At 44.6% G+C, this 109449-nt stretch overlaps 4 protein-coding genes across 15 annotated transcripts; 2 read left to right on the top strand and 2 right to left on the bottom strand.

Annotated features, from left to right (window-relative positions):
• Positions 1-2742: 2742 nt before the first annotated feature.
• On the top strand, positions 2743-25457 carry PODNL1 (podocan like 1). Of its 8 annotated transcripts, XM_081845149.1 has the most exons (12): positions 2743-3356; positions 4688-4738; positions 12192-12443; positions 13059-13152; positions 13541-13605; positions 15532-15641; positions 16827-16983; positions 17624-17739; positions 17905-18562; positions 20067-20215; positions 22964-23132; positions 24186-25457. In XM_081845149.1, the coding sequence occupies exons 3-11, from the start codon at positions 12300-12302 to the stop codon at positions 23112-23114; spliced, it is 1644 nt and encodes a 547-aa protein (XP_081701275.1). In that variant the 5' UTR covers positions 2743-3356; positions 4688-4738; positions 12192-12299; the 3' UTR covers positions 23115-23132; positions 24186-25457. The 8 variants fall into 8 exon arrangements, 7 of the variants coding, with proteins under 7 accessions (XP_081701275.1, XP_081701270.1, XP_081701269.1 ...); XM_081845144.1 differs by lacking the exons at positions 2743-3356; positions 4688-4738 and adding an exon at positions 9618-9877 and having other exon boundaries at positions 12195-12443; XM_081845143.1 differs by lacking the exons at positions 2743-3356; positions 4688-4738 and adding an exon at positions 9618-9877.
• On the bottom strand, positions 25319-81426 carry CC2D1A (coiled-coil and C2 domain containing 1A). Its single transcript, XM_081845746.1, has 30 exons — positions 81295-81426; positions 79607-79715; positions 74994-75126; positions 74047-74156; positions 72908-72982; positions 70880-71017; positions 69664-70036; positions 67558-67682; positions 67168-67240; positions 65439-65555; positions 63785-63915; positions 61921-61993; positions 59403-59518; positions 58132-58276; positions 50464-50636; positions 48995-49117; positions 47958-48016; positions 46662-46778; positions 45742-45815; positions 43291-43349; positions 42678-42729; positions 40014-40113; positions 38600-38690; positions 36849-36980; positions 34875-34930; positions 31903-31969; positions 30292-30418; positions 29344-29420; positions 29106-29153; positions 25319-27474 (listed from the first exon to the last, which is right to left on the bottom strand). The coding sequence occupies exons 2-30, from the start codon at positions 79661-79663 to the stop codon at positions 27454-27456; spliced, it is 3042 nt and encodes a 1013-aa protein (XP_081701872.1). The 5' UTR covers positions 79664-79715; positions 81295-81426; the 3' UTR covers positions 25319-27453.
• On the top strand, positions 81323-98843 carry BRME1 (break repair meiotic recombinase recruitment factor 1; the record flags this gene model as incomplete). Of its 5 annotated transcripts, none has more annotated exons than XM_081844921.1 (9): positions 81323-81631; positions 84747-84795; positions 85502-85709; positions 87617-87677; positions 92158-92256; positions 93480-95108; positions 96399-96523; positions 96948-97040; positions 98250-98843. In XM_081844921.1, 9 exons carry the CDS (start codon positions 81323-81325, stop codon positions 98395-98397), a joined length of 2721 nt encoding a protein of 906 aa, XP_081701047.1. In that variant the 3' UTR covers positions 98398-98843. The 5 variants fall into 5 exon arrangements, with proteins under 5 accessions (XP_081701047.1, XP_081701046.1, XP_081701048.1 ...); XM_081844920.1 differs by having other exon boundaries at positions 93408-95108; XM_081844922.1 differs by lacking the exon at positions 81323-81631 and adding an exon at positions 81663-81708 and having other exon boundaries at positions 92158-92289; positions 93408-95108.
• Positions 98844-101283: 2440 nt separating this feature from the next.
• NANOS3 (nanos C2HC-type zinc finger 3) lies at positions 101284-101709 on the bottom strand (the record flags this gene model as incomplete). Its single annotated transcript, XM_081845944.1, has 1 exon — positions 101284-101709. The coding sequence occupies one exon, from the start codon at positions 101707-101709 to the stop codon at positions 101284-101286; it is 426 nt and encodes a 141-aa protein (XP_081702070.1).
• Positions 101710-109449: the final 7740 nt, after the last annotated feature.

The raw sequence follows: 109449 nt of genomic DNA, 5'->3' as shown, positions 1-109449 counted from the left end.
CACCTGAAGTGTATGTAACCTGAAGCGTATGTAACCTGAGGTACCACTGTACTGTACTTGCTCTTGTTAGATTGAATGTACAAGACAGGCAGGCAATACTTACGTTACTGAAGAATATTTACATGAATTTGTACCTGAGACTGATCAGTATTTACCAACTGGCTCTGAGGCAGACAGCAGCATAGCACTCAACATGCTTGCTGCTCTCACAGTTAAAACTCACACTACAGTTGATAACTAACTGGGGGGGGGACTGCCTAAGGCAGGGGTCAGCAAACTTTTTCAGCAGGGGCGCCGGTCCACTGTCCCTCAGACCTTGGGGGGGGAGTCTGGACTATATTGGGGAGAGGATTTGAACGAATTCCTATGCCCCACAAATAACCCAGAGATGCATTTCAAATAAAAGGGCACATACTACTCATGTAAAAACACGCTGATTCCCGGACCATCCACGGGCTGGATTGAGAAAGTGATTGGGCCAGATCTGGCCCCCAGGCCTTAGTTTGCCTACGCCTGGCCTAAGGCATATGGCATTACAATATTCTATGCTACAGCATTAACCCTTTGGGTAAATGCACCATTCCCCAAATCATTTCAGTGCTATCATCAAGTAGTATGTTGATCTAGGATTCCACAAGGCTGCACACTTTCTGCCAGAGGAGTAGCCAGTGGGGGGCAGGGGGCAGCTGTCCCCCGAACTCAATACAAATCAATACGAATATGAGGTTCTGCCCCTGCAACAAAAATCCTGGCTATGCCCGTGCTTTCTGTTTCATTTTTGTTGCTGTTTAGATTTGTACTCATTCTGAACCTAAGCGAGCAAGGTGGCTCACAGTACTTATGCTATATAAGACTTATTTCTCCCTCCTAAATGTCCACAATCTAAATTGCATTCATTCTGTTTTCCTCAAAAGCTCTCTTGGCCACAATATTAGAAGTTCAGCCAGAATGGACCTGGGAGAAGAGAGGATTGAGGAAGACTGGAAGAAATTTAAGATGTATTTACAAAAACATAATTTGGTTGAATGTTAAGAAGGATGCTAGATTATAAAAAATTGGCCACCACTAAATTAGATTTTGAATTTGATGATAAGTGAGATTAAAGAAAACATAAATTTTATGGAGAATTGTTAGATTATACTTGATTGAGTGGATGAAAGAAGTGATGAAACTACGTTGTGATAGAAGTAAGATTGTTTATTATTGGTGCATTTGTATTTAAAAACTCTAATAAATATTTATATAGAGGGGGAAAAAAAAAAAGAAGAAGTTCAGCCAGAATGTGTACTTCAGATGAAAAAAAGTACTTCCAGGGCCAAGAAGACTGCTTGAGACATACCAGTTTTGGCAGCACAAGTTTGATGAGGTAGAGGAGTAGATAGATACACTTGTACGGTAAGTTGGGTTTTGCTGTAGATGAGAATGAGAATGACTACCGTAACTTCTATGGAAAAACTGCCACAGGTGTAAGCAAAGCATACTGTGTGTTCATTTGACACTGTGTGTATGTGTGCATATGTAGTGGCGTAGCGTGGGGGGTGCAGGAGGGGCCGGCTGCACCGGGCGCAACATCTGGGGGTTAGGGTTAGGGGGCGCACATCCACGGGTTAGGGGGCGCAAATTACTTGCCTTGCCCCGGGTGCTGGCAACCCACGCTACGCCACTGTGCATATGTGACATGATGTCTGACAGAGAATTTGTGCAGCTGGAAAATCTGCTTTTAAAACACCCTGAAGGGATGCTAAAAAAAGAATTCGAGGAGTACATTGCTAAACAAAAACATGAAGAACACCACCAACAAAAATTCATTTAAATACATTAGTAGCAGGAGATTGGCTAGGGCAGGGTGTTGGACCTTTAGATGACAACAGAGTAAAAGGTGTGCTAAAGGATTTTTTTGCATCTGTCTTCACAGCAGAAGATATAGGGCAGATTCCTGGGCCTGAACTTTCACAAGAAGGGAGTCTGAGGAATTGAGGCAAATAGTAGTGACAAGAAATGAAGTTCTAGGGCTTCTTGATAAAATAAAAATTGACAAATCACTGAGTCCGGATGACTCTTCTAGCAAAAATACATAACAACAACAACGATAATGATAATGATAATTTATTTATACCCCGCCCATCTGGCTGGTTTCCCCAGCCACTCCAACAGAATATTAAAATACAATAACATTAAACATTAAAAGCTTCCCTAAACAGGGCTGCCTTCAGATGTCTTGTCAGAAGTCTGGCAGAAGTCTTGGCAGAAGTCTGGCAGAAGTCTTGGCAGAAGTCTGGCAGTTGTTTTCCTCTTTGACATCTGGTGGGAGGGCGTTCCACAGGGTGGGTGCCACTACCAAGAAGGCCCTCTGCCTGGTTCCCTGTAACTTGGCTTCTCGCAGCGAGGGAACCGCCAGAAGGCCCTCGGTGCTGGACCTCAGTGTCCAGGTTGAACGATGGGGGTGGAGACACTCCTTCAGGTACAGTGGTACCTCAGGTTACAGATGCTTCAGGTTACAGACTCCGCTAACCCAGAAATAGTACCTTGGGTTAAGAACTTTGCTTCAGGATGAGAACAGAAATCATGCTCCGGCAGCGCGCCAGCAGCGGGAGGCCCCATTAGCTAAAGTGGTGCTTCAGGTTAAGAACAGTTTCAGGTTAAGAACGGACCTCCGGAACGAATTAAGTACTTAACCCGAGGTACCACTGTATACTGGACCGAGGCTGTTTAGGGCTTTAAAGGTCAGCACCAACACTTTGAATTGTGCTCAGAAACATACTGTGAGTCAGTGTAGGTCTTTCAAGACTGGTGTTATATGGTCTTGGCAGCCGTTCCCAGTCACCAGTCTAGCTGCCGCATTCTGGATTAGTTGTAGTCCCTAAGAAAACTATACAGTGAACCCACAACCTGAGCTCAATTTACTTAACACCATTGCAACCTTATGTGAGGTGGAGGGGAATGAATAAATAAATGGAGAGCAGAGAAACCATTTATATGTCCTCCCCCACATGTGCACCCAGCAAGTTTTCCTTGCTTACTGGGCTCTGGGAAGCTTTTATATTGTGGTATACTTCCTTGCAATCGTCTGATGACAGGTGGTCTAGAAACAAAACCATTGATGACAAGAGAGCACGCAAACCCAGTAATTCTGCCCTATGTGCTTTTCACTGAAGTGCATGGCACTGTTTATATCTCAGATTTTGCAAGGGCAGAGTTAAAATGTCCTGTTTTTCTTCCCTTTTTTATTTATCTCAGCACTTCTTGGGCTCTGACTGTGCCTTGGTGTCATCCTAACTGGAGATGGAGCCCTGGCTGTGCTGTGTGCCCCAGCCTGGCACAGAATTGAATACGCTGGCAAACATAACAAGGAAGAGGTGAGGGAACCAATAACAAAACAATAAACAAAAAAAGTGTTTATATATCCCTCACTTAAGCCAAGCCAGGAAAGGAAGCTATAAATAGTGCTTTCAAGCCAGCTAGTCAGATGTTACTGTTTGGCAGTCTTCAAACAAAGAACTGTGTCCTTTTGCTGCCAAGTTAAGTTCAGCCCTGTAACACTTCTGTTTTTCTCCAACCTAGATAATTTTGCATATCAGATTCTTATATGGCTGAAAATCTGGTAGGCTGGAAGTATGCAGTCAAGACATTGAGGCAGGCTGTCTGCAGCAACAGAGAAATTGAGTTCCAGGAAAAATGATAAACCCAGAACTAGATTTTGAAACAAATTCTACTGTCTGAAATAAAGCACTGAAACTATGCACGTGTCTTGGGCTCAGCCCTCGTTCAAATTAAGCCCTACACGTGAGCCAAATCTGGAAGCTTTTTTTTTTTTGTCCAAATGAAGTGAGCCCCTGCCCGTGGCTTCACAGAATTCCTCTATCTCATCCCAATGACATATGGGAAACTAGAAGTGATCCATTCCAGAGTCACTGAAATATTCCTGGCACCTGCTTTTGGAGCTGTATAAATTTGCATGACAATCAGAAAAACCAGAACCACCTGCTCTTGTTTACCAACTCTTGCATTGCATAATTCAGGGCTCCCCAAAGTGGGGACATGAGAAGCCTGTAGGGATGAGTGATGGGCAAACAAGTATGTTTTTATTAAAACTGCACCATCACAAATCTGAGTAGAATGCCATATTCCTTTTGGGGGCAAAGCAAGTTACTTTATAGTTGGCTTTTTCTGTGATGGTGCTGCTACTGCCACACAATCCAAAATTCACTATATCTGCACATTTGTTAAAGGCACAGATGTTGTCTTTCTAAGGGGATGTTGACTAGAGTGCATACAGCCCTGCTGGATTAGACCACAGTTCCTTCTGCTTTAACATCCTGCTTCCAGCAGTGGCCAGCTTCCAGGAAGTCCCCAGTCAGGGCAAGAAGGCAACAGCCCTACCCTTCGCTAATCCCCTAGCATCTAGTGTTCAAATATATGCTGCTGCTAAGCACCTATCATGACTAATACCTGCTGATAAAGCCACACAAGTTGTCTGCATAAACTTGTCTAGCCTTTTTGTATCTAAGCCTAACCCAACTCCACATCTCATGGCAGCAAATTGCATAAGTGAAAAATAAATTGTGTGGAAAAGTACTTTCTTGTTCCCTTCCTGAATCTACTGCTCATCCATTTCACTGGATGGCCTCATGCCTTAGTGTTATGACAGACAGATAAATGCCTACTCAACTTCCTGTTTTCGTTGCAGCTGTCCCGATTCCTGAGTTCTCCACTAGAGCCAATTTTCCTTGAAGATTCAGTGAGTTCAAGTCCCTCTCAATATGTTTTTGGAGACTTGTAGAGAATGGGGAGACAAATGAAGATTACCAGTTGATAGGAATCACAGGTGGGCAGGTTACTGTTGTGTTCATGCCCAGTGTGCAGGCTTCCCACTGGTATCTAATCAACTACTGGAAGAACAGAATGCTGGACTAGATGGGCCATAGGCCTGATCCAGCAGTCTTTGTCTTACGTTCCTATGAAGACCAGCTCAGAACCTGCTCCAGTTGGACTTTTTCCCACACCACAGGGCCATCTACAGTCAGGGCTTTACAGCACATGTGAAACGTAGTCTCCCCCTCCAATACTTCTCCATGCTGTAGTTACAATTCCTAGCAACCCCTAACAATACAGGCAGCAACCATTTTGCATGTGTCCAATTAATGCGCAACCACTGACACCTGGGTCCTTTTGGATCTGGAAGAGGGCAGAATGAGAGAATAACAGGGTGAAGTGGACTTGTTGGTGTGTTCCACCAATGCACAGGGGAGCCAAGAACAACCCCCCCCCGTGCAAAATGGTTGCCACACGTGCTTCAAAGACCACCTTTCCGGTACTGGAAAAAAATCTAACGATGGGGGAAAAAGATAGTTTTCAAAGGGAAACTGGTTTGGAGATAACAAAAAAGGTGAAATATCTGGGGGTGAATCTAACATCCAAAAATATGAATCTGTTTAAAGACAATTATGAGAAACGCTGGTTAGAAGTGAAGAAAGATCTTGACACATGGTCTAGATTGAGATTATCCTTGTTAGGCCGAATTGCTGTTATTAAGATGAATGTATTGCCGAGATTGCTGTTTCTGTTTCAGACATTGCAAATTATAGACAAGATGGATTGTTTCAAGAAGTGGCAGAAAGATATATCTAAATTTGTCTGGCAGGGCAAAAAACCCAGAATAAAATTTAAGATTTTAACTGATGCAAAAGATAGGGGGGGTTTTGCGCTGCCGGACTTAAGACTCTATTATGAAGCAGCAGCATTTTGCTGGCTGAAGCAATGGCTACTTCTTGAAGACACAGATATTCTAGACTTGGAAGGGTATGATAACAATTTTGGCTGGCATGCATATTTATGGTATGACAAGGTAAAGATCTATAAAGGCTTTAAAAATCATATTGTCAGGAAAGCTTTATACAATGTTTGGAACCGATATAAGGATTTGTTGGAAAACAAAACACCCAGATGGTTGTCACCAATGGAAGCTAGAGCGGTAAAAAAACTTAATATGGATTCTAATTGGCCAAAATATAGTGAAATTATAGAATATGATGGTGAAAAAGTTAAATTACAGAGCTTTGAGAAATTAAAATCCAAAGTTCGAGACTGGTTACATTACTATCAGATAAATGAGACTTTTAAACAGGACAAGAAACTAGGATTTCAGAAAGAGAGGTCAAAATTGGAAACAGAATTGCTAGAGACCAATACTAAGAATTTGTCTAAAATGTATAACTTGTTGCTGAAATGGAATACACAGGATGAAACAGTTAAATCAGCTATGATTAAATGGGCACAAGACTTAGGTCATGATATTATGTTTGCTGACTGGGAACAGTTATGGACCACAGGCCTTAAATTTACGGCATGTAGTGCCTTGAAAGAAAACATAATGAAAATGATCTATAGATGGTACATGACTCCAGTCAAGCTTGCAAAGATATATCATTTGCCCAGTAACAAATGCTGGAAATGTAACGAATGTGAAGGAACTTTCTATCATCTTTGGTGGACCTGCCCAAGGGTTAAAGCCTACTGGGAAATGATCTATAATGAAATTAAGAAAGTCCTTAAGTGGACATTTGTAAAAAAACCGGAGGCTTTTCTCTTGGGCATGGTCGGCCAATTGGTACCAAAGAAAGATAAGATCTTTTTTATGTATGCAACTACAGCAGCAAGAATACTTCTAGCAAAGTATTGGAAGATGCAAGAATTACCTACTCTGGAAGAATGGCAGACGAAGGTGACTGAATTTATGGGACTGGCAGAGATGACTGGCAGAATCCGTGATCAGAGGAAGGAGACAATGGAAGAGGACTGGAAAAAATTTAAATTATATCTTAAGAACTGTTGCAAAATTTTGGACTGATAAAATGTCAAGGGTTAAGAAATAGAGAATTATAGTTGTAAATATTTAAGTTAAGAAAATTTTGAAGGAAATCAAATCTTGAAAAGGAATGAAGGATTGCTAAAAATTTTGGATACAGGGGTGCAGTGAAGGGGAGGCATGGGGAAGTCATGTATTGTTTGTTTGTTTGTTTATTTCTGTGCTTTTTGTTTTATGAAAATCAATAAAAATTATTTTAAAAAAAAAACAAAGACCACCTTTCCCCACATCTGGACCCTGTGATCATAATCCGAGGCCCTTCTTTGTGTGTCCCCTCCATGAGATGTCCGAAAGGCAGCAACACAAGAGCGGGTCTTTTCTGCAGTGGCTCCCTATTTGTAGGATACTCTCCCCAGGAAAGCTTGCCTGGCACCTTCATTACATACCTTTAGCGGCAAGCAAATAATTTCTCTATAACCAGACCTTGGACTGATAACATTCTGTGGCCTTTTAAAAGTGTTTATTATGTATTTTGTGTTTTAATTTTGTGTTTTTATGTTGTGAACCACCTTGTGATCTTTGGATGAAGGGTTGTATACAAATTTTATTAATAATAATAATAATAACAACAGTAAGAATAAACAAACTACAGTACCCGGAATTCTTTGAGAAGGGAAATGTGCTTTGAATGTGTAAGAAGCCCAGTAGAGAGAGGGAGGCAGGTGAAGACCACCTTGGCAACTATTCCATCTGGACTGTCTCCTTTCAAGACAGACACATTCTACCATTAAGTGCCCTGTGGCAAGGATGACTTTTTATATGTTGCTGTTGTTTATTGTAGTTTTAAAATGTAGTTTAATATAAACTGCCTTTGAAGGAATTGTATCCTGAAAGGCAGGATATAAACAATGGGCTAGTGCAAGGATAATAACAGAAACGAATTTGTTTATATCATGGTCATCATTGTCAGGTGTGTGTGCAGGAGCCAGGCCCTGTGACCAGGACTGGGGCCTTCCTAAGTTTGTTCTGGAGAGGCAAGGCACAGCCTCACAGGTGAGGCCGATTGGTAACTCACAGCACCTGGTGGCAAGAGCTGGGAAGGGATATAAGGTCAGCATTTCTCTTCAGATCTTTGCCACAGCAACATGCTCCCTGCCTTGTTGCGTTTGGTTCCTTGACTCCTTGCTCCTCAGACCCCTGCCTTCATGACTGCTTGCTTCCTGACCCTTGGACCCTTGACTCCCAGCTCTCTGACCCTCGGACTCTTTGCTTCCCAACTCCTGGCTTCTGGACTCCCGTTCCTGCTCCCACCCTGCCATCTTGCCCCCGGTCCCGACATCCCCAGCTGGGACTTCGATCGCCTGTGAACCGGACCGTGACAATCGTCCTGTCCTGTTGATTCCTCCAGTTTGTTCTGGGAATAAAATCAGGGCATTTTGCAGCTGGACAGAGAATGGAACCCAACTTGCCCTAACTTTGTGACCCTGGAACCAGGTAGTCTTTAAGTGTTTGGCAGATTCTCTTCCAAAGGTGAAGAGCTGCAGAGGAAGGCTGGTGGCAGCCACTGGATAACAGATTGCAGTCCCAAAAACTGATTGGTGGTGTGTGGGTCTGAAGTACAAACATGCAGATATTCCAGAGAAGTGCTGTAAGTGTCCTGGGAGGTGGGCATGTGTGTGAGAGGGGGGAAAAGTCATTTTGAAGGTCAAATGCCTGTCATTCAGATTGCAGCTGATGACTTTGATGTGATATTCTTAACCTTAAAGGTAAAGGGACTCCTGAACATTAGGTCCAGTCATGGCCAACTTTGGGGTTGCGGCTCTCATCTTGCTTTATTGGCCGAGGAAGCCGGCGTACAGCTTCCAGGTCATGTGGCCAGCATGACTAAGCCGCTTCTGGCGAACCAGAGCAGTGCACGGAAACGCTGTTTACCTTCCCGCCGGAGTGGTACCTATTTATCTACTTGCAATTTGACGTGCTTTCAAACTGCTAGGTTGGCAGGAGCAGGGACCGAGCAACGGGAGCTCACCCCGTCATGGGGATTCGAACCGCTGACCTTCTGATTGGCAAGTCCTAGGCTCTGTGGTTTTAACCCACAGCGCCACCCGCGTCCCTATCCTTAACCTTATCCTGTTGTAATTTTTATAGTGCAAGTTTGATATTTGACTCTGTGCACTTTGCTCAGCCACTTTGTAAGGGCAGATACCTGTCCCCCAGCGGCTTTTGCTTGAAACCACAGCAAGGGTCCTTTGAGCATGGTCAGGGGGCACTCTGTTCCTTGTGCCAAGTCTCATGTTTTTCTTAGGTTACAGATAGGTAGCCGTGTTGGTCTGCCATAGTCAAAACAAAACAAATTCCTTCCAGTAGCACCTTAAAGACCAACTAAGTCAGTTCTTGGTATGACAAAGCCATTTTTCACCTTTTCACCCCTTGCTTTTTCCTGTAAGACCTATTGCAGTCGTTAAGAGTCGTCAACAGGCTCATCACAGCTATCTGCCAATCACCCATTCCCACCACCCTTCTGAGTAATACCCCTCCCCACCTTCTCACTATATAGAAGGGTCTGGAAACTTCTGTTTCAGTGTATCTGAAGAAGTGTGCATGCACACGATAGCTCATACCAAGAACTGACTTAGTTGGTCTTTAAGGTGCTACTGGAAGGAATTTGTTTTGTTTTTCTTAGGTGTTAAGTAAGGCAAGCCTTGAAAGTCCTGGGAGAGCGCGGGGTGCCGCCGCTGACAGGTTAACTGGAGGAGGTACGAGGACTAAGGTGGGCGCGCTGGAGAAAGCAGTCAGTCCGCGGGCGCGGCGCAGCTGATCGGCCCCTGGAGCGTTGCGCCTCGCTGGCATTTCACCCACCTCTCTCCGCGGAGGCAGCGTTATGCAATAGCCCGTCTTAACTTTGATCGGATGGAAAACAAGAAGGAGACGCAACAATTCTTTCTCCCCCCCCCCCTTCCGCCCCACTCCCACGCAGAAACAGCGGCGACAGGTCCGTCCCGGTTGCCTTTGGGGAAGAAAGGGGAGGGCTTTCCCCCGGCTCCTTCCCCTTGGGCTCCTCCGCAGCAAGAGGTTGGTTTCAGAAGGGAAAGGAAGGCGAGCGAGCGAGCGGGCGGGGAGGGCAAGGGGTGCCGCCCCGCGCGGCTCTGGATCCCACTCGCGACCCGCGGCATCCTCCCGCGGAGAGGCGGCTCCAGCCGAGCAGGGCGATGGTGAGCGAGCGGGGACCCGGGCGCCGCTTCCCCCCCCACGCGTGGCGCCCCGGAGCGCGCCGGCAGGGGGCGACGCGGAGGGGCCGAGGGGCGGGGAGCTCCCCAGGCGGGCGCGGGGGAGGCGCCGGGGATGCCGGGGAGTTAAGACCCGTGTCGCGCGGGGTCGGAAAGGTCGTGTGCATGCTGCGCCTGGGTGCAAAGGGGCCACCGCGCGGGCTAACGGTTGTCTAGCCCGAAACCTAGGGTTATTCAGCATTAATGGATGCAGCAGGTATGCTCTCTGTTTGGGTCTGACTAGGAAGGAAAATCGTTGTCTCCTGCGTCTTTAACAACCGCACAGCTGGCAGGTTGTGGTGGTGGTTGTTGATTATGATAATGATGCTTAAATGTGCAGCCCTTTCTGTCGTGGAGAAGAGAGTTTCTATTATTATTATTATTATTATTATTATTATTATTATTCCTGCGTGATGTTAAGACACAGAAAGTGTGTGGCGCGGGAAGAAGGGTAAGGAGGAGAAACGTACTTCCAAATATTGTTTCTTCTTTTTTTCTCAATATAAAAGCGAAAGCTAACAAGCAGACAAGACTCCTTGGCTCAGAATCAAGGGCTTCTAGCTTCTGTCTCTTCTGTTTGACAGACCGGTGTCCGGTGGTAAGGAGACAAGGACTGGTTGTTTCCTGCTTTGAGCAGACTTCTATGGTTCCCAAGATCGATTTACAGACATGCTGGAAAGAATTCCCAAAGGAGCTGAACGCAAATCCAGGCGCACCTTGCCAATGGCATAACCCCTCGTCCTTGGGCCAGACTAGCCTCCTGCCTTTCCAGCTGGCCAGAGATACCAGATCGCCCCTGGAATGGCACTGGGTCCCTCCAGTATTGGCCACAGGGATACAGACAGTGCCATTTCAAGGTCCATTTGGAAAAGCATTTCCCCTCCCCTCCCTCTGGGCTGTTTGATCCCTAAAATCCATTCTCCTTAGTTTAGTGTATTCTTATAGCACATTGGAAAGTCCCTGTATTCCTGTGGCAATACGTTCCTCTCCAGAGGAAGAGTGTCTTCTGGGCCACAACTCTCAGATTAAGGGGCTGCTGAAAATATTACCAGCCCATGTGACTGGTTGTGCTATCAAGCGCTCATCAGCTCCCACCCGGAAACCAATGTCCCACTCTGTAGGGACGTGTGGATCCAGAATTGGCCTCCACAGTCACTTTCAGACTCATTGTTAACATGTTTATGGAAGACAATCTTACTCGGCTACAAGTGATCGCCAAAGAAGAAGAAGAATGCCACAGATTAGGGGTGGGGATGGATTGCCGGGCAGCTCTGCTTTCTGATGGGCAATCCTGGACCCATTTCAGGACCACAAAGCTCAGCTCCCATTCATTTTAATGGGGGTGTGCATTGACTTAACTGATAGGAAACGATGACGTATGGATTCTTCCACTTCTTGGGCCTGTCCTGAATGGGGCATGCTGGGATGAGAGTGGGGAAGTGATTTAAAGGATCCAGGCAACCTCAGGCCAGAGGAACACTTTGAATGCTCCCAGTCATCCATCTTTCCTCCGCCCCACCCCCTCGCCGCTTCCCCCTCCATGCACAATTCCACATCCCGTTCCTCAGCTGCAGCTCTTCGGCTTTTTAACTTCTGCCTGAGACTCAGACTTGTTAGGCTCAAACTGTTCACAGTTTTCTCCCCCCCCCCCAAAATGCTGGCCCAATAAAGCCACTGGTTTGCACGGCAGTTTGTGAGTAGGCACCCCCACCTTCACTAGTAAGCAACCGTTTATGAGCCCACACACATCTTTGACACCCTTCCCCATGCACAGGAACTCTACCCAAACATTTACAACACAGGCTGCTCTCTGTTTTATTTCATTTTGCCACCATCCGGTGCTTCTCCCGTCTCCCATGCAGCACATTCATTCGCCCAGCTCCCCTCTGGAAGAGACAAGCACCCCCTTGTGCCTTCCATCTCCCCCCTCCAAATCAATGAGGCATTTCCATACTTTTAAGGGGCTCTGTCTGCATTTCCAGTGGGGATCATGGGGGTGGGGAGAGAAGGGGGGCTTCCTGGCCTACCTGGTGAAGCAGACAGGGGAAGCATTGAAAGAAAAGCATGCACAGGGTGGTTGTATAGAGCCCCTATTGACTAGCCCTGACCTCTGCCCCCAGCAGCTGGGCAGTGGCCGTCTTCTACTATTCCTGCTGGCAAGCATCCCTTACAGCTTCCTGCTCGACAGCCTTGATGATGACGAACTGCTGCTGGCGACATCCCGGCCCATGGGAGGCACCCCAGCGCAGAACGTGCCTGGCTGCCCAGCCAACTGCACCTGCCCAGCAGAAGAGACAGTGGACTGCGGTGGCCTTGACCTGCACATCTTCCCCAGCAATATCTCTGCAGGCATCCAGCATCTTTCGCTGCAGGTGGCGGAGGGGATCCTGGGCAGATGCGGAGGGTGGCCCTGTTGGGTGGGAGTATGTCAGGGGCTGGCAGGATGCTGAGGACTGTGCACTGGGGGGAAGCGGGGCTGGAGGAGGGCAGTGGGTTGTGGGGGCTTGTACAAGCCAGGAGGCAAGAATCCGAGGTAGGGGGAAGCTTGAGAGCTGGAGGAAGAGGAGGCAGGCAAGGGAAGAGCTGGGTGCTTCCCTACCCTCTCCTGCACCACTGTCTCCCAGAACCAGGAGAGAACTGAAGCGGGAAGAGCAGAGGCAGCTTCCACACAGACAGTCTCCAATTGCATGTGCACAGCCTGTCAGTGGAAGGTAAATAAATGGGTGGAGGGGGAGCAGTCCCTAGTTGCTGCAACTGCTCCATAGAGTATGAGCCTGGGAATAGCTGCCTAGACACTAGATTGGTGTATCCAGAGCTGTAGAAGCGAAGGCAAGTGTTATCTTTGACAATAAAGAGTTGACTTTCTGCAATGGGCATTCTTTTGGCTAGGAAGTATGGAACTGCAGGAGATCAGGAGCCACCCAGATCAGAGTCCATGTGAATGCCTTGCCACTCATTCTGACCACCTGCTGGTTTTCTTTCTGCAGAACAACCAGTTGCAGGAGCTGCCCTACAATGAGGTGTCCCGACTGGCTGGCCTGAGAACCCTCAATCTACACAACAACCACATCACCTCTGAAGGTGAGCAGACCCAAGAGAGCAGAATGTTCCCTGGCATTCTGAAGGATTGTTAGCTTTTGAGGGGACCCTCAGCCCCTCCCTCCAGTACATGAATAATTGTCTCCTAATTGACCAATGACGTTTGTTCCCATGAGAAGTAGATGGGTTGATTGCTGTAAGGAAACGGTTCATGCTCAATTTTTTGCCCTTCCGTCCCTTGGAGTTGTGATGCTCCAAATGAAGGAACTGTTAATTAGCAACCCCCTTCAGATCCAGAGCTGGTTGCACATGACCCAGCAAGAGATCACAAGACCATCACTGCTGCTGCTTGGACATAAATCTAGTGGGTAGAGTCGTTAGAGGGCATGAATCCCAAATCTGCCTTTTTCTGATGTGTCCCATTTTAAAGGTCTCCCAGATGAAGCCTTTGAGTCCCTGCAATCGCTTCAGTACATCTACCTGGCCAACAATAAGGTGAGTTGTGTTTTAGGAAGGGTTTGATCTTCATAGCCACTGAATTCTGTTGATGGTAGGATTCACTAGGGGACGGGTAGGCAATGTGTTGCACTCCATACGTTGCTGAACTACAGTTCCTATCATTCCTGGCTGGGGCTGATGGGAGCTGGAGTCCCATAACATCTACGTGGAGAGATCGGGTGGAGATGTTTCCCATTGGAAGGTTTCCCATCTGTGATACAGTCCAGCATTATTTGCAAGAATCTCAGCCACCAGCAGGCACTTGCCTTCTGCACATCTTTTTCAGAATGCTTCCATCTTTGTTGGATATGTATCTGAGATGCTTCAAGATATTGTGAGAGGGAGCAAAAACACATTAGTAAATTCCAGAGGGGCAGCCAAAAAATACATGCCTAGATATAGAGAAAAAGGGTCACAGAATGTAAGACGACATCTTTGACATTTCTGTGCAAAGCTCCAATATATTCAAAGTAAGAATAGTGATCATTCAAAGCAGGTGTAATTGGGGATAATTTATTACATTTTTATCTTGCCCTACGTGAACTCGGAGTAGCATCCAAGATTCACCCTCCAGGAGTGCACAAGTCCTTGTGAAAGGATGTTTTGAGATACGTGCAATCGACTCTGTAAGAGAAGTGCTGTGCATGAACAATTCAATATTGTAGCTTCACTGAAACAGTTAGGAGACCATGTGAGGATAATCATGTTAAGAGTCTTCATGATTCAGTGTGTATATTATATTATAATTAATTAATTAAATTTCTATACCGCCCTTCATCAGAGGATCACAGGACAGTTTACAATATAAAAAACAATGTGCATATATGTTTGTTTGCACATCCCATTCTACCACCTTACAAGATAAGGTAGGCTGAATGCCCTCACGTGGCTGGGGAGGGGATTGAATCTGTCCACTCAAAAGTGAGTTCCATTGAGAGGGAATAATGGGAACCATTCACTTCCATGGGAAGGAAGCAAAGGGGTGCACTCAAGGATAGCACTGAGTTGCTTATCATGCTTGGTATCCCAGCACCTTTCAGAATCAAGCCTGCTCCTGTTTGCATAGCCCCATCCTGTTTCTTGTTCACTCCAGAGCAAGGTTTCCCAAACTTGAATCTCCAGATGTTTTGGGACAACAATTCCCATCATCCCTGTTTGCATAGCCCCATCCTGTTTCTTGTTCACTCCAGAGCAAGAAACTCTGGAGTGTTTCTACTAGCAAGGGATGAGGGGAGCTGTGGTCCAAAAACATCTGGAGACCCACATTTAGTAAACCCTGCTCTAGAGGGTATTGGAATGTTGAGAAACAGCTTCTGTATGTGGGAAGCTTGTTCTTGCTATGGCACACAATTCTAAAACGTGGTTTTGCATTTTTTCCTTGAGTCTACCACCACTGAGGTCCAGTGCTGAGGGCCTTCTGGCAGTTCCCTCGCTGCGAGAAGCCAAGTTACAGGGAACCAGGCAGGAGGGCCTTCTCGGTAGTGGCACCCACCCTGTGGAACGCCCTCCCACCAGATGTCAAGGAGAAAAACAACGGCCAGACTTTTAGAAGACATCTGAAGGCAGCCCTGTTAAGGGAAGCTTTTAATGTTTAATAGATTATTGTATTTTAATATTCTGTTGGAAGCCGCCCAGAGTGGCTTATTATTATTACCACGGAGCAGGCAAGCAGGCTCCATTTTCTACCACCATTTTGAAATCTGAAGGGACCTTTCTGCTGATGTGTGGCTGGGCCTGGCCGGCCAGTTCTTAGGCTACGATGTTTCTGGCTGCTTCCCCTCTGAACAGGGCGTAGGTGGGTGTGGATGTAGGAAGCTGGAGTCAGTTCAAAATCTTTCTGCATCTCAGGGGGTTGGCCTGGATGACCCTTGGGGTCCCTTGGGCCTTTACCATTTTGTGAGTCGGTTTTTTTTTTATTTCCAGCTTTCGGTGGCGCCACAGCTCCTACCCAGCACTCTGCGGATCGTGGACCTTGCTGCAAACCACCTGACTCGTGTCTACCCATTTACCTTTGGGCATAAACCTGGCCTCAGGTAAAAGCGGGACGGAGGACTGGCACACATTCCGACATAAGCAAGACCACAGAGTGTTGGCAGACACCCTTTGGCATGATATTGCTTACTACAGGGATCCCAGTACGAGAGAAAGTTATACAGTCATACCTCAGGTTACAGCCGCTTCAGGTTGTGTTTCTTTCAGGTTGCGGACTGCTGAAACCCAGAAGTACCGGAACAGGTTACTTCCGGGTTTCAGTGGTCGCGCAGAAGTGCTAAATCGCGCTTTGCGCATGCACAGAAGACCAAATTGCAACCTGTGTGTGTGCAGGTTGCGAATGCTGCGGGTTGCGAACGTGCATCCCACATGGATCACGTTCGCAACCCAAGCGTTCACTGTACTTTCTGAAAATCAGAGCCAGCTAGAAGCCACACCCTCTGCTCAAGAAGATTGCTGGGGTTATGAAACGAGGAAGAAAGGCACTCTGCATCTGCTCAGAGGCACCCTCTACTGCTCCCCTTACATCAGGCTACTTATTTCTCACTTGAGGGTGGGGTGGCAGCAGGACGATCTATGGGGTTCCCCCAGGGAGGAAAAGAGCTTGGAGAGAGCACACAAATGCTTGGCAGGGTGAAGCAGCTATCCTCTCCCCTGCTCCCCCAGTCCCTTATCCAGCCTGAAAGCCACAAACAGCTGCCTTATATCAAAATAAAATTGGAGGTGGGAGGGTTCTTAAGGAATTATTAGATGCAGGTATACATATGAAGAATGTGCTGTGTGAATCAGGCTTGACCCATTATAGAGGCCAAGGATTGCAGCAATCTTTTAGGAAAAGAAGATGCTCTTACTTCAGGATCACCAGCCCAGTGTCAAGCTCAGGGTATAGTGTTAAGTTGTGGGTGAACATATCAGACGACACAGCGATTCTTCAGACAGCTCTTGTTTATTCACAGGCCAGAACAGAACTGAACTGAAGGGTTCAGTCAGCCTGCTTATATAGAGCTCCAGTACAACGTAACTGCAACAATTTTCTAAAACTATCCAATCACTGAACTTCACTTTTGATCCCTTTTTTGCATAACTATCTACAGTATCCCCCTGCTGGCCCAGGGTGTACATAACAGATAGCATTTAGATCCAGGATGGGGTGCTGCCCCTAGGACTCAATGAGGCCAGCCCACAAGGTGGCACTCCTAACCTGTCCCTTACCTTTCCCCCCACAGGTCTGTTTATATGCACAACAACCAGCTAAACAACACAGGCCTGCCCTTTGATGCCTTCAACGGCTCCGATGCCGTGAGCACCCTCATCCTCTCCAGCAACCTGCTCACTTACGTGCCCCAGAACTTGCCCCGTGCCATCGTCCGCCTTCACTTACAGGTTGGCAGCTGAGATTTCCCACCTGGATGGTATTGGAGCAGAGGCTTGCTTCAAGTAGTCAAGAGAACAGAGCCCAGCCATGAACAGGGGAGCTGAGGGAGAGAAGGGGAGTCGGGAGCCCCAGATTTTAGCTCAAGGAGAATGGGGCCCAGCAGTTAGGACAGGAAAGTTGGGGTACTAAGCCAGAGCCTTTGTTCTCCTGACTCTTCAGTGCCAAGCCCCACCAGTTGTGGAATTGGATTGTTTTATGCTCATTTAGAACATTTTCAAAGACACTTGCCCTTAATCTCACAGATGTTTAGTGAAAAACAAATCCCACTTAGTTCAATGGCATTTACTCACATTTACTCTACCGCTGGCCTGCTCCCAAATAGTTGGTTTTTAGTTTTACTCAATAGGGTGTGTGTGTTTGTGTGTGTGTTTTACTTCCCTACGAAACAAAAACAAAACTCTAACAATAAACCTCTCACACAACTCCCTACAAATAGAAAAGGGCAAATCTTTGCTCCCTGACATAATGGAAAGATAATATCTAAAAAAATATATCCTCTCTTAGCATCTATTCACATCCCAACGCCTAGGCTGGTGGGGTGGGAGCAGTGGAGGGGATCCTCCTTAACCACTAGGCTCCGCTTTGCAGAACAACCGCATCTCCCGCATCCCAAAAGGGGCCTTGAGCAGCCAGTGGCGCCTCCGGGAGCTCTACCTGCAGAACAACAACCTGTCCAATGATGGCCTTGACCCCTCCACCTTCAGGTGACTCTTTTGTTTTTAATGGGGGCCCCCTGGTGGGTATGAGTGGCGAAGCCAAGAGCCAGGGCTGCTGGGTTTCCCGTGGCCAGCTCTGGGGAACTGGAAGACCACAGGAGAGCGGATGCTGATTGGCGGGTCTCCTAATCTTCAACTCTTGCTTCTCTACAGCCGGCTGAAGAGCCTGGAGTACTTGGACCTTTCCAACAACAACCTAACGCAGGTGCCTGCCGGCCTCCCCCCCAACATTGCAATCCTGCACCTGGGCCGGAACCACCTGAGCCACCTGCCCCCCGAGCGCCTGAGCCGTGTGCGGGGTCTCCAGTACCTCCTGCTGCAGAGCAACGCCCTGACCGCCTCGGGAGTCCACCCAGAGGCCTTTGCCCGCCTTCGTTCCCTCCACACGCTGCACATGTACAACAACCGGCTGGAGCATGTCCCGTCCGGACTTCCGCGCAGGGTCCGTTCCCTCATGCTGCTGCACAACCAGATTGCGCACATTGGGCTGCAGGACTTTGCGGCCACCTACGCCTTGGTGGAGCTCAATCTCAGCTACAACCACCTCTACAGCGCCCACATCCATCGCCTGGCCTTTCGCAAACTGAGGCGCCTGGAGACCCTGGACATTTCGGGCAACCAGCTCACGCTCCTGCCGGCGGGGCTCCCCTCCAGCCTTCAGGTCCTCAATCTTCAGAAAAACCAGCTCAACTCCCTTTCTCCAGAGCGGCTGGTCAACCTCACGATGCTCAAGGAGCTACACCTGGCCCACAACCGCCTGCGGATCAGCGGCATCTACCCAGGCACTTGGCAAGAGCTGCATGGACTCAAGGTGAGGCTGCCGGCAGGCAGGTGCCCTTCTGTGTGCTCCAGTGGCTCAGAAGCTGGTTTTAGGACAACAATAACACAACTAAGGGTCCACAGTAACAGTCTCTGGGCTGGATCTTTTCCTAATCTGGGCATGGGGAGATCTGCATGGAAACCAGGAGCCATCCCGGGAAAAGCGGGAACAAGTGTAAGGCAGAGCTTTTGTCCTTAGCTACTAAGAAAAGCATATTTTTCTCCTCCTAGAATTTGGGGTCACCTAAAGAAGTTGAATTGCCATCAGTTCAGGGCAGACTAGAGAAAGTGCTTCTTCACACAATGCAAGACAAATTTGCAGGATGCACTGGCACAAGCCATGGCAACGACTTCACACTTTGCAAAGGGATTAGACGAATTCATGTAGGGTGACAACTATTAACCATGACCATGAAGAGGACTCTCTATACACAGATGATGCAAGTTCTCCCTCTGAATATTGTATGCTGGCGATGGAGAGGGGGTGTTGGTCTCCCGTGATGGCTTTTCCCTGGAGAAACATGGGTTTTATCTCCCTCAGAATATGCCTAAAACCTGGATTTGCTGCAATATAATAATTGCATGTGCTTGTTACTCCTCAAGCCCCTGCTTAAAAGTACTCAAAATTCAGCATGTTTCTATAGTGACTGTTTTCCCGCTAATGTGGGCTTCTGCTCCCAGCTACTGGACTTTGAGCTTATCCACAGTTACCTTTCACCCGGCTCTTTCAAGGCACAGGTCCACGCTTAAAAGCTGTGTGTCTGAGCAGTTTTATTTTAACACACACATACCCCCGTGCTTTCTCTGCAAAAACATGCTCTTTAGCACTCAATCAGAGCAAATGTCAGTTCAGGGTTTCCACGGATTGCCATTTGTTCTGACTGAGCTTTAAAGAGCAGGTTTTCGCAGTGAAAGCTCTGGAGCAAAAAAGAAGGGTGCTGAGACAGAGATTTAAGGAGCGGACAATGCCTGGAAAGAGCCAAGGAAAGGTAAGTGTGGATAAGCCCATTCTCTTTCAGTTTTTGTTTGAGTAACTCTCAGAACACAGGCAAGAGTATGGCTCCTACAAATCCTGCTTAAAGCATTTGGATGCCAGAAGCATGGAACTATGTTTGAGCCCTAAGGCAGGCATGGCCAAACTTGGCCCTTCAGATGTTTTGGGACTACAACTCCCATCATTCCTGACCATTAGTCCTGTTAGCTAGGGATGATGGGAGTTGTAGTCCCAAAACATCTGGAGGGCCGAGTTTGCCTATGCCTGCCCAAAGGGGAACTACCAGTTGTTCTCCTGCACTGGCCAACTTAGGGCTACAGTTCTCTTATGCCACTCCAGCTGATTTCAGTGGTGCGTATGGAAGAAAACCAAATGATTGTGTTGTTGTCACTCACAACCCAAGGCAGATCTGCCTATGTCCAACACCTGCTGTCCTTAATGATGCTCCAGATCTGGCAGGAATCTCTGGGACTCCAACGTTTTATTGGTTTTGCTTTCCCAGCTCCTGGATCTGAGCTATAATGAGCTGTCCTATGTTCCACCAGACCTACCAGAATCACTAGAATATCTATACCTGCAGCATAACAGGATTGCTGTCATTATGGCTGAGGCCTTCCTCACAGCACCCAACATCCGTGTCATCACTCTCAGGTAAGGGAAATGACAATTGACTACAAGAGTTTGGATAGACACTCGGGTATGGAGATTATTACATTCCCATTGCTCATAAAGGAGGAAGTGTGTGTGTGGTGCTTTAAAATACAATGTAATCCAGGAGTCTGAATTGCTGTTGTCTATATTTTAAAAGTGGAATGCATCAAACAAAATGTCATGCCTGTGTTCTTAGCACATTTAGTCTACACTTAAAATCTGCAGAAATGCAAGCCAAATTCTACAAGAAAAGTTTGAGTACATGCTTGAATTAAACAAATTACTTCACACAATTTATTCTGCAATTTTGCACACTAATTTTGATTTGTTATTCAGGGCGAGGGCCACTGATACTCCATCCTCTAACCCCTGAAAAATTTACTTCCTTCCCAAGACTTGCATCTTGAGTTTTTGCAGAAGGCTGAGTCATATATTCACCTTCACTATAACATCTTCAAAAGAAGATGATAAAACATTTGGGACAAACTTCTATTTAGGACGTGGGTGGCACTGTGGGTTAAACCACAGAGCCTAGGACTTGCCGATCAGAAGGTCGGCGGTTCGAATCCCCGCGACGGGGTGAGCTCCCGTTGCTTGGTCCCTGCTCCTGTCAACCTAGCAGTTCGAAGGCACGTCAAAGTGCAAGTAGATAAGTAGGTACTGCTCCGGCGGGAAGGTAAACGGCATTTCTGTGCGCTGCTCTAATTCGCCAGAAGCGGCTTAGTCATGCTGGCCACATGACCCGGAAGATGTACACTGGCTCCCTCGGCCAATAAAGCGAGATGAGCGCCACAACCCCAGAGTCTGCCACGACTGGACCTAATGGTCAGGAGTCCCTTTACCTTTACTCTATGTGGCTGAGAGCATCATACATAGTTTAGCCCAAAATATCCCCATAGCAAGTGGGTGGCAGGACATCTCACCTCTCTTTCTCCCACCCCTCTCACTAACTGATACCTGTCAGTATGTCCGTTTATCTGTGCATTTGTAGATTTCACCAGATGTTGGACATTCACTGTAACATTCAATCATTTACTAACAAACGAAAACAGAAATAGTGAACATAAAAATTGTGACTGGAACTAGATGGAAAAGTAGTTGTAAAACCCCCCAATAAAATGCTGTTGGACTCTGCAGTTAATTATGATACTCAAACATACTGTGATTATGAGCCATGTAATACCAGATAATTCATAGGACGTTGATAAGAGATTTTATATTCTTATTCTTTATTAGATTTGCATATCATCCTTCATCCAAAGATCGTAGGGCGGATCACAAAATAAAAATACAAAATGGGAATACAAAATGCATAAATCAAAAACAATCCATTCTGCATTAGAAAATAAATGTTTGTTCATCATGAAGCAGTAAACCTTTCATTGTGTCTACCATAATAGGTGTTGCTTTCTCTGTTGAGTGAGGGCAGTTTTCTGTCCCCTCCCCACTTCCACAAATACTGTGCTGCTTGCTGACATGAATCAAAACTCTGAACAGAAGATAATGAGTGTGATGTTAACATATGAGAGTGCTGGTGGTGAAATAGTTAAACAGGTTACCCAATCAGAACCCAGGGGGGTTGGAGTCAGAGGGACTATAAAACCAGCTCTGGAAGGGACCAAAGAGAGAGTTCGTTGGATGGGTGGTTGGTTGGAGTGGGAGTGAATTGGGATAGAGTCTGTGGGGAGGTTGAGTTAGTGTAGCGAAATAAGCTGAGTCAGGAACAGTTAGGAGCTAGGAAGACAAGTAAATATCTGAGAGGTGGTTTAGTGAGTGAGAGCAGGTAGCGGAAGTTATAGGTCTGGATAGGCACCCCATGAATGTAATTGACCGATACAGTTTATGAAACCTCACGCTTGTTAAACTGCAATAAACAGAAGTTTATGTTCCAATTTAACCCTGACTGGACTCAGTATTGTACCAGGTAGGGCCTGGGTGGTGGCAGCGAGAAATAAAGTGGTGGCACAGGGATTAATAGACGGTGAAATGTCCAGGGACCCTGTGTGATCGCCACAATGAGTTTATCTGGATCTTGGTCACAGATTTCATCAAGTAAATTTAGATACAGGGGTACCTAATTTGAGTGGTGATGCTGCTTGGGCAGTCTCCTGAACTCTGCTCAGGGAAAACCAGTTCCTTGTTTGGAGAAGAAGCTGGCCAGTCACAGCTCCAATTGGTTGATTGGTGACACAACAAGACCTATCTATAAAGCACCCAGAGAACTTTACAATCTGGGGCAGCATGGAAATGTCATACGGAAAGAAAAGCGTGCTTTAAAACAGCATGAATGAATACGTATTTAATTTACTGGATATGCACGCAGCACTTTCAAAATATATTTGGACCAGAATTCCTCAAACTCCAAGCCCCGTTTGGATTTCAGAACCTTTGTAAACCAGCAAATTCATTAAAAAGAGTAAAAGTTACAAGCTATATTTTAATTTTAATTTAAGAAGTCCACCAGCTGGAAAGGCCATTTAACAGAAAATGGATGGCAATTGAGAAAAGCAGATAACTGCTGCTACAGACAATGTTAAGGCTGTTCACATTTGCAGTCAAGTTGGTGCATTGCTTCCTAATAAACATGCATGTGACAGAATCACATTTCTGACTCCTTTGAATTAAATCCATCCTCTGGAGCTGTTTCAAAGTTCCAGGAACTGTGTTGTTGTATTTTTTTTAAAAAACAAACGCTTCACATATCAGTGCTTTCCCCATTTCACACACAAATCCTCCTTTGTTTTCTAGATCCAACCGTTTGTTGGCAGCCAACGTGTCGGAAGCTGCATTTGCAGACCTGAAACTGCTGGAGGTAGTAGACACTACCGGGAATCCAGAACCTATCACCATCTCTCTGCTGCAAGCTGGGCACTGGGTCCGCACCCAGATGGGTACCTAAGGAGGTTGCCTAGAACAGGTTAGCCTTTGAGCTGTGGCAAAGTGTTCATTCATGAACTAAGTCACTCTAGTTTCCAGCTTTTGCTGGGATTGTTGACCACTAAGAACGTAGTGATCCGAAGCTCTCCAAACATAAACTTGTATTACACATCTGCTGTATTTGTGACTAACACAAGCTCTGTGATGAATTGTACAAGGGCTGGAGCATTAGTTTGGCTTCTGCAGGAGCAAGTGCTTAGAAACAGGTATAGCCCACTATTTTCCATCAAGACCAGTAGGTGCAGTATAGCTGCTGCAGGTGAAGCCATCTGTTGCTTAGCACACATTCATTATAGTGCTTGGGTTGGGCACCATTTTGTGACTCCATTTTTATATTTAAAAATTGAGCTTTTGCTAAAACACTTTTCTGGGACTTTTTAAAAGTGCTAGGACATCACACACTAAAATGCTAATTCACTGTGGTGTTATAGCAATATTACACAATATTACACAACTCAGGACAAAAGGGAGAAGTCCCGCCCAGAAACCTATCTCCCCACAGTAGAAGGATGTGTGGATCTAGAATTGGCCTCCACAGTAACTTACAGACTCACTGTTAAGACTGTGTTCATGGAAGACAATCTTACTCAGCTACGAGTGATCACCAAAGAAGACACAATATGACAACACCACCATAATGTTATAGTGTTATACTGTACTTCTTTCATAAAAAGCTCATAGTATAAAGTCTCAATTTTATTTATCATAAAATGGTGACCACCACAAAAGCAGTAAGAAAAATGTGCCCACAGCTGTAATCATTGCCCAGAAGAGTAACTCTAAAGGCATCATCAACACCTGTGGAGAATGTGCTCCTTTTCCATTCTGAAAAAGTCTGTGTTCTGAGAAAAGACAGAAGAACCAAAGGAAAATATGAAATAGGAATGACTGGATGACAGTGTTGTGTGCGCTCACTTTAAAAAGAGGGCTTGCTTTTAGTGTCTTGGCTACATGATGTCCCCACTGTCATTATGAACATGGTCATCCTCTGGGGGGTGTCAGATCCAGCTGACAGAACCTCTTTCTTTTGCAGAGCACCATCCTACACTTCCTTTCTACCGCTGCCTGTCCTCGGGCATCTCTACCAGGATGGCTCAGCCCACCTGTAGCCTTCTGGAGAGGTTTGCACTGCCCAGTGTTTGTCCTTCCACCTTCAGCCAGTTGCACAGAGCAGAGCCTCTACAGTATGCCCTGTCTGCTTCTCTAAGGTGCAGGACTCAGCTACAGCTTTTCAGGTCGAGAGAGACAAGATGAAGATACAAGATTTCTCCAATTCTAGCTACTTCTGGAGCCTGATCTTCAATGGATCTGTGTTTAGCCTAGGGCTAAGCAACGGCACTGGCAAAGCTGAAGTCTCCGTGGACTAGGACCAAAGAGGCAGCCAAGGCTAGCTAAAGGTATTTGCGTGCCCCTGCTTGGCTCCCATTATTTGGAAACAGAGTTGCTTAGGACAACGCAAGCATCCGCCAGGGCACCTATGTTCTACTCCTTCTTCTGCCTTGCTCCTCAAACAGGTGCACCCAAACCGTCCCTGTTGGGTGACAGAGGTGTTACCTAATCTAGACAACCAAGTTTATCCCTTAGAGTAAATGCAAACTTGTTTCCTGCGTGTCACAAGCCCCAGTGCCGGTCCAGCTCTTCTTCGCAAGGGAGGAGATGAATAGAATCCATCACACAGAACCAGCGGGCAGCTTCTGGATGCGCCTCATGGGCAAATTTTTGAGTAAATCTCAAAACATGGGGAGGGGAGGCTCCATAGTTAAAAAACTGGGTTTTGAGCCCAGATTCATCACAAGCCTTTGGTTTCCCCTGTAGAAAGGCCAGGCAACATCACCCTAGCCAGGATCACATGAGTCATAGCTGGAACAAGAGGGAATCCATGTAGGGAACCAGGAAAGACTTTATTCATCCTGAAAGCCAGCGTCTACCTGCTTTTCAAGACCACCCTCCTCTCTCTGTCCTCCACACCACCTCATTTCACTTGAAACTAATGTTAGCTTAGTGGATTGTGCTAGGGCTTTTGTGGCGGTCGCAGTTTGCACCTTACTTGCAGATTGCTGGGAAGCAAGAGATGTTTCAGTTTGAAGTGAGAAGAGGGATGACTTGCAAGATTCCACATGAATGACCGTCTCATTGCCCAGATGACCCAATCAACACAGAAGAAAATGAGGTTTCAACAAGGTTTATTATTGGTGCAAGATTCCAGTATGTCTTTTTTTATAGAGGTTTTTAGAACTCCCCCCACCCTAAAAACTTTATATATTTATGTCACTCCAAGCATAAAATAAAAGCCGTAACACAGTCAGATTCACGGCCTCTGATTTTTAGCATTGGCTTTCAACACCTCTGGCTGAGCAACAACCATGGAGGTAGGCACTTGTATAAAAATCCAATTTCCCTAATACCAAAGAGGGGGTGGTAAGAATGGGGGTCAGGAAAGAAAGGCTGCCTAGAGCATTTGTTTCCCTTTATCCTTTCTCTGTCCAGGGACATGGGAAGTTAAATTTTGGTTTAAAAAGGAATTGGGCAGGGGCAGGAGTGCAAGATCTAACCCGCAGCTCGTCACCTCATCCATCCTGAGCAGCAGCAACCCTGAGTTAATTTCTTACCCTTTAAAACGTCTTTAACCTAATATAGGAAACAGAACACTTTCATAAAAGGTCACATTTCCAGCTGCCCAAGGGGAGCCCATACCCCCCACAAGGCCACACCAATGTGCCCCAGTGCAGAAAGAGGACACCCCCCAGACTACAGCAGCATGCCTCCCCCAACTGCAGGGACTACAGAGGGGATGCGGGATACTCCATCCAACATGCCAAGAAACTGGCAATTACTTAACACCACCCCACACCAGAAATGACACATGGTCTGGGCCAGGGGCCAGCACAAGCCCTGCTCCAAGCTGCAGCCAATGGACTGTGCCCCACAAGTCTTTGCACACCAGAACAGAGCTGGTGCTTGAGCAACCTAGTTGTCAACAGGCCGCTGCTGGGGGACAGAAGCCTCTTCTATGTTCTTTGGAGGTCAAAGGGAAGGGGAAGTCTCTCTCAGCAGTCTCTTATGCTGTTCTCTAGCAGGGGCAGGTAGTCTCAGCCCCGTGTTTCTTCCTTTGGCAGCCCAAAGGCAGTAACATTAATTGCAACAATAATTTAAAAAAGCAGGCAGCCCTCTCAGAGATTAAGACCCAGCAACAGTCGTTGAGCTCAGTCATTTTTCTTACTTGGAAATGGGCTGCACAGATAGCAGGGGCAGAAGCTGGTCAAGAATGATGCCCCCTTTGCAGGGTCTTCCACCATAGGCATCAGAAGAAACCCAAAGTAGGTTCAGAGGCTGGGTTCTTACGGGAGCCGGCAAGCAAGGCGTCACGCCAGTATCCTGCTAGGTCCTTTTGGCCATTCAGGAGGATCAGGTCAGTTAAAAGCAGCAAGCTATTAGCTCTCTACAGCCCCCAAAGAAATAAACCAATAGAAGGGCAAACAAGCAGAGCTCAGAGAGGTGTAGGTGCAAAGTGCCTGGTGCAAAGGAGGACTGGTGTGGAAGGAGTGGAGGGGCAGCGAGCTGAGTGCAGACCACATAGGCTAGGGGATATACTAAAAGGTGCCAAATTCCTAAATGAGTCAGTTTGGTGCATGTTGAATAATGTGGGGCCTTCTCTCTGGGGCTGAGGAGGCAAGACACTCTGAGCATATCTGCAGTGCAAGTTTAAGAGAGCTGCAAGCTTCTCTCTTGCTGACACAATAACTCTGGACCAAGGAACTCTGGGCACTGAAGTTCCATCAAGGGGCTTTTCTACTCAGCACTCTCTCAAAACTATCACTCCCAGGTTACTATGTGATAGGGAGCCATTGGAACTAAACCTGTTTCAAGCTGTAAATGAGGATGCACCCAGCAGCTGCCGCTAGAGCAGCTGGGAGAACAAAGAGCGAGGGAGGGGGATTCTTTCCCTTCTCCCTGCTGAGAAAGTGGCTCATTATGGACCTTGGGGAGTCTGGGCTAAGCCAGAGGACAGAGTGCCAAGGCAACCGTCTCATGGATTGTCTCCAGCTAGCAGTGTCACATGACCTGCCCCACTGATGGGGAAACTAAGGGAGTCTCCCTTCATTCTTATTTACCCAGCAAAGGCTAGAAAGAGCCCACTGCCAGAGGTGCTTTGCAGCATTGCTGGTCCATCAGCATACATGGAGCCCTCCCCACCCTGCTCTCCAAACCCCCGTTCTCCTGCAGCGGGGAAAAGGCCACGTAGGAAGAGAGCAGTTGCTTGACCCGGCGATTCCAAGACTTCCACATTTCCGCCGCTTTCTTCATTTGCGAAACTTCTGCAGCTGGAAGGCAAATGGGTTTGCCAGTCAGTGTTTCTGCCACCATAGCCTCTTTCAGGAAAAGGAAGGGCACAAGCCAGGGAAGGGGAACCTGCGGCAGCCCTCAAGGTGCTGTTGGGCTCCCAGCACCTGGCCAGCAGGGTCAACGGTCAGGGATGGCGGGAGCTGTAGGCCAGCAACACCTGGAAGACCACAGGACCCCCAGCCTTGGCACCAAGAGCACCATTGATTGACTCTGGACATTTATAGATTGCCCTCTCATCAAATTTCCAGGGTGGGCCACAGAAAAAGAAAGCAAAGCTGCATACTGTTGAGTAACAAGCAGCTAATAAGTCTAATTAATCATCATCAGCAGCCACCCAGAGCTTTTTGGAGAAAAGGGGGTGAATATATGAAGTAAATCAATAAAAACAGTGAATGTTGCAATGCAGATCTCAAAGGAACTTAACAAAACAACAACAACAACAGATTCCAATTAAAACTAAGAAGCTTAGAACAATAAGACGCCAAAGAGACAACAGCATCCTAGGTGCCAGGAGCTCCCTCTGGGAAGAGCACACTAACACTGGGGGCCACTACGGAAAAGGCCTTTATCCCTTTACATCTCATGGCAGTGGCACCCATAGAAGATCTTAATATACAGGTACACATGGAGATAGTCAAAACAAAACAAATTCCTTCCAGTAGCACCTTAAAGACCAACTAAGTCAGTTCTTGGTATGAGCTTGGTATGAGCTCATACCAAGAACTGACTTAGTTGGTCTTTAAGGTGCTACTGGAAGGAATTTGTTTTGTTTTGACTATGGCAGACCAACACGGCTACCTATCTGTAACATGGAGATAGGTGGTGGATCCCGTAAGTCACCTGGTCCTAAGCTGTCAAGGGCTTTAAAATGAGCACATTCAAGTCATGCAGTCCTTAACATTGGGAGAGGCAGAGGAAGCATTCTGAATCATGAGGATCTATGTCTACGGAGAGAGACAACAGAAGGGGGAACAGGGCGCATCAGTCCACAGAGCACTCTGCCCAGAAGCGATTTGGGAAACAAACCACCTAGAGAGGCGGTAGCGCCAAACAAGCTGTGTGCTGCTGCAGGTGCTCAATTTGACGGCACTGCTTAAAATCATTCCAGAAAGCTCTCCCAGGGCTCGTCCAGACTTTCTGTTGCACCGTGCTTTCCAGGCACAGGTTTGCTCTTTAAAACTCCATGTTCAAGCGATTTTCTTTCTTTTTTTGTCCAGGCATTTCCTCTGGGGAAATCCACATTTTACGGCTGAATTGGAGCAAGTGGCAATGGAGTTTTCTGCAGATTGCCACTTGCTCCAGTTCAGCAGTAAAATGAGGGTTTTCCTGGGGAAAGCGCCGGGACAAAAATAAAAAACTAACCAAAAATGCTCGGACACGGAGCTTTAAATCCCAGACCTGTGCCTAGAAACATGGCAGAAAAGGCAGTCTGAATAAGCCCTCAGTCACCCTACAAACGACCAGGGGATCAATGAAGGCAGGACCAGTCTGGGAAAAGCTCCTCTGGTCCCCATGACTGACTCATTCAGCCTGCTTTGTCTATTCTAGTGGGAGGTGACTGGGTGAGAACAGCAGAAACAACAGCTTGCATGACAATAAGCACACTCACCTCGCCCTCAACCAGATTGCGCTTGTAAAGGGCATCCTTGGCTGCATCCTGCCAAATAAACACACACAGCAGGCAGTTAAGTAGATACAGAGGCTCTCGTTGCACCAGGCAGGGGTGCTTCTTTAAGCAGGCAGGCACTGGTGCAACCAAGAGGCTTTCAAAAGGGGACCTGAGGTCTTTCCTCCCCCACCCCATCTAGAAGTAAAATGGAGTGCATGGGGGGACTGAAGAACCATACCCGCTTTCCTTCACTGCCAAGGCGCCGTGCTGCCTCTGTATACCACTGCTGGTACCTCTCCAATTGGGTCAGGTATTCTGTGAAGTAAAGATGAGACATGACTAAGGAACAGTTCCGGTGTCCAACTGCATCCCCTTCACCTCCAACCCCAGAGGTTGGGACTCTGCCTCTTTTCTTGGGATGCAGTGTTTTGAGAGAGCTAAAGAAAGGGCTGAGAGACACCGAGATGCAACCACAAACTGCTGAGATCAAGATCAAATTGTATGCTTTTTTTTAATTATTCCATTGTATCCATCCCTGCCAAGATATCTGGTATATTTGCCAAATGTTAAAATGAGGGTAGTCTTTGCACAGGCAAGACTAAATGTCCTTCTGTTAGCAGATTGGATGGGCCGACATAAAGGAATTCCTAAGAAGGATAGAATTTGCAGCTGCAACTCTGTGTCAATAGAAAACATAACTCATGTACTCTTTCAATGCCCTTTTTATAATGATCTTAGAAACAATTATATCCACCCGTTGCTGAGATCGCAGAAGGGAAGGACATCTCTTGCAAAGACCTGTTTTTTGTTGTCTGATGTAGAGAGGGATATATCCTTTAGAACACCCAAATTTCTTTCCAAGGCTTTACAAATTTGTGTAATAAAACTTAACGGGGGGAGGGGGGGAGGGATGAGAAATGATTTATCCCATAAAGGTCGGGGAGCAGAAATGTAAACCACTATTATTAGCAGTATTCTTATTCTTGTTATTTTCATGTGTGCAACGGCTGCTCGCTAAACACAATAAATCGAACTGAACTGAAGCCCCTCAATGAGCATTTCCTGCTAAGGCAATTTAACACACCAATTCAATATGAACCGTCAGAGAAAGGGGGAAAATATTCACTTGTTCAAGCCTTGGGAATGGGAATGGGGCCTTTGTGGCTGGGCTTTCATCGCAAAGTACCTTTCATGACTGCAGGGCCTCCGTGCTGAAGCTGGGACTTCTGCCACTGGATCATCCGTATAACGTTCTGGTGCTGCTCCACTAGGTCGTTAGGAGGTCGTTGGCCAACTTGTTTGTATCCTGCCATCTGCCAGCAAAGGAAGGAGGGTTTGTGTACATTCTCAGGGAAAGCACAGAGCACTCAACTTCGGCAATAAGAAGTGGACCTTCTGGGACTAGGTTCTGTCTGGCTGACAAGTGCATGACAGTCTGACAGGCTGACAGGCTGGGAAAGGGCTTTTCCAGAGCCACAGCAACTGTGAGCAGCACACCTGAACAGGTGACTAAGAGAGAGTTGGTCACCTGAGAGATCCGGCCACATAAACACAGAAGGAAGGCAAGACTTCATCACATGTGTTTGCCACACAACACTTCTCTTTTAAATTGGCACGGAGTCTGCAGACCTCAGGGGGGACTCCTTCTGCAGAATGAAATTAAAGGCCAGATTTTTTTTCTAAAAGAAAAAGGTAGTTTATGAAGCCGAAGCAGGCATAAATAGCCCAGAGAGAGCAAAATACAAGATTCTTCCATTCGACTGCCCTTTTATTTGTTTGTTACCCAGCCGAGACAGGAATGCCAAGCAGGGCCCAAGGGTTATGAGGGCTGGGAAGACATCATTTCAGGTCACTTTGAAAGGGCATCACCCACACATTCCCTAGAGATTTGTCTTGTCCAACCTTGGGTGTTTTTGCTATACTGTAACACTTCAGCTGACTACTGCACTACTAAGGTAAGCAGATTTTAAAATCATAAGCATTATACGATGCCCTAAGGAAGCACAGCAACTTTGAGACAGGGCTGAGATTTCTGATTGAGCTTCCTGCCCCTCCTCCAACCATTAGCTTTGTAAGTTAGACATTCCTAGTGCCTTCAGCCCAAGTACAAAATGTCTCAGTCAGTTTGCAGGAGTCAAGATTCAATGTTTGCTTGCAGTTTTGCTCCCAGCAACCTCGTGCCTTGTTCTTTTGAGGGACAATGAACACAACTGTTCAAAATGTAAGACATACCAGTGTCTCACTTGTCAAGCTTGTGTCTCCTGTTTCCTCCCATCCTTTCGTTGTCCACTGCACAGTCTCAAGATTTGTCTGCAAGTACCTTGAGGTGGAAGGGACATGGGTGGTGCTGTGGGTTAAACCACAGAGCCTAGGACTTGCCAATCAGAAGGTCGGTGGTTCGAATCCCTGTGACGGGGTGAGCTCCCATTGCTCGGTCCCAGCTCCTGCCAACCTAGCAGTTCGAAAGCACGTCAAAGTGCAAGTAGATAAATAGGTACCACTCCGGTGGGAAGGTAAATGGTGTTTCCGTGTGCTGCTCTGGTTCGCCAGAAGTGGCTTAGTCATGCTGGCCACATGACCCAGAAAAACTGTCTGCGGACAAATGCCGGCTCCCTCGGCCAGTAAAGCAAGATGAGCGCTGCAACCCTAGAGTCGGCCATCACTGGACCTAATGGTCAGAGGTCCCTTTACCTTTACTTTGAGTTGGGGCCCTGCCTTTTGGCCAATGTTACGCTAAAGCATCATATACACGGAGATGCTGGAATTAGTAACTACTGCCCTGATAAACATTACTGACCTTTTTCTCCAGCCTCTCCTTGTCAAAAGCGAGGACATTGAAGCTGTGCAGAGTGCAGACAGGCTTGCTGCAAGGAAAGAAAGTGCAGCATGGTTAACCTCAGAAGAGGCCAGCAGCAGAAACACAGCACAGAGAATGAGGCAAAGGCAAGCAGGCAACCGCCATCTGGAGAAGCAGATATGGATTGGGTGTGTGCCTGCCAACTTCATGCCCAAGCAACAAGCACGGCTGACTCCTGCCAAGGCAGGGGGGCAAGAACCAGGCACATCAGCTGCAGCAGAGCCCCCTAGCTTGGGGACCAGAGTTTGGTGGGCAAGAAGTCTGAATTGCTGCCCAGGATCCCTCAGGTTCTAGATTCAGGACCTGCTGTGGGTTTCTTCCTGTCAGCCCTGAGAGCAAAGGCAGCCCAGCACGCACACAGGGACACTCCTGATCAGACCTGTCGGCAGGCAGCGTGCTAATTTCTCATTTGCTAGAATGCCACAGGACAGGTTTTAAAGGACCACAAGAGCAAGATGAATGGGGGTGGGTTAGGTTTGAAGATTGACTGGCCAAAGGAGCGAGGAAAGCTCTGAGGTTTCATGCCCGGTGCTGTTTCTCGTGTTGTTCTCAACCCAAGACAGACAAATCTAGTCTGGTAAACAGCTACATGGCAGATTTGAGGCAAGAGAGACACTCTTTGTCATTTGCATTCAGAACAAGAGAACCTTCCAGGCAAGCGTTCTGCCTTACACCTTGGCCTCAGCACCCCCTTTTCCTTTCAGAATGCCTCCAATCGCATTCAGGAATCTTCCTTGTTATTCGGTTGGTCCTGACTTCTCTCCCATCTTAGGCCCTACCCCTGGGAACAAGAAACTCTGCCCTTGTTGCAATGCCTGCACAATGCCCTAGTGCTGCTCTGCCTGTTCCTCATGCTCTTTGTTTCTCAACCCTACAGGAAATGCCAGGCTGTTATCAGACCAAAAATCTATCCTGCTAGATTTCCTGTTTGTTTTGAGTGGTGCCATCCAGATTGCACAGTTTCACAAGAAAGGCACGGTCTGTCCAGGCCGCTCTTGAATGCCAGTTTGAGACATCTTTCTCTCTCCCTGCTCCTCCAGTTACAGGAGAGGCTTTTGGCTATGGCTAACTGGGAGGAGGCCCTACCATGAGAAAAGTTAGCAAACTGTCTCAACCCATTGATTCAGGGCATCATTATCAGAGCGGGAGACAAACCAACCTGTAGAATGTGGCACAATCCACCTTCATGCCCTCCTACGCGAGCCCCACAGAATGGGACCTGAAAGAGGCACAGCAGTCTCCCATGTTACTCAATGGAAAGGGAGGTGTCCTTTGGACCTCCTGCCTCAGCCACCAAAATATCTTGGGTTGGTTCTGGGCTCGTTATTCACCATGCAAAACTGTACCTGTTCTTTCGAAGCTTTAACTACTTTGCCTTCCTGCCAATTGCCACAAAACCTTTTGCGCCCATACAACCTCCCAGAGCTCTTTGCCCTCTCTAGTTGTCCTACATTTCTTTTCTTGTCCAGAGCCGGCAGAAGCAAACCATTCTCTGTGCAAGGGAGCCTTTGAGGCCTGAGAGAAGGAAGGTCCAATCAGAGCTGGCTTGGCTACAGCAGGGAGCAGATGGATGTTCTGGAAGGGAAATTAGAAGAGACTATCAACAGCCACTGGCAGAGCAAAAGGTGCTGGGCTGGACACCTGCCTCTGTGCACACCATCCAACCGTCCATCATGCTCCCTTAACACGGAATTCAGGTATCAAAAACCCTACATGGTTGTAACTGGTGTGGTTTGGTGGGCAAAGCACTGGACAAATCTGCGAGACTTGCTTATGGGCTTCTCAAAGGCATCTATCTATCTGGCTGGCCCCTGTGGCAAAGAGAATGCTGAATTTGTTAGGGCTTTGTCTGATTCAGCAGCAAGGCTCTTCTCATGCTTTGTCTCAGCCACTGACTCATTGTGTGGCCTTGAACAAACTTCTTCACTTACTGCCTCTGCTCTCTCTACTGTACAGACGCTAGCTGAGGCTTGGAGCTTCTCCTGCCCTGTGTGCCAACTTTAGAACAGGTATGGTTCTTATACACTCTCCTAAGGCACTAAGGGCCTACGCAAAGAGGCTCTTGTGGCATCAGAAGCTCCATTACAAAACCCTCACAAGAAGCTACATTGCCACTTTTGACAACCTGGGCTATTCAATTCCTGTTCCTTCACAAGTCTCAGTAGCCAAGAACGACGCAGCAGATCTGTATGGTCACGGCAAGCTGTCTCCTCAGCAGAACTGCTATTTGACGGAGGCCTTTCTATCAGAAAGTCGGACCAATATCATGCAGCGTTACGCAGTCAAGAGAGCAGAATTGATCCATGAGGTGCAATCCACCAGGAAGGTCTTCTGCACAAGTTAAACGAAAATGAACTACAGTGGTACCTTGGGTAAAGAACTTAATTTGTTCTGGAGGTCTGTTCTTAAGCTGAAACTGTTCTTAACCTGAAGTACCACTTTAGCTAATGAGGCCTCCCGCTGCTGCTGCATGATTTCCATTCTCATCCTGAGGTAAAGTTCTCAACCCCAGGTACTATTTCTGGGTTAGCGGAGTCTGTAACCTGAAGCACCTGTAACCTGAAGTGCCTTTGGTAAAATAATACTCAAGAGCAGCTTCCAAATAAAACTCATGCCAACAGGGCTTACGCAGGAGAACTTCCTGGTTAACTTTGACCTCCAGGTCAGATTGTCCTGTCTTTCCCCACCCTGCTGCCCCCAAAACACTCAAAAGCAGCCCCCTGAAGCAGGCACACCTGCCCTACTGCTTTTTTGTGAGATGCCTTGGGCCTTGCATTTGCCTTCTTGAGCCGAGAGCGAAGTAAGAAAAGAATGAAAAGGAGAGCAGAAGGACAGGAGTTAAGATTTCCCCACAGATTATGCATGGAGCTAACTCTCAGGAGACCCCAGCAAAAGCACAAGAACATACATACCTACTGCCCACATCCTTCCCAGGAGCTATTGCTGGCTTGGGTTTGGGAAGAGCAACCTGGGTGAAGAAAACAAATACTGTTTTGCTCCTGTATGTCTGGCATAGCCACATTTATTTCAACAATGCAAGACTGGTCAAGGTTTTCAGCCCACTTTCCAGAGGTGGGGTGGGGAGCTGACAGCCAAGACCAGGACATGATCAGGGTTATGAATGTGCTAAACAAATCTATGAAAGTGTAGAAAAGTCATAGCAAATAAATAATAATAATAATAATAATAATAATAATAATAATAATAATATATTATTTATACCCCGCCCATCTGGCAGAGTTTCCCCAGCCACTCTGGGCGGCTTCCAATCAAGTGTTAAAAACAATACAGCATTAAATATTAAAAACATGGTATTGCCTACAGAGTTTGGCTCCCTAAGAATCTCATCTCAGCTTTCATTTGGGTGGGAGAGCAAGCCCTTAGGAATTGTAAAGACATAGCTGAAACTGTGTGGGACATACTGGGCTAGTGATTTTGGGTATAATATCCAACTTTCATCTTGGGAAAAGTTGTGGAGAGAAGAAATAAAATTTACAGCATGCTGTGCGTTGAAAGAAAATCACATGAAAATGATGTACCGCTGGTATCTAACACCAAGTAAGATTGCAAAAATGTATAAAACTAAATCAAATATGTGTTGGAAATGTAAAGAGAAAGAAGGTACTTTTTTACATATGTGGTGATCATGTTGTAAGGTAAAAAGCTTCTGGGAAATGATTTATAATGAATTAAAGAAAATGTTTAAAAATACATTTGTTAAAAAACCAGAAGCCTTTCTTTTAGGTTTAATAGGGGAAGAAGTAGCAAGAGAAGATAAAAGACTTTTTATGTCTGCAATGACGGCAGCGAGAATGCTACAGGGAAGAAGAAGCATTACCAACAAAGGAAGAATGGCAAACGAAATTGATGGATTATGCAGAAATGGCGAAACTGATGGGGAAGTTCAGAAACCAAGAAGATTAAGTATTTACTAGAGACTGGAGTACATTTGTAGTTTACTTGAGAAAACCCCTGTAAGCTGTTAAAAACATTGGTAGCGTTGTAATGACATTTGTAATGTGAAATTGACTATGATAAAACAGGGATACATAATAGTTGGAAAAATTATAATGAGAAAAAAAATTTTTTTTTAATTAAGAACCCATGGAAGGGAAGTCGGAAGGTTCAGGGAACCTTGTAATTGGATATATGTGAAAGATAATATGTATAAAAATGTGAAAACTAATAAAACTTTACTATTTTTTTTAAAAAAGAAACTGTGTGGGACAATGGCTGGTGAAATCTGAGTGGTCAGAGGTTGGGATGTCAGTGCTCTGCAGAATTCCTTGCCTCACCTCACCAGCAAACTCAGAATAAAACATGCAAAATAGTTTACAAACGCAAAATAAATTACTTAAAACAAAACATTTGCCAGATTTGTCCAGGCTGCAAATTGTCTCCCCCTGCCCCCCGTTTAATATATTTTTTTAAGCAGACAGTATGCACAGGGCTGGACAATCATCCGCCTCTTCCGATCACAATATGCTGCTCCTGTGGGCAGGAAACCAGCCTCTGAAAAGCAACAATTGCTGGAGACATTTCAAGCCACGCTTAGTCATTAGCCACGCTTTTGGCCCACATCCATTTCTGAAGAAACCAAAGTTTGGACTCTGGTAACACAGCTGAAATTCATTTCTCGAAAAGAAAACGGAGCCACAGAAACGAGGTGACGGAAGGGGCACAGTCGGCTGGATACCCTCTAGGATGAGCACCAACCAGAGATTCCATATGGTTCATATTCTTGCCAGCCTCAGCTGAGCAAGGGCTTGGGAACAGGGCCAGAACCTTTGCAAAACCACATTCTGAACAACTTTTCGAGTGCCACCCAGACCAGCTTTGCTCTCGATGGAAAGCTTCTGGGACACAGAGAACAGCTTGGCTCTTACTGGTGGCATCGTGAGGGGGTCAATGACCAGCCACTTCTCCGTCGTCGTCTCCAGTTGCTGGGAGGTCAGCGGCTCTCTCAGACGCACAATGACTTCCAACTTGCCCCCTGTGGGCCGCCGACCATCCAAGAGCTAGGCAGAGAAAAGATAAAGAGAGAGATGTCCCAATTAGTGTGAAGCCACAACGCTCGGAACTTCTCCCCGCCAGCACCAAATGCGTCCCGCTCATGGTTCACACTTGTCAATCTGTGCGGCAGAACGGTGCAGCCTGTTCCTTTTGGCCCTCAGGGTGCTGAGGGAGGAGCTGGCATCTCTGTCTTTTCGACTACGTGGCAGATGGCAAACCAAAGCCTGGAGAAACTGCTCTCTCAAGTTCCACAGGGAGACTGGCTGAGCAGGCAGCGAAGGCTAGCTCAGAGGTCTAATCCAGGCCACTCATTTAGTCACAATCATATAGAGGTGAACATGGAGTTACAGTGAGGGAAAAAAGTATCCCCTGCTAAATTTGCCTGTTTGTTCTCTGACGAAGAAATGACCAGTCCATAATTTTAATGGTAGGTTTACTGTAGCTGTGAGAGACAGAATAACAACAGGAAAACCCCCAGAAACCCAGAAGACAAAAAGTCAGAGATTGATGTGGGGTTTTCCTATTGTTATTCTGTCTCTCACAGCTACAATAAACCTACCATTAAAATTATGGACTGGTCATTTCTTCGTCAGAGAACAAACAGGCAAATTTAGCAGGGGATCAAATACTTTCCCCCCTAACTTTAAACAACAACAACAACATTTAGATAGTTCAACATTCCTGAAGTCCTCCACTTCTGAAAACTGCAATTGGGCCTTGAAATGTTTTTGAGGTGATGGGTTTTTGGTGGATGTGTGGATACCTCCATTAGCAGCTAATTGCATTGGTAGTGTGAATGTCAATTCCTCAGGTGGAATGTTTTTAGCAGTTATCATCTCAGGAAAATCTTCAAAATGGGACCTTATCCAAAAGCCTGCTTGCTGTCAGCTGCTTAGAGCATTCTTCAAATGCAATATTTTTGTTTGTGCTATATGGGTTTTTGGGGTTTTTTTTGTAATCCTCGTTGAAATGTTCAGTTGGCAATCCTCATGATAGCATGTTTACTTTGTTCCAATCTTATTCTCATTAATAAACTGTTGTCACAGTCCTTTTAGCACTTTTAATGGCCGTTATATAGAACTGTGGTCTTGCATGTGATTTCACATTTAACTTCAGTACAGAAGGCGGCAAAGTGGAGCCACTCCTGATGCCCTGCTGCAACAGGGATGCTGAAATGGGTGCTCCCCAAGACATGCTGAGCCCAAGGCCTTGAAAGGCAGTGACATTTCTTCCAGCAAGCATCACAAAGGCATGGTCTGTGGTGAAAGCAAAAGTCTGATTTCACTCTAGCCACTCTCAGTTCTGCTAGAGCAGGGGTCAGCAACCTTTTTCAGCAGGGGGCCAGTCCACTGTCCCTCAGATCTTGGGGGGGGGACTATATATTTTTTTGGGGGGAATGAACAGATTCCTGTGCCCCACAAATTACCCAGAGATGCATTTTAAGTAAAAGGACACATTCTACTCATGTAAAAACATGCTGATTCCTGGACCATCCGAGGGCCGAATTTAGAAGGCGATTGGGCTGGATCTGGCCCCTGGGCCTTAGTTTGCCTACCCATGTGCTAGAGGGCTTGGTTTTACATGCCCATCATGCCTGAGAAGAAAGGGAAGGATTCAGGCTTACCTCCAGAATCTCCCGAAGCTCGCAAGCTGTCTCCAGTGCATCCAACTTCAATTGTGCAGTTCCAACTACACGGTCAGTTTTGAACAGCCCTCTGGAGAGAAAATGGAAGTATTAGACTGAAGACCTTATTCAGAGAGTCACAAATTTCATTCTGGTCTTACTTGCTCCCTTTCAATAAAACTAACACTTGGCCTTTTCAAAATAACCATACCACAAGAACTGCTGCAAGGTTACAGTAAAACTACTCATAGCTTGGATGCCTCTTTTCAGCTTAGTAACAACAACAACAACAATTTATTATTTATACCCCACCCATCTGACTGGGCTTCCCCAGCCACTCTGGGCGGCTTCCAAAAAAATATTAAAATACTGTGATACATCAAACATTAAAAGCTTCCCTAAACAGGGCTGCCTTCAGATGTCTTCTAAAAGTTTGGTAATTATTTTTCTCTTTGACATCTGGTGGGAGGGCGTTCCACAAGGCGGGTGCCACTACCGAGAAGGCCCTCTGCCTGGTTCCCTGTAACTTGACTTCTCGCAGTGAGGGAACAACCAGAAGGCCCTCAATGCTGGATCTCAGTGTCTGGGCAGAACGATGGGGGTGGCTTTCAGTACATGTGGATCTGAGCTGTACGTTGCCCACCTGTCTTGCCTGTGTGTGTCAATGAGCCAACCTGAGTTTCTTCCTCCCATAACAAACATTTCCCAATCTCACATCCTGGGTTTTCTACTAATGTACTGCCACCACCACATTATAGAAGTGAGACGTGGAAGATGTACCTTGTGTGGAATGAAAGCCACCTTGTCTCAATTGTTTTATCACTCTTTTGATAGCACTCTGAAGCCTGTTTCAGTTAGTGCCTCCTTGACCGCTAAATATCCTTCCAGTCTCCTCCATATTTTTTGTGCTTCTGCCAATAGCCCTGAAAGAATGTGCAATCTCAGCACATTCACGGACACTAAGAACCAAACGACACATTACAAGAAACACCCTGAAATACACAACTGGGACTTGCCATTTTACTTTCTTAAGAAAAAAATCATGACCACCATGTTAGGGAGGGAGGTGTATTCCTTTCCCCCTCATGCTTCCCCACCAAAAATCCCCACCTCAAGCTACTTGCTTCCGAAGGTGTTATTTGACAGGACAATTCCAGAAGGAAGCACAGTGGTTATCCCAACAATATACTATTCTTCTGTGCTTCCTGCATTGCATATTAAAAATACGTATGTCAGGTTTAAATAAAAGCTCAGCGATTTCATGGCAGAGTTGTAAACGCTCATATTAAAGCTCTCAGGCCACTCAGACATGCAGCTTCCATGTTGAAGGTGGCCCACTTCCAGTCAGTTTGACCACAGCAGGAAGGTCCCTACGGGTTTCTGCCAGTAACAGTCAAACCTCCATTTTGCTCACCCTTTATGGACGACTTCAAACTTGATGCCTTTTGTCTGGATGGCCCTCTTCAGCCCACGGTGCCCCCGATTAATAAACAGCTTGAACTTCTCTTGGAATTCTGCCAGAGGGAGATACCAAATGGGAAGGTTACTGGGCGTCAGGTGAGAGCCAAGAGCAATCATCACTGAAAGGAACAGCCTTACATTGCTGGAGGGACTGGGGTCCCTGCAGTTTGCTTCAAGTCCCCCCCCAAAAAAAGCTTGGGAGGGCTCAAATCCAACTCCTGAGCATTTACACAGTTGTTGTGCCCCATTGATATGCCACTGTTCACCCCATCACAAACACCCTAGGTAAAAAAGATAAAAGGTAAAGGAACCATGACGGTTAAGTCCAGTCAAAGGTGACTATGGGGTGCAGTGCTCATCTTGTTTTCAGGCCGAGGGGGCCGGCGTTTGTCCACAGACAGTTTTCTGGGTCATTTGACCAGCACCACTAAACCACTTCTGGTGTAATGAAACACCGTGACGGAAACCAGAGTGCACGGAAACACCGTTTACCTTCCCGCTGCAGCGGTACAGTGGTGCCTCGCAAGACGAAAAGAATCCGTTCCGCGAGTCTCTTCGTCTTGCGAAGCAACCCTATTAGCGGCTTAGCGCTATTAGCGGCTTAGTGGCTATTAGCGGCTTAGAAAAGGGGGGGGGAGCGAAAATAAATTGCAAGACTCGCAAGACGTTTTCATCTTGCGAAGCAAGCCCATAGGAAAATTCGTCTTGCGAAGCACCTCGAAAAACGGAAAACCCTTTTGTCTAGCGGGTTTTTCGTCTTGCGAGGCATTCGTCTTGCGGGGCACCACTGTACCTATTTATCTACTTGCACTGGCGTGCTTTTGAACTGTTAGGTTGGCAGGAGCTGGGACAGAGCAACAGGAGCTCACCCCAGATTTGAGGCAACAGCCTTCTGATTGACAAGCGCAAGAGGCTCAGTGGTTTAGACCACAGTGCCATCCGCGTCCCTATGCAAGCACTCTATGCACTGGTAAAAGCAAATCGTGGCAGGATCAGGTTGTACAACATTGGCCATAGTGATGTTTCAGCACAACAGCAAACCTCTCCATTTGCTTCTTGGTTCGCCAGAAGCACTTACACTGAGACAGCCAAAGACTGTGCAGTTCTGATGCTGCCACTATTCCTTGCCATCAGATACCCTAAGATGTCAGTCAGCAGATTCTGTAGGAGGGAGGGAGGCGGGGAAAACCTGGCAGCTATCCTCATGCTTTTTCCAGCTTCCCTCAAATCATGCTCGCTGTTGCCAAGAAGGAAGTCTGTGCCACAATATACTCCACCAGACACCTTTCCCTTCAAACAGCAAGTTGCTGTCATATTCACAGAAGCAACTTGCATATAAGGACTGAGAATATTCTCCACTAGAATCCAGGAGCCAATACTTCTGGAAACCAGCAGTAGCCCAATGGAGCAAAAGGACCAACAATTTTCCAAAGCCGCCTCTGATGATGCAGGCCTGCTACTAACAAGTCTTGCGGTATCTCTGGCTGCTGAGCCGTTAAAAGCCCTGTTCTTCAGCTGGTAGCCTGTAGCAGAGTTTCAGACTGCCAAGCTTCTGTGGCGACAAGAGAAGTCTGTCCTCACCTGCTCTCCTCCCTGTAATTGTTTCCTTTGCTGTCCCCAGTAAAAGCCTGGCAAGGACATTTACTTCCAATACCGCACAGCTAGATCAGTGCTTGGGACAAGGGAGGGCCTCAGAAATCAGGCCGGTGATGAGGGTCTGCCATACCCAGACACAGAACTAAGGGACCAGCCCAGTATACCAGTGCTTCGTAGCTCTGTCCAATATCTGACCTGCAGCATCTCCCTCTAGCCCAGGTGTGGGGCTGTCCCTGTGACTAAGGGCTAGACCATATGCAGCACTGTATAGGTCACCTGGAAGCCAACCCATTAAAAAAATATAATAGTATGCAAGTGTAGGGCAGGTTTAACTCTTCCCTCCCCAGCCACGATCCTGATATTCAAACCCCCCCCCCCCCGTCCTCCATTTGCCTTTCTGAAGCTAATGGCGGAGAGAATTTTATTAGGATAGGGCTGCCATACATGTGGCGTTTTGTCCTGGATCTTAGTCAAGTCAATTGTAAAAGTGGGGCGGGGGTTGTTGTTAAAAAAGAAAAGAAGAAAAGAAGAAAAGCAGAAAAGCTCAACAATTTTTGGGGGTCTTCCTCAAAAAAAAGAAAAGGATTGCAGTAGGGGAGAGAATGGCTGAACCTCCCCTCCCTTTCATGTTGCAGTCCCCCCACAACACACACAGCTTCTAATACATTGGTTACCTGGGTAGCCGAACGGTTTGGCTCCCAAACAAATCGGCTCCTAAATGCCACAAATCCAGAAGTAAGTGTTCTGGTTTGCGAATGTTTTTTGGAAGCCAAATGTCTGATGCGACTTCTGACTGAGTGCAGGAAGCTCCTGCAGCCAATCGGAAGCCACGCCTTGGTTTTCGAACAGATTAAGTTTGACAACCAAGGTACTACTGTATTAATTTTACTTACAAGAAACACAATACTAATGGGCTTCCTGGTGATGTGCTCAGTACTGTATATGCTTTGGCCCTGAAGCTGTGAGGTGCTCCCCCCCCCTTCTTTCTAGCATGGCCTAAAGCTCACAAACATAAATTTACCAGGAGAGTTGGAATTCTTGATCACGTTGGTCTTGTCTTTCTGCGCTTCCTCCTGCAAATACAGAAATGTGAAAAGAAGCAGTAAGAACTAGGCGCCTGCCAGAGAAGTGATTCGGAGCATTTCAAAGCAGACCCCACCACCGTCCTCAAAGCAGCTTCACGCATCAGGCTTTTTCTACACCTGCATTACATGCAGCAGGCTATTGAAAAGGCAGTTTTAAATTGTTAGTCATACCTCGGGATAAATATGCTTGAGGATAAGTATTTTTGGGTTGCACTCCGCGGCGACCCGGAAGTAATGGAGCGCGTTACTTCCGGATTTCGCCACTCGCGCATACGCAGATGGTCAAAATGAAGTCATACGCATGCGCAGAAGCGGTGAAATGCGACCCGCGCAGTTGCGTCTTACATTCTGTTCAGTATGCAAACAGGGCTCCGGAACGGATCCCGTTCACATCCCGAGGTACCACTGTATTGTTATTTTTCTTTTTATTAAAATACCACCCCATACCCATAGATATCAGAGCGGTTCACAACATAAATATACAAATCCAGGGGGGAATGATCATTGGCTGCTTCCCACAAGGTAATGAAAAGTGAACATATGACTCACCGCATTGGGATAGGGGAATTCAAAGCGGACAAAGGCATCCAGGTCATTAGGAGACATGCCTGAAGAAGGGAAAAACGAGAGTCAGGAAACCTTTTAGGTAAAAATCTCAAAGCTAAAGGACAACGAGGAGCGGCTGCTCTCAGAAGGCTCCACATGGAAATTGGCTCAAATCCAGCCTTTTAGTCTTTCTCCCCTGACAGGTGGGAAGGTGGGGATTTCATGGAATGGGTCAAGAGAAAAGGGAGATGAAAGGAGAGAAAAAGTGCCCTCCCCAATGCACACACACACCTGTTTTGGGGGTTGGAAGTACAGTGGTACCTTGGTTCTCAAACAACTTGGAACCCGAACACTGGAAGCAAGTGTCCTGGTTTGTGAACTTTTTTCAGAAGTCGAACATGCTCTGATTTGAGTGCCACACTTCCGTTTTGAGTGTTACGCCGAGGTTTTTGCTACTTATTTTGTGTTTTTGTGGCTCTTTTTATGTATGTGTGACTGTGTGGAACCCAGTTCAGCTCCTGACTGATGGATTGTGTGACTGCAATACATTGTTTATTGCTTTCATTTTATGGATTAATGTTCCTGTTAAACTGCTGTTTTAAGGGTTGTTTTTAAAAGTCTGGAACGGATTAATCCATTTTACATTACTTTCTATGGGAAAGTGCGCCTTAGTTTTGGAACGGACTTCTGGAGCAGATTAAGTTTGAGAACCAAGGTACCACTGTACTCAAGAAGCACACAAGATCCCTTCCCTGGCACCCTAGCTGAACACACGACTTAGGAAGGTGGTTGCAGAAGTGGTGGGGGCTGTGTGTTCTACACAGCCAGCTTCCCAGCTGACACAGAAATGACCAGGAAGCGGGGGGGGGGGGGAGAGAGAGAATGCAAGCTATTCAAACAGGTTATTCTGATGCCCTGTCTCAGCCAACCACACATCCTGTCTGCTTCACACAGCAGCAGCAAATCCTTGATCTCTCTATAAATTTTTCTCTCCCCTTCCTCTCCTACACAGGCTCTTTGCTACTCCACTAACCAGATTTCTTCCAGTCTTCTCTTCCCAGATAGGCTCTTTTCCAAGCAGCAAATACCTAAATCACTTTTAAAAACCTTTTAACATCACACAATAATTTGCTCTGGGGCATGCCTGCGGGGGCTTGGCTTGTAAATCAATAATAACAACAGGATACTCTTTCTGGCAGTGTTTCTGATGGCTACTGAAATTACAAGCAGGCAGGAGAGCCAAGCTAGCAGGATCCAATCACTTTTTATGGGTTTTACTGTCATGTTATTATTGCTTTGATTCTGTTAGCTGCCCTTGAGTTTCCATTAGGAAAGAAAGGCAGGGGATAGACTGAATGAAGAAATGAATAAAATGAGGAGGAGGAGCAGGACAATGATAGAGATACAGTCCTTTGTTCAAGATGCCACTCTGCAATGCTATTTTCAAAAGCCACGTTTCTTCCTCCACGGATAGGACAGTGTAATAGTGATTGGGATTAGCTCTGCTCACTTAGACAGTGGCTTCTGCCTTCCTCAATAACACACATGGGACCCAAACATATAAAATCATAGAAAAAACAAAGAGGAATAAAAATTCTTTAGCATTCTACAGAACAAACAGATACAGCTGGGGAGCCTGTGGGCCTCTAAATATTGTTGGACTCCAACTTCCATTAACCCCAGTCAACAGGGAATGATGGGCATTGTAGTCCAGCCATAACACCCATGAGATAGGTGCAGCAATGTTAAGAGGACTCGGTTTTGCACTAGGACAGGGCACAAAGAAATGAACTGGAGAGGGCAGGTCAGCCCTTTTGCACATTTCAGGGGAGGGGAGAATTCTTAATTTTGAGAATAAATGTTAGAATCGTCTTGCTGCATCAGGCTCAGCTATCCCTCTAGCCCAGTGTTTTCGCTCCAGTAAGGCCCAGTCAGATCCTGCTAGGAAATTCATAAGCAGGGCATTAAAGACAGCCCCCCCCCCATTGTTTGTTGTCCCCTTCATCTGGTAAACAGAAACCATTTGCTGCTCTGAACAAAAAAAGTCCCACTGGCATAATACTTTGCATAACTAGTTGGGGGACATAAAAAAAGAGAAAGGGAAACATCGCATCCCTTCTGCCAACACAAACAATTGTCAATGACTTTGGGAACTCTTCATCATACTTGTTCTAGCAGGCACCTAACTTTCCTCTGCCCGCCCCGCCTCCTCCCAGTTTGGCTTTAGACCAGAGAAAGGGGACCTTCGAACCTCCCAATGTTGCTGAACTTCAGCTCCCAGCCAGCTTGACCAATGGTCAGGGGTGAAGGGAGCAGCAGCTCAGCAATATCTGGGGAGTCATAGGCTCCCCCATCCCAACTGCTTTGTTCAACTTCAAGTAATGGTGGCAACAGGCATAGCAACTCCTACCCCCAAATTACGTTGTCAGAAACGGAAGCAGTTTCCTGCATTACCTGGAGGAGCTGGCAGGTTGATTCCTTTCACGACAGAAAGAACCATGTCGTTGCTGTTCAATTCTGGGAAAATCCTGCGAGGGGGGGAAGGAGAGGGCCAGCTTCAACTGAGGTGCTTTCAGGGAACAGGCCAGGATCTCACCATCACCAAACAAAGCGTCCGACTTCACCCACCTATTCCTACCACTCCAAAAAGAACACTCTGAAAGGCTTCACGTCTCTCTCTCTCTCTCTCTCTCTCTCTCTCTCACACACACACACACACACACACACACACATATAAACATACATGCTCTGGGCAAGAGCTGAGGTTTGAAACAGGTCAAGGCCCTTTAATAAATCTTGGTTTGGTCTATGTGGGATTTTTTTAAAAATCCTCCTTTATTGTTGTGGCTCTGAGAGAACCTACTCCTGCAAACGAAAAGCCTGATCAATGGCTAGGGACTCAGCTACATGCATAAGAGAGCCAGTGTGGTATAGTGGTTAAGAGCGATAGACTTGTAATCTGGGGAACCGGGTTCCCTTCCCCGCTCCTCCACATGCAGCTGCTGGGTGACCTTGGGCCAGTCACACTTCTTTGAAGTCTCTCAGCCTCACTCACCTCACAGAGTGTTTGTTGTGGGGGAGGAAGGGAAAGGAGAATGATAGCCACTTTGAGACTCCTTTGAGTAGTGATAAAGCGGGATATCAAACCCAAACTCTTCCTAAACATAAATCGCTTTATATGCGTTATAACATTGTAACACCAGATGGCGCTGTGGAGTCCCGCCTTTCACCAATGGGATTTCCCTGTATGAAATTTACAACACATGTAACTGAATTGCATATTTGATGTGTCTAGATCTGGCCTAGGAAGGAGAGCCCCGAAAGCATTTGGCATCTAGCATTTGGGGCAAACTGCAAAGCAATGGCCCACATACTTGACCACACTGAAAGTCCGCTGCTCATAGTGATATTTGGGCAGTGGAAACCCCTTGGCATGGGCTTGCTTTAAGATCTCCATGTTCTTTTTGCAGTCTTCAGCCATCTTCTCAAATCTGGAGAGGGGCAGATCAAAACCGTCAACTTAGTTTACAGGGTGATTCATGGAGTTCAAATAAGTTTTCTTAGCACTTTGTAGATAACTTTGAGCCATAAAAGAAGAGCTATGAGAACTTTGTTAAGCATGAAGAAATAGTTGGAGTAGAAGATGTGTTGGAAAGCTTCAGCCAATGAGAATTCAGATAAAGCTGGGATCTTGGTTAAGCAACAGCCCAAAGAATTCAGCACAAGAGAGTTAACTTGGATGCTAGCAAACAGAAGCAGTATTTTCAGAAAACAGCCAAAACTGGAAGCCCTCCAACCGTAACTGACTGGCAGCACACACAGATGTCTGGGAACAAGCGATGTTTTGAGAACAGGGTCAGAAAAATAGAACATTCCATGCAGAACAGCTAGCTTTGCACTAGAGTGCTGGTTATGGATTTCATTAGGCAGTAGCAAAAACAAATTGCGCCATGAACTGAGCAACGTAGCAATGAGCAAAAATGTCACACTATAAAAGTGATGTGTGGAAATGGACTTTAAGAGGAGCAGTATGTGGCAGACATTCTATATTCCCTGAAGGAAGAAACACATGTAACCTTAAATATAAATCATGAAAGCTTGTTCTACTTGTGACCTTTATTCCCCCCCCCCTCAATGCACTCCCATCACTTGCTTTGGGAATCCTTTTGCTTGTTTTAAAATGCAAATGAACCTATTCAGTGACTTGCCTCAGCCCAGCTGCAGAACAGACGATGCAGAAGATACAGGGAACCAGGCAGAGGGCCTTCTCGGTAGTGGCACCCATCCTGTGGAACGCCCTCCCACCAGATGTCAAAGAGAAAAACAACTACCAGACTTTTAGAAGACACCTGAAGGCAGCCCTGTTTAGGGAAGCTTTTAATATTTGACCGACTATTGCATTTTAATATTTTGTTAGAAGCCATCCAGAGTGGCTGGGGAAACCCAGCCAGCTGGGCAGGGTATAAATAAATTATTACTATTACTAATACTATTATTATTATTATTACTATTATCATCATCATCATCATCACGATCATCATCATCATCATCATCATCATCATCTAAGGAGCATCTGCTGTGAAGAGGGCGTTCCTGGCCAACACAGGCCACAGATTTAGCAGAGAGAGCAGAAGAAGGGAAGGGTATTGCTCAGTTGACATCACACTTACTTGGTAGTTTCTGCAATGTTTCCTAAATGGGTGAACTGCTTGGAGAAACTCATGCACATCTGGAACAAAAAAGAAAGGAAAAGGAGGGAGTCACATCAGGAGCAGGCAGGCACGATCCTGGCTCCCTCCCATGGGTCATGCACCTTTGCAGTCAAATGCCTTAAATTCCACTCCTTAATAAGCAAGTTCCAGCCCTTATATGGCCAGAATATGCAGACTATCTTCTCAAGGAACCCAGAAGCCACTTGCATCTTTCTTAATGTAGCCCATCCATTGCTCATCATTTACTTAATACTCGGGTAGCTACAGGAAGTCCATACGGGGCCACACCAACAGTCCCTTCTGATGTATATATTCAAACACACACATACACATACACACACACCACTTATATGTAAATAGGAGAGAGATGCAAGCAAGAATTACAGCTGCTGCCATTATGTCAGGTTTGCCCCCTCCCTCCCTTGCTGGATCAGACCTACAGTGGTACCTTGGGTTAAGAACTTAATTCGTTCCGGAGGTCCGTTCTTAACCTGAAACTGTTCTTAACCTGAAGCACCACTTTAGCTAATGGGGCCTCCCACTGCTGCCATGCCACTGGAGCACGATTTCTGTTCTCATCATGAAGCAAAGTTCTTAAACCAAGGTACTATTTCTGGGTTAGCACAGTCTGTAACCTGAAGCGTCTGTAACCTGAGGTACCACTGTATTAGCGTCCGTCTAATCCAATATCCTGTTTCCAACTATGCTCCACCAACCAAATGTTTCCAGGAAGCCCACCAGAATGGCATGAAGGCCACAGCCCTCCCACCTTATTTCGCTCCCAGGAAACGGCAGGTGTAACAAGTGTGATGATTTCAATAAGAATGATCGACTGCCATCCTAGTATGCCTTGTCTCACATCTGGTGGGGCTTCCAGGAAAAGGAGGAAGAAACCTTTCTAGTTTAAAAAGATAGCCCTGCTCTCCCCGATTCCTTACTAATCTCCTCCAAAAGAGGCTGCAACATCCCTTAAAGCTTGCCTGTGCCCCACTTACCTCATGCTGCTGCCTCATAATTTTCACAAGCTCCATGTACTGGGCAGCCGTTTCTGGGGAGATGTTGGCTCCACGACGCTGCCCAAGTGTGAAGTCCTCCTTGTTCACAGGGGCTTGAGGCACCTGAAGGGGGAAAGTGGGTATTTGGGGGTGGGGGAAGTTAGTACCAGAATGAACCACTCCGAAAAGGGCTGTGTCACCTCCATGCACAAAACACAAATCAGCACAGAGTGATCCTCTGCCTGTCAAACAGACCGGGGTTTCCCACAAAGGGAGCTCCCAATCCAAAACTGTGTGGATCTATAAACTGGCCTGAAATGGGAGGCTTGCCTGCTGCCATCATTATACAGTGGTACCTCGGGTTAAGAACTTAATTCGTTCTGGAGGTCCGTTCTTAACCTGAAACTATTCTTAACCTGAGGTACCACTTTAGCTAATGGGGCCTCCCGCTGCCACCGCGCGATTTCTGTTCTCATCCTGAAGCAAAGTTCTTAACCCGAGGTACTATTTCTGGGTTAGCAGAGTCTGTAACCTGAAGTGTCTGTAACCTGAAGTGTCTGTAACCTAAGGTACCACTGTGTATATTTCAGCAAAAGGCAAAAAAACTTTCCTCTATAACCAAGCCTTAGGCTTTTAACTAACTGGCCTTCTAGACGTGGGTGGGGTGTTTTTAATGTATCTCTTTTCCCTCTTGGTTTTAATATAACTATGTGGGGTTTATTGTGTTTGGTTGATTGCAAGTTGCTTCAGGTTCCCTTGGGTAAGATAAAGGAACTATCAAATTTAATTAATTAATTAATTAACAATGAAGTGTCCCATGCCAAGCTTAACTGGCCCTCATTCAGCAACTAAGTCAAATGGGAAGACCGAAAAATTATTTTCCCCCACACCAGTGGGTTCAAGAAGGGGCATTAGAGCAGGTTTTCCCTGGACACAGACCAAACTGTCAGTCATAATGTAGCATAAAACAGAACAAAAGACCAGGCCTGCTGGATCAGACCAAGGGTCCATCTAGTAAATTTTCTGACTGGTATGATGCCTCTGGGAAAATCCTAAGCAGTGCATGAAGGCAACAGTCCGCCCACCCCCTTGCTATTTCCCCAGGATGATGTACTCAAGAGGTATACTCCCTCTGAACACAAATATTAGATATGATAGCTAAACAGAACCACCTATTTTCCACATATTTGTCAAATCCCATTACGCTCAGAATACAGACACTGAGGAATGCAAAAGATTGAAAGCATCAGGGCAAGATTTTTGTTCCAGCGCTCCACAGATGAGACCAGATTTATTTTTATTTTTAAAAATATGTCTCTCTGGCTCAGAACTCAGGTTCCAGAACTGGGACATAGTGACTGAAAAACAACATTCATGTACTTCATGAGCTTTGATCTGTTTTCTAACACAACTCTTTGAAAGCACTTCAAGACATTTCCCAACCAGAGAGAAAGAGAGAATATGATTGCCTTTGTTATGTCAACCGGGAGCCCACTCTGCGATGCTTCAATCATGGGGTCCAGACCCTTGGCTTGACGCAAGAACATCTTGGCTCCCTCAATGTCATTCTGCTGCTTTGCTCTGAGAGCTGCCTGCATCAGCTGCTTCTTCCGGGTTTCCAGAAAAGTCAGCTGCTGTTGAGCTGCAGGGAGAAGGGAGACCCATCAGGCATGCTTCAAAGTCTCTTCTAAACAGACAATAAGGAGGTCTCAAATGGGCAAGGGTGCAAATCTTATTTCAGTACACTAACATATGTCTGTGCATAAGCAAAACAGTCACTTTTTACAAGTGCCATGCTGGTAACATGAAAAGCATGTTTGCTCAGGAGACAGCAATAAATGCAGAGCCTATAATGAGTCTAGGCAGCCTTAGAAATAATAATTTTAAAAAACCCAGCCATTATCTTATCTCCAAGAGCAGCCAATAATGAATGCTACATTGCACCAGTTAAGAAATGGTTGTTCTCCTGTTGGGTTGGATTCCAAAATAGCAAAAAAAGAGGAGCTGTTTGCTTCCATTAGAGAAAGTTTGGGGCTGCTGCAGAGAAAACAGTCCAAGGACAGAGCCCAAGCTTCTCAATCTGATGTTAGGTGGTCACTGCAAAGTCCTACCCACATGGTAGTGACTTTTGGGCTGTAGAATTCAGGGGAAAGTGGAGATTGGGAAAAACAAAGTACCTCAATCAAAGAGGCACCAATCAGCCCAGGGATTGTTGCATAAATCAGGAACGTGGAACGTGCCACCAACATAGATTCTGTTGTTGTCTGACCTGCAATCTGGACCAAGAGGAATCAATGTCGCCCAAGAAGCTTGAATGCCTCATACTGGAAAAAAACCCTCACACTGCTAATTTGAAAACACTCTGTCTGAAGAGTGACCAAATCACTTGTAAACTGTGGCTTAGTTTAGATGTCAAGAGCTCCTGTACAGACCAAATTGCCAAGGCAGAGAAGCTCCCAATGCTTAAAGTGTTTGTGTATCTAGGATGAGTGTATCTACAACATGAGTAATTTTATTCATAAAACACTACCCTGTCATTCAGTACTTGTGGTAAAAGGTAAAGGGACCCCTGACCATTAGGTCCAGTCGTGGCCGACTCTGGGGTTGCGGCGCTCATCTCGCTTTATTGGCTGAGGGAGACGGCGTACAGCTTCCGGGTCATGTGGCCAGCATGACTAAGCCGCTTCTGGTGAACCAGAGCAGCACAGGGAAACGCCGTTTACCTTCCCACTGGAGTGGTACCTATTTATCTACTTGCACTTTATCTACTTGCACTACTTGCACTTCCGGTCGGCGCCAGCGTTTGATGGCGGTCCTAGCCTCGAGCTCCGAGGCAGGACTGCTCCGTAAGTTCGGGTCTTACCCGCTACGGCAAGCGGGGGACCCCTAAAATCACAGGCGCTGAAGCCTGTGAGCAAGGAGATTCGGTGGGCACCTTTGCGCCCCCCCGGCATCGTGAAAGAGCCTTTTTAAAGGCTCCGGAGCGGCATCGGGGTGAGCGCGGTGCTGAGGATCGCTACCCAGCTTACGGAGTGAAGCCGCGTCGCCATTAACGGAGAGCGCCGATTCCTTTCTGAAACTAAAGATTGGCAACAACAATACCCGTGAGTAAGAACGCAAAATTAAAAACGGGACTTAAAAATCTAGAAGATTTGGCTGAAAACGGGAAGGCAAAAATTAAGGAAGTCAGCCTCCCGGATCTGCATGATTAACGGAGCAATGAAAGACTGAGCTGTGATTAAACGGACTTTCCTTTTAACTCTTATTAAACCAGACATCGAAAGGATCTCCCCCCTGTAGTGCAGGAGAAGGGGGGGAGGAAACAGAATTAATTTAACCTGCAAAAGAAAGGGATAAGGAATAAAAAACCTCTGCTGCTGACACTTCTGGTCAGGCTGCCGGAGCAGCGATCGCCTGAAAAAGGAACTGTCAAGTGAGCTGTCAAAAGACAGTGGTTACAAAATAAGACTTATTTGAAACATATTAACGGGACTTTGGTGGATTACAATTTTAACAGTAAAGTGCTACAAATTAAAGACTCTTAGTGGGACTTTTGCCTTTGGACTTTCTGTTTCTTTGTTGTGGGTGCCTTTGGATGGTTACAATTGCCTCCTCTAGAGGGCTTCAGTTGTATTACGGTGTATCCAGCGGGATTTTCCACTTGCAACTTTCCTGTGTGAATGACCTTGAGTTATGAGCAACCCGCCAGAAGAAATTTCAACAAGAAGTAAAACAAAGCAGGCTCAAAAACAAGCTCAAAAAAGAGGTTCTTTATCAGGAGCAGCAGCTGCACAAGAAAAAATAACAGCAGCATCAATGGAGTCAATGACACAGGCTCTGCTCAAAATAAATCAGTCATTAGAAGTACTCACCAAGCAATCTGCAGAACTTACTAAACAGTCTACAGAGAACTCTAAGAAACTGACGGAGCTGACAACAAGACTAGACCTGAACACAACAACAATCTCATCTAATACAGATTCTATAAACCGTTTGGTTCAAGAGTCTACGGAAACAAGGAGAATAGCTGAGAGTGCTAGGTCTACTGCCGAAGAAACCAAAGGAAAGTTTGCGCCTATTGCAAAAAAAGTACACGAACATGATACAGCATTAGCCCTACTAGAACTGGAAAGGAAAAGCAAGAACCTGAAATTAAGACTGGTTCCAGAAGAGGAAGAGGACAAGCTTGGGGAATTCCTCACAGATAAATTTCAAGATTTTTGGAATGATGAGTTAGATGGAGAAGAAGATGAATTTGTGATAACCTCAGCCTTTCGGATTGGCAGGAAGCAAGGGAAGAAGCCAAGAGACTGTTTAATTACCTTGGGATCAAAGGAACAAAGAGACAAAATACTGAACCTACATTTCCAGAAGGCCTTGGTCATTAAAAATTCTCAGATCCAGATTTTCAAGGATATTCCTAAATACTTTTTGGAGGTTAGATCTCAATTTAAAGAATTAGTTGATCTACTTAAACAGAATAATATCCCATTCAGGTGGGAATTTCCACAAGGGTTGTCCTTTAACTTTAAAGGGAAGAAAATTAAAATAAAAACAAACCAGGATAAAGAACTCTTTTTGGAAAGAAATCAAGAGGATCTTCAGAAAGGAACTGTTAGTGAGGGGGAAGTACCGGACATTTCAAATCTATCATTTGGACTGAACCGAGCACCGACCGAGGAGGAACAACAACTTGGTGCAGTCGGTGGAAGAGCTACCCAGTAACAAAAATGTCTCTGCAACTCTTCAGCTGGAATTGTAATGGTTTGAACCACCCTCGAAAAAGGGGTCAAGTATTCCATCTATTAAAGAAGGAACATCTAGATGTAATCTGTCTACAAGAAACTCACATTGCCAGGACACATAGAAAACTTTTAACAAATAAGAGATTAGGACAAGAATTTATTTCATCAGATAGAGTTAAGAAAAGAGGAGTTGTGATCTATGTCAAGGAAAAATTTGAACCAAAACTGATCTTTAAGGATGACCAAGGAAGATACCTGGCAGTGGAAATTCAAATTCATGGAGAAAAGATTTTGATTGTTGGAGTATATGCACCAAATGAGGGGAAGGCTGAATTCTTCAAGAAGTTGCATGAGACTTTAATGGACTTTTTGGACTTTAAAATTATAATGATGGGTGATATGAATGGAGTTGTCTCCACAAACATGGACAAGGCCCAAAGACAAATAATATCTAATGATGGAAGACTACCAAAGACATTCTTTGAACTGACTGACACTATGGACCTGATTGACATTTGGAGAACTAGGAACCCTCTGGAAAGGGAGGGGACCTTCTTCTCTGAAGCAAAAATGACATGGACTAGAATTGATCAAATATGGACTTCTAGTAATCTGGCATCAAAAGTTAAAAAAATAGAAATCTGCCCAAAGACCTGTTCTGACCACAATGCTGTCAAGATGGAAATGAAACTGACAACAGCTGGAACCTTTAGATGGAGAATGAATGACACTCTCTTTGGAGATGAAGAAATTTGTAAAAAGGCTCAAAAGACACTTAAAGACTACTTCGAGATTAACCTGAGATCAGACACTGAAAAAAGAGTTATTTGGGACGCAAGTAAAGCCGTGATGCGTGGCTTCCTAATACAACAGAATTCAATAAAGAGGAAAAAACAGAATGAGAAGAAAGAGAAAATTTGGAATCTAATAAAAGAAGGGGAGAAGAAATTGAGATCTAAGCCTAAATCTCAAGAGATATTAAGAGAAATAAAATTCTATCAAACACAATACATGGAATTGATGAATCAGGAAATAGAATGGAAAATTAAACAAATGAGACAAAAGACTTTTGAGTCCGCAGATAAATGTGGGAAGCTACTGTCTTGGCAATTGAAAAAGAGGCAAAAATTGAATACAGTGACATCACTCGAAGTAGATGGGAAGTCTATTAATAAACCAAATGAGATAAGTAATTGTTTTCAAAGTTTCTTCAAGAAATTATACAGACAAGGGCCAAAAAACGAACAGGAGATAGAAGAATTTATTGGAAAATACGGCTTACCAAAAATCTCTGAAAATAATAGAAGGAGTTTAAATGAGAAAATTACAGATCAAGAAATAGAGAGCGCCATTCAGGATATGCAGCTGGGAAAATCACCAGGACCAGATGGACTAACTGCGAGATACTATAAAGCACTGAAGGATTGGTTAATACAACCATTGAAAGAAGTTTGCAATCAAATTTTGGAAGGGAAAAAGGCTCCCGAATCGTGGAAGGAAGCATTCATCTCACTTATACCGAAGACAGAAACTGAGAAACATCAAGTTAAGAATTACCGCCCTATATCACTTTTGAATGTGGATTATAAAATTTTTGCAGACATTTTAGCAAAAAGATTCAAAAAAGTTTTGTTAGAGGAGATTCACAGGGACCAAACTGGCTTTCTACCAGGCAGGCAATTGTCAGACAATGTGAGGAATATTATAGACATTTTAGAACTTCTGGAAACTGACATAAATAGAAAAGCTGTTTTGATTTTTGTGGATGCAGAGAAAGCCTTTGACAACATTTGTTGGAGCTTTATGAAGAGGAATCTCCAAGGGATGGGGGTAGGCAAAAACTTTGAAAATGGTATAAGTGCAATTTACTCTGAGCAAAAGGCCAAACTAATTGTAAATGGTATGGTTATGGACGAAATTCCAATAGAGAAAGGGACACGACAGGGATGCCCAATTTCCCCTCTATTGTTTATATCGGTACTGGAGGTTTTCCTAAATATGATTAGAAGAGACCAGCTGGTTAAAGGTATACAGGTCGGAACTAAACATTATAAGTTAAGAGCATTTGCAGATGATCTAGTCTTGACATTACAACAGCCAGAAACCAGTACAAAAAGAGTTTTGGAACTTATTGAAATATTTGGTCAGGTAGCAGGTTTTAAATTAAATAAACATAAGACAAAGGTGTTGGAAAAAAATCTCACGGTGGGGGAAAAAGATAGTTTTCAAAGAGAAACTGGTTTGGAAATTACTAAAAAGGTAAAATATCTGGGGGTGAATTTAACATCTAAGAATGTGAACCTATTTAAAGACAATTATGAGAAATGCTGGGCCGAAGTGAAGAAAGATTTCGATATATGGTCAAGATTGAGACTTTCCTTGTTAGGCCGAATTGCTGTTATCAAGATGAATGTATTGCCGAGATTGTTGTTTCTGTTCCAGACATTGCAAATTTTAGATAAGATGGACTGTTTCAAGAAGTGGCAGAAAGATATATCTAAATTTGTCTGGCAGGGCAAAAAACCCAGAATAAAATTTAAGATTTTGACTGATGCAAAGGATAGAGGGGGCTTTGCCCTGCCGGACTTAAAACTTTATTATGAAGCAGCGGCTTTTTGCTGGCTGAAACCATGGCTACTTCTTGAGAATACAGACATTCTGGACCTGGAAGGTTATGATAATAGTTTTGGTTGGCATGCATATTTATGGTATGACAAGGTAAAGGTACATAGAAATTTTAAAAACCATATTGTTAGGAAAGCATTGTATAATGTATGGAATCGATATAAAGATTTGTTTGAAAGTAAAACCCCCAGGTGGTTGTCACCAATGGAAGCCAAGGCGGTAAAAAGACTGAACATGGATACAGAGTGGCCAAAATATTGTGAAATTATAGAATATGATGGTGAAAAGTTGAAACTACAGAGTTTTGAGAAATTGAAACCTAAAGTTCGAGATTGGTTACATTATTTCCAGATCAATGAAACTTTTAAGCAGGACAGAAAACTAGGATTTCAGAAGGAGAGGTCAAAGTTAGAAACAGAATTGCTAGAACCCAATACCAAGAATTTGTCTAGAATGTATAATCTGCTGCTAAAATGGAATACACAGGATGAAACGGTTAAATCAGCCATGATTAAGTGGGCACAGGATATTGGTCATGATATTATGTTTGCTGACTGGGAGCAGTTATGGACCACAGGTATTAAATTTACGGCATGCAGTGCCCTGAAAGAGAACATAATGAAAATGATCTATAGGTGGTACATGACTCCAGTCAAGCTTGCAAAGATATATCATTTGCCCAATAACAATTGTTGGAAGTGCAATGAATGTGAAGGAACTTTTTATCACCTTTGGTGGACCTGCCCAAAGATTAAGGCCTACTGGGAAATGATCTATAATGAAATTAAGAAAATCCTTAAGTGGACATTTGTAAAGAAACCGGAGGCTTTTCTCCTGGGCATGGTCGGCCAATTGGTACCAAAGAAAGATAGGACCTTTTTTATGTATGCAACAACAGCAGCAAGAATCCTTTTGGCGAAGTATTGGAAGACTAAAGAATTACCTACTCTGGAAGAATGGCAGACCAAGGTGACTGAATTTATGGGATTGGCAGAGATGACCGGCAGAATTCGTGACCAGAAGAAAGAGACAGTGGAGGAGGACTGGAAAAAATTTAAAATCTATCTTAAAAATTGTTGTAAAATTTCGGAATGTTAAGATGTCAAGGGATTGGATACAAAGAATTACAGCTATAAATTGAAATTTATAAAATAGAATTTTTTTAAAGAGAATTTAATATAAAAATGGGATGAAGAATTGCTAAAAATTTTTAAAATTTGGATGCAGGGAAGGGGAGGTTTGGGGAAGTCGTGTTATGTTTATTTGTTTTTTGTTTATGTTGTAAAATCAATAAAAATTATTTAAAAAAAAAAAAAATATTTATCTACTTGCACTTTGATGTGCTTTCGAACTGCTAGGTTTGCAGGAACAGGGACCGAGCAACAGGAGCTCACACCGTTGCGGGGATTTGAACCGCTGACCTTTTGATCAGCAAGTCCTAGGCTCTGTGGTTTAACCCACAGTGCCACCCGCGTCCCCAGTACTTGTGGTACTTTACAATAAAAAGCGAAAAGGGACACCACAGAATCTAAACATTTTCCCCAACAGCCTAGACACCACCACACAGATAAAATCAAGCTTCTCTGAAAAATTGTCTCCTGTCACTGATATTCAGGCTGGTACATGAATTTACTTATTTTCCTCTTCCCTCATTGCCTCTCTTCTGTTTCGTACCAAGTCTCCTCACATCATAAGCCACTATTTTATATTATAAACCATGCTTATATTATGAATGAAAGGTAAACCAATAAATAAAAGTGGGGTTACCTTTTGTGTTGACCTTTGAGGCACTTTTACCTGCCCCCGTTGCCTTTGGAGCTGGAGGGGCCACTCGTGAGCCTGGCTGCGATGGCAGCTTAGGCTGCGGTGAGCTGGATGGTTTGGATGATGCAGGCTGGTTTAGGTGGTCAGGCTGAAAAAACAAGAGAGGAGATGCATCTCCGAAAACATTCCTTGGTGCAACAAAGGACCAACCTGACCCACAGGGAATCACATGGGATATCAAGGCAGTTGGAGAAGTCCAAACTCTGTACATGACATAGCATTCAATCTTAAAACCTTGACCGCATGACCAGCACTTAAAAGTACAGTGGTGCCTCGCAAGACGAAATTAATCCATTCCGCGAGTCTCTTCGTCTTGCGGTTTTTTCGTCTTGCGAAGCACGGCTATTAGTGGTTTAGCGGCTATTAGCGGCTATTAACGGCTTAGCGGCTTTAAGAAAAAGGAAACAAACTCGCAAGAACTCGCAAGACATTTCGTCTTGCGAAGCAAGCCCATAGGGAAATTCGTCTTGCGGAACGACTCAAAAAACGGAAAACTCTTTCGTCTAGCAAGTTTTTCGTCTTGCGAGGCATTCGTCTTGCGGGGCACCACTGTAATGCTGTTGCCAGTACAGCCCCCCCCCACCTTTTTAAATTTTATTTAAATTTTATTTATTTACAACATAAATCCACCACAACTCAAATAAACAAATCCTCCAACATTAGACATAAACATAGCATAAAATATAACAAAGAACAAAACAAAAGACTTCCTTTATCCTGTACATGGCCTCCTTGTTTACTTCTTATGAACTGTTTCCTTTATGAGTTGTTATTACGATTATTCAAATTATGACTTATAAAACAAACAAACCACAAAGTCTCCTGCACACATTAATCGAAACAAGTCCAGATGTGTATTTTAGGGCACTGTTTTGTAAAGTATTCTTTACATTTTCCCCATTCTTTTTGAAATTCTTGTCTGGGGAGTCCCCTAATTGCCTCTGTTAATCTATCCAATTCAATATGGTTTAATAATTTATCCTGCCATTCCTTTTTTGTTGGCATGAATTCTTTTTTCCAATTTTTGGCAATTAAGGTCCTTGCCGCACCTGTGGCACAGAGGAATATTTTCTGATCCTCTCTTTCAACAGCTCCCCTGGAGGTGGTGTGATGTTGGGTGGTGGGGTATTCTAGTTTAACCTATGACCAAAGCATACAAGTTTGAATGCTTCCCTACAACTTCATTCAGGACTTTGACTAGCACGCAGCCCAACCTTTTTTGCTTCCTCAGCATCTTCATCCTCCTCATTGGCTAGTTTCATGGCTGTTTCGAGGATCCCCACAAAGCTTTGATCTCCTGAAGATTCCATTCCTTGGATTGGAGGGAACCCTGCCAAAGATGACACAATGACTGATCAGAAGGCGAAAGTTACTGCTAAATGGGCATGCTTGCTGGGGTTGATGGGAGATGTAATTCAGCAACATCTGGAGGGCCAAAAGCTCCCCACACCTTCTCAGTCTCATAACTTGCCTATTTATCCCACACATCCATAGCCTGGACATGGATCTATGACACCCAGAAGTGTGCGTGTAAGCAAAGAATTTGGTCTTGAGTGAAGAAGTCAGCTTCATCGGGATCTGAGACCAGTTCTTTAAAAATTAAACACATTTCCAGGCCGTGGCTGTAAAGATACAGCTTGAAACTGAGGGCAATGTCTGACTGGCAGAATCCGAGACAAGGGAGAAGAGTTGGTGGAAGAAGACTGGAAGAAATTTAAAATCTATCTACAGAAACACTGTAAAATTATTGAATGTTAATGACGTTGGAATGAAACGAAGTGGTTCTAGTAATAAGGTAAAACAAGAATATGCAAGAGTGGATTGATATTAGATGAAAATTTGAAGTTATAATATGTGAGGTTAAATAATTAAGGGTAAACTAAGTGGGTATGAATTTGCTGAACAAATTTTTAAATGGAATACAAAAAAGGGAGGTGTGAGGAAGTCATGAAAACAAGTAAATGAGTGGTAAGATATCAGAAAGAGGGATTTTTATTTTTATTTTTTTATTTTTATGTTTAATTTTGGTTTTTGTATTTTTGTATTGTATCTTTTTTTTACTGTTTTGTAACCCTTTTCTTGTTAAAAATTTAATAAATATTATTACAAAAAAAAGAAACTGAGGGCAATGTCTACTGAAATATCTAAAGCCAGGAGGAAACAAGATTTCAAGTAGCCAAAGATTTCACAGCCCCACTGTTCCTTGCTCCCTTTCTACAAGTAACAGAAATGCAAGCACATTTGTTCAAGCCAATGTGTAGTAAAGAAATCAGAGTTTGTAGTTATTCCACAGGAGTCAATGTGGAGGCACACTGTATTTATAACTTCTTTCCAACTACCTCTCAAAGCAGCCTATGCAAAATCCATCAATGAAATATTAAAGACAACTGGGCATGTTGACGACAGTCCCTTCAATGTACATCAGGCTTCCTCAACCTTGGCTCTCCAGATGTTTTGAGATAACATCATCCCATCATCCCTGACCACTGGTCCTGCTAGCTAGGGATCATGGGAGTCGTAAGCCAAAAACATCTGGAGGGCCAAGGTTGAGGAAGCCTGATGTACATTGGTCAGGCTGAGTTTTTTTGCTGGATACCCCCCTTTCCCTTCTTTATGGAGTTTCAGCTTTCAGCAAAGCAAACACAATGCTAAAAACCCTGACCCTAATTGGGATAATGTGAAATAGGTGCCACTCACTTCAATGCGCTTTCCTTCCAAATAATTTTGCTTAGGGCTGCCACCTTCATCTGCAATCTTATCGATTGCCAGCTGAGCCCTTTGTCTCATTCTGGAGGGCACAAACTTTGCAGTTAGAAGCATAGGGAGGAATTCAACACAGCACTAAGCGGATAGCTCCATCAGCGCAAGCATTTCTTGCTTCCCTGATGGAATGATCTGACCTCCCCTCTTTCTACATGCTGTACTGGGGGTTTTCCCAACTCCCCAGAGCCAACTTGGGGGGGAAGCAGGGAGTGCATGAGTTGGGGTGGGAGCCCTCTTGTGCTAGCAGAAGTTGTGATGTGGGCATCTATTGGCTTCTTATAATGCCCAAGATCTCCCTGTGTGATGGAAGCTTAAGGTGGAAACCAAGAAGAAAACTCAGAAGAGCCATCTATTTAGATCAGGCATAGCCAAACTTAGCCCTCCAGCTGTTTTGGGACTACAATTCCCATCATCCCTGACCACTGCTAGAGATGATGGGAGTTGTAGTCCCAAAACATCTGGAGGGCCATGTTTGGCCACACCTGATTTAGATGGAGTTACTTAGAGTGTGGCACTGTGGGTAAAACCTCAGTGCCTAGGAGTTGCCAATCGCATGGTTGGCGGTTCGAATCCCTGCGGCGGGGTGAGCTCCCGTCTTTCGGTCCCACCTCCTGCCCACCTAGCAGTTCGAAAGCACCCCCAAGTGCAAGTAGATAAATAGGTACCGCTTTATAGCGGGAAGGTAAACGGTGTTTCCGTGTGCTGCGCTGGTGCTGGCTCGCCAGAGCAGCTTCGTCACGCTGGCCACGTGACCCGGAAATGTCTCCGGACAGCGCTGGCCCCTGGCCTCTTAAGTGAGATGGGCGCACAACCCTAGAGTCGGACACGACTGGCCTGTACGGGCAGGGGTACCTTTACCTTTTTTTTTACTTAGGGGTAACCTCACATGATGTTGCCACAAGAGGGCAGCATTTGCCAGATGCATCCTTGCCTCCCCAACTACCAATAACAAGATTGCAAGTTACATACCTGGGGGAACAGGTAGGTCAGCAAACTCAACAGGTTTTCCTGCCTTGTGAGCTCTGATGGCCTCTTGATATTGCTGAAGAGGGAAACAAAAACAGAAGCTGAAATCCCTAATTTGGGAGCATGGTCTTTCTAGAAAAGGGTAAGTAAAGCTACTTTTCTTGGGATAGTTGCAGCAAAAAACAAGGTATGAGAGTATGCATATTTGCTTACTTATTATCAGGAACATTGTTAATCAAAGCAATTGTTCTGCCTGTACACTCATTAAACACTTGTGCTTTAAATGGCAGTAACTTGGGTGGGTCTCATCCTAGAATCACCCAAATCCTTAGCTCATACCAGTTGGCTGCTTCTGGAGTTGTAAGTAGAATCAGTTCATCTTTTGGTATCTCTTGCCCTGCATTTGAATTGCTATTTTTTAACTTCACTCATTCTGAACTGTTCTTTCAGTGCCACTTGGGTTTTAACACTTTTATCTCCAAGTCCTACAGATTTTACAAGAGTGTTGCTCATTTCTAAGCAAACCACAGACTGCATTGTTGAGCTGCTGTATGTTTTTAATCTACCGATGAAGTTAACAGAGCGCTTATAGTCAATCAGGAAGCCTGTTCTTGAGCTAAATCAGATAGGAGCACAAGGAGAACTTCAGAGAAATGAAAACTAGCTTTGGTTCTAGTCTGGCCTGCTGTAATCAATCAATCAAATTATTTATATACTGCCGTCTCATAAATATCAGGGCTGTGTACAACACCACTTATACAATAAAATATAGAAAACTATTTAAAAACAGAACAAATTACCGTAGTTTTCGCTCTGTAACACGCACCCGACCATAACACGCACATAGTTTTTAGAGGAGGAGAACAAGAAAAAAAAAATTCTAAATGAAACAGTGGATGTATGATTTTTGTGGTTCATGCTGTGGCCACAGAAATGTGATCTGACAGTGAGTTTGGAGTAGCCCAATGCAAAAATCCTGAGGATCCATGTGGATCCATGCTTTGTAACCACGTTTTTGCACCACTGCGGCCCCAGGCAACAGTGGGTGTGTGATTTTTTTGGTGCAAGATGTAGCCATGGACATGCTATGTGATCTGATGGTGAATTTGGGGGGACCCAGTGCAAAAATCCTGAGGATCCATGTGGATCCGTGCTTTGTAACCACGTTTTAAGTGGTTTTAAGCAGCAGATCCCTCCCCCCCCCCCCGCCACCCGTAGGCATTCCCTCCATAACACTCACAGACATTTCCCCTTACTTTCTAGGAGGAAAAAAGTGAGTGTTATGGTGCAAAAAATACGGTAACTGTTAAAATGACTGGATGTTAAGGGGTTTTAAACCTTTTGCTGCAATAATACCAAGATGACATTAGCACACCCCCTTCTGCCTCATCCTGCTCATTGAGGATGGGCAAGGATACTCCCCAATTTGTACTGAACTAAAAGCAGAATGGGTGGGAAGAAAATGTTGAGACCTACGACTGCTGTGGGGGGTGATCCTTGAGGACTTCTCAGGGCCAGTAATTTCCCCCAAAGAGTTACACAAGTGGTATGTGTGATGCAAACACTCAATATTGATCACAATTTCCAAAGATCAAAATAATCAGAATCAACATTTTAATTCAGTTTCTACACCCGGAAACTGTGGTTTTCTGCAAAAATCATCACGATTCTGTATCCGTTCATTAGGCGGCAAGAGGAAAATACTTATTAGCATATTCCAGCCACCATGAGCCCACTTATGCTGCAGCAGGAAGCAAATTGCTTTTTCCCTATTTGCTCCTCGTAAGTATTGCCACAAGATCTGTGCTATGTAACATTTGAGCAGGAAAGCTAGCGAGCAAAAGCGTAAAGAAAGCAGGTCCCTCACCTTCACAATTCGCTCGTGCATCCTAGCCTTCCTGTCATCTCCTTTGCTCTTTGCCTGGGCTGCTGCTGTCTTGTATCTGTCCATCCTCTGCTGCAATGCCTCCATAATATCTCGAGGAGGCGGGGGCACATCTGGAAACAAAGCAGGCAATTCTATGTCAGTCCATTCTTGCATGCAAGAAAGTGAGACTAGGAAGGGGTGGGTGGGTGGCTTATCTAAAACAAGGTTAGCACCTTGAAAGTTTACCCTATCCCTTCAGCATCGTAGGCAGATGCATGGACAAATGTTGCTTGAGGAAGGAAACTGCAGAATATCCCAAGCAGTTGGCGTCAGTGCCTGATTAGCTAAATTTATATGCCTGGGAGTTTAGGATAGGAATTACTGCTTCTCATTCTGAATGGGTGGAAAGATGAATGGTTTCCCCTCTTATTTATGACATTGTTTTGAAGATCAGACAAAAATGACAATATGCCATACTCCTCTCCAAATCGATCTTGCCTTCTTTAGAACCAAAGTTCTCAAACTGGTCTAAGCTCCATTCAGAAGGTCCGCTGAAATGCTGCACAATAGCCCATAATACCTGTACCTGGCCCTGCACCTGACTGATTTTTTTCCCCCTGAGAGGGACCTGGGCCTTTATTTTTACCAAGACCAAATATACCAACCAGAATGACAAGGCACTGGCTTTTCAAAACACAACACTCTAATTTTCCCCTAAAATTTAACCAGTCAAAGAAGTTCTTCACAGTGGCCTGACTGAAAGCCTATGATACGGCACTGTTTTTAATTATGATGCTGGCACTATTTTTCTTTATCATTAAACCAGAAGCATAACCATCATCTTAGAAAAGTTAGCTTATGACTTTTAAAATATGAGTTGTAGTTTTTTGTTCACTTGTGGAACTAAAATACTTTATTAGGCGGTCTTGTGAGGCCCTAATCAATTATCTAAAGGTCAGGGGAGGGGGAAGGAGATTGAAAACCACTACACTAGACATAAAACACTATGTTCACTTAAAACTTCTATGTTGGGTCAAGATCAAAAGTCTCCTGGATCCTTTATTCGACTTGTAAGAGCACATCAATCATCTTCAGTCTGTCAAAAATATGCTTAAGACTGAACAGTTTCCACACATGACATATTTGTTAAAAAGATGACCTTGAGGAAAACTATTCTTTGAATTTGGGGGTCAGTGATACAAGGCATTTATTTATTTTTTGCAGTTTTCTATTTTTCTGCCAAAAAAATCCTTTCAGAAGTTCATCAGCAACAGTGAGCAGATGCCAGCTGCAAATAAATACTAGACAAACTTGTCAGTTTCAATTTTAAAGCTTTATTAAATACAAGTAAAATAAACACGCTAAATCAGATCAGGAAAAATACCCAAATTCATCATGCAAAGTCCTCAAGTCTAGGGAATCAGATCTATTAACTCGGCAGAACTAGGCAAGTGACATAAGAGGCCAGGCCTATTACAGGGTGCAGGCTGCACCCCAACAGAACTTTTTCCACCTGCAGAAAAACTAGCAAGCAAAGCCCCAAAGAAAAACAATGCAGAACGCTTATACTACAAGAAGCTGAGCTGCAGGCTCTGCACAGTGAAGCAATATTCTCAGGAAAACTAGAAGCAAGAAAGCCTTACTGGGTTCTTACCTCCTGGACTTGAGACTCCTGGTGCCAGTGGGGTTGCAGCCTGTGCAAGAGGTGTTGTTGCTGTAGCTACAGGCGACTGTGGAACACTTGGGGACAACATCTCCTTGGGCAGCTGATCTGTGGAAGAAAAATAGCTAGCAGCTGCATGACAATAAGCCATTTCACAATAGGCTGGCAGCGCCCTTCCCTACTGAAACCAGCAGTCAATGAGTCTTTCAGCAGGGGCTCTTCAATATAACACTTCTATGTTGCATTGCCCCAAACACCCATGGAGTGCTGAGCTATTAAGACTAAATGTTCGCAATGCCCCTGCTCCAATGCACTTTGCCCTGAGGGTTCAGAGCAGAAGAGAAACACAGCCTGGCCCCTGCCGTCAGCCAGGAGACCAAGAGCTGTTGAGTAGCAAGGGGTTGTGGTTTGTGTACAAGTAGTGTGAGTATTACTGCAGACGATTGCAAGCCGCCTTGGGGATCATTCAATCCAAAGGCAGGATTGGCCTGAGCTATGAGCCAATCTCAGGGATTTTGTCTCCCTTTCTCAGGCTACAAGAAAGGGCAAGTCTCACCACTGAGCAGTCACCATACAAAGGCTTTCCTGTTTGTCTGAGTGCCCCACCCCAGAAACAGAAAGGTAACAAGATTAAGACGCAGACCAAACATTTAGAACAAGTGGAATTCATCTTGTTCCTGAAAGCCATTAAGACCAAGGATAAACACTCTCCTAGCCAAAAACATCCAATGATCTGGGATGTAACTTTGCACCAACGTAAGCAAAGATGAGATTCCATCCTTTTTAAACAGTCTCAAGCTCCCTTCATATGACTAGGCCGTGGCCATTCTGGAGGACAACCAACATGCCTTAGCTCTTCGTGTTAGCTTTATGAGTAGAATAGTATAAATAAAGAACTTACAACTCGTTCCTATGCATGTCTATTAAGAAACAAGTCCTACTAAATTCATTGAGACACTCCTTGGTAATGAACACAAAGCTTCAGCCTGAGAGGAGCCTTGGAAGAATTTGGCTTCCTGAAGACTGTGAAGCCAGTACTGGCTGCATCAGCTTTCCCTTTTAACCTGAGAGTGTTAGTAACCTTGAATGGGGGCTGAACTGGGGCGGCTGCTGCCATTGCCATCTTACCACCTTGCTATCTTTTCATGTTTGATTATGTTTTATATGTACTGTAAGCAGCTCAGAGTGGTTGGGGAAATCCAGCCAGATGGGAAGGGTATACAGTCATACCTCGGGTTACTTCCGGGTTTTGGTGGTCACGCATGCGAAGAAGCGCCGAATTGCAACCCGTGCTTGTGCAGACATGGGTTGCGAACGCTGTGGGTTGAGAACGTGCATGCTGCATGGATCACGTTCGCAACCTGAGCGTCCACTGTAAATAAAATTATTATTACTACTACCAGAAGTCTTGTTAAGTTACCTGAATCAGGAGTGACTGTCCCTCAAGGATTATTCTAGAATTTTTGTAATGGCATATGTTTCAGGTTGGGAAGACAGGAAACATCTGATTCAAGAGTTTCAACTCATAAAATATAACTGGGATTACATTTTGGATTAGCTAGCTATTTCATATTATGGAATTAATCAATGCACTTCTACCTGCTTTTTACTAGAAGTAGAACTGGTGTGCCATATCTCTACAAGGAAGTTAGCAAATGATATGGAGAGAACCAAAGCTCATGCACAGGGGACACAACTTGGAACACCCAACTATTCTTACCTGGAGGGGGAGGCAGATGACTGAGATCCACCGCCTCTCCTTTACCCACAGATGCTAAAAGAGGGTCAAGGCTCTGAAAAACATTAACATAAAAGTTACTTGTATAAATTCCCTCTACAGGATTGCCTTCAGATGGTCAGATAACTCCATACCCTCCAACATTTCTCCAATGAAAACAGGGACATCCCAAGGAAAAGCCAGACATTCTGGGACCAAATCAGAAATCGGGACAGCTTCTCTAAATCAGGGATGTCCCTGGAAAATAGAGACACTCGCGAGGGTCTGCAGAAAGAGATAGCAACTTTGGTGACGATCGTTCTCCCCACGGAGCACTGTTTTTCCTGACCTCTTGCGAAAAGGACTTCTGTCTTGCTGTAGAAGTGCACTTACCTTGGCTATGCGGTAGTACTTAGTAGCCATTTCAATGCTGCCTTCCTGTTTAGCCCGCAGAGCAGCCAGCTTGTATTCCCGCTGTCTGGCTTGCAGAAGCACCTGGGTACTGGAGCTTTTGGAATCTGAGGAGAAGCAGATTTTGCAAAGCATTTTAAGTGTGTTCTGTAGTCAAAAAGGCTCCCGGAGCAGCTAACAGAGATCACTAGTAGCAAGACAGTGATGTAGAATATGCTGTTGCACATCCCTGTCAAAGCGATCAGAAAGACTGGGAGCCAGAGAACAACTTGGGCTGTGTGTCCCTGTGAGTTCTTTTTCAGTCCTCCTCCCCACACGGCATTAAACAAACTGCTCTTGAGGTTCCCATCAGTTTCAAAAGCAACTTGCCACGAGGATCAGCCGTTAGAGAAACACAAGGCAAAATGTAAGTGATGTGAGTGCATGCGACAAACTGAAGGACTCTTGGCATCCTTGCCATTATGTTTGGGGCACAGGTTGTCTAAATAGGGTTTTAATTCATGTATATCTAAGTAAAATTTCTGTCCTGACCTTCACCTTTAGGTCAGGGGGCTGGTTACAGCATCAAATGACATAAAGAAGAAATGCAGTCATTAAACCATGACGTATTAGTGTAGGGTTTTCTTTTCATTCATGTCACTCCCTCCCCCACCCCCGCAAACCAATCCAAAGTGACTGGAAGCGGTGACACCACTTTTTTTAAAAAATAATAATAATAATATTTATTAAGATTTCAAAAAAATTACAATAATAAAAAAAGAAAAGAAAAAGAAGGTAGAAATACAAAACATAAAAAGGTAAAAAAATAAAAATAAAAAATCAACCTTTCCATATCTTAACTTTCATTTACTTGTTTCCCGGACCTCCTCGCACCTCCCTCTTTTGTATTCTAGTTCAATTAATTATTTCAGCAAATCCTTTCCACTTTTGCTTTTATCCTAATAGTTTATCTTAATATATTATAACTTTACATTCTCACCTGTTAACAATCCATCTTTAAATACTCCTTTATAACATTTACTGCTAAAACCACATAACTTCATTCCAGCATCCTTCTAACATTCCTTAATTTTACAATATTTCTGTAAATAGTTTTTAAAGTGGTGACACCACTTTTTAAAGTGCTGAAACTAAATTGTACCAGCCAAAACACAGCTAACTAGAGCAAGAAAAATAAAAAGGATAGCTCCTATTCATTGGGGCAGGGCAAAGAAAGAACCAAAGTTACATGATATTTGTATATTTTTAAAGCAAATAACTTTTTCCATTTTCTCTAGTACTTCAATTGGTTTTGATTCAGTTTGTGATTTCTTGTTAGAAATCATAAAGCCCATTCCTATTGAGTTCTCTGACATGAAAGGTGGACTGAAAGACAGCAGAGTGTCCAAACCCATCCAATGAGCACCGTAAGAATTTGAACCTGGGGTCCCTGTTTAGGTCCTGTTTGTGACACCTACTTGAGCACCAGGCTAAAAACAGTTCTGAAAAACAAGTCAATGCTAAACATGGCTTTAACCTAGAGGTGGTGACCCCATAGCCCTCCAGATGTTGCTAGACGACATCCCCTATCATCCCAGTTGCTGGCCATGCTGATGGGATTTGGGAGTCCAAGAAACACCTGGAAGGCACCCCATCGTTTGCCCGGACACTGAGGTCCAGTGCCGAGGGCCTTCTGGCAGTTCTCTCGCTCCAAGAAGCCAAGTTACAGGGAAGCAGTCAGAGGGCCTTCTCGGTAGTGGCACCCACCCTGTGGAACGCCCTCCCACCAGATGTCAAAGAGAAAAACAACTACCAGACTTTTAGAGGACATCTGAAGGCAGCCCTGGTTTAGGGAAGCTTTTAATGTTTAACAGACTATTGTATTTTAATATTTTGTTGGAAGCCGCCCAGAGTGGCTGGGGAAACCCAGCCAGATGGGTGGGGTATAAACAATAAATAATAATAATAATAATAATAATAATAATAATAATAATAATAATTTACACCCCACCCATCTGGCTGGGTTTCCACAGCTACCCCAATCACCCGTCAAACATCTCTCAAACATCTTGGTCTTTTTTATGCTGCATGTTTGCATTTAGTACTAACCCAAAGAAGGGGAAGGTTCCACAGCAGCAGATTTTTCTTGTGGAGCCTCCGGGGATCTAAGTGACACAGGAGGAGGTGGAGAAATCTTTGGTTTTGGAAGTACTGGCGGTGGCAGCTTGGGGGATAGTTCAGGTAGAGGCAGTGCTCGAGAAGGTGGTTGCTCAGGAGCTGCAGGAGTTGACTCTGGAGGAAGGTGATTGGCAACAGTTGTAGTTTCATCCAAAGCGGTGGAGACCTGTGAGGCTGGAGCTGTCTCCAAAGGAGAGCCCTGCTGCTGGGAATTTGTGACCTTTCCTGTAGACACTGGTGGAGGAATTTCATCTTCGTCAATCTTTTTGCCTTTCTTCACAGAGGTCAACAAGTTTTCCAGAGTCTGAGGGAAGAATGTATATAGTGTAACATGCACGTTTCAGAAACTTAAAACACAAGCTGAGAATGAGAGGGCTTTCCCCACTCAGAAACCCATGCATTTCACACATACCAAAATATTATTTCCCCACATCGCTCTGAAGCTTCCATCTGCGTCTTTAGAAAAATTTAAAAGAAATTCCCACTGGCTTCCTTTAAGTCTTCACATCCATCACATTGTTGCTCCTACCTTCAAGACTTCAAACACTTGCTCAAACCTTTCCATTTTTTTACATCCTTGCTCATCTAATCAGACACAAGACCCCCTCATGTTTGGTACTGCTGCCTCCTACATTTGCCAAGGCTGTAACTCTTTCCTTACACCCTAATGATAAGGGCCAGTTCAGATGTAATGGCTTACTGTAGCTTAGAGATCAAGAGCGGGCTCTGAGATTGCTTTCATCTCTCCCCTCTCACATGCTAGCACGAACCAGCAACAAGGTCAGAGTCCTTTAAACCTCTCCATCGATGGATGGGACAGAGCCTGCTTCTCACTGTCAGCTAGCAGGAGCTGGTAGCAAGGTGCGTATTTACTCAAGTCTAATGCTCCATGAGACGCAGGTGGCGCTGTGGTCTAAACCACAGAGCCTAGGGTGGTTCGAATTCCCACGACGGGGTGAGCTCCCGTTGCTCGATCCCTGCTCCTGCTCACCTAGCAGTTCTAAAACACGTCAAAGTGCAAGTAGATAAATAGGTACCACTCTGGCTGGAAGGTAAATGGCGTTTCCTGATAGTTTTTCATACAAGAGCTAGAAGATCTGGTTGCCAAATTTCAAAATTATATTTCGGTGAATATCTGGTGGCTTACCTTGATCCCCCTTTCATAGCGACGCACTTTGGAACTTTCGTTGGCCTGCTTTGCGTTAGCAGCTGCAGCTTTGTACATGGCCAGTCTTTCTAGCAAAACCGATTCCATGTTGCTGGAATCAGCAGGGGTATTATTTGTCTGGGAAAGCACAAAACAGATCATTTTTTTCCCGGGGAAAAAACAAACCCAATCCCCACATTTGTCCACTGCTGATCTGTTGAAGACATTGCACATCTGACGCCATGCCCCCCAACCCAACAGTTCTAGACATTGGGCAAGGAAGAAAGTGGCCTTGTCCCTCCACTCCCCTGCAGAAGTACCCACCTGTCTGTGCACTATAATGCAGCTGGAGCAAGATCATTTTATAGAAGGGAAAAAAGAGCATACTCTCAGTATGAAAAACAGAAGTCATTGCTTCATTGTCAAAGCTGCACTCTCTTGCTATCATCCTAAGCCTTAATTATTATTATGGACCTACGATATGGGGCTGTTTTAAGGATTTGGACTCCCTAAAGCTCTCTCTATTAGTTATTAGTTAAGTTATTATTTAATAAATTATTATTAGCACCACCCTCTTCACTGGCCCCGTGTTGCACCCTAAGTGTCTACTTGAATTCGAATAACGCCTCTTGTTTGTCTGAATGGAAGAGAGGAACGTGAGAGTGTGCTTAGAAACCAAAAGTTAAAACAGTACAACACATCATCAGAGATCTACAACCTCTCCTGGACAATGACAGTTCTCTTTCTCAAGCTCTGGGAGGAAGACCTTTCATTGCCTACAGACAGCCACCCAGTCTTAAACAACTCCTAACCCACAATAATACTACAGCCAGACCTAACACGGACACTGGCACCAGAGCCTGCAATAAACCCAGATGCCAACTTTGCTGCCACATACACCCGGACAACACCATTACTGGCCCCAACAACATCACACATACCATCTCGGGACTATTTAATTGCTCATCGTCTAACATTGTGTATGCCATAAAATGCCAACAGTGTCCTTCAGCTCTCTATATTGGACAAACAGGCCAGACCTTACGCCAAAGAATAAACGGACATAAATCCGACATCAGGAACCACAAGACAGAAAAACCAGTAGGAGAACACTTCAATCTCCCAGGACATTCTATACAAGATCTCAAAGTAGCTGTTCTATTACAAAGGAATTTCAGAAATAGACTGGAAAGAGAAGCTGCTGAATTGCAACTTATCACCAAACTTAAAACTATGGAGAGACCTGGTTTGAACAAAGACATTGGATTCTTATCTCATTATACATGACAAAGCCATTTTTCACCTTCTCACCCCTTGCTTTTTCCTGTTAGACCTATTGCAGTCGTTAAGAGTCGTCAACAGGCTCATCACAGCTATCTGCCAATCACCCATTCCCACCACCCTTCTGAGTAATACCCCTCCCCACCTTCTCACTATATAGAAAGGTCCGGTGACTTCTGTTTCAGTGTATCTGAAGAAGTGTGCATGCACACGAAAGCTCATACCTAGAACTAACTCAGTTGGTCTTTAAGGTGCTACTGGAAGGAATTTTTTTATTTTGTTTTGACCATGGCAGACCAACACGGCTACCTATCTGTAACCGAAAGTTACCATTTACCTTTGTTGCCATGCCCGCTTTTGCCTCTGTCCCATCACTAGCATGTGGCCGTGGGAAGGTTGCCCAGAAGCAAATGCAGCCCTCCCTTTGGTTTAAAAAGGGGGCTCACTTCTGCTGGAGAAGCCCAAAGCACTTCACACACATGCACACTATGTCATTAAGCGTTACTGCAACTGCCCTGTGGTCTTGCTATTCCCCTATTACAGCTGGGTGAGGATAAGGCAGAGTCTATCCTGTGGTCCTCCAACTGCTGCTGGGACTCCCAACTCCCATCAGCCTCAGTCATCATGGCAAAATGGTCAGGAAACAGAGGAGTTGTGCCCACCCCCCACAGAAGGAAGAAGCCACTGCCAAAAGTGCCCAACAAGAAGAAAAGAGGAAGAAACCCAAGCTGGAAGGGAGGTTCGCACCTTAACAGGAGCAGGAGAAAGTGTTGGAGCATCCTTGGTTTCAGCATCTTCCTCAAGGACTTCATTGAGTTCAGCCTACACAGAAGAGAACAATATTGATAATACATTCAAATTTTGTAGTCTTCAAGAAAAGACTGACAAAATCTGAAGCAAAGCTTTATCTGCCCCCATTTTTCCCCCTTCCATCAATCCTGAACTGTACCATCCAGAGCCATCTTTCCCATAGGGCTTAGTGGTGCGTTGCGCCAGGGCACCGGCCTCTCAGTGGGGGAGCTGTGCAGCTTTGCTGGCGGCCTCCCCTTTCCCTGCACGCCCACCAGCTGTGCCCTGGCAAACATAAGGTTGGCGGGCATGCAGCTTCCCTCCCAAGCCTCCTCAGGAGGACAGTGATCCCCGCAGAGGCTTAGGATGGAAGCATAGCTGTCAACCTTCCCTTTTTTTTTTTGCGGGAAATTCCCTTATTTCAGCGCCGTTTCCTGCTGCTATCCCAGATTGTTTGATATCCTGTAGACTGTCCCCGGGACAAGTGAGGCCGCTGATCCCTTATTTTCAAATCTGAAAGTTGACAGCTATGGATGGAAGCTGCGCCCCACCAACCATATGGCTGGCGGGCGTGCAACTTCCCTCCCAAGCCTCTGCAAAGATCGCTCTCCCGCAGTGGCATGGGGGAGAATTACGCCCCCCCCCATGGCTGGCAGTGCGCAGCAAGGGCCACCGCAACACTATCCACGGTAATTTGGGGGCGCTGGGTGGATATTTGCACCCCAGCGTCGCATCTGCTAAAGATGGCTCTGGTACCATCCCTAGTTCCTCTCCCACACATCTTTCCCAGAACATCCAATCGACCCCTTTACTTCTGATCCATAATACCAACTGAAACTGTCTTTCCTGCACCCACAAGCCACTTTTGTCTCCTCTCTCATTAATGCCTATATGCTTTCTATTATTCTCCTCCATGTGCCCAGAACAACCTCCTGTTCTCTATTTAGCAGGCTTTCCCCTTCTTCTCAGAGCATCCGTCTTAGCCTGCCTCTGCCTCGCCACTTTGGCAATTCCCTTCTCTATCCACGTAATGCCACTGTCAGTCTCCAACCACCTCCTCCCCACAGTACCCTACGAGGCTCCAATGAAATTTTTACCAAGAGTTCGTCGTCATCTTCCAAATCTTCCTCTTCTACCCCATCCTCTTCGTCGAGGTCCTTCATGCAGAAAGCGGCCATTCTTTCAATAGCTTCCATTGGCAAAGGAGCTAGAAAGAAAAAAGCAAACAACGGGCCGTTATCACATGTCACAAAATCAACTCAAGATTGGTCCAAAAGGGATTTCAGAACAGGTTTTGAAACAACTGCAAATGCTTAGCGGAGAAAAATAATAATTAAATAAACAACAACAGAGCCATCAGAAGACCAGGAAAAGGAGTACTCAGAGGGAAAGACTCTAGTTCTTTGAAACTTGCAAGTCTTCAATAGATTCTTTCATCAAGCACTTGGGAGTAGTTGGACGTGTCTACTGGCTTTGCTTCAAAATGGTAAAGGAGGCCTTTGGCAAGGCCACGAGTAGAGTGTGAATGGCGGGTGGGTAAGAAGGGGTGCCCTCACTTGCAGTGAGGCCCCAAGATGCATGACTGGGGTCCATGCTGATGTGGGGAGAGGTCAAAGCCAGTGGCAGCCAAGCCTAAGGCAAACTGTGGCATTGCCATTGAAGTAGCAGGTGGCCCACTCTTCTTGACAGTTGCCCCAAGAACAAAGTTCCTAGTACTGTAGCCTAAAACAATCACTGCTCAGCAGCATAAGGGTGGGGGCTGAGTGGGAAATTTGTGCAGCCTGAAGAGCCATCTATAATATCCAATAGGAGGGATGGGAAATTCAGGATATTTCAAGAGTTCAAAGAAAGCACAGAGATAAAGAGGAAGGGAAGGACATCTTATAGGCAGCTTCCCCCTTTATTGCAGAGTTGGGTGACAGATTGTGTCTTGGAATCTGGAAAGGTCCCATGGCTCAAGATGCACCCCATACACACACTCCATAGTGCTCAAGTCACTTTCTTAAGCAACAGGCAACACTACAAGGGCCTGGCAGCCACTTACTTTTTCCATTTGGTTTCCGTTTTGGATCTGGCTGGCCTCCAACAATGGCCAGGAATTCAGCCTCCAGTTCGTGATCATCCTCCCCATCACTGGCCATCAAGCCTTCGGGTGAAAAATCCAACAGCAAACCCATCTACAGGAAACGAGGTACAACTTTGTCATGAAGAGTGCTGTAGACTTACTTTGTGATGTTCATGCTTTATGGATAGTATTTGTTGATACTGATCTTAGAGGACCTTCTCGGTAGTGGTGCCCACCTTGTGGAATGCCTTCCCATCAGATGTCAAGGAAATAAACAACTATCTGACTTTTAGAAGACAACTGAAAGCAGCTCTGTTTAGGGAAGTTTTTAATGTTTGATCTTTTATCGTGTTTTTAATATTCTGTTGGGAGCCGCCCAGAGTGGCTGGGGATGAACAAATTGTTGTTGTTGTTGTTGCTGCTGTAAACTAATGACTGTATTAGCAGACACACTGCTTGTGTACATGTTTAAGTACCAGCATTAGCCTCCATCCAAGCTGGGGAAGACAATTTTCCTCAGCCTTTTTCCTTTTGTTTTTTGGATTGGCTTCTAAAATTGATTACAGTGGTACCTCGGTTTACGAACTTAATCCGTTCCAGAAGTCCGTTCTTAAACCAAAACCATTCTTAAACTGAGGCATGCTTTCCTTAATGAGGCCTCCTGCCACCGGTGTCCTTCCACCATTCGGATGCCGTTCTTAGACCGAGGTACAGTTCGCAAACTGGGACACTACTTCCGGTTTTCCGGAGTTTCTAAACCAAATTGTTCTTAAACTGGACTGTTCTTAAACAGAGGTACCACTGTATATGTAAGCCACTCCGGGAATCTTTTCAGCTGAAGCATTGGGCAGAGGTACGTATGTACTGTATATAGCTTGTGTGTTTTTGATTCTGGTGACTGTTCCTTTGATTTAAAAAACAAAAACAAAAAAGAAACAAATGTTCATTACGTTCTAATTCTTTCCTTTTCTCATGAAATATCAATGAAAGTCACAACAGGATATGACTCCGTGCAGCATTTTTCAAACTTCAAACCATGTGGGAACTCTCACAACATTGATTTGTCTGCCAAGAAACCCCTGAGCACCAGCCACAGATTCCTTGCATCTTGCAGAGCTTTCTGGGGCACATTCTTCATTCACATTCACGTTGTGCCTCATCACTGCCCAGGCATTCCCTGGAGCATTCCCAACAGGATATGCCTCCTTTATCCCCCACACCCCCCAGGTGTACATACACACTTTAGGTTTTTTAAAAAATATAATGTAATGGTTCTAGGGGTTGCTCGTGCGTAAGCCAGTGCAAACACCTGGCTGGGCTGCCAAAGTGAACCTCCTCTGTCTGGACAGCCACTCACCCGTGGCTGACTCAATCGCTGGCAGAATCTGTCAGTGGGCGTTTCTTAAACTTCTTCCAGCAAAGAAGCTCTTTGACGCCTAGTCTCCTCCTACTCTCTCTGCGCGAAAACCTTCTGCGCAAGGAGGGCGTAGGCAGCGGAGGACCCCTACTCTCCCCGCTGGTCCCCGGCAAGGAGTCATGGGACCGCCTCACCGCTTCCCCCATCTGCACCCTTTCTCCACTGGTGCTGCGCTGATTCTCCTCCCCAGAAGATGGGCTGCCTCTCCCAATCCCGGGACGCTCTCTGGAATCCCTCTGGATTTTGCTCTCTCCCTCCGGCACTGATGGCAGTTCCCTGACATATAATTTTTATTAAATTTTCTGTTTTACAATTTCAAATAAACATTTTACATACTTAAGATATCAATTTCTTCCCTTCTTTCTTTCCATGGTTCATTTTACATATCTTATATCCCCGCATATTTTACAAAAACTGTACCAATCTGTTTTCCATTATTGCATCCATCAAAACTTATTTACACTGTTGAATTTATCTTAATGCTGACAGCGTTTTTGGCTGTACACTGAATTATTTTCCATATATTCAATAAATGTTTTCTGATCTTCTTTAAACGTATGTTCTTCCTGTTCTCTTATTCTGTGAGTTACAGAGAAGACTAATAATGGTAGACAAACTGCCTTTCTGGTAAGATATTGCCTGCGTGTATAACCCTGCAGCAGGGTATTGAATGGCAATAGATGGAACGTGAGATGAAGTCTTGTCCCAATGGCTTAGAGTTTCATTTCTCTGTAACAAGAGTAGTGTTCCTTCATAATCACAGAAGTAACCACACAAACCTGCCTGAATAATGTGCAAGTTAGATCTAGAGATGCCAGAGAAATTATGTCAAGCTTGGATACAATACAGGGATGTGTGTGGGTGCTTCTGAAGCTCACCTAAAAGAAGATATGTGTTTTACAACCCCTTTAGCTTTTCTGAAAAATACAGATTCCTTTAACTACCGTATTTTTTGCCCTATAGGGCGCACTGGCCCATAGGGCACACCTAGTTGTTTTTTTGGGGGGGGGGTTAAAGAAAAAAAAATTATTCTCCCCCCCCCCAGGGTTTCGGGCTGCAAGCTGCGGGCTCCCAAGGCTTGCGGACATCTGCCCAAAGCCCAGGGTGCGCTGCGGAGCCGAAGATACCAATGAGGCTCCCGCTCCCTGCGCGGTTTCTTCAGTGGGGAGCTCCCCGACGGCGTGCCCTCGCCTCGGTGCGAAGTGGCGCCCCGTTTCCTGGGACAGCAGGGCAGAGAGGGAGCTTCAGCCGGCTGCTTGCCGGTATTCCCCGTTGAAGAAAAGCAGCCGCAGCGCCACGCTAGCCGATTAGCTTCCCAATCCGGCGCAAGGTTCTGCGGCGACAGGGGAGCCCTGCGCTCTGAAGGCAGCGCTGCCGGCTGCAGGAAAAACAGAGGCGAGGGAGGAAAGACGAAGCTGGAAAGGAAGGGAGGAAAGGAGGAAGCTGCAAACGCCTCCTCAACATCTGCCGCTCTCCATCCCGCTGCCGATTGAAGCCAGCCCAGCCCGGAGCGCGGGAGTTCCCGCCGGGCTCCCTAGGCTTGCAGATAGCTTCCTGAAGCCTGGAAAGCGAGAGGGGTCGGTGCGCACCGACGCTTCTCGCTCTCCAGGCTCCAGCGAAAGCCTGCATTCGCCCCATAGGACGCACACACATTTCACCTTCATTTTTGGAGGGGGGAAAGTGCGTCCTATAGGGCGAAAAATACGGTACCTCTTGCAGCGTAGAACAGAGACTCCTGCCTTAAATATTATTAAGCAATAATATGTGTGCATATTGTATGGATACTTGTTGCAACTAAAGTACTAGTTCTCAGGGGAACATAAATGACATTATGAGTCTACTGACAGAATTGTATGTTGTTTTTACTATCAGAATTGATGCTACTCTACTGGCTACCATATTATTGGGGGCGTTTCTAACATTTAAATTGTCCTAATGTTGTACTTGAGCTGTTAACTGAACTTTCATAGCATCACAATTTTTACTTGTTGCACAGGAGCCTGATGCCCTAGGCAAGTGCTTGTTCCCTTCCACTAGGGCCTATTTGCTCAGCCCTTATTAATCCACCAGCTGAGGAAACAGCCTTCAGAGGTTTCTCCATTTGCTAAGGAATGTTATGCCACTGTCACAGCAAGACTATACTTAAATATAATTGCCATACATTACGCTGCTTTGCTCTGCCTACTGGAATCTAAAAGGGTGGACTAAACTCAGAACACACCCAGGTCACACCCACATTGACATCTTGGAAAACAGCTCCAGAACAAGGAAGCATTTTGCACAATAATTCCCTCGCAAGCAGACTATGAACTAACTTGTTGCTCTGCCACACCTACCGCCAGTTCACAAAGCAGTTCACACATTCTCTCCCACTTCTCACTCTGCCCCCTAACCACAACACAGCTGGGTCACAACCATGACATTTTTTTACTGGTGCAGCATCTAATGATACTGTTACAATTAAAATGCATCTTGTATCTTTAAACATGGTTTCAGTAAGCTGGAAACCCTAAAAAGCAGAAGCACTAGGGCCAAATTGTGCATATGGCAACCCAGTAAGTTAACATTTGTTAGAGACATTTATGCTTACAATAGAGTCGTACATAATGCTTTTAAAAACATTATCAAACTTCTTTATTAGAGTCTATCCTTTTATTTTAAAAAGGTAAGTAAAGTTGTGTTTTTAACCCAGTTAGATTGACTGTTAGCTTTGCAGGTTGTACAACCAGAGCTAAGGGGTAGTGGAATTGGCAGCTGTTCGCTATTTATTAACCAGTCTTGGATGTGTGTGGGGTGGGGGGGGGTGGGTGTGATATAAATATCTTCAAGGTTCTGGGTATCCTGATGAAACCCTTCAATTGTTTATTAAATAGTTTAGTACAACATTTGATTCAGAATATTTTTTTCTTGTTTTCCTCCTCTAAAAACTAGGTGCGTCTTATGGTCGGGTGCGTCTTATAGAACAAGATTTCCTGTGGCAGAAGGATTACACACTATGGGCATAAAACAAGAGTGGCAGGAGAGGACCTGCTGTGTGTACACATTGTTATTTCATAGTGATCAAGATGTGAAAGCAGCATTTTGGAGCAGATACCTACACAGCCTAAACCAAAGTGCTTTCAAGAAAGAGCACCCAAGACATATCACACCGCAGAAAAAGAGGATTGTGACCTACCTGTCTAGGTGTGGCAGCACCTTTGCCTCCTGAAGGTGGCTTCCTGTTCCTGTTCATTTCTCTTTGTTCTGTTCTCAGTCAGTGCAAGACAGCATCAGGCCAGATGGAGCTGGATATTTTAATGGGATCAGTCAGAAGTTGTCCCTGTTTCCCTCATTCCAGTTATCCGCATTATCTCCCTCTTCTGCTGATGGTTGCCCAGCCCCCACTTCTTTTCCAAAGCACTTCCAGAAAACCACAAGTGTGTTCCATTAATATTGCACACAACATGCGATATGTGACACTAAGTCATGAAATACGTGTCACTATACCTCCTCTGTTTTTCTCTTCTGTCTGGTGCCATGCAGCCCAATCCTATGTGTGCTTACTTGCAAACAAATCCTGAAGGTCATTGCAGTGGCAACACTAATCTCATACATTGGTTCCATTGAATTCTGTACAGCGGAAATCACTGGGAATAAGCCTCAATAGGATTTACTGCCAAGCAAATGCATATAACATCAGGCTACTAAGCCCACTGCCACTGCTTTCCAGTACGTATCTTACTTGCCTCAAATGCCTACACTACCATGCCTATCTTATCTGTTTGCCCACATCACTCTAACTCCTAGCCAGCCACAGTTTTATTATTTGTTTGTTTGATTGACTACCGGTAATTTATATACCACCCTTCATCCGAGGATCACAGGGCGGTTTACAGAATAAAAACACAAACAACATAATAACAAACAAAATAATAACCCCACATACTTTCCCTCCCCTTCTTTCACTCTTAGGAGAAAGCCTCACCATCTCTGCCATTAATCTTACCAATGTCTAGAATGAATACATATACAGTGGTACCTTGGTTTACGAACTTAATCCGTTCCGGAAGTCCGTTCTTAAACCAAAGCATTCTTAAACCAAGGCGTGCTTTCCCATAGCAGTGGGGGACTCAATTTACAAATGGAACACATTCAACAGGAAGCGAAACATGTTCTTATTCCAAGGCAAATTTTACAAACCAAAACACCTACTTCTGGGTTTGCAGTGTTCTTAATCCAAGTTGTTCATAAACTAAACTGTTCTTAAACCAAGGTACCACTGTAGTACTTTTGAGTCTGTTTTTTTAAAAAATATGCTTTCAAGTCTTCAAAACAATTCACAATGCATTAAGTTGATACGATTACAACAGTATTATAATCCCACTGAAGGTGGAAGACAGTGGCTTGCTTAAGGGGAGATTTTTAATTAGAACACTCCAATAAAACCCATTGGGGGCAGGGGGGGTGTTGGACAATGTGTTCCATGGGACTTATTCTCGGGTAAAAAAATAACTACCAAACTTTTAGAAGACATCTAAAGGAAGCCCTGTTTAGGGAAGCTTTTAATGTTTAATAGGTTATCGTATTTTAGTGTTTTGTTGGAAGCCACCCAGAGTGGCTGGGGAAACCCAGCCAGATGGGCGGAATTTAAATAACAAATTATTATTATTATTATTATTATTATTATTATTATTATTATTATTAACATGCACAGGGTGACAGCCAAAATTATAAATCTGGATATTATTGTTATCATTCGATACTTATTTATTTTTACCCCACCTTTTCCCCTGACCAGGGTCTCAAGGCGGCTTGCAGATAAAACATCACCGGTTCATGTTTCTCCCGCCGCTTCTCTTCCTAAAAACAATAATGCTGGCCTACCTTACGGGACTGTTGTGAGGATAACAACATGCGAAGGGACTTGGAAGGCTGCGCCGCTAAACCAGAGTGGCAAGGGCCCCTGCCGCGGCCCGGCTCCTCGCCCTTCGCCCCTCGAAGCTCCTTCGCCCCCGAAACCGCAGGCAAAAGTCGGGGGCCAGCCCTTCTCGCTCTCGCCACACGCGCTTCCGGCTTCTTTCCGCTACCAGCCCGTCAACCCCCGACTTGCTTTACGGCTTCGTCGCGAGCACGACACCGCGCGACGGCGCCCGTCGGGCTTTACGGCAGGCTTTCTCCTTCCCAGTCCGCAGGCAGAGTGCGTGGAGGGAAGTGCAGCAATGTTAGTTGCTGGAGCCTGACAGGCCAAAATTTGGGGAAAAGGCGGAACATTGTACCTCCCCAACCCCAATGCACGCCGTGTTTTGCTGTATTTAGATAGTTACTTTTTAAAGTAAATAATAAATTTAATAAATAAAAAAGTACAATATTGCTTCGCAAATGCTTCCTGCACTCAATAAAAAAATTCCTTCCAGTAGCACCTTAAAGACCAACTAAGTTAGTTCTTGGTATGAGCTTTCGTGTGCATGCACACTTCTTCAGATACACTGTGTATCTGAAGTGTATCTTCTGTGTATCTGAAGAAGTGTGCATGCACACGAAAGCTCATACCAAGAACTAACTTAGTTGGTCTTTAAGGTGCTACTGGAAGGAATTTTTTTATTTTGTTTTGACTATGGCAGACCAACACGGCTACCTATCTGCTTCCTGCACTGGGCGCGGAAAAACAAACTGCCCTAAGAACAAAATAAAAAAAATTCCTTCCAGTAGCACGTTAGAGTCCAGCTAAGTTTGTTATTGGTATGAGCTTTCGTGGGCACGCACACTTCTGCAGATGCCCGAAGAACGTAAGAGGAGTCCGGCTGCTGGATCGGGCCCACCTAGTTACTACAGTGGCCAGCCAGATGCCCCTTGGGGGAAGCCCGCGAGCAGGATTCGAGCATATAATATTACAAGGAGAGCCCGGCTGCTGGATCAGGCCAAAGGGGCTCAGCATCAAGCCCAGGATCCTGTCCCCACAGTGGACAGCCACGGGGAAGCCCGTGCGCAGAACCTGAGCGCAGGAGCAGCACTGTTTCTCCCGTTCTTGATTCCCAGCAACTGGCAGCCGGAGGCATCGCTGCCTCCTTTTTATCGCACTCCGCTTGGAAATCGGAGCGGGGAAGCCGGCCGAGAGACGTTGCAGCCGCACTGCATAGCCTGGCATAGTTCAGATTTATTTCCCCGCTGTTGCAGCTGGGCAGGCTGAGGCTGAAGGATAGTTCCTTTCACCAAACCTGCACTTTTGGCCACGCGTCTCTTTTTCTCCATATAGCAGGCAAAGCTGGGCGGTAAGGCGGAGAAGGAGAGCGCTTTGCAACGAACACTGAAAGATACAGCGACGGGATAAACTTGCTCTTAGCTGCTTGCGGTTGTCTGTCTGTGTTTTGCCACCCTTGGAAAAGGGTCCCCGAATAACACCAGAAACCAAGAGGTGTTCGTTCTACACTTTTTCCTAGCTCTAGGAAAACCGATGGTGGGGTGGGGGCGAGGGGGGGAAGGAGAATTGGCGGGAAAAGTCGTTAGGGAGTTGCCTTCCCTCACTTTTTGGCGGGAAAAGTCGTTAGGGAGTTGCCTTCCCTCACTTTTTGTGCTGCTCAAAAAAGCAGGTGCTCCTTTGAGTTCCTCTCTTTTGTATTTAGTTGTATTTTTCCCCTCATGACTTTTGTTTTATGGATACAGCAGACATGGACAGCACAAAGCAATAACGTTACTGCTGGTTACATAAAAAAATTCCATTTTTTAATGCTTCAGCCCCCTTGGCTTAACACTGTTGTCTCTCCAGCTAAGCAACCTAGGGCCCATCAACGTTGCATATCATAGGACCCAACTCCTAGGGGCTCCCCAAAATAAATTATTCGATAGGGCCAAGGCTCCACAAAGTTGATGGGCATTTCCATTCAAATAGTGTGTGTGATTGATTATGCAGGACGGGGATTAAAACCCAACATCTCAGTCTGGATCTGATTCTCCCCATCATATTCTCATATATATATATATATATAATATTTTATTAAGTTTTAACAATAACAAGGTTATAAAACAACAAATAAAAAAGACAAGAAAAATACATAAACACAAAAATACAAAAATACAAACATTCAACATAGGAAAAAAAGAAAACAAAAAACAAAAATCCCTCTTTTTAATTTCTCCTCTTTAGTTAACTTATTTTCCTTGACTTCCTCACGCCTCCCTTTTTTGAATTCCCTTTAAAAATTGGTTCAGCAAATTCTTATCCTGTTAGTTTATCCTTAATTATTTTTCCTCACATATTATAGCTTCAAGTTTTCATCTATTATCACTCCAATCTTATATTTTACCTTATTACTAGAACCCCTTCATTTCATTTCAATGTCATCAACATTCAAAAATTTTACAATATTTTTGTAAGTAGATTTTAAATTTCTTCCAATCTTCCACCAACTCTTCTCCCTGGTCTCGGAATTCATATTTTCATATATATTCAAATATATTCATATTTTTTAAACAGCTGTATCATTGCTGGTTATGTTTTCTGCTTTGTGTTCACAGAATTATTTTTGGGGGGAGAAGGGGGCAAGGTTTTTCACTTGAAGCTAAAGGTCGACTTGTGACTGAATCTCCTGCACTATTACATGGTGTTGAAGAGAAGCAATGCAAAACAATGGCGGCTTTGCTCTGCATGGGATTAAACATTTTAGAACTGATTTCTGACAAACGGCTTTAATTGTCCATTTAATGATAACGCAGTAAGATACTGTTGAGACGTAGACTACACTGAACCAAGAGTACTGCAGGCAGCTCTGTATTCACGGTGGGGCAAATGGGTGCTTGGCCCATGCCTCAATTTTTTTATTTTAAGATCTTCTAATTTGTGACTTGATGGACAATGAGGGCCTCCATGCAAAGAATAACAGGAGCGATTTCAGAACAATTAGCAAATAAGACACAGTGAGTGCATAACAAAAGCCTCATCTGGAAAAGCCCCCAAAATTTGCTAACTCAATACTTTCCTCTGACAGGGCAAGTTTTTGATTATCACAGCCAGCTTATAATTACTAAGGGATTCTGAAAAAAACAGCCTGTATGGTAATGTGACTCTTGAAGAGTTAAACTTTCACATACTAGAGTTTAAACAAAACAAATTCCTTCCAGTAGCACCTTAAAGACCAACTAAGTCAGTTCTTGGTATGAGCTTTCGTGTGCATGCACACTTCTTCAGATACACAGGTAAACTAGAGTTTAGTATGCATGAAAATGTCTCAAAACAGCATATGATTAACTTTGGCTCTCAAAACACCATGATATAACATCTAATAATGCAATATATTTTATTTTAGTAGAAAACATTGACCTAAACTGATATTTCCCTTTAGATCTACCAAGCCACTAAAATGAGTAAAAGGAAGAAGGGACAAATTCCAGGTAATAGAATCACACTGTATTTTTTGTCATTATATAAGACTTCCCCTCCTCCAATTTTTTCAAGCCATTTCCATATTGTGGTGCTTAATGTCACTAGCAGATTGTGCAGATCTGATTTTCTGTGTACACAAATAGCACATGACAATTAACACACTCAGTTCTGTGTATTCTGGATCCTCCCCCCAGCCACTACTCCCCTGCCCTCAACTGCCTTTTTTGTTCTGGGCAGATGCTCACCTTTGTGCAAATCACTCCCCACCCCCAAAATGCTGAGGTAGATTGTTGCTTATGAAAAGTTTGCAAGCTTACCTGGGAGTAAGCCAGTGTAACCATTTGCATATCAATTCCAAAAGCTGTCACATTGACTTGGAACCTAAGCTAAGTTAACTTAATGAAGTTCATGGGAGAAATGTTTCTAGAACCCTCTTCCCCCCTGAGTAAGCATGTCTAGGTTTGCAGTGTACGGTAAGTCGTGAGAGCATGTGCTTCAATAAATTAAGCAGATCCACTTAAATTAAGTACATTTAAGCCTTGTTATTCAATAGCAGACTTAAAGCATGTGCATTGAAATCAATGCCTATTAAAATCAACAGGATTTAAAAGTGTTCTCCTTTAGGTGATTAATGTATTTTATTATAAAGTCAATATTAATTGCTGTATTTATTTTGCAAAAAGGTTGATTAATATTTTTTTCCCCAAATAAAAGAAGAGAACAAGGAACATGGCCTATCCAAAGCAAACAAGTGCCTTAGGAGGAAGCTTACAGAAGGGAATGATCCACAAATGCCAGTACAGAATTTTCATTCTGACAATTCTTCCACAAAAGTAATTGTATCAGGAACAATTCAAGAATGTCAAAGAAAGAGCCTAGCAAACACGAACACAGAAAATTTAGTAGCAGACCTGGATAAAAGGTAATCAAGTTTGATTCAAAGCAGAGTATGAAATGACTGAAGCATGGTTGGACTGGACAGAGAAATCAAGGGGTGGCAATTGATAAGAGAAAGACAAATGAGACTGTTCATACGATTAAATTGTGATTGTTCTAAAGTAAGGCTTCTGGACAAAAGTTTTATTAAGCATGTGAATTCACATGGTCAGATTATAATGATGCAACTAGAGCAATTGCACCAGGATCCATTCCTGCAAAGGGCTTCAGATTCTGTACTTTCAGTGTGTAAAACAGTAAGTCTCTAACTGTCGTGGAAGTAAAGTTATAAAGCAAAATGTGCAGGCAACTTTCTAAGTGATTTATGTGAGATGAGTCAGCCTGGCTGCTCCCACTTTTCAGTGTTTTTAGCCCCTAGTTGGGTACTTTCCCCCAGGATGCGAGTGGAAGTTGCGCACCGGCAGCGCGGCAGCAGCAGGAGGCCCCATTAACGAAAGCGCACCTCATGTTAAGAACGGTATCGGCTTAAGAACGGACCTCCGCAACGAATTAAGTTCGTAACCGGAGGTACCACTGTACTGTAAACCATTTTGATAACCAACAAAAATATCACAAAATACTAAACAAACTTTTAAGCTGCCCTGCATGTTTAGATTTCAGGTAAGATTTCAGTTTTAAAAAATAATGGAGGAGACTAATGTCCATTTAATAAGCACCCAGCAAAGTCTCTTCATTAATAATAATAATAATAATAATAATAATAATAATAATAATAATAATTTTTATTTATACCCCGCCCTCCCCAGCCAAGGCTGGGCTCAGAGTGGCTTACAAGCAATAATAAAAACAAATTGAATGATTACAACTTAAAAACAAAATTAAAATACAACATTAAAATATGGAAACATCTAATCTAATGCCATCTTCCTTCAAGTTCTAGGATCCCTTTCTTTGACAATGTCCCCATGATATTTTTGCTAGGAAGCTGGTAAAATGTGGGTTGAACGAGGTAACTGTTATGTGGATTTGTAGCTGGTTAACTGGCCGCACTCAAACTGCTCTTAATGGTTCCTCTTCATCTTGGGAAAAAGTGACAAGTAAGGTAAAGCAGGGTTCTGTCCTGAGCCCGTTGTTAAATGTATTTATAAACAACTTGAACAAAGGAATTGTGAGGGTACCCATCAAATTTGCAGATGACACCAAACTGGGAGGGGTAGATAATGCCACAGAAGACAGAATCAGGAATCAAAACAATCTTAACAGACTAGGGAGCTGGGCCCAAACTAACAAAATGAATTTTAATAGGGACAAATATATGGTTCTGTGCTTAGGAAGGAAGAACCAGCTGCACAAATATAAGACAGTGGACACCTGGCTTACTAGTAGTACATATGAAAAGGATCTGGGGTCTTAGTGGACCACCAGTTTAACATGAGTCAACAGTGTGATGCAGCAGCAAAAAAAAGCTCATGCTATTCTAAGCTGCATCAACAGAAGTCTAGTGTCCCAATCAAGAGAAGTAATAGTAACACTCTATTCTGCCTTGGTCAGTCCACATCTGGAATACTGTGTCCTGTTCTGAGCACCACAGTTTAAGGATGATATTGACAAACTAGAAGATGTACAGAGGAGAGCAACCATGATGATCAGTGGTCTGGAAACCAAGCCTTATGAGGAATGGTTGAAGGAGCTGGGTATGTTTAGCCTGGAAATGAGACTGAGAGGAGATATGATAGCCATCTCCAAATATCTTAAGGACTGTCACATGGAAGATGGAGCATGTTTGTTTTGTTCTGCTCTGGAGGGCATTTTGCAAACAGAATAAACATCCTGGGATTTTCAAACATACTGGAATTTCCTAGTTACTGTATTTCTATTACTAATTTGCCTTTCCTAAACTTGAATGTGCATATATTTGTTGTCTTTTAACAGCAAGGCTTCATTTGAGAGGAAAGAGCAAGATAATATGAAAGTTTGTGTACCTCTGTCTCAGGTAAATTCCATCTCAAGTAACATTAACAGTATATTTAACTGTAGAGTAGCTTTTAGTAATTTATTGGTTAGGTAAAGTAAACTTACAAAGTATAGCTGAATAGATTTCCTTTGTGTTCCTTATGTGGACATACTGCTTGATCAAATCCAAATCCTTGCAGTCTGTATGACATAAATCTCGCAAGAGAGGACATCAGAGGTGACTGATATGCAACAAAATTTACCTGGTAGATATTTGGGTACTGTATTTTTTGCTCTATAAGACTCACTTTTTCCCTCCTAAAAAGTAAGGGGAAATGTGTGTGTGTCTTATGGAGCGAATGCAGGCTGTGCAGCTATCCCAGAAGTCAGAACAGCAAGAGGGATTGCTGCTTTCGCTGCGCAGCAATCCCTCTTGTTGTTCTGGCTTCTGAGATTCAGAATATTTTTTTCTTGTTTTCCTCCTCCAAAAACTAGGTGCGTCTTGTGGTCTGGTGCGTCTTATAGAGCGAAAAATACGGTAATTGACACCTTGCATGTATCTTAAGCATTGTATCAGGTAGTTTGTTAAGGCTACAAGGGAATAAACCCCATTGAACCCAATAGCCTTACTTCTTTGGTTTGCTCTGTGCATAGGTTTGCTCTGTGTAAAGAGGATGATTCACTAAACCTCCTTACACATTCTTTCAGTGTGATGTCACAGGATTGCAGTGGCTAGCTTCTACCAACTTACTAGCTGGGCATTCAACAGCCAGAAGAAGAGACCACAAACATACACAGATATATACACCTATTGCTCCACCATGCATATATTTCTACACGTGTGTAGATCCTTCATATAGTCCCTTCAGCCTCCTTATGCGTTGAAAGACTGTATGAGACAGTCCAAATAAAGACTCAAAATTCCAGACAGAAATAATAAATAATAAAGTGAAAATTATATCTAAGATATATAGGATGCTGTTGGACTGGAATTTAGGCGACGAGGAAGTCAAATCGGTGATGGTCAAGGGATATAGGTCATAGTATACAGTTTGAGGATTGGGAGAAACTTTGGAAGGAGGGGGTAAACTTTACGGCGTGTACTTCGATAAGGGAAAACGTTATGAAGATGTTTTATAGGTGGTACTTGACACCCATGAAATTATCAAAAATGTATAAGGTGGATAATAAGTGCTGGAGATGTAAAGACATAGAGGGCTCCTTCTACCATATGTGGTGGGAGTGCAGAAGGGTGAAACAATTTTGGGAGAAAGTACACACTGAATTGAAGAAGATATTAAAGTACACGTTCATAAAGAAACCAGAAATCTTTCTTCTAGGGATATTAGGACAAGAGATAAAAAAGGAAGATCGCAGATTGGTATACTATGCGGTTACGGCAGCAAGGGTAGTATTAGCCCAGAAGTGGAAACTACGGGAAACCCCAACGGTGGAGGAGTGGAGATCTAAGTTGTCGGACTACGCAGAGTTGGATAGATTAACAGGAAAAGTTAGATACATAAGAGACCAAGTGTTCACCAAAGATTGGGAAAAGTATGTAGATTATCTGGAATGTATTAGTGAAGGGCAAATAACGCTAAAGGGATTTAGAGACGCACTGTGAAAGACTAAGAGTTATTGTGCAAAGCAAACAGGAATTAGGAATCGGTATAATGACAATATAAGTAATGAAACGTGTAATTTTATTTATTGCTTCGAATGATTTACGGACAGGCTGAAGGAAGTCCCGTAAGAGACAACTATGTTATATGGATGATATGGAAATGATAATTGCTGTTTATTATTTTTAATTTTTCTTTTCTGTGTATTTTCTTTGTATTTGTGTGTTACCTTGTGTGTTTTTTTGGAAATAACTAATAAAAAAGAATAAGAGGAGACAGTCCAAATGGACTTTCCCCCTCATAAGATCTTCAAAATATGTGAGCTAATCCACATGGCAATGCAAGAATCTGTGAGTTTGTTTCTGATCATGTGTTGTTGTTTTGGCCAATAGCCAATAACATTTCACCTTTCAAAATGTATACTGGCAGTGATTATATTGCATACTTCTGTTTGTCATGGCTGAAACACCTAGGAAAATGATCTTAAAAGCTTTTTTAAAAATCCAAGGAAGAGTTGCTGCGATTAGGGAAAAGGGCAAGGCTCTTCCACATTCTCTGCTTCTACAGTGTATCAACCTACCAGTGCTGGAACTACCATGGTGGCAGTGAGCGAAATGAAAGTCACTCTCTTTAGTCACAGAAAATAATTTGTACAGATGGCAAACATTTTGTGTGCGACCGATTGATGTATAGCTAAGGCCCGCATCAGCATTCAAAAAGTTGCTTAGAATTTCAAACAATGAGAAGTACAATGCAAACCCAAACCACCAGTGGGCACTCAAAGCCAGAGAAATGAAACCAGGGCAACAAGCCAAGATGCTTTTGCTTGCACAGCTGGCTCAGTCCTGACCTAAATACATCTTCAGCAATGGTCTGTCTAGCTTTTTCTTGAAAACTGTTATAGCCAGAAGCCAGAAGAGCAGCCTGTGTCGTTCCACACAACCTTCCTTGGAATTCATAAACTTTATTGCTGCGTGCAGATTAAGACCAAGGGTTGCCCCTTGTATTAAGAAATGCCCTGAACTCCTAACACCACCCCACCTCTTTATTAGGCCAAAGAGAACCCAGGAGTCCTGGTTCCTGGCCACCAGTTACCTGCCTCAAAAAACCCACTCAGTTTACTCCCTTGTGGAGAACATTAAGTTAAGCACTCCCTTTGGGCAACAGCTAGCTTCCTTCCTTCCCTTTATATTAAATATTTGCAGAGCCATAGCTGTGGGGGGCTAGCTGGTTTTTTTGCCCTGGGTGAAGCCTCCAGAGGGGCACCATTAAGACTCAACCCCCCCCTCTCTCTCTCTGTGTGTGTGTGTGTGTGTGTGTATGCAAATACACAGGGCGGAAGCCAAACTGGGTCTTTGACCCAGGTGAAATAAAACCTAGTTTTACCCCCTGACATATGTGTTTATATTTTAAACAGTTAGTTTGGCTGTTGTGGTAGCAGCAGGGGGGTGGAGAGGAATCCCCCTACCAGGAAAGTTCTGAGACAAAGGGAGCTTAGACTGCCAGCAACTGGGCAATCACATGCGGGATGAGTCCTGCCATGCTCGGCTCCAAGAAGCACTGCTGTTTCACTGTAGTGGGTCTCCGGAAGACAGAGTTTTCCTGTGGAAATGTGGACACAAAGATGTAGGTCCACTTAGGGCCAGCCCAAGACATCTTGATGCCCAGGGTGGGAAAGGAAATTGGCACCTGCTCATTTATAACCCACCAGGTATAGCTGCAAACTATGCGGCCCCTCAGGTACCCGGGCCCCCACAAATTTAAAATGGAGGTGTGCCCCCCCCAAGATTCCAATTGATGGTGTGTACACATCATGGTGATGTTGGACCAGGGTATAACCCATCAGGTATAGCTGTGAACTATGCGGCCCCTCAGGTGCCCGGGCACCCACAAATTTAAAATGGAGGTGTGCCCCCCCAAGATTCCAATTGATGGTGTGTACACACCATGGTGATGTTGGCATGCCCTGGGCACCCACTCATGGGAGCAAGGTGGCACACCTGCCACCAGGAAAGTCACCTGCTGAAGCCCAGCTGGGGGGAAAAGACACACACACATGATCCTTTCATTGGGAGAAGTGCAAGATTGCCAAAAGTATTTTGCTGCCTGAGGCCAAGGTCACGATGGTGACCCTTTACTTTCCATTAGGTGCTAAAATCTCTACATGTAAACACATAATCCATTGATATGATCAAATTCAGATCATTTTTCTTTTTTTTTTTTCAGTCCAGGATGTTTTTTTCTTAAATGTGGGGTATATTTATGAACTTATTGTATTTGCATTTTAATGGTTATAGTAAATTACTGTTGTTCTTTCACTTTTGTGGAATTATCTGTTGCTCACAACGTCTTTTAGTTGACAGTAAAATAAACTTGAAATTCTGGTGCTTCTCATTTTGAGTGAAACTACTACCAATACTTGTTCAATAATTCTAATAATTTGAATCTTAAGTTCCTCTGAGTGGAACCCCACTTGCAGATATGATACTTCCATGGAGTACCTTGAAGATACTATTTGACAATTCCCTCCGGCAGTCCTCTGTGCCCTTAAGATCTGCTCTGGAGGGTTGGGAATCCTCCCAGAGCAGCAAGGAAGGTGACACTGGGAGCTGCAAGGGGAGCAAGAAATCAGTGAAAATTGTTTTCTGCCTGTGGGAATCTCTGTTGGATCACAATGCCTTCCTTTCAGGATCCAGGTGATGAGGTTTTGTCCAATTTTATTCCTGTGCAAAATCCTCAGAAATTTAGGGCAGTCTCAGTAGTCAAAAATAATTTTCTTTGTTGAGCCTGATAAATCTAATCTCTTGATGCCTTTTTGCTTAATTTTGGAAGTTGCTGAGGAAGAGTATAGGATACTCTTATTGTTATTCTTATTCTTACTCTTATTGTTGGTCATAGGGAGGAAAGTTGGTACCAAAGTTTACGAAGCCAAGAAAAACATTGGCTGAAAAAAAGGAAGGAAATTTTGGAGGCGCTGTAACAACTGGGACAGAAAAGGTACAACAAGCCCTTCCTCCTTATCTATATAATGTAATGTATACCCTTGTGATTTAGAGAAGTGTTTCTTTATGGCTGGACATGGGGAAAACACTTTCGTTTTTGTACTGATAATTAAAGACAAACTGCACTCTTCTAGTTCAAATTAAGCACACTGAAAATTTCCAGAGGGCTTTTAATGATTAGTTTTAATCAAGATATACTGACATGTTATTTAAGGATACTGTTAGCTGTGCTGTTTTCTTTGTATATACTATGGTTTTTATTTTTTATTTTAATAATAATAATAGTAATAATAATTATAATAATAATAATGATTCTAAGTGACATTCCCTAAGAGGCAGTTCATAAATAAATAAATAGTTTTAATGGAGTAAACCCCCCCCAATGAAAAACTCACATTTTAGTTTGTCTTTCAGCTAAGGCACCTGCACACTCTCAAGCATATTAAGGACACTAGCTTTGGCAAGACAGGTGGGTCTAGCAGCACCCCCACAATGCAAAGTTGCTTCTTTAGAGGGAGCACAAGCCCATCTAGGAATTTAAAGAGTTCCACTGTGTATACTCCACAATTCACTGTTTAAACTAGTAGGCCAAGGGCAGATAAAAATAGAGTATTCTTTGGTGGAAGATGATAACTTGTGCAGAACTGCATATTCACACATTAAGTTGTCTGTATACTTAGGTAATCTTTAGTGTCCCTGCTCCGTTCTTCCAGTAAGGTTAGCAAAGGGCAAATGAAGAAAGGGCCTTCTCAATTGGGTCAGCTTGCTTACGGAATGCTCTCCTCAGGGAGGCTTGCCTGACACGTACTCTAATGTCTTTTCAGCAGCATGCAAATACTTAAAAAACAAATATCTTAAGACTTTTTACCTGAACTGACTTTTCTATTGTTAAATATGCCTTTCATTATGTCAGCTGTTATTATTTTGATTGTTTCAGTATTACTGTAAGCAAACCTGGAAGTTTGCTCGCTTGTTATAAGCTGTAAAAAGATTGTAAAGGAACTCAGAACCTGAAGGGGCAGCATATAGATGGTTAAATACATAGAAATGCACTATTAAATGGGAACTGGTAGCCATAGTCAGAAAATGCTAAATGTTTGTGCTACTTTTTTCTACTGACACACAATTTTGTCAACTTCTTCAAAGGGTGATTGTATGGATAGAAATGTTACCAGCACAGCAAAAAATTATGTCGAGAACACTGTTGCTTCTTCAGAGACACCAGAAGCAGCGGATTCATTGGTGACGAAAGTGAAGGATGCTGGAGATCAACTGATCATTCATTGTGAAGAATTAAGTAAAAGACTGGATGTTAAAATGCAAGATGAGGACAAGATTGGAGGGATAAACAATGGTGGTGCAAACTCAGGCTTAGCTGATTCCTGTCAAGGAACAGGGACAGCATCCAATTTACAAGAAAGTATCTGTGAAAAGGAAGTGTCAGGTAATAAGGATGTAGATAGTCTGTCTCTAGAGCCATTTAAATGCCAGTTTGTTAAGGAGATGAGCATTAGTATGTTGGCAGAGGACAGTGTCACTGACCATATTAAAAGTACCCCACATGAAGAGCATCTTGATACTTCAAACAAGTGTATGGATAAAAATAAAGTTTTCCATGATATCACAAATTCAGATGATGTAAAAGAAGCAAACTGGACCAAAAATAGAAGTTGTAAAGATGCAAGTCTTATTGAGTGCATGTTCAGCCAAACCCAAAAGGAGAACAACAGAACATATTTCCCACTGGAGACAGATCTATCATTTCTCACACCTGGAGAACAGGGCAAACATCTAAATACAAGCAATGTATTTAGAGACGGAGATACTGATGTCAAAAAAGCAGACCAAGACCTTCCATATAGAAGGGGGGAAACTGAAGAGCAAAATGTCATTTGCAGCAGTACTGAAATTTCAGAACAAGTCACTTTGTGCAGCTCTGCAATCAGTGAAAAGGGGACAGACAAGCTGAACCTGTGGTCAAGTGGCAAACCTGTAGAGCAAAATGGTATGAGTAAAACTGCAAGCCAAAGCAACCCTTGTATGGAAGAGATCATAGTTGCAGAGGAAAACAGTGTACAAGGCCAGAATACTTCCAGGAAAGATGTTCTAGATATTCAATCTATGAGTACTTATTTGGAAAAGAAAGCAGATATTTCTGAATCAAAATGTGAACAGGTTTTTGAAACAAGTGATATGTTCTTGCCACAGCCTGATGGGGATGTTCACCCTGAGAGCAGCACAATCTCAGTGCAAGCAGTGATTTGCAGCGAAGAGACGGGGAGGAATAAAAAAGAATCTGAAATGAAAGCAAGGCCAGCAAAAAGCCCCACTGGCTCACCTGACCCAGAAGTTCCAGTTTTACAGGAAAATGGTAGTGAGAGACTGGTGTCTGATACAAAACAGTCTGAATTGAGCAGATGTGATTTGGAACCAGCTGAAATTAGGGAAGTGCTGTCAGGCATTTCCCAGCAAAATTTGACTGAGACTGCCAAGGCAGAAACAAACCCAACAGAAAACTCTTCTGCTGACATCTACATGGAGGGAAAAGAAGAAATGGTAACCTGTGAGGACAACAAGAACAAACCTGCCCATGAGGAAAATGGCCTCTCCACAGTCAAGGTTCTTCCAGCACCACCGGTGGTGGGCGATCCTGGTAGAGAAATGAATGCTGGTTCCGAAATGCAGAAGTCTCTCCTTGTATTAGGTACAGGTTGCAGCAGAAATGCACCAAGCGGCCTTGATACTATGACCCAAACATGCTCTCCTTGCACAGATTCCCTTTCTCTGGATATGGAAATTCTGTCTAACAGTCAGCTACTGGGCATCTTTGAATTTCCACCACACAAGGTGAGTTGACCATGAATGACTAGATTTAGAAAGTGATAGTTTTACTTCTTCATATGACAGTTACTATTCAACAGAATCGATAAGACCTTAACACTCCAGTAATCCTTTTAAGATTGCATTTATAAATGCAAGTATGAGTACCCATCATATGAATTTATGAAGGAATTGGCCTTGCACTACTACATACTTTTAGTTAATTAGTAGATTTATATCCCACTTCCTTGCCGGAGTCCTTAAAGCAGCTCATAACATTAACAAAAACCAGTGGATTCCAATTTTACTGTAGTTTGAATAACTTTGAATGGTGTTATAGTGCAAAATAATTGTAGCAACTGAAGTGCATCCCAGTAAAAATATTTGTGAACCAATTACAGTAGTATATAAAATGGTCATTTCCAGATCTAACAAACCCATTGTAACTAGTACTGATACTGTAGATTAACTGAAGTTGCAACAATGGAAGCAGTGGCTCCCATTCTAGTTCTTTAAAATAAGTTTGTACTTGCCTTTGTGGCTCCTCTGGACTAAAAAAGCTGGATAGAGCTGGGAGGGACTTTGGAGGTCATCTGGTCCAATCCTCTACTTAATGCAAGGTTCGCAATGGAGGGTGCAACTATAGGAGCCCTGATTGATGGACTTCCCACCTCTGCTTAAATACCTGCTGTGAAGGAGTATCCCCCATCTTCCTAGTTATTCTGCTCTCCTGTCAACTAGCTCTTACTCTTAGGAGGTTTCTTCCAGTGTTATGCCAGCATCTGTTTCCTTCTAATTTCTATGCATTCATTTTAGTTCTGTTAATGTTATGTCTCACAAGGATGTGGGAGGAAATTATTTGCTGTGTGCATGGAGCAGGTGCCGGCCTGTTGCTGAGGGAGGACGGGGATAGCTGCAGTAGCAGTGGGGGGGGGGAGAGAAAAGGGGCTTGCCAGCAGAACACAGTGTAGGTGAATAATGGTGATCTGTCCCCTTGCCCTCCCCAAAGTAGCTCAGGCTACAAACAATCTCTGCTCGTTTGCAGTAGGCTTCTCTTAAAATTATATCCATCACATCTAGCCAAAAGAAACGATAAAAATTATTTGCATAAAGTCTAAAAGCTAACTAGTGGATATGTCTATGTATCAACATTCTGAAACCTCTGTGTCTAATAACCCAATTATTACATCAATTATTAACATTATTGCTGTAGATTTCTCCCCATCTGGTTGAGATTGTGATTGAACAAGTCCTTCACTGCTGCTTTTTACATAGAGAATATACCTGTATCGCTAAACTGCATTTCTATCCCTTCAGACATCCTTTCTGGATAATCCACATAGCCCTTCCAAGGATAAAAGTGATCAGTGTGCTGTAGGAGAACAAAGTGGAATCAAAACACCAGTCCCAGCCATTAATCTGATCTATCCAAATAGTGACAGGTGGGTGGATTTCCTAGTAGGAGCTTTCTTGCATTCCAGTTGGTATTACTAGGCCTACATATGTGGCTTTGCATGAGTGTGTACACACACCTGAAACACCAGAGCTAATGGAAGTGGATGATTTTTATTTCCATCTCAAAAGCTTGGGGCAGGCAGTTTTAAGAAAAAGTGCAATAAAAAACATAATTAAAACCTATATTCTACATAAATATTTAATACGTCATTTGTTAGCTGTGCTATTTGTAGGATGGGATTGGAATCCTAGGTCAAGGGGTCAGTGACTATTTGGAGCAAATATAATATCCTTTGATGTTTGAAAAGGCATGACACCTGGAAAACACTCACACTTTTAATATAGAAAGCTATACAGTATATTGCTGATCTCCTGCTGCTGTTTTCCTCCCCCCCCCCCCAAAAAAAACAGGAATGAGGTGACTGAGGGGATTTGTGATCCATACAAACAAGAAGATGCAACAGATGTTGTTTGTGGACTGATTAAAGAGCTCTCTAATCTCAAGTAAGAACTTATTTCTGTACCATATCCAATACTTCATAAAAAATGAGGTTCTTGAAGGCCTGAGATAATGTGGTCACTGTCATAGCATCTACAGCAATTACATAGCTCCCACAGGAATCCTAGTGTAACATTCTTAGCTTAAATGTGCCTGATTTAAAGACAAAAAGACATGTTTGGCCTAGCAACCACTATTAGGCATGGTAGTTAAATTGAATGTCTATGTGCTTTATACCCCTGCATGCCAGATGCTGAGGACAAACACTGAGGAAAAGCTATTGCCTTTTATGCCTGTTTGTGATCTTCCCAGAGGCATCTGGCCCAGGACTGTTTTAAGGGTTTACTGAATTGCAAGTCCTATCACAATTAGTGGGATACATGCCAGATCCCAATGACATCTACTGGGGTGTAAGTCCCACTGATTTCAGATAATTTTATTTTCACATGTGTTTAACCTTTGGGTTAAAATGACTTTTAGGAATGCCTTGAAGATTTTTTAAATACCAACATGGCTATGCAGGTGCTTCAAACATTCTGATTAGCCAGTCATTTAAGGATATTGTTTTGTGCTGTTTTTAATGTTTTATGTTTTATCGTTTACACTGCCTTGATTTGTTATAGTGGTATATAAATACTTGTATAAATAAATAATAAATCTCCCTCCCCTCCAGATCTGGATTTCCTCCCTGCCCACGCTGCTGTGCCCATGCTGCTGCTAACCCCCCTATGGCGATTGCACCAGAGTAATGACAGGGGTCAGATCTGCTGCCTGAGGCAAAATTCTTTGCCTCGGGCACCATATTTGACTTGCTTCATTAAAGTGCCAGCCTTGTTGAGGGCTGACTGGAGCTTGCCTCTTGTGAGTGCTGCTAGGAGCCATGAGGCATATCAGCCACAGTGAGGAAGTAGGAGGTATTTTCCCCTCCCCAGTCACTTTTCCAGCCTGCTACAGCTCTTAGACTGAGAACTGGAGAACACGGCACATGAACCCTTTCAGCTACCTTGAATTATTTCAGCTCTTTAAATCAAATTCCTTGCATTTGTTCTGGAGCAAAAAATAATAATTGTTGGAACCTGCTTCTTTAGATAACAGTGACTGAATTGTTCTGCAAGGGGTTGCAGTCTATAATTTTATTTCTGCAGCTTACTTAAGAAGTGCCTTGCTAACATGGAACCCATTGTGGTGTGGTTGGGTTGTTTTGTTCTTCCTAGCCGACTTATCATGAGTATGCACAGAGACCTGGATTCCTTCAAGAGACTGAAGTTCCGGAGAAACAGACAGTCTGGGAAGCTTGTACCTCATAGCGTGAGCAATGTGACAAGCACACTTTGTACAGTCAAAAAGAAGAGAGAGATTTAGCTAGTGAATTCTGTTCCTGCTTTGAAAGTTTGCTTTGTTATGGTTTTCTTTAGCTGTTTCATTTAGCAGCAGGGTCATTTATGCTATCTGCATCAAAATAGACTGCTAGTTGCAGAATAAAATTAATAAAATGAGTATAATAAGTCATCTTCATATCCCACTAACTACCACAGCAATGTAAAGGACCCTTACAAATAAGAACTGGGTCCAATGTCTTGGTGCACAATCCAGTAAGTAAAGTTACCTGTATATAAGCTGCGATCAATATCCCTTTCACCACCATCTCTTAACAAACTCTTAACATAACTTTCTGGGTGTGAACTCTTGTCCACAATTGTGAAGAGTTGCCCTATGTTCAGGCATGTATCTATAGTTCTTCCTCCATTAGGCCAAAATGTATCTTATGGAATGCAAAAATAAAAATAAAACCTTAAACTTAAAAGCCAGTTTTACTGGACAGAAACTACAGAATGATGCCATTATTTATAGGGTTCTGGTGTAACCATTTCATTGTTTATAAATGAACTAGGTTAGTGGAATGAAAATGCTGTATTTTGGCTAACTTTAAACCTGTATTTTTAGTAACTTTAAACCTCACTTCAAGTGGAAGAGTTATGTGTGTACTTAGTTGTTCCACACGTTAACCCATACAGCTTAAAATGCTGTGCACTTTCATTCTTGCCTACTTTATGGTGTCTTGTGTGTTTTGCATTCTACACAGGCAGAACAATTCTAAAATTGGGGAAGATTCTGTGGTGGTAGAACTGCTGCTTCCCAAGCCCTGCTGCTCACTCTAGCTAGGATGGAAGTGGGGTGGATTGCAGCACTTTCTCACTTAAAAGAGGGCAATTAACTATACCAGCTGCAAGTCTGGTATAATTCTTTGCCCCTTTATCACAGTATGCTAAGACCCCTCATCTAAATCCCCTCAACTGCCCCTCCCTAACTTCCTTGTCCAACAGTAAATCCTTACATAGCGATTCATTTGAAAAATGACACATCTTTGGTTTAGAGTTTTAAAAACGCTGTATTGCTTTTGTTTAACAAATAAATAACCATATAAAGTCATAATATTAACCAAACAAAGTAATTACTGTATTGACCATACATTTTAACAACCAAATAAAACCTGTTCAACAAATATCACTTGAAAAACAACCATGCATTTAAACAAAGCTTTAAACAAATACAAATATTGGGAGACTTCAGACTGGTGATTTGGGAAATTAGGTAACATTTGTCTCAAGTGGACACTCTTCACACTGAGTCAGACATCTGTAATAACATGAATGTGAAATAATTCAAGCAAGAAGAGTAGCTGGATTAAAAAACAAGAATAGCGAGTGAGTTGATTGTGATTGTACTGAGAGAATTCATTTCCAGGCCCTGGGTGTGATGTACCAGTGCCACCTGAAGTAAATGTTGCCATCCTGGACTATTTTTTCCCTCTCTCCTTTTTCGCTCCAGGTTCCTTCTGGATATTTCAGTTGATTCCTGCAGACCAATCACTTGGGGTATATTAGATCCAAAGTTTCCCTTGACTTCAAGAAAAGTGCTAGCTCTGGTACAGCTGCAAATGTACCTGAAAGAGATGATAAAATGCACACAATCCCAATCACATTTTCCTCACCAGAAATCTATGCAGCATTTTTTTCTAGTTTGTACCCAGCTGTAATTGTAGGAATCCTTTGAGGCTAAATACTGGAGAGCAGGCGTACCCCAGGAGCATGGCCAGTGGTGAGGGATAAGGGGAATTGTATTCCAACAACACTTGCACAGCTTCACATTGGCTACCCTTGGTGTAAGAGTAGCAAGGGCAGGTAATGGCTGCTTATCTACATTTTTTACTCATTTTAACCCAGGAACCTCCAGGTTTGAAAGCCACTTCAAGGTGGCAGGCTGCTGTGGCTTGCAAGAGAGAAACAAGCCACAGTTCCTAGTTCAGAAGTAACACAAAACCAACCCTTTTCTTGTCCTGCTTGCACTAGGAGTGAAGCAAGAGCAATTGGGCATTTACCAGCATGCTACGAATGCTCAGTAAACCTTCCTCCCATCTGGCGAATATGGCTCTGCCTCAGTCACACATACGCAAACACTTTACACACACACACACACACACACACACACACACAATCTGAGCACTCTTCCTCCCCCCCCCCTTTCCAAGGGGCAGGGAAGGAAGGTTCAAATCCCCTCTGGGCCATGAAGCTCACTGGGTGATCACGACCCCTTCCTCTCTCTGCCTAACCTACCTCATAGGGTCGTTGTGGGGATGCAATGAGTAAAGGAAGAACTGTATGCTATCAAGCTCCTTGGAAGAAAACAGGAGAATATAAACGTAGTAAATACAATAATAATAAGCTGTCAGGCACACACACACATACGGGAAGTGTGAGCCAGGATGAAAAGTAACTCATTTGGCACCGGAATGTCGCTCAATCGCTCTTGGAGGACAAATAATAATAGTTATTCTTTATACATTGAATCCACCTTAGTCTTACTCAGACCCACTAAAGGTCACAAACAACTTAGCCCTGTTCATTTCAATGGGTTTACTCTGAGTAAAAGTTACTTGGATACAAAAACGGTGACACTGATGCCCACAGGACTAAACCCACTCTCGCCTTCCAACTCCCCATCCGCCTCCTTTTCCTTCCCCAACCCCAGGGGGCCTTCTTCCTCCTAAACACCCAGACAAAGTTTGACCATTTCGGATAGTGGGATTTCACAGTTTGCTTTTCAGATGCTCTTAACAGACAAAGGCGGCCTGGGGTGGTGGGGATAGGAAGAGGAAGAGTACTTACCACCGGGTTGGAACCTTTGCTGCTGAAAGAGAAAACGAGAGAGAGAGAGAAAATAATATTCCCCTTCCCACCTTTTTATTTTTTAAGTTTTAGGAAAGGTTGGCTTCGTTTTGCAGTTGCTTGCCTTCTTCCCGGCCGAATTCCGGATGCAGCTGTAGACGGACGTGTAGCCCTTGTTGGTTAAAGGGCAGAACTTCCTCGTGTGCGCCCGATCCTGAGATGCCCCGCACTGAGGGCAAGTGTAATTTCTCAGGATCGGGCACTGCACCCTCCCGGCTGAGTCCTTCAGCGCGTGCGACGCGTAGATGGCCCTCGACTCGCCGTTGTGCTTACAGAAGGCGCAGTGGCGCGCCGGCCTGCTGACCCCGGCAGGGGGCGCTTCCTTGCGCGGCGGCGGCGCCTGATCCGCGAAAACCCCCGGCCAGCTGCTCCTCGCGCTCCGCCCGCGCATCTCTTGCACCACGCGCGCCAGCTGGAAATAGTCCCTCCACAATTGGAAAGCCGCCATGATCGCCGCAGCCGGAGCTGGTCGCCGGAGCCCTGGGCGCTCCTAAATGCAGCCATGTGCCGTTGTGGCCTCCGCCCAGAGCCAATAGCCTGGGAAGCTCTTCCCACTGCCCCCCACCGTCAAGGAGCCTGGAGCCAAGAAGTCTGGCTCGCCCCACGGCCCCCCACCCCGCCGCTTGTGGGTCGCCATCCTGGCAAAGTTGAGGGCGTGGCTGCGAAGCTGCAGAAAAGTATCACTCCCCGAATGTTAAACGAACTGCAAAGAAGACTATGAATTGAAAGTGGAGACAAGAGATGTATGTACCTTTCCCGTCTCTTTGTTTGCTTCGTAACACAGATAAACGTAAGAAGAACTTAATGAATTGGGGGGGGGGGGGGAGAGAGAATCGCCAGCGCAGCCTTTGGCTTCAAGAGTTGCTTCTTTATTGCAATTCGCAAGTTGTAAGCGTCTGTGCGTCTCTCTCTCTCTCTCTCTCTCTCTCTCTCTCTCTCTCTCACACACACACACACACACTGCCGGATTTACGCATAAACTAAACAAGCTCTAGCTTAGAGCCCCACTCTCTTGCCCCCCCAAAAAAATAAAATTAAAGGGAAAAAAACTGGATGTACTTTGATAAAATACATATTGTGTTCTGTGCAAATGGCTTTAGGTCCATAAGTTAAAGGTAAAGGGACCCCTGACCATTAGATCCAGTTGTGGCCGACTTTGGGGTTGCGGCGCTCATCTCGCTTTATTGGCCAAGGGAGCCGGTGTACAACTTCCGGGTCATCTGGCCAGCATGATTAAGCCACTTCTGGCGAACCAGAGCAGCGCACGGAAATGCCGTTTACCTTCCCGCTGGAGCGGTACCTATTTATCTACTTGCACTTTGACATGCTTTTGAACTGCTAGGTTGGCAGGAGCAGGGACCGAGCAATGGGAGCTCACCCCATGGATTTGAACTGCCGACCTTCCGATCGGAGAGCCCAAGGCTCTGGCATGCTTTCAAACTGCTAGGTTGGCAGGTTTAGACCACAGCGTCACCCTTGCATGGCTTTTCAAAATCATTTCTCCTGCACATTCCCCCTCTTACCTTAATGTTGTTGTTTAGTTGTGTCCGACTCTTCGTGACCCCATGGACCAGAGCACGCCAGGCACTCCTGTCTTCCACTGCCTCCTGCAGCTTGGTGACACGCATGTTTGTAGCTTCGAGAACACTATCCAACCATCTCGTCCTCTGTTGTCCCCTTCTCCTGGTGCCCTCCATCTTTCCCAACATCAGGGTCTTTTCCAGGGAGTCTTCTCTTCTCATGAGGTGGCCAAAGTATTGGAGCCTCAGCTTCAGGATCTGTCCTTCCAGTGAGCACTCAGGGCTCATTTCCTTCAGAATGCATAGGTTTGATCTTCTTCTCTCAAGAGTCTCCTCCAGCACCATAATTCAAAAGCATCAATTCTTCGGCGATCAGCCTTCTTTATGGTCCAGCTCCCACTTCCATACATCACTACTGGGAAAACCATGGCTTTAAATATACAGACCTTTGTTGGTAAGGTGATGTCTCTGCTTTTTAAGATGCTGTCTAGGTTTGCCATCGCCTTTCTCCCAAGGAACAGGCGTCTTTTAATTTTGTGGCTGCTGTCACCATCTGCAGTGATCCTTACCTTAATACCACATGCCAATTTATTATTAATAGCTTCATCCTCTTTTTTTAAGCCATCCAAATTGCTGGCTATGCCATGCTAACTGCTGGCGCTCAGTCAGGGTAATAAGCTGCCCTTTCAACAGCAAAGGAAAACACTGCAATGCACAGCTGCATTGCATTCAGGTCTGGCTGGTGGCAAAGCACAATAAAAGCATCCCTATTGGAAGGCGAATGGTTTGGCTCTGTGTCAGAAACTAAGCAGACGAGCAATTACCTTTTTTGTGTGTGTGTGTGCCACCATGAATATACTGTACACGAGGTTAGTTAGGTCCTGACCATTTTAGCTGCACTTTGTTATCATTGGCACCAACCGAGTTTAATTTAGTCCTTATTAAATTTCCAGACAATTACAATGTTAGCTTAACTGGATTGAAGTTTGGATTCAACCTGTAGTGTCTGATGGGGTTTTAGAAGCAAATGAAATAAAATGAGGGCATAATTCATGATCCTGTCACTTAAGGAGCTTAAATGCAACAGTAGGGAAGAGATTGTGACAGGGTGGGGAGGGGGAAGCAAGGGGTTAATGTGAGCAGATGCAGTTGCAGGAACTTTTAAGGTTACCAGTGTAAACTGACCTGTCCTGTACACAGTGCACTGTAAACTGTACTGTTCAAATATCATAATGGTGCAATGCATTTTATAAATGTATACGGTGAGAACCATAACGGTGAGAACATTAATGTAGGGCACAAGCTAGCCAAAATTTAGCATTTTAAAAGTACACTTTATTGAAATACTTAGAAGTGGCTTAATCAAGTGCTGAAAGATTATGAGACCTCCTGCCTGAACCTAAGCTGAGCTGAGTGGAATTAATTCCTTTTATTTATGTATGTATTCCTTATTGAAAATGTTGAATTATAACCAAAAGGCAGACAAATTAACAAGGTGTGTGATCTTATATCTTGAATTATACAGAACAGTGCAGCCCAGCTAATATCATGTATTTTGCATTATTTTGATTGGTACGGGTTGCAACAGAATGGAATTAATTCTCCAGAGAGTGTGTTGGGTTTGCAACCTTCACAAAGACTTACGTTTGACTGGATCCTGAGCCTGTTTTTTCTGTGCAAGGAGCCTCAGATTTTAGTTTTAAGGCACAGCTAAAGCGGCGCTGTGGTCTAAACCACTGAGCCTAGGACTTGCCGATTGGAAAGTCACCGGTTCGAATCCCCGTGATGGGGTGAGCTCCCATTGCTCGGTCCCAGCTTCTGCCAACCTAGCAGTTTGAAAGCACGCCAGTGCGAGTAGATAAATAGGTACCGCTCCAGTGGGAAGGTAAACGGCATTTCCATGCACTGCTCTGGTTTCGCCAGAAGCGGCTTAGTCATGCTGGCCATATGACCCAGAAAAACTGTCTGCGGACAAACGTTGGGAGCGCAGCAGCCCCAGAGTCGTTCGCGACTGGACTTAACTGTCAGGGGTCCTTTACCTTTACCTTGAAAAAAGAGGGGGGGGGGTGTAGATTTTTGTACACTGAAAAACACCTTCAGATGTTCATCACCATTTTCTTGGCTCATGGAATGCCCTACTTATGGGAATACTTTCACTAATAGTACAATGCTGAGTGAAGGAGAATGCCTGTTTCTTCTCTCCCACAGCAAGGGCAAGGAGCCTTTTCTACAATGATTTTGCTAAAATGCAGAGAAGCTAGAATGCTCACACACCTCAGAACTGAGCAGGGCGGTAATTTTTAAAATTACAGCCAGAATTTTCATTGGAGTGTTTATATCAAATTAACAATTGCTTTTTATTTTTTCTGATTCTCTTGATATATTGCTTTATACTATTCATTAATAAACGAGTTTGGATTTTATTGTTTAATATTAAAGATATGTAAATAACTGAGCAGGAACCATTTGTAGGAGGGGGATGGAATGGCAGGATTAAGGACACTGCAAATTGCCTATACATTAACACAGGACATTTGAGGAGGCTCAGGGAACTTCACAAAGGCAAAAATAAGAGGGGTTTTTTGTTTGTCTGTTTAAATGGAAAACTACCAAATCTGCCAAATCAGGAGACGCTCAGAGGTCCATGGGCCAGGAGTTAGTCACCCTGCACTAAATGAATGGTCAATACACATTTATTTGTTTATTCAAACTACAATGTGGAGAACTTGGCCAATAATGCTTTCAGCAAATACACTGAGAGGTGAGTGGTGGCAGCAGGGGGGGAGCTCCTGTGTGAATAAACCTGGGGGCCTTATAGGAAATGTGCTAAAAACAGCAAATACAAGGAAATCAAGTGGGGAAATTGAATATCATGGTTCAGGAAAGCTTTTTACCAGGTTAACTGGGTTCAAATCCATTTATGAAATGGAGCAGTGAAATGCTAAGTATGAACCACAGAGACGGGTTCCTTTTGTTATTGAATAGTTATTGTAAGAGTACTCCATCGGGGTATTCTGATTTTTATTTCCCCCCCTCCTTGCCCCTTGCTTTGTGTAACATATTACCCAGTGAAGGGCTCTGGGGAACCCGGAAGCTTGCTGTGCTTTTGTGAGATTTTTGGTCTGTTCCAATAGAGGTATTGCATCGCCTTATTGCATCGCCATTGTACAGTACCTCTGGTTACGTACTTATGGTAATTTGTTCCGGAGGTCCGTTCTTAACCTGAAACTGTTCTTAACCTGAAGCACCACTGTCAGAGCTGCCCCTAGGTCCCAGCTCACCGAGGACCAACGCCAGGCTGCCGTTATGTACAAAAGTCTTTATTGAAGTTCAGTTTCCATTTCAAAGCCGCAGCGCGTAGCTCTACGTCCTAAACCTTAGACCGGCGAAGCTCTGTCTGAGTCTCCTCCCCTTCCACACCAGTTTAAGACTCTAGCCTTGCTCCACCTCTTCCTTAGCTCCTTCCTCCTCTGGGCCCTCCTGCCCGCTGGGGTTTCACCTTTTCTGGACTCTTCTGACGCTGACTCCCCTGATTCTTGCCCCTCCCTCCGGCGGGCTTTAGGACCTGGTTCCCTATCCGGGCTACCTGCTGTGCCGCTCGCCTGTACATTTGAACTTGGCACGCGCGCCCAGCCGGCAACCTTCCTCTTGACCGTTCCCTCGCTCTCCGATGGAGGCGTGGTCAACCCTAACTCATCTTCTCTCCCTCCTGGAGGAGACGCTGTCCCTGATACCTGGCATTCTTCCCCCCCACTGCGCTCTGGTGGGGAAGCTGGTCCTGATCTCCAGCCGCTGCTCTGGGAGTCTCCGCTGGCCCCTTGCTTCTGGCGCGTCCCCCCTGGGACCCCCCTTACCCTGGCCATCGGCGCCTCCCTCTGGGAATCTTCTGATTCGCTGGAGAGGCTCATGGAATCTCTCGGGCTACTGTCATCTTCTCCTACGCTGCCCTCGGATTGCTCCCCCTCGCTCTCCATCTCCTCCCTTCCCTGTGCTCCCGCTCTTGAGTCCCTGACAACCACTTTAGCTAATGGGGCCTCCTGCTGCCACCCCGCCGCCGGAGCATGATTTCTGTTCTTATCCTGAAGCAAAGTTCTTAACCCGTGGTACTATTTCTGGGTTAGCGGAGTCTGTAACCTGAAGCGTCTGTAACCTGAGGTACCACTGTAGTGACACGTGGTGGAGGAGAGGTGCCCTCCAGACACTGCCATTACCGCTCCTTACCTGCATGATGATTGGGGAAGGTCAGGGGTAGGCAACCTAAGGCCCGGGGGCTGGATGCGGCCCAATCGCCTTCTCAATCCGGCCTGCAGACGGTCCAGGAATCAGCGTGTTTTTACATGAGTAGAATGTGTCCTTCTGTTTAACATGTATCTCTGAGTTATTTGTGGGGCATAGGAATTAGGTTCATTTCCCCCCAAAATAAGATAGTCTGGCCCCCCACAAGGTCTGAGGGACAGTGGACCAGCCCACGGCTGAAAAAGGTTGCTGACCCCCGGGGAAGGTGGTGGCAACTGGGCACTGTGTCTGCCCTGGCAAAAGCACCCGAATGGCAGCAGCTGTCCTGCTGGTACAATTATGCCACGTGGCCCTGCCTTGCCCCAGCACTATCCAGGTAAGCAGCAGTAATATTTATATCCCACCTTTCACTTAAATGTCACAGAGCGGGTCACAATGTCACGTACAATATGATCCCAAATATGTGGATGGCATCGGGTGGGTGGGTGTCTAACTAGCAATAGTACCCTCCCACTGCCCAAAGGCCTGGTGCAACCAAGAGTGTTCTAAGCTGGCTTGCCTTGTACTAGTTTTGTACTAGCATAACCCCAGCCAGAACAAGTTATGAACCTAGGATGGGAAGCCCAGAAACCACTAATCCACAGTTCCTTTGTTCTCCACACTGCTATAAGAGGTATAATCAACCACACCAAATGCTTTTTTCTTTTTAGAGTTGCTCTCCTTGCAGTGTACAGATCTATTTGCAGTATACTATGCATGAAGTGGACGCGGACTTGCCGATCGCATGGTCGGCAGTTCAAATCCCCGCGGCAGGATGCGCTCCCGTCGTTCGGTCCCAGCGCCTGCCAACCTAGCAGTTTGAAAGCACCCTCGGGTGCAAGTAGATAAATAGGGACCGCTTACCAGCGGGAAGGTAAACGGCGTTCTGTGTGCTGCGCTGGCTTGCCAGATGCAGCTTGTCACACTGGCCACGTGACCCGGAAGTGTCTGCGGACAGCGCTGGCTCCCGGCCTATAGAGTGAGATGAGCACGCAACCCTAGAGTCTGGCAAGACTGGCCCGTACGGGCCGGAGTACCTTTACCTTTACCTTTATGCATGAAGTGGAGGGACGTGGATGGCACTGTGAGTTAAACCACAGAGCCTAGGGCTTGTTGATCAGGTGGTCGGCGGTTCAAATCCCCGCGACGGGGTGAGCTCCCGTTACTCGGTCCCTGCTCCTGCCAACCTAGCGGTTCAAAAGCACGTCAAAGTGCAAGTAGATAAATAGGTACTGCTCCGGTGGGAAGGTAAACGGCATTTCCGTGCACTGCTCTGGTTCACCAGAAGCGGCTTAGTCATGCTGGCCACATGACCCAGAAGCTGTACGCCGGCTCCCTCGGCCAATAAAGCGAGATGAGCGCCGCAACCCCAGAGTCGTCTGCGACTGGACCTAATGGTCAGGGGTACCATTACCTTTATGCATGAAGTGGGCTCACTCATAGAATCATGAAACCGTTGAGTGGAAGGCAGCACAAGGCCATCTAGTCCAACCCCTGCAAATAGTGTTAGAAATTGAGATATGGAAACTAGGAGCTAAATGGCACCTTAAACCTAGGTTATGGGTGCAACAACGGAATGTCTAGGTGCACTTCTTTATAACAAGAATTCAAAGCTGAAAATGAGCAAACTGCAGCTAACATATTATGTTCATTTTCTCTATATTATGTTCACATGGTCTAGACCAGGGGTCAGCAACCTTTTTCAGCTGTGGGCCGGTCCAATGTCCCTCAGACCATGTGGTGAGCCAGACTATAGTTTGAAAAACAAAAACAAATGAATTCCTATGCCCCACAAACAACCCAGAGATGCATTTTAAATAGACGCACACATTCTACTCATGTAAAAACACCAGGCAGGCCCCACAAATAACTCAGAGGTGCATTTTAAATAAAAGGACACATTCTACTCATGTAAAAACACAGAGATTCCCAGACCGTCCGCGGGCTGGATTGAGAAGGCGATTGGGCCGCATCTGGCCCACGGGCCTTAGGTTGCCTACCCCTGGTCCAGTCCTTCCCCTGCCCACCCCCCTAATATTCTTAAGAGGGTCTCTTCTCCTGTCTTCAGAGAGTAGCTGGAAGTGAGAAGGCAGAAAAAGGTTCTCCTTTCCTTCCACTCTTTAGTATCTGAAATATTAGGTGCAGTACTGCGCCTAGAGCTCAGAAACTGCTCTCGCTAATGAAATTCCTTGTCACGAAATGCACCTAGAACAACGGAAGTTTCAACCACTGTCTGCAATGCAAGAACCTTTTCGCCCGATGTGGGGCTCAAACCCATGACGCTGAGATTAATCGTCTCATGTTCTACTGACTGAGCTTTCTGATGTATTATGCCTCAATAAATCTCCAAAACATGCAAAATTGTTGGTAGAGCCATAGGGATCCATTAGGGA

This window comes from Podarcis erhardii (assembly GCF_964252035.2).
Source record: "Podarcis erhardii genome assembly, chromosome: 17".
Classification (NCBI taxonomy): Eukaryota; Metazoa; Chordata; class Lepidosauria; order Squamata; family Lacertidae; genus Podarcis; species Podarcis erhardii.
The sequence above is the reverse complement of the archived record's forward strand: the minus strand, read 5'-3'. Positions and strand labels throughout refer to the sequence as shown.

Bases quoted from the DNA above. Each gene is read 5' to 3' on its own strand.
- PODNL1 (XM_081845143.1), top strand. From the start codon at position 9,716: ATGGAAAACAAGAAGGAGACGCAACAATTCTTTCTCCCCCCCCCCCTT. The intron at 13,153-13,540 runs GTGAGCAGACCC...CCCATTTTAAAG, and splicing joins CAACCACATCACCTCTGAAG to GTCTCCCAGATGAAGCCTTT. The intron at 17,740-17,904 runs GTGACTCTTTTG...GCTTCTCTACAG, and splicing joins CTTGACCCCTCCACCTTCAG to CCGGCTGAAGAGCCTGGAGT.
- CC2D1A (XM_081845746.1), bottom strand. From the start codon at position 79,663: ATGAACAGGAACAGGAAGCCACCTTCAGGAGGCAAAGGTGCTGCCACA. The intron at 34,931-36,848 runs GTAAGAGCCAAG...TTCTTCACCCAG, and splicing joins ACCCCCTCACGATGCCACCA to GTTGCTCTTCCCAAACCCAA. The intron at 29,154-29,343 runs GTATGGTTCTTC...TTTATTTGGCAG, and splicing joins TTGGCAGTGAAGGAAAGCGG to GATGCAGCCAAGGATGCCCT.